The sequence below is a fragment of the Artibeus jamaicensis genome, unplaced genomic scaffold (genome assembly GCF_021234435.1).
Source record: "Artibeus jamaicensis isolate MK-2021 breed Jamaican fruit bat unplaced genomic scaffold, CSHL_Jam_final contig_685, whole genome shotgun sequence".
In the NCBI taxonomy this organism is placed as follows: domain Eukaryota; kingdom Metazoa; phylum Chordata; class Mammalia; order Chiroptera; family Phyllostomidae; genus Artibeus; species Artibeus jamaicensis.
This window is the reverse complement of record NW_026521924.1, coordinates 15,574,370-15,682,216: the sequence shown is the minus strand read 5'-3', so window position 1 is coordinate 15,682,216 and position 107,847 is coordinate 15,574,370. Positions and strand designations below refer to the sequence as shown.

At 50.4% G+C, this 107,847-nt stretch overlaps 3 protein-coding genes across 6 annotated transcripts; all 3 read right to left on the bottom strand.

The window, feature by feature from the left end:
* Positions 1 to 8,080: 8,080 nt before the first annotated feature.
* HCK (HCK proto-oncogene, Src family tyrosine kinase) lies at positions 8,081 to 41,198 on the bottom strand. Of its 3 annotated transcripts, XM_053671115.1 has the most exons (15): positions 40,931 to 41,017; positions 38,231 to 38,376; positions 37,420 to 37,500; positions 26,892 to 27,009; positions 23,868 to 23,910; positions 23,413 to 23,512; positions 22,537 to 22,635; positions 20,863 to 20,966; positions 20,311 to 20,460; positions 19,833 to 19,985; positions 18,198 to 18,377; positions 17,335 to 17,411; positions 12,217 to 12,370; positions 11,514 to 11,645; positions 8,081 to 8,850 (listed from the first exon to the last, which is right to left on the bottom strand). In XM_053671115.1, the coding sequence occupies exons 3-15, from the start codon at positions 37,494 to 37,496 to the stop codon at positions 8,648 to 8,650; spliced, it is 1,590 nt and encodes a 529-aa protein (XP_053527090.1). In that variant the 5' UTR covers positions 37,497 to 37,500; positions 38,231 to 38,376; positions 40,931 to 41,017; the 3' UTR covers positions 8,081 to 8,647. The 3 variants fall into 3 exon arrangements, with proteins under 3 accessions (XP_053527090.1, XP_053527091.1, XP_036999095.1); XM_053671116.1 differs by lacking the exon at positions 37,420 to 37,500; XM_037143200.2 differs by lacking the exons at positions 37,420 to 37,500; positions 38,231 to 38,376 and having other exon boundaries at positions 40,931 to 41,198.
* A 14,963-nt stretch (positions 41,199 to 56,161) lies between these two features.
* On the bottom strand, positions 56,162 to 70,204 carry CCM2L (CCM2 like scaffold protein). 2 transcript variants are annotated; one of them, XM_037143197.2, is made up of 10 exons: positions 70,133 to 70,204; positions 69,492 to 69,650; positions 67,158 to 67,241; positions 66,878 to 67,061; positions 65,656 to 66,116; positions 62,402 to 62,537; positions 60,416 to 60,479; positions 58,593 to 58,722; positions 58,173 to 58,311; positions 56,162 to 57,227 (listed from the first exon to the last, which is right to left on the bottom strand). In XM_037143197.2, the coding sequence occupies exons 1-10, from the start codon at positions 70,160 to 70,162 to the stop codon at positions 56,914 to 56,916; spliced, it is 1,701 nt and encodes a 566-aa protein (XP_036999092.2). In that variant the 5' UTR covers positions 70,163 to 70,204; the 3' UTR covers positions 56,162 to 56,913. The 2 variants fall into 2 exon arrangements, with proteins under 2 accessions (XP_036999092.2, XP_036999093.2); XM_037143198.2 differs by lacking the exons at positions 56,162 to 57,227; positions 60,416 to 60,479 and having other exon boundaries at positions 58,209 to 58,311.
* A 10,647-nt stretch (positions 70,205 to 80,851) lies between these two features.
* XKR7 (XK related 7) lies at positions 80,852 to 104,158 on the bottom strand. Its single transcript, XM_037143136.2, has 3 exons — positions 103,575 to 104,158; positions 83,151 to 83,353; positions 80,852 to 81,925 (listed from the first exon to the last, which is right to left on the bottom strand). The coding sequence occupies exons 1-3, from the start codon at positions 104,156 to 104,158 to the stop codon at positions 80,970 to 80,972; spliced, it is 1,743 nt and encodes a 580-aa protein (XP_036999031.1). The 3' UTR covers positions 80,852 to 80,969.
* Between the last annotated feature and the right edge of the window lie 3,689 nt (positions 104,159 to 107,847).

Genomic DNA, 107,847 nt, shown 5'->3' with positions numbered 1-107,847 from the left:
GTGATACTTATTAATATAGGATTCTGTTTTTTATTATACCTCGTTCTGCTTCATTTTCATCAGAAAAATGGGGAGGGGATTATTATATCGATCGTAGTGTTATGATGAGGATCCAATGACATAATGTCACCCAGTTGTATACTTTTGTATACTTTTGGGCATATGGTAGTTGCCCAATACAATACACTATTTGTTAAAAGAATGAATGAAAAGCAGCATATTTAGTGGAGAAAGACATCTCTGAATGTGGACTTCACCATGTGCTAGTTAGGTAAGTGTGTGACTTTAGCCAAGTCACTCAACATTCCTAAGCCTCATTTTCCACTATCTGCTATGAACATGGGTATACAAATAATCTGTTTCAGTCTCAGCTTTCAGTTCTTTGGGTCATATACCTAGGATTAGAATAGCTGAATAATGTGGTAATTTTATGTTTAACTTCTTGAGGGACTTCCATACTATATTCCACAGGGGCTGCACCATTTTACATTCCCACCTGCAATGCACAAGCGTTCCAATTTCTCCACCAGCACTTATTTTCTGTTGTTTTTCATAATAACCATCCTAATAGGTGTGAAGTATTTAAAACTCTCTAGACCTCAAGTTCCCCATTGGTAGAGCAATATCATAAAAGACCTAGTAGGATGGTTATGTGGACTAAGTAAGTTAATATACATCAAAAGTTTAGAATAGTTTCTATCACATAATAAGTATTATGTTCTATACATGTTTAATATTATTATTATTTTGAGGTCATCAGGACAGTCCTTCTTACCTTTGGAATGGTGGAAACATTAAGATAGATGTTGAAGAAGATGGACAAGGTAACCCCACAAGTGAGAAGGGGGTTAAGGCTTGACTCAAATCCACTGAGTTGCATCCATGCCTCTGCTGTACGAACAGGCAGACAAAACCAATTTTAAAACAAAGGGTGTTGCAGTAACATTGGGCCATGTAGTTTCAGGTACCTGGAGAATGAGAGAGTGGAACCAGGCTTAGAGGAAGCAAATCTAATCCTTAGGTGTCTCCAAGGAGAAAGGTAGGATGCACTAATCTGTGTCTTTCTCACACTGGTTTTAGTTATCTGTTTCTGCATAACACACCACCCTAAAACTCAGCAGCTCAAAACAATGATTTAAAATTTCTCTTGCTTGTGTGGGTTGGCAGTCTGCACCATTTTAATGGTCTCATTTGGAATCTCTCATGCATTCTCATCTAATGGCTCAACTGGGGCTGGAGGGTACAAAGTAGCCTCCTGTGTCTACGTGGTTGGTGCTGGTTATCAGATAGGCCTCTCTCTCTACAAGCTCTCTAGTCCATAAAGGGGATAGATAGCCTAGGCTTCTCATTGTGGCCTCAGGGGTTCTATGAAGGTGAGGGGAGAAGCTGCGAGGCTCTTCCTGAGGCCTAAGCTTCAGAGTCCCGAAGCATCAGTTCTGCCCCATTCTAATGGTCAAAACTAAACACAAGGTCAGCCCAGAGTCAAAGTGGGAGGGTACCACACAAGGGCATGAGTTTAAGGAGGTATGACTGATTGGGGGTTACTTTGTCACAATCCACGGTGCCATCCTTGCCCACGCCACCCTCCTCTCTCTCACGGAGGCCTCTGTGGCAGCCTTCTACCTGGTTTTTGTACATTACTCGTCAGCTCTAATCTCTAGTGTACATTTAACAGCCAAAGCAGTCTTTCAAAAACAAGAATCAAATTGTATTTCTCCCCTGTTTAAAACTCTCAAGGGCTTCCCGTTGTGATTCATAAGAAAATCGAAAGTCCTCACCATGGCCTGCCAGGCATTGCAGGATCTGGCCTTATCTCCTGCCATTGTCCCCTCTACTTAAGTGGATCTCCTCAGATCCACAGACGTCCTCAGAACTTGACAAGCTCCTCTCTGCTTCAGAGCCTTTGCACTTGCAGTTCTCCTGTCTGGAATCCTTTTCTCAAATTGTGTGTGGTTCGCTCCTTCTTGTGTTTAGCTCTCAGCTCAACTGTCACCTCTGCTGAGAGGGAATCCCTGGCCACACATACAGATATAGGTATAATTTGGTTATTTATTATTGTCCATCTCCCATAAAGGCCTGGGTTGGGTCTGTGTTGTTCCCAACTGTGTCCCTATGAAGTACATGCTAAAAAATATTTGTTAAATGCTTGCATTACAAATGAATCTCAAGCCTCACTCTATCAGTTGGGAATAGATCCAGGTATAAGGAAGCCCCACCCCACCCCCAGTGATAGGGGCCTGACAAGATGAAAACTTACTTTCCTCTTAGTTTAGTTTCCCCCAGAAACCAGCTCTGAGACAAGGATTCAAGCAAAAGTAGTTTTTTGAGTCATGAAGGGACCTCCGAGGGCACTGGTGTGTAGGAGCTGGATCATACTTCTTGTAAGAGCTGACAGTGAAATTTTCAGGAATTTTGTGATTGTTGCACCTAGGCATTACTGAAACTTAGATTCTATAAATTTAAAATTAAATAGTAAAAACAAAACATTCTGCCCTGTCTGCTGTAGCTCAGTGGATTGAGCGCGGGCTGCGAACCAAAGGGTCACAGTTCGATTCCCAGTCAGGGCACATGCCTGGGTTGTGGGCCGAGTCCCCAGTGGGGGCCATGTGAGAGGCAACTACACATTGATGTTTCTCTCCCTCTCTTTCTCCTTCCCTTCCCCTCTCTCTAAAAATAAAAAAAAAGAAAATATATTTATTTAAAACCCGAAACATTCTATATTTAAAACTCATCACTTCCTAATCATTTCACTATATCTTTCTCTCATCAGTGGAGTTATTTACACCTATTTTATGTGGACTGCTGTTCAGTGGTGTGCTACTATGTTTCCCTTCCCCACTCTGTGTTAGGCGGCGTTGGGTTGGTAGCAGAGCCGACTTACCCATTAACACAGGAGGCCCAGTGTGCAAAAGCCCACCACGCTTTTAGGGGCCACAAAAATGTTCAAAAGAAATGAAAATTTTTTGAAATCAGAAGGGAAAAAAATGAACCTTGGGATGGAAGAAAACATCTTCATACATAATGTTAACATATTCAGCTTAATATCAATGCAGTTGTCAACTATAATTTATACTTAATTTAATATATTTATAAATAGAGTATGTATTTTATGGAAGAAAGTTCCAGCAAGGGCAAAGGTGCCAAAGGGCCGTGATTGTCATAATGCAGTTCTGGCTGACAGTTTGAAGTGGCCACAGTAGTACCGTTTACAACACAAAAGTCAGCAAGTGCTACAAATCAGGACTTGCGTTATTGCTTCGCTAGCAAAGTTTTTCCATAGAGGGCCACATAGTCAATATTGTAGGCTGTGAAGACCATGTGATTGGGTCACAACTACTCGACTCTGCCTTGTGGCACCAACGACGGCTACAGACAACACGTAACGGTGTGGCTGTGTTCCAGTAAAATGTGGTTTGCCATGGTTTGCCAAATTCAGATCTAGACTTAGACGAACGGAACAAATGTTAACAATGTAAGGGAAATTGAAGTGTATTTTGTCGGTAACTGTTGCATTGTGATTAGCACAAAATTGTGCTGGAAACTCTTACCTTATTCAGCAAAGAAGTTACTCATGTCATCTGCTAGTGAGTGAAGACATACATACTCATTTTCTTCTTATTCACAACTACCAGTGACACTCCCGAGCGACATTCATGTTGGAACTATACTTGAGAAGGGTATGTCGTCAAGCAAGTTACCTCTGTGGGTAACTGAAGCTTAATCCTGTGGGGAAATCCTGGGAATCAATGCAAAACGCACACCTCACAGTTATCCCAATGCAGAGGCAAGAGAGCTGGGGTATTTCTACACCAACTCCCCAAAATCATTAGTTGAGGACTGATCCCAGAGGGTGGTAATTCCTTGGTACTTTTGACCTTCTTGCAACACTGGCAGCTGAGTGTTTTGCAGTTTTAGGAAAAGAGCCCTTGGGCACAGTAATGCAGATAGTCGAAGGGGTACTGACGGCACAGGCCACGCCCTCTTACGTAAAAGTCCGGAGGGCCGGCCCAGGCCCAGCCGTCCCGGGCTGTGCCCCAGCTGTCTTCGGAGACCCTGGCCCCACCCAGCCGTGCCATCCCCAGAGTCACCTCGTTTCCTGCAGGCCCCTTACGGGAGCGAGAGCTCCAGCTTTCACATGCACATCCTAGATGCTATGTCAAAGCAAGAGATGAAACGTAAGGGGCCAAGGGGCCAGATCCATTGTTTTTTTGTTTGTTTTTGAGAGCAAGAGAGAGAGAAGGGAAAGAGAAATATTGACTTGTTGTTCCACTTAGTGATGCATTCACTGGTTGTTTTCTGTATGTGCTCTTACTGGGGATCGAACCCACAACCTTGGTGTATTGGGATGATGCTCTAACCAACTGAGTTGCCCATCCAGCACTCACATCAGTTGTCTTTTTTCAAAAAAAGATTTTGTTTGTTTCCTTTTAGAGAGGGGAAGGGAAGGAGAAAGAGAGGGAGAGAAACATCGATGTGCAATTGCTTCTCACACACCCCCCGGGGATCCATCCCCTCAACTCAGGGATGTGCCCTGACTGGGAATTGAACCAGTGACCCTTTGGTTTGCAGGCCAGCACTCAATCCACTGAGCCACACCAGCCAGGGCCACATCAGCTATCTTTTAAGAAAGGATGCTGGAAGGTGCTATACCACACTTTCACTTACAACTCCTTAATCAGAACTTAATCACACGATCCCATTTTGCTGCAAAAGGAAAAGGAAAGAGTAGCATTCATTCTGGGTAGTCACATGCCCCTGATACAAATTCTGTTTCTCTAGAAGAAGGGGAACGTGGAAATGGGGACAACTAGCAGTCACTGCCAACCTCTGGAAGGGGAGGGATACAAATAGAATGCAAATTGATATAGTCTTGTGTCAGATATACTGTGATGAGGACAGAGACAGGAGAAAATTGGGGGCCTAGGTTGGGGAGTAAGGAGGCAGTTTTATTCCAAGTCACGGGGAAACCAGTGCTTTCCCTACATTTAAACTGAAAGCCACAGCTAGAGGCTGGACTGAAACAAGTCCTTGACACGGGGCACTGTGTCCACGCCTGCCTTTGCCCCTTCCAGGGTAGGACTGCATGCAGTGTGCCCACAGAATCGGTGCCACAGCATTTATCCCCATGTTTTGGCTTGTTTGTTTGTTTATTAGACTTCATATTTTAGAGCAGTTTGGGGTTTACATAAGAGTGGAAAGTGCAGAGTTCCCATACACCTCTTCATCTGCCCCTCATTTCCTCTGTTATTAACATCTTGCCTTAATATGGTATGTTACAGCTGATGAGCCAATATTGATACATCCTTACTAATCAAAGTCCATAGTTTACACCGATCACTCCATGCTGTACATTCTATGAGTTTTAACAGGTATGTAATGATATGTATCTACCCCTGAAGAGTATCACACAGAATAGTTTCACTGCCCTAAAAGTCTGCTGTGCTGTACCTGCTCAGCCCATCCTCCCCCACCCCACCGCCTCCCTGGCAATTGCTGATTTTTAACTGCCTCTATAGTTTTCCTTTTCCAGAATGTCCTATAGTTGGAATAGACAGTGTGCAGCCTTTTCAAATTGGCTTCTTTCATTCAGCAATGTGCACTTAAGTTTCTTCCATGTCTTGGTAGCTCGTTTCCTTTTGTCACTGAACAACATTGCATTATATGAATGTACCGCCATTTGTTTATCCATTTACCTATTGAAGGACATCTTAGTTGCTTCCAAGTTTTGACAATTACAAATAGAGCTACTACAAGCATTAGTGTGTAGTTATTTGTACAGATATAAGTTTTCAACCCATTTGGGTAAATATGAAGAAGTGCATTGCTGACTTATATAGTAAGAGTATTTTTAGTTGTATAAGAAACTGTCAAATGTCTTCCCAAGTGGCTACACCAGCAATGAATGAATGGGAGCTTCTGTTTCTTCACATTTTACCAGTGTTCGGTGCTGTCAGTGTTCTAGGTTTTGGCCATTCCAGTAGGTGGGTAGTGGTATCTCGCTGTTGTTTTAATTTGCATCTCTCTGATGACATGTAATATTGAGCATCTTTTCATATGCTTATTTGCCACCTGCATATTTTCCTTTGTGAGGTGTCTGTTCAGGTCTTTTGCCCATTTTTTAATTGGGTTGATTTCTTATTGTTGAGTTTTAAGAGGTTTTTGTATATTTTGGACGTCATGTCTTTAATAGAGATGTGTTTTGCAAATGTGTTCTTCCATATCAGAGTTTGTCTTTTCCTTCATTTTCATTTCTCGGTCTTTCTCAGAGAAAAGGTTTTTTTTGTTTTAAAGGAGTCCAATGTATCAGTTGTTTTTTTCATGGATCATGCTTTTGGTGTTGTATCTGTCCCCGTGTTCCACCTGTCTTCTGTGAGCAGGGGGAAAATCAGAGTGTAGAACAGCGTGAACCGATAGAGCAGGAGGGCATGAATTGACTTCTTGATCTTGTCCACACAGCAATAGGCTCCAACTCTTGAGTTCATGTCTCAGTCAGCTATTTTTACAATAATGCTATGTAACAGAACACCCCTGAAACTCAAAGACTTATAAGATTGAGCATGCACTCCTCTCTCACATGCCCACAGGTCAGCTTGGGTTCAGACTGAGGCTGGGATCAGCTGGGTTTAACCACAAGCTGCAGGTCGGGTCCAGATCTGTACCACATGTCACTCATTTTTCTGGGACTATGTTCTTTTCAGGGCAAAAGGCTGGAGGGCAGGCCAACCCCACGAGCACATTTTAAACCTCTGCTTACATCACATTCTCTAACATCCCATTGGCTAAAGTGAGTCTCATGGCCAAGTTCAACATCAGTGGGGCAGGGAAGTGTATTCCTCCTGTGGATTACTGAACAGCAATTCAGTGTATTGACACCACAATCGTGAGTGCAAATTCCCATCACGGAGCCCTGTGCTCAGATACCCAAAGACACATCTCAAACCAGAAAGCAAGAGAGAAATTCACGTACCAACTAGGTAAGTTGAAACACTGATAGCTTTCTTTCCCACTGTTCTTATACCCGGTTTCTAAGGATGAGACTCTGTGCTACTCAGGGGCACAGAGTCAGTTCATATAGGGTTCCACGTGACCCCGTGGGTACTGTGATATAGATCCTTCGAGGAGTGTGACGATAGAGAAAGGTGTCGTCTGCTCCCCATCCCACTGTCACCTCTTCTTCTTGCTCCCCTTACAACAAAAGCTAACTGCCAGGGACTTACAACTGAGACCACATGCCTCCTTGGCTTCTCTGCTTCCTTCCCAGCCTCCCTCCCAGATACCTCTCGGCAGCCACCTCTCCAGACTCCAGGATTCCCGCAACTGTGGGTACCGTCTTACAACCACAGTGGCTCCTGGGCCACAGAAAATGCCCCCAGTGCTGGCAGAGACCTGCCAGCTTGTGCAGCAACATGGCTTGGCAGGAGAGACAGGGTCCCAGAGTATGAAAAATCATTCCTGTCTTCTTGGCAGAGCCAGCTCCTTGGAGACAGAAACCCATCCAGAGCCCCAGGCCAGTGTGAGAAGCAGAATAATGCCCCACCACCCCCAAAAGTCCCTATCCTAATCCCCAGAACGTATGAAGATGTTACCTTACATGGTAAAGAGGACTTTACATGATAAGGATCTTGAGATGGAAGATTCGTCTGGATTATCCAGGTGGGTCCGGTGTAATTACAGCGTTCTTGACAAGTGAAAGAGGGAGGTAGAAGACTCAGAGAAAGAGGAGTTATGGTGGAAGTAGAGCTCGCAGTAATGGGTGGGAAGGAACCATGCAGCCAGCCTCCAGAAGCTGGAAGAGGAAAGGAAACGCCCATTGGCCCCCAGCGCTTGCAAAAGGCATGGAGCCCCGCCAAGCCATTTCAGACTTCTGATCTCTGGAACTGAAAGGTAATAAATTGGTGTTGTTTTAAGCCACCAAGCTGTTACAGCAGCAATAGGAAACTAACAACTATTTTGAAGCAGTTTGAGTATTGAACCCCTTCTCTGCACTACTGGTCTCGGGAAGAGGCTTTCCCCATTTTTGACTTATGCAGTGAAAAGTCAAATAGATATTAAGAAACTGGAGGAACAGCTGACCTGTCAGTAAAGCTTTTAGCATATGTATCTTTTATTTAAATATTTTTTAAAGATTTTATTCATTTATTTTTAGAGAGAGAGGAAGGGAGGGAAAAAGAGGGAAAGAAACATTGATGTGTGGGATACATCGGTTGGTTGCCTCTCATGTGCCCCCCACTGGGGACCTGGCCCACACAACCCAGGCATGTGTCCTGACTGGGAATCGAACCTGCAACCCTTTGGTTCACAGGCCGGCACCCAATCTACTGAGCTACACCAGCCAGGGCACTTATATTTAAATATTTACTTCATTATTTAAAAAGTTTCCCATTTCAACCACAGCTGTAACTGGAATACAGGTGTCCCAGGCAATAGAAATAGGAAGTCAAGGCCTCCTGAGAATGGCAGATTGTGGACTGCTAGAGTCAAAAAGAGATTGTCCAGTCCAACCCACTCACTTGACAGATGAGAAAACGTGGCTGGAGCAAGCATGGGTGTCTGGGAGTGGGAAGGGTGAGCGGGTATCTGGCCGATGGTGCTGGAGACACCTCCGAGGCCTTGCCTCAGTGTCTGGCCCTGCCTCGGTCCCCCCCCATCACGGCTGCTGCTGGTACTGGCTCTCTGTGGCTGTGAAGAAGTCCTCCAGCACACTCTGGATATATTCGAAGGTGGGCCGCTCCTCAGGGCGGTTCTGCCAGCAGCGAGTCATGATGTTGTAGAGCTCCTCAGGGCACAGTTCTGGCCGGGGCATCCGGTATCCTCTCTCCAGTGCCCGGATCACCTCAGGGTTTGACATCCCTGAGGAGGAACCATGGGATTAAAAAGGGAGGGATTGTGGGTGGGAGTCCAGGGGTGGCAGATGTACTTGCCTCCCAGGCAGCCATCACTCTCCACCTCCTGTGGGAACTGAGCCCCTGCCACTGTGAAGTTCAGAGACTCCCTTGAGCCAGGACAGGGTCATGACCCCCAATTTTAGCCAGTGAGAGCTGAGGGGGAGTCTCCAGGGAGAATTCCCGGAAGATTTTCCACCCTGACAAAAAGAGACTTCAGAGGATGCACACTTCCTCCTTTCTTCAGACCCCGTGAGACAATGTGACCCTAGCAGCTGCAGCAGCCATCTGACCATGTGAGGAAACAGTCACAGACCAACACACAGTCCTGAGAGCTGCTGAGCGGCTGCACTAACCAGTCGCCAATGCCAGACACAATATGGGGATTAACAACTTACTGTTTAGTCTGTTATTTTGTTACCTGCAGCCTAATGCATCCTAATGGATACAGGGTTTCATAACTCATTGCCTGGTTTTCCCTGGCATACCCTCAAGACAAAACAGTTAGGTGGCCAGACTCAATGTCACCCTATGTATGTGTGAGACCATTTCCTTAATTAAACTTGTTAGTTATCCTTAAGAACAACAATTTAACTATGATTCCCAACTTTTTATTACCAGTCTTGAACTCCAAACTCATATATCCAAGTGCTTCCTTGAACATCTTTACTTGGATGTCTACTAGTTACCTTAAATTTAATGGGACTAAAACAGAATTCTTGAATTTCTACCCACAGAGCATTACACACCCAGTTCCTCAATTAAAACCAAGAGAATCACCCTTGATTCTTCTCTCTCCCTCACCTTCCACATCAACAAGGCACATCCGTTCTTCTTTTGAAACATAGCATCAACCCATCAACTCATCTCTGTTGCCATCACTCCCTGTGCCTGTGCCACTACTGAGGCTGCCACCGTGTCCCCAGCTCCCAATCCACTCTCCACACTGAGCCAAAGCATCACTTAAACACGGAGATTAGATGACGCCACTTTCCAGCCAAAAATCCTTCACTGGCTTCCATGTACTTATACTCACATCCACTCACTCTTCATCATGACCATGGACCCTGCTGGATCTGGTCCCTGCCAACCTCATCCTCTACCATCTATTCTCATTCTTGGTCTCTAGCTACCTGGCTTCTTTGCTGTTCTTCAGGCACACCTCAGGCCCTCGAAATGAGCAGTGCCTTCTACCTGAAATCTTTTCCCTAGGTCATCGCTCAGCTGTTTTTCAGTTCAAATATGACTTGCTCTGACAGGCGCCCCCTGTCCACAGGAGCCCCACGGCACCCTCTCTCAAACACCTCTGCTGCACTTCCTTCTCAGCAGTGATCTCCACCTGGGGGGGGGGGGGCGGTGTCTGTTTAGCACGTCCCTCCAGGCTAGGATGTGGGCGCCTCACCAGCAGGGACCTCAGCTCTTACTGACCCCTAGTGCATAACACATGGTAGACATTTGATAAATACTGTTGAAGGAACAGAGTCTGTGTCTTCCATTCTTAACCTTCACAACCACTTCTGCAAGCTAGATACCATCACCTATATTTTATTACAGGGGAAAACCCTGGGGTAGAAGTGAATTTCTCCAAGTGTAACAGTCGATGGGGACAGGACTCAAATTCAGGACAGTTTATTAAAATAGCGGAGCCCCTTTATATCTGCCTTGCCCCCTTTTCCAGTTGTCTGGCTAGAGACATCCCAGGTGACATCCCAACGGAAAAGGAACAGGAAACCACATTATTTACTGAGTCCCAGGCCCTCTATATGTTGGATATATGTTTGTCTGCCCACACGTCCTATTCAGTGCAGGGTGCTGCCCACAGGCACGTGGATAAACTCATCCATTCCAGTGCCTGAGCACCCACTGTGTGGTGAGCACAGAGGCAGCAGCGCAGATACACACACCAGTGAGCAATACAGATGTGATTTCTGGCCTCATGGAGCCGAGAGTCTGATGGGGAAAATATTAAACTAAACATCGTTATCAATTGTGATGAACACTGGGAAAGAAACGGTGTAGGGGGTTATGAACGAGAAGCACGAGGGACACGTGTGGGACTCTGGATGACCGGAGGGTGGATGCAGCAGAAAGTGAAGCTGGAGAAGTAGGCAGGGGCTGGGTCATGCCAGACCTGCGGGCGTACTTAGAAGTTTGGGATTTTGTCCTAATATGATGAGAGGCCATGAAAGACTGAGGGGTGGAGAAGTGACAAGATCTGAGTCACAACGTTGGAAAAACTGCTCAGGCTGCAAGCAGAGGATGGCCTGTGGCAGAGAGGGGAGAAAGCAGGGTGATGGTGAGACGGTCACCGTGCCATCGAGGTGACAGGTGGTGTTGACCTGGATGTGGGTGGGGGCTGTGGAGTTAGAGGGGGAAGACTTGAATAGTGTTTTGGAGTCAAATGGGCAGAATCTGTGGCTTGGATGCAGTAAGGAGTGAGAGGAAAGGAAGGGCAGAGGAAGCCCCCAGATTTCAGGCTTAGGAAACCGGGTGGATGGTGGTGCCTTTCACTGGGATGGGGCAGGCATCGCAGGTGAGGATGAAGCACTCAGTCCGAATGGACACACTGACAAGGGAGGACGGCCAGGCTGGGCCGCAGAAGCAGCCCCCAGCTGATGCCGCCTCCGTTACCTGGGTATGGGATCCGGCCATAGGTGACGATCTCCATCAGCAGGATACCGAAAGACCAGACGTCTGACTTGATGGTGAAGGAGCCAAAGTTGATGGCTTCGGGAGCTGTCCACTTGATGGGGAACTTGGCCCCTGCAGGGTTGGGAAGAGCAGAGTCAGCGAGAGTCTGGGGAGCAGTCAGGGCCGGTCTCCTCGAGGGTGAGGGGGCAGGACGGCGCAGCTGCCCACATCTGCGCCCCGCGGAACTGCGACTTCCCTGAATCTGGCCTCTGTGAAGCAAGGAACATCCATGCTGAGGACAGATGGCTAAAGCGGGAGGAGTGGGCAGAGGGGTCTGGGGTGTGGTAGGGACCTCATTCCCCAGGACCACTTTGTTGATTCAGCTATTACTCGGGTGACCGACGACTCCTTAAGAGCGGAGCTGTAGAGGTCACAGATTCCGGGACAGCAGGACTTCAGGGAGCCTGAGTCCAGGTGGTAGCTAATGCCTCAGCACCCTCACCCCAGGCAGCGTGGAAAGGGAAGAGTTTGTCCTTGGCCTCTAAGGTTTCCACCAGTCACTGGTGTCTCTCCCTGTACTCCCCTCCTTCCCCCTGGTCTGGGATGGGTTCGGTTAGCCTCTGGTTACTGATCTCCGTCTTAGTCCTTGGAGGTTGGTGAAGGCGATCCGTAAGGACACACATCCTCTCGGCGCATCCCCTACCTTCCCGGGCCGTGTACTCGTTGTCCTCGATGACCCTCGCGAGGCCGAAGTCCGCGATCTTACACACCAGGGACGCAGAGACCAGGATGTTGGCCGCTCGGAGGTCTCGGTGAATGTAGTTCCTCCGCTCGATGAAGGCCATGCCTTCCGCAATCTCCGCCCAAAACAGAGAGACCCCCGTCCTCAGCTCTGGCCCCTCGCCAGACAGGTCCCACCCAAAGGCAGAAGAGGGGTGTCCGCGTGTGAGGAAACTGGAAAACGTGTGAGCCGCTCCCCCTTTTCTGTGGGAGGGTCCTGAGTCAGGCTGGCATTTCTCTGTCTACCCACCCAGGCTGGGAGGGTCCTCAGGGCCTGGGTCAGGGTGGGGGCTGCTCTAGAGTTCTGGGACTTCCAGAGAACACTTTGAGGAAAAAGCACTGAATGGTATTGTTCTCCAGGACGTTTATATCCGCACCAGGATACAACGAAGATACTGTGAGCTCATCCCCCAGCCCCTTTTTGGGGACAACCTAGGCCAAGATCATGTTCTGTTGTATCTTTTTTTTTTTAAAGATTTTATTAGTTTATCTTTAGAGGGGTAGGGAAGGAGAGAGGGAGAGAAACATCAATGTATGGTTGCCTTCTGTGCATCCCCTGCTGGGAACTGGCCTGCAGGGAACCGGCCTGCAACCCAGGCATGTGCCCTGACTGGGAATCAAACCGGGATTGTTTGGTTCGCAGGCCCGCACTCAATCCACTGAGCTACACGAGCCAGGGCTGTTGTATCTCTTATATCTTCTTTATCCCCACACCTGGTTAGGAAAAATTCATTTATTCATGAATATCCACTGAGTGTCTTGTGGGTGCCAGACACGTTACTTGAACAGGTTCTGAGCCAGGCAAAGCCCCTGCAGTTGCTAATGAGCACCCTAAAGAAAGGATAAAGAGGGATAACAGGAAATAAAGACTAGCAGCCTTTTGGGGTTGGGCAAGTGGTCAGGGAAGTCTTCGACGAGGAGGTGAACTTTAAGCAAAGATCTCAGTGATGATAAGAAGTGTATCAAGTAAGAATGTTCCTGGCAAAGAGAACATCAGGTGCAAAGGCCCGGAGGCAGGAATGAGCTTGGGTGTCTGTGGACCAGGTGACCGAGCAGAAGTTGCCACAGGGTCAGTGCTTGGAGTTGAGAGGGAGGTGGCTGAGTGTGAAGGACCTTGTGGGCTAGGAGAGGAGGTTGGACTGCATTCTGAGTGTGACGGGGAGATAGCAGAAGGCTCCGAGTAGGAACGTGATGTTGTCTGATGTATATTTTAATGTCACCATGGCTGCTGAGTGAATTGGAGGCTGTGCTGGGGATCTTTATCCACAGTGGGGCCCTGGACGCCTCCGCACCTCCGATGGAGGGACGGGGGATTTTTCCTTAGGGACATTTTCTACCTAGGAGGGTTTGTGCATTAACCTTGATAAAGAAGTTTATCATTAATTCTTAGGCACCCAGCAAACAGCACTTACAATTTGCAAACTGGCTTTCAAGCTCCTTGAGTCAGGTGCTCTCACAATCTCTGTTTTATAGAGGGACACTTCCCAGATCATACCACCAAGAAAATTCTGAATGTCAGACTCAAACCAGTCGTGGGTGTTCAGTCCCAGTGCACTGCTCTGCCTGTAATTACTGCATAACCCCAGTGCTCCGGAGGACTGCAGCTGGGTGCAATCTGGTGAGATTGGTTGGAAGAGTAGCGCATCTCTGCCGGGACAGACCATACCGGGGCACAAGCCAGCTTGAGGAGCAGATGGTGCACTTACAGAAAGTGGCCAGAAGAGGGCACCTACGACCATCGAAACTGAGGTAGGAGGCTGCAGACTTCCCAACAAAAACTTGAAACTTTTTAATTTTGTTTGGGGAAGCTGACCAGGGGTTAAGGTAGGTCTTGGCCTGAGGTGGGGGGCTGGGGAGGTGGGGATGTGTAAGGAGTACTTAGAGACACAGTCAAGGATTGGTCATTACCTTAATGGCAGGCATTGTGGCTTATTTACTTATTTATTATGACAGTACTTTGGGGGAGGTACTATTGTTATCAGTCCTATTTCACAGGTGAGAAAGCTAAAGGCCAGAAGAGTAAGTAACTGATCCAGGTAAGGGCCAGGATTCAAACTCCACCCACCATACTCAGGGTCCATGCGTTTACCCATTACTCTACCTGGATTTTTGGCCATCGATTTGGCACAGAGCAGGCACTGATGCTGGTAGTTACCATTTTTAGCACCCACTGGCAGACAGTCATGTTACTGATTTTCACTGGAGCTCAGGGGGCCAAGTGAGACAAGTCCCACGCAGATCGGAGGCGATAATACCCAAGCGACTCTGGAGTTGGACCAGCTCAGCCTGAGCCCCCTGCTTCAACCTTCTATGCCTCCCTTCATTCTCTGTGAAATGGGGACAGCCCACTCTGTAAAACAGAACCTGCTTCTGAGGGGTTATGTGAGGTTTAATCCTGTCAGCCTCCATCAAGGACTAGGAAGTGGTGTCTGGCATGTAAGTACTCACCTCAGTGGTAGCTGCTAGCGCTCCCTGTTGAGGGAAGGGCACTCGGAAAGGTTAACCAACTACCTCAATGCTTCCCAGGCAGAACTGGGATCAACCCCAAAATCCTGTGCAACTCCTAAGCCTGATACACATTTACAGAGTTACTTCTCAAGGTTTTGTCAATTGAATGAATGAATGGATAGGTTTACCGGGCTCAGGGTTGGTCTAAGAACTGGGGGTTGATCGGGTGGTGAGATTTCATGATCACCAAATGGGCTGCCATGACGTCAGGCACTGGAACTCAGGTTTCTTCCAAGAGTATCAGGGAATCACAGAATCAGAGCTGGAAGGGCCTGTAGGAATGTTCTGGCTCTTCGAACGAAATCCTACTCATGCCTCAAGGTCGTCTGGCAGTGTGGGGGTAGAGGGCAAAAAAGTGCCACGTATGAGCCCCTGCCTTTCTATCAGAGCAGCTCTATCTTGACCGATTTTAGAATATTCAGTTACTGTATAAGATTTCATTGACCAAAAGAGTTGTGCCAAAAAAAAAAGCTTCTGAACTTGAAAACCACAGATGTGGTCCATTTCCCTCATTTGACAAATGGAGAGACTGAGACCCACACAGGCCTGGGGTACCCGGCACTGTGCCAATCTGCCTCTAGGACTGGAGGCGGAGACCAGGTCCCCGGGGTGGCTCCTTCTCGTCCCTGGGCCCTGAGTTCTCCTCTGTTCCTGGATGCACAAGGGCCTGGCAGCTCTTTTCCTCCCTTGGTTTGTTTTCCGATCTGTAAAATGGGGAGAGTGGCCCTTGCCCCAGTCGATGACTCTGCCCAGCAAGGTTTCTACCAGTTTGACGGTTATACTTTATCAACAGACTATTGTTTCTCTAGGGTCAGGGCCCGCTAAAGTCAAAATACCAGGCCTTGATTTCCATAGGTCTCTGGCATTCTAGGCTCTGAAAGGTTAGACATTTTTTTAAACTTCTGTTGGAACCCCCTCCACGCCCCAGGATTTGCATACTCAAATGCACTCTGCCCTGGGCCCTGGTGCAGGTCTCCCTTAACACCCTCCAGGCTGCAAACCACACTCCCTTCACTTCACCAGCCCCAGGCACTGGCTGGCCAGGCCCAGCTCTTGTCTTTCCCCTTTGGGCTCTGGCACAGGCTGTTTCTTTTATCTAGAACAGCCTTTCCTCTCCTCTTCTTTGGACTAACTTCTACTCATTCTTCAGGGCTCAGCCTAGAGGCCACTTCCTCCAGGAAGTCTTCTTGGATTGCACCAAGGCCAGGCTAAATGTTCCAGCTGCATACTCCCAGTACTTGTCTTCCCACAAATAGGAGAGAATGAGAGGGGAGGGAAATAAAAAGCACTCAGACTGAGGGAGAGAGGATCTGCAACAAGGGAAGGTGAGAAAGAAAATGGGGCTTTACATGGTGTTTCTGAAACTTAAGTACATTATTATTTTGCTGGATACTGCATTCCTTTGACACTGAGTCAGGCCTCTTGGGTCTGAGCCCCCAAAGAGATTCAGCTTTTTAATATCTGTCTTCCTGTCTGGACTATACACTTTGTGAGGACAGCAATACTTTCCAATTTATTCCCTGCTGTATCCCCCCAAATGAGCACGGTAGCTTAGGCAAGCCATTTAACCTCGCTGAGCCTCAGTTTCCTCATCTGTACTTATCTTCTTGTCTATGCCTCAAGTTCCTATTATGTGAATGGGGGTGGCACTTTCCTTCCTGTGGTCAGAGTGTTACATTGGTGGCTCCCAGTGGACCATGCCTCCTGGGCTCAGGCCCTTGGCCAAGCCCCTCCCACACTGCCTCTGGGCTGGGCCCCCGTGATGGGCTTTAGCCAATGGGACATTAGCAAGCATGGTGCAAGTAGAGGCTTCATCAGCACTTGCACATTAGGGCTTGGCTATGGAGCCTCGCTGCCACGCCGTGAAGAAGCTCTGGCTGGACTACTGAGTGATGAGAAGCCTCATGGAGAGAGACCCCAGAGGATGAGACACCATCGTGGCCATTCTAGACCCAGGCCAGCACCCAGCAGAATGCAGTCTATGAGTGACCTCAGCCTTGCCACATGGAGCAGATGAACCGCCCAGCCAGCTCCAGTCAACCCACAGAATTATAAGAAATAATTAATGGTTGTTTCCAGCTTATAAGCCCTGGGGTGATTTCTTACATAAGAATAAACAGCAAAAACCCCACCGTAGAATGTTGATGTGAGGACTAAATGGAAGGCACATTCAAAAAGTATACTTTCAGCCCTGGCTGATGTAGCTCAGTGGATTGAGTGCCAGCCTGTAAACTAAATAGTCACTGGTTCGATTCCTGGTCAGGGCACATGCCTGGATTGCAGGCCAGGTCCCCAGTGGGGGGCATGTGAGAAGCAACCACACATTGATGTTTCTCTCCATCTCTTTCTCCCTCCCCTCCCCTCTGTCTAAAAGTAAATAAAATCTTTCTAAAAAAAGTATACTTTCATACGGAGCTCCCAAGTGTGAACCAGTACAGCTGCTATTACTACCGCATGTGGTCAATATGAATGTGCTGAACGGACCATTGAGCTCCTGTCTCCCCCCACCCCCAGCCTCCCATCCGCCTCTCACCTGGGCTGAGAAGTCAATGAGTTTCGGCAGCGGCTGCTTGCTGCCTTCGCCACTTTTCAGGAAGTCCAGCAGGCTTCCTGCGGAGGAAGGGGAAGCGACACTGACCACTGGTGCTACCTGGGGTTAAAACTGTCCATGGTAACAGGTTTAAATAAAAGTACTGCTCCCAGTGTCTGAGAAAAACAACCTGCGTGTTTTTAAATGACGTTAGGATTGCTGGACTGGTTCCTGGAGACACGCTTTTGGAGCCCGGATGACCAAGGCTATGGTTTTCTAAGGCTGGAGTTAACTGTGTATTTAGAAAGTGAAAAAAAAGTTAAAATGAAAAAGTTTTGAGATTTTAAATCACACTAAATGAGGTTGGGTGAGATGTTTCTATTAATCGAAAATGGGCAGAAATTGAAATGGTTGCAAAATAGTGGCCTAAAATAAAGGATCCCCAAGAAATTGTGGGTCCTGGGTGAGCAGGGATGGGACGGCCTGGCATGGATGCTCTGTTGAAGCTTTTCCAGAGCACCGGTCCACGCCGGGGACGCGGCTGCGGGGGAGAGTTGCCCCTGCCCTTTAAGGCTCACCGCAAATCCATAAGCCTCTTCTCCCATCACCCAGCAGAGTCCTGCCTACTCCCCTCTCCTGGTAGCTTCGTGTGCCCCCTTGCCCTGTACCCCCCTCAACATGATTTCACCTCGTTAACTGGGGGGGCTGGGCAGTTGCATATTAAGGGGCTCAATGAGGACTTGTGGGAAGACCTCCTGGCCAGACTGGGGGCAACTCAAGGGCAAGAGCCACAGCAGAGTCACCTCTGAGTCTCCGCTTGACTGGTATGAGCCACAGCCCCCATCCCCGGCCCCCGAACACAGCACCTTTGGCCATGAACTCCGTGATGATGTAAATGGGCTCCTCCGTGACCACTGCGTGCAGCTTCACCAGCTTGTCGTGCTGCAGGGTTTTCATCAGGTTGGCCTCTGCCAGGAAGGCCTCCACGGACATGCTCCCTGGCTTCATCGTCTTCACGGCCACCTTGGTGTGCCTGTTGTAGGTGGCTGGAGTGGGAGAGAAAGCAGGAGCAGAGTCGATCAGAGCCTGATGCAGACCTGCCTCCTCCAGGAAGCCTTCCGTGCCCACCTCGCCTGCACGGAGGGCTGAGAGGGGTGGGCCCTGGCTCACGCAGATGTGGTTGGGAAGCTGCTTCACCACTTCCTGGCTGTGTGCCCTTGGGCAAGTCCCTTAACCTCCTCAACTGCGGTTTCCCCATCTGCAAAGTCGACATGATCAGCACTGCCCTTGAAGGGCTGCCGTAAGGATGAAAGAATAACCTCAAAACATCACTCAGGTTTTGTCACTCAGACACACAGACCACCTTGGCTTTGTCACTCTCTCACACGCCATCTTTCCTTAAAGTGCATTCATCTTTACGCTGCTCTCAAAATCAATACCAGTCTCACCAGAGTTCTCCTGACCCATGACCTGGCCTTGCCCACCTTGCCAGCTTTATCACCCACCAGACCCCCCTCCCTTTTGTGCACCAGTCAGTCTGCACACCCCTCAGCCCCTCGAGCACCCAACCACCTATCCCATCACAGGAACTTCGCACATGATGTTCCCTCGCCCCACCCACATTTCATCTTGTCAGTGAGCTCATAAATCTCATCATTACTTGTGTTTCCATTTTTGCCTTAGAGCTACCAGGAAGCTCTAATCCAAATCTGAGGTCTTATTGAAAAGTTTAAAGCCATATATTTTCTAACTCATTGCTCAGATCTGTTTTACCTTCTCCATTATTTCTCTGACACATTCCCTTATTCAGTGCCTGGTATATAGCAGGCTCTCAATATAGTTGAAATGTGTGGATTTTAAGCTTTTTTTTCCGGACTAAATTGTTTGCAACTCTGTAAGTTGTCTTCACCCCCATTTGAAACATGGTGGCTGTGAACACAAAGGGTGCACCAGGCCCTGAGCCAAGCATCACGTCTACCCCACAGTTCTGCGAAGCAGGTGCCGCTGTCCTCAGGTTAATGGGGCAGGGGACAGCAGGGGTGGGACATGCCTTACTGGGGTCCCATGGTGCCTTGGCATGGTGCCAGGCACACGGCAGGTGCTCAGAGTGGCCTGTTCTTCAGTTGCCAACATTGAACTCACCTAGAAACCTCCGAGCCACATTTCCCCATTTTTATTTTCATCATCCTAAGGAGCCTCTGGTAATCTCAACCCCAAACTGGTAGACTGGCCCAGCTCCCTGTCAGGGAGCTGATTCCTCATCCAGGGCCCCTCCTTCCCAGAAGGAAAGTTTTGACCCCAACTGGCCCGGCCCTCAAGGTAAATCGGTGTTTGCATAGCAGGTGGTTTGGTTTCCTATCGGAGGGATTGCTCCCTTGTGGTTAATATTCAAATCTCCCCTTCTGCCCCAGCTGGCATTCCTGCTTTGCCACAGGCTTTTCCGGGAAGCAACGGCCTCCCTCCCCTCCCCCTCTCGCCCCCCTCTGACCCTGGGTCCTTACCCATCCAGACTTCCCCGAACTGCCCGGCTCCGAGCTTTTTCTCCAGCTTGAGGGACTCCCGGGGGATCTCCCAGGCATCTTTCTCCCATGGCTTCTGGGGCTTGGAGGACACGCAGGGCACTGTCAGCTTCTGGCAGAGCCCATCACTCCCTTCTGTAACAGAACTGCCAGTCAGTCAAGGGCAGCCAGCTCCGAGCCGGCCAAAGGGTTCCCCTCCAAGGCCTCCCTGCCTGGTCCACCGCATCTGGCCAGTGTTCCAGTGGGTTGCCATGATGAGGGCTGTTCCCAAGAGAGCAGACCGCGATGAGATGCCACCTCCTCCCCCTTCTCAACAGAACTAACATTTCAGGAGAATCCAAAGCAGCTGTTTGTCTGAGGGGGATCAGAAAGAGCCCAGCAGGCCTCCGAGGGCACCACGCACCCTTGACGAGGACCCCCGGGAGATAGGCCCACCCTGGGGCCCTGGGCAGGAACTCACTCTTGTAGTGGGCCACCAGCTCCTGCAGGGTGTTGAAGGTGCTTCGTGGGGAGACGTAGTACCCTCCGTTGTCCAGGGTCCGGATCTTATAATGTTTCACTGTGTCCCTGTGCTGGGGGTCATAGTCTCGCACGGACAAAGAGTAGCTCCCTGCATTGGCCAGAGAGAAACCACTCAGGAGTGGGACCTCGGAGGCCTGCCACTTCCTGTCAGTGCCCTGACGCCCCTTCCAAACGGCCCCATAAGACCACTGCTGGCACCGCCGTGGCGCCTGGGCTGTGGAGTCAGGCTGCCTGGGTTCTGGTCGTGGCTCCTCCACGTCCAGCTGTGAGACCTTGGACAAGTGAGTACATCACTGCTCTGTGCCTCAGTCTCCTCACCTGTGAAGTGGGGTTGGTCATGACACCTCCCTATCTCATCCTACTGCCTGATAATTAGAAGAAATAATGCTTCTAAAATAGTCAGAATGCGAACGCTCCATAAACCTTGGCTTTCGTTATCATCCTCATTATCTATCTATCCATCTATCTATCATGGGGAGGGCTGGGTCACCTTTGGTCGTCTCACTGTCCCGGATCATGAAGGAGCCCAGCACATTGCCAGGGGCCAGGAGTTGGCGCTCCGCATCTTTCCGGCTGATGCCCTTGAAGAACCACCTGGTGGAAAGGGGAGGAGACAGATGTGACCCCCCTGGGTGGGTGGCACTGTCCCACTGACAAGGGCGCCAGGATACCGAGGGCCGGGCTTCCTGCAGCGTCGATGTTCCTCTGAGATTCTTTTGGGAAAAACAATGATTGTTTCAATATTAAAACAGACATTTTACCAGAACTGAATCCAGTTTGCTGAGTCGGAAACTCGCATGCCCTGGGGAGCTTCCTCTGAGAAAAATAACCCAGTGTCATGAACACCAGTGCCTGAGGTCATGCCGACACCTGCCGACTGGAGGGGTTGGGAGAGGGACAGAGACCGGGCATGAAGGCACAGCCAGCTGTGGTCAAAATTCTACTTCCGCAGGTTTCACAAGAACACATGACATTCTTCTTGGGGCCTTGAAGGCCTGTGTGGGGAGGGGTCTGGGCTTTGTCAGCTTCACAGTGTGTCCTTCTCGGTGTATACAAAGTCACATACAAAATTGGCCTTTTGGCCCTGGCTGGTGTAGCGCAGTGGATTGAGCGTGGGCCTGTGAACCAGAGGATCGAGGCTCGATTCCCAGTCAGGGCACAGGCCTGGGTTGCAGGCCAGTTCCCAGCAGGGGACGCATGAGAAGCGACCTTACATTGATATTTCTCTCCCTCTCTCCTTCCCTTCCCCTCTGAAGATAAATAAATAAAATCTCAGAATTGGCCTTCCGAATTTCTAAGCAAGAATGTGAGATTTTAAATCATTTTATACGTGGGACCATACCCTTGGACCTTTTCTTCATTCTCCCGGGTCCTGGGGATACAGAGTGGGGAAGTCCTAGCAGCAGCCCCCTCCATCCCCACCCTCAGCAGGGCGGGGCGAGGTTCATGGTCTGTGATGAAAAAAGCCCCGGGCCCGAGGCCAGCCGCCAGCCCTGCCGTAACCTGCTGTGTGACTTGGAGCAAGTTGCTTTTCCTCTCTGGGCCCCTGTTTCCTTTGTCTCAACTAAGGAGAAAGACAGCTAACATTCATCTACCCGACAACCCCATGGGATCGTTGCCCTTATCATCCTCACTTCATAGATGGGGAAACTGAGGGACAGAGAGAGAACAAGCAACTTGCCTGGTGTCGTAGAGCTGCGAAGCAGTGGAGCCAGGCTTCAAATCCAGGCAGTCTAACTCTAAAGCCCAAGTTCTTGATCAGCACGCTGTGCTCTCCCTGCCCCTCCCGCCTTCTTGGACTTCATTTTGTAATGTGATTCGTGCCGTGGTAAAACAGTTGGGCAATGTTACAAGGTGCACACGGTAAGAACTGTCTGCCTGGAATTCCACCCTTAGGAAGCTACCCCACAAATCATGCACAGGGAAGAAATGCTGGTGAATAGTGTTCAGAACGAATGAGAGAGTCACAAAGGGGACACGCTTTATGTGGGGTGGGCAGGGAAGGCTCCTCCGAGGCCTGAAGGATGAGAAGACGCCAGCTGGGCAAAGAGCCCCAGGAAGAGTGTGCCAGGAAGGGGCGCTGGGGGGCGCAAAGGCCCTGAGGTGGGAACAATGCTGGCTTGGCTCATGCTTCCGCCCGGAGGGCAGGGAAAGGGATACTTACTCCTCTGTCTCCAGAGAGTTAACGTGGGCGACGTAGTTGCTTGGAATGTAGCCCTCTTTCCGGGTGGCCAGGGACCGAGCCCTCCACCACTCCCCAGACCTAAGAGAAAGGACAGAGCAAAGAAGTCAAGGGCAGAAGGACTCCCCCTGGTCCTCTTGGGCCCCTCAGCCTTGGCCTAGAGTACCCCCTGCATGCACCCCATGATCAGGGTAGGGATCTTCACAACAGTCCCCACCATGCATCTGAGGGCCTGAAATCAAGGCTTGTCCCTGCATCCATGGCCCACAGACCTAGGTCTTTGGCTCCACTCTGAACTTGTGGCCTTGGCCTTCCTAGCCATACCCAAGGTGGGGCCCAGGGCCCATGGCAGACTCGTAGGGGTTCACCTGGGGCCCAGAGCCAGAGGGAGGGGCCTCGGGAGTCTGACCAAGAGTAACCACCGCCATTTTGGGGCCCCCACACATACAGGACACCACACCCACTAGTGGTGAAGACTGGAGGAGATCGGAGGCAGCAAACTCAGAGATCCAGGGACTTCTGAACACAAAGTCAACGCAGCAGGGCCTGGTCCATGGGTAAGCCTGCAGCTCGGTCACAGGCGCCTGAGGAGCGCTTCCCTGGGAAAGCGCTTTGCTCTGTTCATCCGTGCCCGGATGTGCCCCGTTAGTGAGTACACAAGCCCCTTCACTGTGGTTTTAACCCAGGTTAACAACCAACCTTTCCCTCCACTATTACGATCAGGTTGTCATCAGTCATTTACACCCTAGTATAAATGAACCTGCCAGGTCCTTTATTGAAGCACAAAAGAGTACGGCTGAGTGTCGGAGGGGATGTATTGGAGGTAGCTATGTCTTGGGGAGGGGAATGGTGACTCACTCCTCCAGGATCACCATCTGGTCTCCCTTCCGGAAACTGAGGTCTTCGCGGTGAATGGCCTCGTAATCGTACAGGGCAACCACAACGCTCTCTTCAGCACCTGCCGGGACAGGAGACGCAGGGGGTAGCGAGGCTTTCTCCGAGCACGCCCACAGCCCTGGGTGTTCCCGCCCTGACACCGGCACCCAGCCCTGGACCCACAGATGCGTCCGTCTCTACGCAAGTGAGCACCGTGCCCTGCTGCGTGTGACCCTACGGTTTAAGGCCAACATTTTTGTTCATGTTATTAAACGGTGTTATAGAAACAAAATACTGTACGAAGCACTTTGGGGGTGATTTAGGGGATTTTCAAGGGCGGTTTTGGCTGTTTGGGACTTTCACCTTAAGCTCTGAGAACCTAACCTAAGCCTTTACATAACATGAGACTTGGCTGCGTGCATTTGCCGGATACTCACTGTCCGAGGGCCCTGGGCTGTTGTCGTTGCCGGTGTCAGGTCGCTGTGGGGGGAAACAGAAGGGGGGTGAATCCAACAGTGTGGGGGGGCCACAGACGGTCTGTGTCACAAAGGTGCCCACAGGCCTCTCAGCGCAGCTCTGCTGTCATGGGAAGAGGCTGGGCAGGCGCATTCCCAAGGGGCACATTCGGGGCACAGTCACAACAAGGGTCCAGGTCTCGAGTTGAGGGCTCTGCACTTGGCCTTGGACATGCTGGGGGACACTGGCCTGTCTCTCCCCCTTGTGACAGACAGTGACAGGGTCGGCCCGGATCCATGTTTTCCACGGTATGTATGAAGGGTCCTGGGTCCACCAACACGTTTGGTGACTAAAGGCTCAACGATGCACGTGAAAGAACCTACGTGTCTACCCCAAGAGCACTGGCGCCCTCACTGTGGCGCTCGCCGCAGCCCTTGTAGGGAGATGGAACTTCACTTTCCACACGACTAGACCTCAAAGACATGCTGTTGAGTGGACACAGCTAGTTCTTCAGAATGCGATACATTCACATAAAATGCACACACACAGCCTGAACACTTTCTGTGGACACGCGTGCACGTGCGTGTGTCCGTGGCAAAGGTTTGCAGGGGTCCTTCCCACACTGACAACAAGCAACGCCCCTGGGGAGGCAGGATGAGAACTCTGGGGAAGGTCGCTGGTCAGAAGAAACTGTAGCTTTAACTGTAATTTGCGACTTTTCAAGGGAGCGTATTTGTGCAACGTATCTTAAATAAGCAGTGGTTTAAGGAAACAGGTTTGGAAAACACTGAGAAGCACATTTTTTTTTCTGGGAGAGTCACAAACCCATCGCGAAGATTCATAAAGGCTCTGGGTGGTTCTGCAGGGAAGGAGCCTGTTTTGCTCAGAGTTTCACAGACTGGTTTGACCTGGGGATCCTTTTTCTGAGGAATGCGTACTATCTTCTCCCTGAACCGGTGTCCTGCAGGAGGGGGACAGTGAATGGCTGGATATAGAATTCCCTTAACCGTGATGCTCAGAGAGGATAACCAAAAACCGGTGGGAGAAGCCCCTCTACCTCCCAAGCTAGAGGTGACCACCTAGAGGGCCTCAGAGAACTTGGGAACCTGGTTCCTTGGCCTCAGAAAGGGCCCAGGGTCACGCAGGTTCGGAGAGAAGCAGAGCCGGGAGTGACTGAGGGTTTAGGATGTCAGCTCAGGACACCACCAGTGTGAGAGGCTCATGTCATCTCAGGCCGTATTGAAAGAGGTAAAGCATCAGCGGGAGGCAGGTGACTACTCTGTCATCCTCCCATTTCCAGGATCAGCTCTGTTCTAGACGTCGTGCCCAGAGAAGGGCAAGCGGGACGGAGAGGGTGGGAACCCACATTATGAGTGAGATGATTTGGAAGAAATAAGTAGTTTGGAATAAGATCTTTGCCTTCAACCTCTACAGGCCGGTGTGAGGCAAAGGGTGTGGACATGTTTGCAGCGGGTTAAGGGGTAGGATTGGGAACAAGGGTTATGGGGTAATAGGCCATCCTTCAATACAAGGAAGACCTTTCTAAGGGGCGCCAGGAATATCTGCCTCAGGAGGCAGCAAGCAGAGGCTCTGCTCCCTCAGACCCCCTCAGAGAAGGCGATGGGCCAGGGACCCCAGAAAGGAGAGAGAACCCAGCCTTGGGGATAGAAGGACCTGGCCCTACCTCCTCCCAGCTGCGTGACCCCAGGCAGCCGATCAGTCACTTCAAGCCTTGGTCACCCTGGCTGTAAAGTGGCAGAACTGCTTCCTTGCAACTTTCAGTGAGGATTACTAATGTAGAAACACCTCGCTCCAGTGCCTGGCACATAGTAGGTGTTTTAAAAATTGGTGTTGATTATTAGTGTTATTGCTGTTATGAGTACTGTCATCGTCACCACCACGATCACTATGGTAACTACGCTCTATGACTGTCACGACCTCCACGGCCAGTGGTGCTCTTCCCACAACTCTCCTTCCACCGGTGCCACCTCTGTGATCACCGCTGCTGCTGCTCTAGTCGTGGGTGCTCAACCTCTGCCTCTGTGACTCTTGCTCCTACGTCTGGTACTGTGGAACCTGCACTCCTCAAGTGTAAATCCTGGCTCCGCCCTTTACTAACTAGGCAGTGTTTGGCAACTTATTTAATCTGTGTCTCATCTGTAAAATGGGTGTAATAAAAATTGTGACCAACGATAAAGCTATTGTGGGGGTTAATGGTGTTATAACCAGAAAGTGCTCAGGAGCATGGGAAGCTCTGGATAAACACAAGTGAGTAAATACCTCTACCAGTATTATACTTCTCTCTTTAAAAAAAAAAGATTTTTTTGTATTTATTTTTAAAGAGAGGAAAGGGAAGGGGAGAGAGAGAGAAACATCGAGGTGCGAGAGAAACATCGGTTGGTTGCCTCTCGTAGACGCTCAGGGCAGGGACCAAACCCACAACCCTGGCATGTGCCCTGAAGGGAATCAAACCAGTGACCTTCTGCTATGCAGGGCTGCAGGATGACACCTAGCCAACGAGCCACGCTGGTCAGGGACATAATTACACTTCCCTTATTGCTGCTGCACTCCCACGGGTACTACTGTTGCTGTTAGTACTACCGTTGTTACGGTTACTGCGATGACCCTGACAGTATCACCATCACTGCCATTATGCCGGCAGCGGCTGTCACTCATCAGGTCACTCCCTGCGCTCAACACCACTCCTGCTACTGCCCAGGCCTGAGACCCACCACGCTCACTGGGACCTGATTACTGGACCCCCGGCTGATGGGTAAAGGGCTGGGTGGCAGGACAAGGAGAAGTGACATCCTTGTCCTGGGGGCGCAGTGCAGATGTGTGCTGAAGAGTTAGGATGCTGCTGGTGACTAGTCAGCTCCATTTCACCCCAAACACACCTGCTCACCTTTGGGAAAACAGGAGGCTGTTAGGGTTATGTGGGGCAGCGTGGGGCAGCCACCATTCCTCCCCCGCTTCTCCCACTGCCCCCTTGGTCCCCCACTCACCCGCTTGCCTGAGGACGTGGGATCCGGCACATACACAGGGCTGTGCGGGCTCGCACTGGGCTCGGATTTGGAGACCTTGCCTCTGTCCTGGAGGAACTTAGACCTCACGCACCCCATCCTGTGGCAGAGAGAAGAGGGGGCTGAGCCCTGCTGGCCCTGAGCTCCACACAGGGCAGTCTCTGACGTGTGCTCCAGCCACGCTGGCCCCCCCAGGCTCTTCCTCTCCTTCCCACCTTACCTCCCCCGCTGGCGCACTCCCTACCCCTGCCACACGGAGCTCACTCTGTCCGTGCCAACTCTGGGCTTCCCCCCGTCCACATGAACCAGCACCAGCACAGAGCTCACAGACTGCTGTAGTTATGTTACGAAGACCCAGGCCATGGGGAATTCATTCAGAGAATCAATCACGAGGGTCATCGATTGCCCAGAGCATCCTGGGAGAGCGGCAGTGGGCGCAGTGGGCCCAGAGATCAGACAGGCTGAGCCGACGCTTGGCCACCCCACCCTTCCCTTGCCTCACCCATCTCTCCCCTGCTCCCCAGTCTCAGTTCCTCATCAGCAAAAGGGGGGGGCGACAATACGATTGACATCGCCGGGCGTTGGGAAGATGAGAGAAATCACGTGGGTGAGGAGATAGCACAGAGCAAACAGCAAAATAAAACTGCACTGTTATTATCTAGTACATTACCTAATACATTTGCCGTTTTTACAGCAAATGACAAAAACAAGGTCACATAATGTGGCTCAGACAATCTAGCTAAATAATAAAGGCATCATATTCCTCCTATCATTTTATAATTGCTTTATAATAGCTTCCTCTCTCCTCTCTCTCTCTCTCTCTTTTCCTTCTTTGGCTCATTTATTTGATCCTTCATTCATTTCCTCAGCAAACATTTATTGAGCGCTTTTTTTCTTTTAACATTTTAATATGGGAATTCTCAAATACATACACAAAAGCAGTATCGAGCACTTTTTTACGCCACGAGTAAGACAAGTAAGTTCATGCCCTGATGGCGCATGGAGATGAATGGGAGACACAGGCAATAAACAGGCAAGTAAATAACAAGACAGACTCAGTTACTGAGCAATGTGAGGACAGTGGAAGAGGCTGTGACAGGGAACAGCTCCGTGGGGCCTCTGGAGACAGGGTGGCTGGGGACGGCCTCTCTGAGGAGGCGATGCCGGACCTGGAGCCTGGAGGACCCGAAGGAGCCAGTCGCGTGACATTCGGAGGAAACAGCGCTCCAGGCAGAGGGGACAGCAGGTGCAGAGGCCCTGAGCCTGGAAGGAGCTTCAAAAGAACGAGATACTGGAAGGGAGCGAGCGAGGCTGGTGATCACAGGAAGGGGAGACGGTGGCACTACAGCCAGTGAGGGGTGTGGATTTTATTCTACGGGTGATGGGAAACCAGGGGAAGTTTTAGGCCGGAGAAGGATGGGGCTGAATTTAAATAATCCCAGTGGCTGCTGGGTTGAGGTTGGACTGCAGGGAGCAGGGCAAGGAAGCCGGTCCACTGCAGTGGCTCAGGCAAAGCAGCAGGGTGGCCCGGCCCCCCGGTGGTGGCTGCTGAGCTGAGAAGCAGATTCAGGCCCCTTTGGAAGGAGAGCGAACAGACTGTGCTGAGGGGCTTAGTAATTCATTTAAAGACACTTAAAGAAAACACATTGGAGTCTGACTTCACTGTAAAAGTGGCAGAAATATTTCACTCTGTTCTCAAAATGCACACAAGCATTTGTTGAGGAGACAGGCTGTGAGTAGCCACATAAAGAAGTAATTGTTTTTCTCAGCCCTGGCTGGCATATCTCAGTGGATTGAGTGCAGGCCTATGTACCAAAGGATCGAGGTTCAATTCCCAGTCAGGGCACATGCCTGGGTTGCAGGCCAGTTCCCAGCAGGGGATGCACAGAGGGAACCATACATTGATGTTTCTCTCCCTGTCTCCTTCCCTTCCCCTCTAAAGATAAATAAATACAATCTTAAAAAAAAAAGAAGTAATTGTTTTTCTCTTCTCTGCACAGTTGAAATTTTCTCCTAAAACAGAATTCATTTATACTTATCTTGTTAAAATAAACATGTGGTTGTGGTTTAAGAGAAAGAAATCCAAAGAAATCCTTAGGCTGAGGGGAATTATTTGAAAAAAATTTTTTTTTATTTACAAGGATGTTTTTGCCTGTCCTGGTGCAACTGGGGACAATTTACCACCTCAGGATTTAAGTGGTTTGTGCTGCATTTGCCTTTTTGTGAAAAAGTAAGGAATTCCCACTCCAATAGTGCTGGATCATTGACTTAGAAGATTATTACCATTAATTACTGCTTTGTGATGTACTGTATGCATTTAAAATAGAAACCCAACAACACCTCTTTGATTTGTGATAAATATCACATTTCTGGAAAATAAAACAGCATATTGTATGGTTTGGGGTGGCATAACATTCTATTGCATTTCATGTTTTTTAAATATAATTTATTTATCTTTAGAGGGGAAGGGAAGGAGAGAGGAAGAGAAATATCAATGTATGGTTGCCTCTTGTGCATCCCCTGCTGGGAACTGGCCTGCAACCCAGGCATGTGCCCTGACTGGGAATCGAACCGTGATTCTTTGGTTTGCAGGCCCACACTCAATCCACTGAGCTGCATCAGCCAGGGCTGCATTTCATATTTTGTGATTAACAAGAGGACGTTCAGGGAAGAGCACTGCTGTGTGACACAGTAGCTCCACCCCCCTCTCTGAGCTCCTAGTAAATTATCAGTTACGTCACAATTTGCGTGTTCATGATGGCCTCGGGGTCCTAGAGAGGCCCTGAGCTCATGCATGATCCAAAGCCACCTCTGAGAAAGCACGGTGGGGTTTTACCTCAGAGGATGCTAGAGAGCATGGAGCTGTATGTGTAAAGGTGTGTGGCACACAGTAGGTGCTCAGAAATGTTAACCGTAATCATCTCTGTTTATTAGCATCGGGACCCTGCTCTGGAGCAAAATTAAGCACAGATCGCAATCTTTTTGGCCCATAAGCTTAGATAGACATCAACACTCAACTTTTAAAATAAGAATTCCCATTAATTCAGTTTTTGCACCATCAACTGTGATTTTCTTAAGTGATATCCCAGCAGGATGCGATTATACCCCTAACCCAGGAGAACTCATTCCACTGCCCGGAGTGGGGTGGCCTCGGAAACACTCATTTTCATGACCGCCAGACCTGGAAAGGCAGTGTGAGGCAACATATATCACTTAAAATCTTCTGTAGCCACATTCTTCAAAGTAAAAAAAAAAGTCAATGAATTTTTAGATATGTTTATTTTCCCCAACATGTTAAAATTCTTATTAACAGCTAACTCAATATAAAAATATAGCAGTGGATAAGTTTATATTCTTTTGTTCACGTTAAGACTTCGCATCCCATTGTGTATTTTACATGTACAGCACAACCCAGATCTTGCCACGTTTCAGGTGCTCAAATGCTGCCTGTGGCTAAGGCTACTGTATTCAGCTGCACAAATACAGAACGTTTTCATCCTTGCACACAGCGGATGCTGACCTTGCCCGCTCACGTCTGTGTTCCTCAGCACTTAGCTCAGCACCCTCCCCCGCCCCAGCACACCGCGGGAGCATGCAATGTGGTGAGTGAGTAAATGCACGCCCAGAGCCCGGGCTCTGAGTAGTCAGCCCGACATGAAGATGTCAGTCAGGACGTGGGTCCTGGTCCAGGGACCGAGTCGAGGAGGGAAGACCGGACAGAGAGAACTACATTCCAAAGCCACGTGCAAAGAAGCTGGTAAGGATTGGCACAGACAGGCAGAGCCATACAAAGATTGCTAAGATACTTAGTGAGGCAAAAAAGCATACCTGGAAAACATACATACTATCAAGCCATTTTTGTGAATGTATTTATACTCTGGTACTGCCACTAACATGCATATGTTAGTATATAGAAAAAGCAACCTGTTTATAATAATGGAGGAGCAGGATAATGATGAGCTGGGTTACTGTGGAGAATTTTGATAAAGATCTGGAGAAAGTCAAGAATGTTCCAAAGAAGCACTGACTTCCAAAAAGGATTTGAGAGAACTTACAATATTAAACCATATACAGAGCAGCACTTCAGCCTTCGCAAAGAGTTAGGCTACACCATTTAGAAAGGAAAGATTACTGAACTGAAAGCCTAGGGTGTGACCACTACTGCCACTGGGTACTAGATTTACCTCTGAGCTTCCTAGTAGCCAAGGTAAAAACGGGAACTCCTACATTGCCACCATGAAATCTCAGGAAGCATGGCAATTTGTTGACAGAAATAAGTATTTCTGAGAACTAATTCAAAAGTGACTTTATTATGTGGGTTTTCATATAAAGGTCACAAAATGAAACAGAAGACAGTTTCTGCAATGGTGACTTGGCAGAAGAGTCTGCATATGTTGATGAGTGGTAGCCAAATAGATGGCACTGATGTTTGGGTGCATTGGGAACCATGGGACGGAGTGCGGGTGGGAGGAGAAGAGGAAAGAGGTTTATATAGTCCAGGACCTCTCTGTAGGGTGGAGACCACAAAAACCCCATGATAGGGTGGCTTGAAGTGAATTTAGAAATGGGACAGAGTGCCCAGATACTCTGAGTGCGGCCAGCGTGAGGACCAGCAGCATTATCATTCGGAAGCTGTTAGAAATCCAGAATCACAGGCCCCACCTCCCCAATTAGAATGTGTGTTTTAACAAGGCCCAGGTGATTCATGTGCATTCTAGCTGGGAAGCACTTGCATAGGGATAATCTTTTGCATTTGCTTCTTCAGCATCCATCCCTCTTCTGATACCTGCACTTGGATTTTCCTTTGAAAACCAGCCCTCTTCCTTTCAATGCATAGGGTGTCGGGGCTAATTCTATACTTATATTTAGGAACTGACAACTTGATACGGGCCTGGCCAATCAGGGAATTCCATGTCTCCCTGGCAACCAACAGTGGTTGGTTTGATTACTGGCCTGTATATGAACCTAACTGAGGAAATCAGAATCTGCCCTGGGAGTTTGCTGGAACAATTAGGGGAAAGGCGCTCTCTTTCTATAAGGGTAGATGTAGACGTAGAAACCTGGAGCTCTTGGGACCCATCCTGACATCATGAAAGCAGGGTCTGCCTTAGAGTGAAGCCACCACAGAGGACAGAAACTGAGCAATGGAGACAAACCAATTCTTGATCACATTTGAACACCTGGATCAAGCTATACCTGAAGCTTTTAAACCTTGGGATTTTTCCAGTTCATGAACAAATAAATTTTCAATTTTGCCTAAGCCAGTTTGAGTGGATTTCTGCCACTTGTGCCTAAACAGTCCTCTCTGATTCTTGAATATTCCCAGGCCACACTGGATAGGATGAACCAGAGTCTCTGGAAATGAGGGCTTAGAACCTGCATTTCTAACAATTTTTCAGAAGATTCTTGTGCACTAAAATTTCAGACCCACCAATGTGGTGAAATGAGGACTGAACTTGGGGTCAGACTGAGATTTTGGCCCTGGTTCTGACATTGACTGGTTACATGACCTTGGGTAAGTCACTTCCCCATTCTAAGCCTAATTTTCTTCCCTATAAAACAGAAGGCACTTGTTTCTCAGGCTTGGCCTGAGGTCCTGTGTGATAGGGATGTGAAAGGCTTTTTAAAACCCCTGAGAACATACATGTTCTTAACAAGTGTGGTTCAAGACCAGGCTGTAAGAGCAGAAGTGGCTCCTTTGGTCCCGGTCTAGTTCAGAACTGCTGACCTTTGGCAAAGACACTTCCTCAAGTCACTGTTGAACTCCTAGAACCTGAAACCCGTTCTTCACCCTCTCAGCTCCTGCTGCTGCTGCTGGTGCATGGGAAGGAAATGAGAGAGGTCAGCTGCGTTGCCCCCGCTGCTTCCCACAGCCACCAGGCTGGCTGCGTGGGCTCAGAGACTCCTCCTGCGCTCTTCGAGTCAAGCCCAAGGGGCAGAGAGCAGAGCCCTGCCTGAGCATCCTGTGGAGTGGGCAGCAGATGGTCTTGTGGTTTAAGCAGAGGCTGAGAGGACTGAGGGTGAGGAGCCCTGGATTCTGGTTGCACTTCTGCCACAAGCGTGCTGTGTGGCCTCAGGCAAGTCTCAACCTCTCTGGGCCCCAGTTTCTCCAAATACAAAGTGAGATGTTTGGTGATTAAGTTCTCTGAAGGGGACAGCTACAGTTTTTTCCTGCATAGTATCTGCTTCCCTTTATTTTGACAATAGCTCCCCAATTTTCCTTGGGGAACCATCTCTCCCTCATTCTCAATTCATGGACTGGGGTAGAATTGACTTCAACCCTTGGCAGTAGGGGTGGGTCTGTGACGGAGTCTGCCCTATCAGAGTTGCAGTTACCAGAAGCAGGGGTGGGCATATGGCTGAGCCTGGGCCAGTGAGAGTTCTACTTTGGCTTTTGGCTGGAAAAGAGTCTTGTAGTCGCAAAGCAGAGCCAAGAAATGGAGAAATACAGATTCTCAAGCCCTGGGATCCAGCTCTGCCTGAAGCTCATGTGTTCACTGACCTTCCAATAACATTTTTCCTCTGCTGGAGTCAGTTCGAATTGCCTTTTTGTCCCCTTAAACCTCAAAGAGTCCTGCCTGGGACAGAGGAAATTCTTACAAGGGATTGTAATTCATACTCAAGGGTAAATAGCTTATGGCAAAGACTTCCTTTTTAAATATATTTTTAAAATGTATTGATTTGAGATAGAAACAGAGACAGAGAGAGAGAGAAAAACATGTATTTTCTAGTCCACTTATGGGTGCGTTCATTGGTTGATTGATCTTTGCGCCCTGACCAGGAAGCAAGCCCCTCAACCTTGTCGTATCAGGACTACACTCTAACCCACTGGGCTATCGGACCAGGGCGTGGCAAAGACTTCCTTGATAGTGTGTTCTGATAGAAGAGAAGTAGAGGGTGCAGGAGCCATTAGAGTCGGTGAGGATGTGTGGAATATGAGCCTCAGAAAGCAGATGGCACTGAAGCCATGCCCCAGAAGTGCCTGGCATGTATTAGGCCCTCTATATACCTTTGTGGAGTGAATGTATTATGTTCAACCCTCTACAAGCTTTACCATACTTGGCTGAAGTCACGACAACCAGAATTATGAGCCCATTTTTCAGATGGGGAAATGGAGGCCCATGCAGAGAGAGTTCCCAGGTGGTTAGTAGGTAGAATGAGAACCCAGTTCTCCTGCGTCTCATCTCCCACTGGGGTCAGCCTCAGAGGCTGCAGAGCACTGGGGTGGGGAGGGGAATGTGGGATGAGGAACCCAAAGAGGAAGCTCAGAAAGGCAGACTGCTAGAGAGGCCCAGGGCTCAAGACCGGCGAGTTAGAGGAACTTCATCTTCTCAGAACAGCTCAGCCTTGGGGGTGGGGATGAGTCTTCCCCCATCAAGAGCCAAATTCCTGAGGAGCCCCAGGAGTTTAGAGTCCTACAGCTCCCTCTCTTCAGGTTCTCTGTGTTCTGAATGGACCCCCCCAAGCCCCCAAGTGACTGTTGTCCCTGGTGGACATTTGGGGTTCCCCCTGCCTTCCTCCTCTCTCCCCTTTTCTGACCCTCAGCTTCTTTCTGATCAAACAGCTGAAAACTCTGACTCTGCAAACAGGAAGGGGCTGGAGACACCTCCATTACTCAGGTAGGAGCGGCAGTCCCAGAGAGGGGGAGTGATGTCGTACTGTGTGTGACAACAGCAAGTGACAGCAACACCCTGAAGAGGAACTCGGGGCCTCTGGGCGTTTGCCTGGCTCCACTGGAGGGTTAGCTCCGAGCTGCCCGTGTCCCAGTAACTTGTTTCAGACATGGAGGAAATTCTCAGCATGGTCCGTGTTAGCTCCAGGTCACCTGGCCAACTCCAGAATTCAAGGATAGCTGTGAACTTCCTGAGAAATCAGCAGGAAAGTTTGGGAACAAATGTAGAATGGGATCTGAAGTCAGAAAGACTTGGGTTTGGATCCTCATTCTGCCTTTTGCAGATAAGCAAGTAAGCCTTTTAAAATCTAAACCAGGTCACACCCCTCCCCCGTTCAAAACCTCCTGGGGCTCCCGTCTCACTTGGAATAAAAGCCCAAGTTCCCTCTATGGCGGGTGAGGCTCAACCTCACCGTCCTGTCTCCTTCCGGCCCTCTCCTGATCCTATCATTCCAGCCACACTGGCCTTAACCATCCTTCAACTCCCCAGCCATACTCTCACCCCAGGACCATCGCACTTGCTGCTCTCTGTAGTGTTCTCCACCCGGGTCTCTTCACAGTCCTCGGTCTCTCAAGGGGTCTTCCCTCACCGCCCTGCCTGAGACAGGAGCACCCACCCACAGCCTCCTTCGCTTTCTAGCCTCTCCCCAGCTGTACCCTTCTTGGCTTTAACCGCCACCTAACATGGTGACCACCGGGATGGGCCTCTCCGGTCTCGCCTGCTTCTGCAGAGTGGAACTGACCAGTGGCCCCAGCTGCCGTGCTGTGAAGTCCAGCCCTGGGCTGCTCCCAGCCAATGGCTGGGTGTCGCAGGGATACTGAGGCAGGCCCGGGCCAGGGGGACCTGTGACTGGAGACTTTGGCTAAGGGCTCCTTAGCAGCCTTCTCAGGCTTTCCTTAGAACTGCACTGCAGCCTAAGACACTTCCACCTTCCCTTTCTTCTTCCTGTGGAGTCTTCTTCCTGTGGCACTTCCAGGCCACATGCCTGGCCACGTGACAGCTCGCCCAGCCTCTCCTCGTTTCTCCCACAGGCATCTCCTCTAGTAAATTTCTTGTATATTTAATATCTCTGAGAGTCTGCCTCTCAAAGGGCCTGAACTAATGTACCTAATATATTACCTATAGATTTGTTTATCATCTCTCCTTCCCCCATAGATTGTGAGATAGATGGGGGTAACGGCTTGTTTTCTACACTGCCGTATTCCAGCCTTTCTGAGATACAGTCTTACTAGGGTATAGTAGATGCTCAGTAAATTCTTGAATAATTGAATGAAGTCTCCTTAGCTTCCTGGGGCCCCAGTTTTCCCTGTTTAAACTGAGAACAGCTGTCTGCATTTATTCCTCTGTGCTTGGAGAAGAACAAAATCTTTCCCTGACTTGATCTGCATGGAGGTTGTCCCCTGCAGACAGGACACGGTGGCCAGTTTGCCCCTGGGGCAACTTTTCACTCTAACCTCCTTCCATGCTCCAAGGCCAGCTGTCCCCCTGTCTGTCCCTCTGCCAAGGGAAACCTCATAGCCACAATAGCACATGTTCTGACCCTTTTTTAATAGTTGAAAAGTAATAAAACCTCAATTTCTTTATTGTTTGGAGAGTATGCATTGTTTTTGAAATTAGCTTTCATCACCTAGTAGACACAGCACATCATCCTTGTTAACAATGAAAACATTACAGATAAACCTAAGGCACCCTTGGACTCCTCCCGGCACGGGCCTCCATGGCCACGCCCTCCCCATCCAGGTAGCCTGTGCCCTGCACTTCCACACCCGCTTACAGAAGCAGATGCTGCCACTCCGCCCTTTCCCATTTGGGACCACTCTCACTGGACTCCCAGCTGCCAGGACCTGTATCTCTTTGCCCAGGAGACTTCTCTGTGGCCACTGGTACCCGCTGTGCCCAGGAGATTGGCAAGCTGAAGTGCTAGAGAAATATTACCCCCACCCCCAGGGAAAAGCCCTCAACCAGTGATTGACAGGAGCCGTTCCCTCACCTCTTGGGCTTGTTCACAGCCTCCCAGGGCTCCTAGTGGAACTCAGCTCCAGGTACCCACAGGGGTGACTGTCCTGATAACACGCCACTCTGTAGGCTGCCTTCTCTCTCTGTCTTGTTTCCCCATTCCCCTACCAGGGTTTTCTAGGATCAGCTCCCAAATAAACTAAAAGGTAAGCACATTTGAAGTCTTTGCTTGGCTCTGCTTCTGGGGAAATGCAAGCTTAGACATATATAGCCATGGAAACAATGGAGTGTGTTTTTCTGTATATTAACATCAAAGGAATTGTACTGCATGAATTGTGAGGTAGTGCTGTTCTGTTCCCATCTGTCAAGTGAGAAAACTGAGACTTAGAAAGGGAAGGTTTTTGCCCAGCTCATCGCAACTTATATGAGGCAACGTGGACACTCAAACTCAAGTCTCCTGTGCTCTGTCTGCTGTTCTCCAATGTCCCGGTAGTGATGGGGGAGGGCCTCCTATCCCCTCGGCTGCACCTAAGTCTCCTGGGCCAACGGATTTCAGGGTGCTGGTGGGAGTGCAGGCAGGTGTCCTAGGGCAGAACTAGGAATGCAAGTGCCATCCAGAGGGTGCAGTGACATGCAGAGGGTGCAGCATGTGTGGCCACAGACACTGGCCAAGAACAAAGGCACACTTTACATTCAAGCAAGGGTATCTTCTGCATCATTACCCACGCCTCTGAGAATCCACTGGACCTTTCAGTCCTGGGGTGGAAAAAACTGGAGAAACAGGGTGAAGATCAAAGTGTTGTGGGAGTCTGCTGAGAAAGATGGAGACTAAGAGAGATTGTATCACTAACTAGCTGTGTGGCTTTGGGAAAGTTGCTTACCCTCTCTGGGCACAATGTTCCTTTTCTATAGAAAGGGAAGCCTTGACCTGACCGGTATGGCTCAGTTGGTTGGGCATCAGCCTGCGAGGCAAAAGGTTGCTGGTTTGATTCCTGGTCAGGGAGCGTGCCTGGGTTGTGGGTTCAGTCCCTAGTCGGAGTACGCGCGGGAGGCAGCCAATGGATGTTTCTCTCTCACACTGATGTTTCTCTCCTTCTCTTTCTCCCCTTCTCTTTCCCCCTGCCTTCCCCCCTCTCTATTAACTAACTAACTAACTAACTAACTAATCAACTAACAAATTAAATAAATAAATAAATAAATAAATAAACAAACACTTAAAAAAAAAGGGAAGCCTCCTCATGACTGGGGGACGGAGCTTAAAGACCTGAATGGCTGTGGGAGCCCACGGGGCTGTTCACTTGAAGAGAGTGGTCCAGGCAAGGGTGGGGAAAACTAGGCAGTGCAGGGGCCATTTGGGGCAGCCCCCTCTCAGCTTCACCAGCACTGCCATGAGGAAATAACAGAGAAGCATGGGCAACAGAGGTCTCAGTCCCAGGACTGCTAACCTTTCCAGGTCTCCGAGAGAAGACAGAAAGCCAGGTTTATGTCTGCTGTCTCCACTTCAAATGTTAGCAACTCATTCAAAAGAATGGCTGCGGAGGGTTGGATGAACTACACCTCTCAGGCAAGGGGTGAGAGAGGTTGTTTAAAATTGCTACACTCAATGTTTTTGAGGCCCCACTCTTTCAGGAGCCGGGTATTAAAGACACAGTGGTTCAGGGGGCAGCATATCTATGCCCAGGTGGTACTTACTTTCTAGAAGAGTCTGAAGTCCAGCCCTTGCCAGTCCCCTGAATGAAAATAACTTTCTCCTCTATCTCCGGGGCAACGGCTCCAGACAGCAGCCTGTCTGGTTGGGGTGAGATTCAGGTTTATGCTTCCCACACCCACTGGGTGACCTATAATGATAATGATGATGATTTTTTAAAAGGAAAATAGTGAGTGTTGGTGAGGATGTGGAGAACCTGGAACCCTTCTAGACTGCTGATGAGACTGTAAAATGGTGGAAAACAATTTGGAGATTCCTCAGAAAATTAAATGTGCAATTACTATACGATCTAGCAATTCCAGTCCTAGGATTCTACCCAAGGGAACTGAAACAGGTGCTCAACCAAATACACGTACATGTATGTTTATGGCAGCATCATTCACACCAGTCAAAAGGTGGGAACGAGGCAAACCTCCATCTCCAGATGAACAGATAAACAGAATGTGCCCTAGTCATGCAATGAAATGGTATTCAGCCACAAAATGAAATGAAATATTGATACACGCTACAGTGTGGCTGAACTTTGAAAACGTTATGTCAAGTGAAAGAAGCCAGACACCAAAGGTCGAGTTTGTCTAATACCATTCATAGGAAGTGTCCAAAAGACATTAATCCATAGAGACTAAAAGTAGGTTGGTAGTTGCCAAGAGCTGGGACTGGAAGGCCTGGGAGTAACTGCTTCATGGGCATGGTGTTTCATTCGGGGGGGATGAAAATGTTTTGGAACTACGTAAATGTGGTGGTTGTATAATATGGTAGCTGTACGAAATGCCACTGATTTGTCCACCTTAAAGAACAGGGGTACCTCGGTGCTGGTCGTTAATTTAAGAATCGTGACCAGCGCTGGAACTGATGAGTCCTGAACGATGAAGAATTTTCTCTTGTGGGGCAGCGTTGTGACTCACACAAGTTCTAGCAAGTGTGATGAGTCCCGAGCAAGTGTGACAAGTCCCGAGCAAGCGCTGGGTGCTGAAACACGGTTTTCTCATCAAAATGCCATGAGCACGGGGTTTGATGAGTTCTAAAGCCAAGGAGTACTGCGATATGGCTATAGTTAATCTTATGTTATGTAAGTTTTGCTTAAAAATATCACTACATAAAAGTGCTTTGCTAGGATGGTTAAACAAAAGGTGGTACACCCAAACAGTGGAATATTGTGCAGCCCTAAAAATTCAAAGGTGTTTTAGTAACATGGAAAAATGTTTACAATGTAATGCTAAGTGAGCAAGTAGGGTAAAAATTGTATATCCAGCATTTTACTAATTATGTTAAAATAAAAGTGCATAGAAAAGAAGATTACATAAAAATAAACTGTTATCCAAATTAAAAAAAATGCTTCCATGGTTTGAGCGTCTACTAAGTGTCAGGCACAGTGGAGGCAGATGAAGCTCTTTGCCCTCCTGCAGCGGAGAACAGGAGACTTGGTACAGTGGCCCTGGGTCTAGAGAAAGCTGGGAGGCAGCAGAGCTGGAGTCTCCTCTCTTCTCTGCCCCAGACCCTCTGGGTGACCCTTCCAGGTCTCAGTCCTCCTCTCCCACGAAAGGAGAGGGCCACAGGTGCCCTTTCTGGAGAACCATCCAGCTTTTGGCATTTTCCCCAAGAAACACCTGCCCACGTGCCCAAGGACACACATCCAGGATGGTCCTAGCACATCCAGGTGGTCCGGGCAGTATTGTTCGTTGTAGCAAACACTTGGGACAATCTGACTACAGATTAGGACTACACCATAATAGCTATGCTGGTGCAGTAGTTAATATTAAGCATGAACACTTGTCAGGCAGTGCTCTAAGACCTTTCCTTCAGTAACTCAATCTAATCTTCAAAGCCGCCCTGTGAGGGAGAGCCACTATTATCATCATCCCCATCCCACAGTTCTGGAAATGGAGGCACTGGAAAGCCAACCCCCTGCCCCAAGTCCCACAGGCAAGTTGCTCCCCAAAGCCCCCTTCCTTAACCAGGACACGAAACCACTGTCACCTCCAGGACCTCTCACGGACTAGCTCGCTGCAGCCTTGGAAGAGAGAATCAATAGCCCCATTTGACAGATGAGGAAACTGGAATTCAGAGAAGAGAGCACTGCCCACTGTTTCACGCAAAGTGAAGAGGCAGGTCACCTGGCGGTCAGGGCAGTCCATGAGGTTCCGGGGTTTGACCCGGACCTGGGAGGGATGGGGCACCGCGGAGGAGAAGGGAGCGCAGCGAGGGTTCTCAGCTGCAGCCCCGCCTGGGTGTGGCTGGGGTGTCACGCCTACGACCAGCTGCCCCTTCCCTACGACCGCTGCCAGCCCGCCGTGACTCGTCCCCAACCCCCACCGGGCGCCTGTAAGGGCTTCCCCTCTCGGCTTCGTGAAGCCCCATCCCTTCCTTCTCGTTTTTTTTTTTTTCCTTCTTCTTTCGCAGAAGGGGAACCTGGACGGCCCAGAGAAGCTGCAGCTCCAGCAGGAAGGCGCTCGCGGCCAGAGCTGACCCCGCGCTCCCGCGTCCCAGGGTGGCGGCTAAGCAAAGCCGCCCCTCACTCAGCTGGGTGCTCGCTCCCCGGATCCGCCCCTCGTCCCGCGGCCCGTCCGCCGCTCCCCCGACGGTCCCCCCGCCCGCTGCACCGCAGCCTGCTCTGCCACGGCCCGGAGACCCTCAGGCCGACCTCGCAGGCCGGCGTCCCACGTCTTTCCGTCCGCGACACTCACCTGGGCGCCCGCTCCCCGTCCCGCGGGCTGCCCGGGTCCTCGCAGCTGGAGCGCCCCCCCAGCTCAGCAGCCCCCGGAGTCCCGGGGAACCGGTACCCGGAGGAAAACGGACTGACTTTGAAGAAGCGGCTAAGGCGGCCCTCCGAGGGGCTTCCGTGCCGCGAGTCTCTTAAAGCTCCTCGAGCTGAACCGTCCGAGTCCGGCTCCCGCTGGCCTCTGTGCCTGGGCGGTCCGCCCGGGCTAGAACCTGGGACGCCACAGGCCAGCTGGGCGCCTCAGCAGCGCCGAGGGAAACACTAACCCCGCCCCGAATCTTGCTGACCCCGCCCCCGAGAGGCTCTAACCCCGCCCCCAGGACCCTAATTCCGCCACCTAAGGATTGAACATCAACCCATCCGAGGCTTCTAACCCAGTCCCCACGGATTCCCCCGTGTCCCTGACGGCTAACCCCGCCCCCAAGAATTTTAACCTCTCTCCCGAAGATCCCAACACCTCTCCTAACGAATTCTAATTCCTCTAACCTTGTCTCCAAAGGGGCTAAACCCCACCCCCAGGGTTTTAATCCACCTCCCTCCAGCCGCAAGAACCCTAACGCCCGCACCTCCTCCTCCCAAGATCCTAACTCTGCCCCAAGTGATTTTGAATCCCACATTCGAGGGGTCTTTAACCTCACCCACCGGAGGTTTCTAATCCTGCCGCAAGGATTCTAATCCGGCCAAGAGAAGGATCCTAGCCCTCTCCTCAAGGGACTTTAACCCGCCCTCAAGATTTGTAACCCCAACACCGGAATGCCAGACGCGCTCCTCAGGGATCCCGGCCTCGCTCCCAGAGGATCTGAGTCCTCGCCTCCGGATTCTAACCCGGTCCATCCACAGATTCCAGCCCAGCTCTCCAGGGGCTACCCGCCCAGCCCTGCCCGCCCCGCTCCGGCCATCAAAGGATTCCATCCCAGCTCTGACTGGGCTCTAGTCGCCCCTCCCCCCGCACTCTGATCCGCCCCCGCCCGTCCCGACCGGTCCTTCTGGCCCCGCCCCTCCCCAGGGCCCCGCCCCTCCCAGACCCTGCGCGTCCTGCAGTTTCTACTCCCGGGCCCGGAGCCATTCAAACCCCATGCAAAGTTCCTCATCCGCAGGAACCGCTCCCGCTCATTCCTGGCAGGTCTCCCGGCAGTTCAGAGGACTTCGAAAATGCGAGAAGTCCGGCCGCCAAAAAGAGAGATGATGGTTCTGGGGACATGAGAGGGCCATCGTCAGCTATCTTTTTCCACAAGTTTGCCGTTGTGGTGGCAATGGACCACCCACAGCCGAAACATTATCCTGTTAACGGCCATCACCTCCTCCCGCCTTTTTTGTTTTGTTTGCTATTAACGTAATGCTGCAATATAAATCCTTGTACATGTTCCCAAAGTTCCGATCAGTTTTAATGTGGAATGCTTTTATAAATAAAACGCACCATTATAAATATTCATCTTGGTGAGTTTGGGCAAATGTATATACCCTTGTGTAAACCACCACCACATATTAGCATCAAAAATATTTATACAATTATAAATTTTATCCTAAAACACTGCCTTACCAGTATTTGGGGTGGCAAACATTTTGTCTGCTCATTCATTTATTCATTGTCATGGCGAATATGGCTGATCACTGGAAGTGGGGTTGAATGCTGCATCTTTGGAGTCACGCTAGAGTTGGAACCCTGGCACTACCATGTGTCAGCTGAGTGATCTCGCATAAATCATGTCACCTCTCTGACTTCAGTTTCCTCGATTGTCAAATGGAAATAATAATAGTGTTTACCTCAGTGAGTCATTGTGAGAATCACTAACATGTTATGTTCAAGTATGGTAAGGATTATAAGAAAAAATAAAGCGGAGCAAGGAGAGAGGGAGTGGGGGTGGGAAGAGAGTGATGGTGTGACTTGAGACAGTCAGGGAAGACCTCCCAAAAGGAGGCGTAGGGAAGCAGAGACTGAATTGAGGGAATAAGTCATGCGATACTCTGAGGGAATTGTGTTCAAAGCAGAAGGAATAGTAATAGCAAAGGTGCCACAGCACTTGGTTTATTTGAAGAATGTAAGGAGGCCAGTGCAGCTGAAACACAGTGGGTGTTTGGGAGAGTAACAGAGATGCTGTTGGAAAGGTAGTGGGGCCAGATTGGGAGGCCATCAATGTCTTGGTATTGACCTTGTGCTTTAATTGACACAAGACGGGAGCCATTGGAGGGTTTTGAGCACAGGAGCAAACCACACTGGCTTGTGTTTTAGAGGGATCCCTGCTGGATGGAGAATGGAGTGGAGGGGCCAGAGGGAAGTGGTGAATCCAGTAAGCAGGCTGAGGCAGTCATCCAAGGTCAAGATGATGGTGGCAGTAACCAGGGTGGTGGTAACTGACGATTGTAGGAGATCAAAGAAAAAGAAAAGATGAGAATGCTTGAGACTTCATGAGTATGTGCAAGGAGAGGCATCGCAGCACTGGTTTTATTAGGAAAGAGCTGGAAATAACCTAAATATTCATCAATTGGGGATTGGGAAAATGATGACAATACAATGATGGGGTACCAAGCACTTGTCAAAAATACAAGGATGTATAAAAACTACTTGTATCTAAACACTAGCAGTGAACAATCTGAAAATAAAGTTAAGAAAACAATTTCACCAAAAAGAACAAAATACTTGAGAATAAATTGAACAACTTTGAAATTAAGAACAAACTGACAGTAAACAGAGGGGAGGTGGGAGGGGATAATGGAGGGGAAAAGGGAAAGGGTTTTTTCAGGAACATGTATAAAAGACACATGGACAAAACCAGAGGGGGTTAGCGTCAAGGGTGGGAAGTGGGGACGGCTGGGGTGGGGGGAAGTGGTGGTGGGGAAATGGAGACAACTGTACCTGAACAACAATAAAAAAATAAAAATAAATTAAACAAAAGAAACGCAAGGTACTCTGAAAACTAAACAAGAAACATTCCTGAAAGAAAGTTAGGAAGACCAAAATAAAGTCATCTCATGGGGTGGAAAAAATATCTCATGGAAAAGATCCCTTCATGGGTTGGAAGACTTAATATTGTTCAGATGATGATACTCTCCACAGTGATGGACATAATTCCTATCAAAACCATATATATATATGTATGTAATGAACAAGCACATCTTAAAATTCATATGGAAATGCAAGGAACCAAGAACAGCCAAAACAATCTTGGAAAAGTAAAATAAAGATATAAAGATCGAGGACTCACACTTCCTAATTTCATAACTTACTTCAAAGCTACAGTAATCAGGATAGCATGATACTGGCATGAGGAGAGACATAGAGATCAATGGAACAGCACTGAGAGTTCAGAAACAAACCCTCACATTCACAGCCAGTTGAATTTTATAGTAAAGCTGCCAGGGCAATTCAGTGAGGGAAGGAACAGTCTTTTCAATGAATGGTGCTGGAGTGACTGGGGATTCCCATGCAAAATAATGACATTGGACCCCTACCTCACATGCTTCACAAAAATTAACTCAAAGAGGATCATAAACCTAAATGTGTGAGTTAAAACTATAAAACTCTCAGAATGAAATCTTCATGACCTTGAGTTAGACAAAACTTTCTTAAATGTGTCACGGACGACAAAGGAAAACTAGATAGACTGGACTTGATCAGAACCAGAAACTTGCGATGTGAATGATGCAACAAGAAAATGAAAAGGTCATCCACAGAATGAGAGAAAATCATAGCTCTGTTAAGGAACTGGTATCTAGGATATATAAGTAAGACAACTCAATAATAAAAAGACAACATAATTGAAAATTAGGTAAAAGATGTAAATAGACATTTATCCAAAGAAGCTATACAAACAGCTACCAAGCACATGAAAAGATCCTTCATATATTAGTCATTAGGGAAATACAAATTAAAGCCACAGTGAGATGCTACTTCACATCTATTAGAATGGCCTATAATCAAAAAGACAGTTAATAGCCCTGGCCGGTGTAGCTCACTGGATTGAATGCAGGCTGCGAACCAAAGGGTCACTGGTTCAATTCCCTGTCAGGACACATGCCTGGGTTGCAGGCCAGGTGTCCAGTGGGGGGCACACTATGGGCAACCACCACACATTGCTATTTCTCTTCCTCTCTTTCTCCTTCCCTTCCCCTCTCTCTAAGAAGAAACAAATAAAATATATTTTTTAAAAGACTGATAATAATTAGCGTTGATGGGAACATGAAGAAATTAGAACCCTCATACACAGCTGGTGGGATATAAAAGAGAGCAGCCCCCTGGAGAAGTTTGGCAGTTAAACACAGTTACTGTATGACCCAGCAATCCCGCTCTTGATACCCGAAAGAACTGAAAATATACGTCTACACAAACATTGGCGTGTGTCCCTGACCAGAGGGGCTCACTGGGTTGGGTGTCGCTGTGCAGACCGAAGGTTCATCTGTTTGATTTCTGCTCCCGCGTGTGCCTGGGTTACGGGCCAGGTCCCTGGCTGGAGGCCTGTGAGAGGCAACCAATGTGTGTTCGTCTCGTACACCGATGTTTCTCTCCTTCTCTTTTTCTCTCCCTTCCCCTCTTTCTAAAAATAAATAAATCTTTTAAAAAATATGTTAGTAAAAATTTCATAGTAGCATTGTTCATTAATAACCAAAAAGTGGAAACAACTCTAATGTTCATCGATGAATAAGGAAAATATGGCCTGTGCATCCAATGGGATATTATTTGACAATAAAGAATGATGAAGTACTGATCCAAGCTGCAACATGGATGAACATTAAAAATGTTGCATTAAGCCCTGGCTGGTGTAGCTCAGTGGATTGAACGCGGGCCTGCGGCGAACCAGACAATCGAGGTTCGATTCCCTGTCAGGGCACATGCCTGAGTTGCAGGCTGGTTCCCTGCAGTCCAGTTCTCAGCAGGGGACACACAAAAGGCAACCATACATTGATGTTTCTCCTCCTCTCTCCTTCACTTCCCCTCTAAAGATAAATAAATAAAAATCTTTAAAAAAATGTTGCGTTAAATGAAGGCAACCAGTCACAAAAGACTACATATTGTGTGACTCCATGGATGAAATGTCCATACTAGTCAAGTCTACAGAAACAGAAAGTAGCTCAGTGGTTGCCTAGGGCTAGGGGCTGGGAAGAAATAAGAAGTGGCTGCCAATGGGTGTGAATTTTGAGCAGGGGTGGTGGTAATAAAAATGCCCTAAAATTTATTGTGGTAGTAGTTGCACAACTCTGTGAATATACTAAGGATCACTGAATTGTACATTTTAAATGACAAGTGTATGCTATGTAAATTATAATTAAACAAAAATGGTTTTTAAAAAGAATGAAGAAACTCCGTATGTATGAATAGGGAACAAGTTTGTAAGTGGGTGCAGGGCAGGGCACACAATAGCTCCTAGTGTATTTTACCATTTGCACAGAACAAGAGTATGACCATGTGTGGGAATTTACCAGCACGTGCCTGGGCTGAGTCAGGATGGGCACACAGAGTGGTCTCCACTGAAGCAGTCCCAATGGAGGGGAACTGTGTGGACAGAGGAGGGAGGGAGACTTATTGGTTCTAGTCTACCCTTTGTACTCTTGAACTTTGAGCCACCTGGACATGAACTATCCAAAAATAAAGTCAATGTTTAAAAATCAGAGACTTCATGGACAAGAGAGAATTTGAGGCTGGGGAAGATTTTTAGAGAATCAAAAGAGTCAAGGTTCTGGGAGTGCTCTTGACTGTGGGCCAGGAGGAACAATGGAAGCAAAGGTACTGAGGCTGGGCTGACTGCCTCTTACTAGCCACTGCACAACTGCACAAAGAGCTCTTATTATTGTGCCCTCCCATCAGCTCATTTAATCTCTTTGAGACAGGGATGAGTGTAAACGGATAGCTCAGAGAGGCAGAACATTTGTCCAACGTCACATAGCCAGCAAGTAGTAGAGCTGGGGTTCAAACCCAGGTCTGTGAGCCCCCAGTTGTCTCCAACGGCCGTGCTTGTAATGGCTACACAGATTTTCTGTGTGTTCTGGAAACTGAGGGGAAGAGTGATGCTCAGTAAAGGACACGACACAGAGCTCTGTCCCGGGGAGAGGGCGGGCGCTGAGAAACACGCAGACTTCGCTTTACAGTGGATTAGAGGCTGGCTCCTTCAAAAATTACAGGGGTGGGTTGACAGTTGTAATGCAAACAAATAATACAGTAATTAAATAATAACACAAGAACACAGACTATGTTCCCTGTATTTACAACCAGTAAGCCTACTTCTGCTCACCCTTGTACATTTCCTATTTCCGGGAGCATGTCATTTGCATTTCATATTTCGAATTCTTTGGGACCACTGTTTATTGTTCTATATTCAAAACAGAATGGAGGATGAGGAAGAGAGCCACGATCACTATTTCAGGGCTCAGATATTTCCCCTTTTATTTGCAAAGCAGCCAGTGTTTATTTCACAGCTTTACCCTTCCAGGCAGGAGGTCACTGCTGGCCTCATTTTCCGAGGGAGACAAATGAAAATCTGAAAAGAGTAGCCCTTGAGAAACTCCCAAAAGCCCCCAGCAGGTCCCTGGCCCAGCTTCTTCAAAAGCTCCTCCATCTTCCATCTTTTCCAGCTCTGCTCCCTGCCTTATTTGAATTCAGAGAACTTGTCACCACCAGGCACTATAGGACATGTTTACATGTGAATCTGCTTATTGTCTCTCTCTCCACCATGTTTCAAGTTCCATGCAGGTACTATTCACATGGCCGTTTTACAAATGAGGGAAAAACTGGAGCTCAACGTTTATGAACAGCCAGTGAATGATAGCGCTGAGGACCAAAACCTTCATTTCTTAAACCGATTCTATTAATGTTTATGAAGGGCCTACTGTGTGCACCTCTGCTAGGGGCTGGGAATACAGTGCCAAGAACAAACAAGGTAGTCTTGGGCTTCAAGCAATGTACAATCCAATTAAGGAGACAAAAACTTATGCCAATAAATTAAATTCAGAGTGGAAAATGCTGTGGTATTGTAGGACAATGTAAGACGGACATGGTTCAGCCTGGGATGCATCAAGGAGGACTTCTCGAAGGAGGTGATCAGTTGAAGTTTAAAGGATGCTAGTAGAAGATCATGGCAAAGGGCACTCTAAACAGAAGAGGCAGCTTAACAAAGTCTTGAGGGAGGAACAGCCTGGCCTGTTTGATGAACCACAAACACTTCTGTGTTTTAGCGCCTGAAGCTGGGGACGCAGCAGAGGGAAGATGCGGCTGGAGATGGCAGCAGCAGCTTGATTAGGAGCTGGGTTTTTCTAAGTGTAGACAACTGGAGGGATTTGCCTACGGGTTCCTCCCAACCCAGGTACCATCCTAAAGGCGGCTAACCTACTGCTCAGGGGTGTGGTGAGACTGGGCAGAGATGGGCATGTTGGGGTGCCAGTGAAGTTGTTTTTTTGCCCGCAGCTGCGTGGCCCCCTCCAGCGGACGGGTACCCCCAGGTGGTGGAGCACAGCTCTGTTTCACAACTCCCCTCCCTACCCCCAGTGTCCCCAGAGGCCAAGAAAAGAGGAAGCGCTTAGAGGACTTCCTCTTGGGTGCCCCAAGCCCAGGCCGGTGGGGGCAGGGGGTAAGAGAGGGCAGGCCAGAGTGGGACCTGCCCAGGGTCTGGCATTGGCATTCCCCCAAATAAAAAGGCCTGGGCCGCAGCTCCGCCCCATTGCGCTGTGGCCAAGCGCCGGCAGGGTGCACGGAGGCCTGGGATCTAGAAGAAGGGCCTCTGAGTCCCAGCAGTTCTAAGTTATTGTCGGCTCTCTTCTCATGGCCTTGAGTCCTGAGAGGGAAGGCGCACCCTTACTCAGCAATTTAACACTGAGGCGATGTGCGTGAATTGACATGAAGAGACCCCCCAAGACTACGTACACAATGGTACAGAGGGTATATTCATTTTTAAAAAATAACGTGATTTTGTATTTATCTACATCTGTATGTATACACATAGAGAAAGTTTGAAAATTACACAGCCGACAGGAACAGAGGTTGCCACTGAAGAACAAAGGAACATTGGGAGAAGGGAGAACGACACGGTGAATTTTTCTCTATTTGTTTAAAAAAATTTAAGCTGGACTATGTTCATTTTATTTGTGTAATTAAATAATAATAAAGAGGACCATTTTATATGGTTATCAAGGGTCCTTTTCCCCAAATATTTTATTATGAAAATTTCCAAACACACAGCAACATTGAAAGACTTTTACAATAAAACCGCATGCTCACCACGTACATTCTGCCATTAACATGCTTTATCACTGTCCTTCTGTCCACCCATCAGTTCACCTTTTAAAGACGCATTTCAAAGTGAATTACTTCAGCACACACATATTATTAATCAGAGTTCAATGTTGTTTACAGTATGTTAATGTAAAATTTACATACAACAAAATGCCCAAGTTAAGCGTTCATTTGCTGAATTTTCACAAATGCACATACATCTATGTAACTTCAACCTCAGTAAGATACACATTTCCATCACTTCAGAAAGTTCCCTCTTGTCCTACAGTGCATTTGAATTGCCAACGTTCTAGGTGTCAGCATTCAATAGAGGGCCAGGTATACAGTATGTGCTCAGTAAATGCTGGTTGAAGGAATAAGTAGGTCTAGGAAGGGACGTGCACATGGACCGCTTCCCTGAGGGCAGGACCATGAGTTTCTCTCCTGCATTCCCCACAGAACTGATACACAATAAATGCTTACTAATGATTTATTGATTATATGAGTTATACATTGCTGTATGACAAAATTACCAAAAATTTAGCAGCTTAAAACAACATAAACAGTTAGTATCTCACACAGTTTCTGTGGGTTAGGAATCTGGAAGCAGCTTAGATCAGTGGTTCTGGCCTGGAGTCTTCATGAGGCTGCAGTCAAGGTCAGCCTGGTCTGCAGTCACCAGAAGGACTGTTGGGGGTGGGAGGGTCCCTTTCCAAGGTGACTCACACACATGACTGTCGGCCGGAGGCCTCGGGTTCTCACCATGTGAACCTTTCCAGAGGGCTGCCGACTGCTCATGACATAGTCGTGGGCTGTCCCCAGAGTATGTGATCCAGGACAGCTGGGCGAAGCTTCCCATGGGTCACACAGGCCATCCCCACTCAGGGTGGGAAGGTCTACCCAAGAGCACCAATACCAGAGGGTAAGACTAACTGGGGGCTCTGTAGAGAAGGTCATCATTGTGAGTATGTATTTGACTTTCCTGAGAACTTGCTTTGTGCCGGGTGCTGCGTTGGGATCCACAGAGTGTAGGGGTGAGTCAGAACCAGCTCCACCCATTGTCACTAGTTGTGCGCATGTGTGTACCTTACGGTGGGGGGAGGTTGGACGGGCCTGAAAACCGACGGTGTTATAGGGTGCAAATGGCATTTTAAAAACATTGCTATTCTGTGATTTATATTCATGGCATGGCATTTAAGACAGATTGTGAAAAGAAGTTTCCTTCTACCCTTGTTATACTATACACGCAGGCTCAGAAGCAACAGCCATCGCTTATTTTGGACATCCTTCCAGAACTATTCCATGCTTATACACAAAGACATTCCCCTCCACCTTTAAACAGAAAAAAGGCACTATCCAAAGTGCATTGTTCTGCACCTTACTTTCTTTTTTCTCTTACGTGATCTTGGAAATAATTTCATATTAGTACATAGAAAGCTACCTTGTTCTTATTTATGGCTGCATGATATTCTATTGTCTGTATGAACCACAGTTTATTTAACCCATTCCCTGTCATTGAACATTTTCTTTCTTTCTTTCTTTCTTTCTTTCTTTCTTTCTTTCTTTCTTTCTTTCTTTCTTTCTTTTTTTTCTTTCTTTCTTTCTCTCTTTCTTTCTTTCTTTCTTTTATAATTAAAAAATAAGACAAAAATATGAACAGTAAAATGACAACAAACTCATAGCTATTGACAATTGAATGTAAAAAACAAAAACAAACTAAGCAAACAATTAGAATAGGAACAGAATCACAGAAATGGAGATCACATGGAGGGTTATCAGCAGGGCGGTGGGAGGGGGAGAGAGGGGAAAAAGGTACAGAGACTAAGTAGCATAAACGGTAGGTAGGAAATAGACAGAGGGAGGTTAAGAATAGTATAGGAAATGTAGAAGCCAAAGAACTTACATGTATGACCCATGGACATGAACTAAAGGGGGGGAATGCAGGTGGGAGGGGGTGTGCAGGGTGGAGGGGAAAGAGGGGGAAACTGGGACAATTATAATAGCATAATCAATAAAATATATTTAAAATATTTTTAAATTTATTTATAGAGAGAGGGTAGCAAAGGAATAAAGAGAGGGAGAGAAACATCAGTGTGTGGTTGCCTCACGCACGCCTCCTACTGGGGACCTGGCCCACAACCCAAGCATGTGCCCTGACTGGGAATCCAACCAGCAACCCTTTGGTTCACATGCCAGCACTCAACCCACTAAGCCACACCAACCGGGGCAACATTTTTAAAATTTTTAATCCCTTGTTATTAGAAACGGAGACACGACACCCACCATTTCCACTTGTGTCAATATAAATGTAGGAGAAATTCCTGGGAGTGGAATTCTTGGATCAAAGGATCTGTGCGTTGAAAATATCGGTAGCTGTTGCTAAATAGGGTTTCAACAACTTACCCTCCCACTGACAATGTATGAGCCTGCCCATTTCCTCACATCTATAACTGCACGGTAAGTTATCAAACTTTCCAAAGTTTGCCAGTCTAGTCATTGACAAATGGTTTCTCAACATAGTATTAATTTGCATTTTTCTTCTGATGAGTGAGGCCAAACATCTTGTCGCATGTTTCAGGGTCATTTGCATTTTCTTCTCTGTGTACTGTACAAGAATTTGCCTATTTTTCTATTGGGCTACGCATCTTATATTTATTTGAATGTCTTCTTTACACATCAAAGGCACTGTCCCTTTGTCTACATGATAAATTGTAAGAACAATTTTTAACAAGTTGCTTTTAGATAAAAATGAGAAGTTTTCGCAGGTCGAATCATTTTCTGTGCATCACCACAGGGCCGCCCGAGGGCCAAGGGAGCGGCTGTGTTGTGTTCTCCATGGCAGTGCTAGGGCCTGGCAGTGTGGGGAGGGGAGCTGGGGTAGGCAAGGAGGGAGTCGTTAGCTCTTGCACTTGATGGGAAGGGCTGTCACAGAAAACAGTGAAGTCCCCATCGCAGAAAGTGGGCAAGACAGACCCTTTGCCTTTCATCTAAAATGGCTCAGGACGGACAAGTCAGAAATAAGAGGACCCATCAGCAGGGCTGTCAATTTCTGGTCATTTAGGCCTGTCTGTGTGGCTACTGTACCTGGAAGCACCAACTAAATTATTTAGTTACTTATATAAACTCCCCAGAATGGAAGGTCCATGAAGTCAGGGTTCAAGTGCTAAAAAAACAGTTGTGAGGTGAATGAATGAATGAATGAATGAATGAATCTAATCAAAGGATGCGAGAGGCTGCTGCTTCTGAGCCAGGAGGGAGCCCCCTGTTTTCCTCCTTTTCTTTTGGAACCTGCCCTCTCCTCTTCCTTCCTCTTACCCTACCTGAGTCAGGTCTTGGCGTCTCTCATCTGGTCATTGTCCTGGCTTCTGGTCCCACTTCCCAGTACCCAGGTTCTCCTCAATCCCCCCAGTCAACCCTTCTCTCCAAGCAGCTAGATTCACTTTTGGAAGATGTAAGCCCATGAGGTCACTCTCCAATGATCACTCTTCCTTGTCCCTAAAGGGCCTTCTCAGTCTGCCTACTCCTCTGGTTTCCTCTCTGAAGCCCCTCACCTTGTTCCCCCACCTCACACACCCCAGTGTTCCTCCAGCAATGCTCATGGTCTCATGTGTTGAACAATTACTGTATGTACTTTTACGTGGATTATCTTGTTTAAGCCTCACAACAATCTAGGAGATCTATAGGGGTGATGTTATTATTATTCCCATTTTATAAATGAGAAAACTAAGACCCAGAGACATTTGGGGCCTTACCCAAAGTCACCCAACTAACAGATGTCAGAGTTGGTATTCAAAACTCTCAGTCTGCCCTCCGGGGTGGAGCATCCAACCACTGCGCTGGTGTTAACCGGTCACTAGCCTTAGAGTGTGCTCTGCTCCTTCGAGCTCCCTGGCCTTTGTTCACATTGGCCCTGGAAGGCTCCCCCTTGTATTGCCTACCTGCTCCAAATCTTGCTCGCCTTTCAAAGTCTTGCTTGTAAGTCACTTTCTCTGCAAAGCCTTTTCCATCTTCCCCAGAAACAGCTGTGTTCCCACTCTCTGATTTTACAGTTGAGAACTTCCTGCTCTGCTTATGTGAGGAGTTCTCTCCCCATCAGGCCCAAAGCCCCGCAGCGGGCAGAGGCTGTCCTGTATCTTCCTCCAGTTTTTGGCAGTGTCTGACACAGAGCGAGTGCTTTCTAAATATTTGGTGACCAGTGACAGTGGCCCCAGGACTCCTCTCCGGTGCACAGTTGTGAAGGACTGCCAGTCCCCAGCTGGAAGCTGGGAGGGAGTAGGGAATTGCAGCGGCCCGAAATAGGAGGGGCTTAGTGTAGGGGTAAAGACAATTTCACTAACATCACCCCTTGTCCATGGGGCAATTCTGTTCCTAGAGGGTCCAGCTGGTAGGGAAGTTCCATCCTTACACCACCCCTAGAGGTTTTGGGAATTGGCCGTCCCACACTCAGAGGGTTTTGCCCCTCTTGCAGTGCCAGGAACTGAACTGTGATGGGAAGTGATTCTGGCTGGGTCTCTGGACGCCACAAGAGGAAGTGTGGCCAGAGTCCACATGCCCAGAGCCTGGGCCACCCCAGCCCGGGCCCTGTGACTTCAGTAACTACTGGTTACAGGACTTTGGTAACAGGGTGGTTCCGGGGCAGTGGGGGTTTCCCCGGGGTGCGAGGGAAATTGCTCCACTGCTGGAGCTGCGGGGTGAGAACTGTCTCAGTGCCGTTCAGCAGCGCTGTCACTGTGGCCAGTGCTGTCACTGTGGCCAGCGCTGTAATTTCTCAGCTCCATCCTCTTGCAAAGGCCTTAGCCCTTTAAGAGGGAGCTCTGGCTCTTTGGTCCCAGTCCCTATGGGGACTGCCTCACTCAGGAACTTACTGAGGCTCCCCATAGCCTCTGATGCAAATGCCCTGGTCTGAGATCACTGCATTCCGAAGTCTGGTAGACGGGACAGCTAGGCAACTAGGAACATGATCTCTGGGTTCGCCAGATGGGGTCCACATCTCTGTGTGAGCTTGGATCATTCCCTTCCCTTTCCTGAGCTCCAGTTCCCTCAAACATAAAACAAGGATAAATAGACTTGGAAACATCAAAATGAAGGATTGGTTCAATGGAACAAATGTGGTCCAAGGAAAGCACCCCACACCAGTGGGTCCCCAAGTGTGACGCTTGAACCGACAGTGTCACCTGCACACTTGTTAAACATGCAAATTCTGGCCTCGCCCTGCTCTATTGAGCCAGAACCTCAGGGTGGGGTATAGCTATCTATGTTTTAGTGGGCCTTCCAGGAGATTCTGATGCTTGTTGAAGTGTGAGAAATGCTGCCCTAGACGAACTTGATAGATGGGTGATACATTGGGAGAGGACATCTGGAACGTCAACAGCCAACAAGGGGTTAATACAAAAAATTTATAAGCTACTTTTGCAAATCAGTAAGAAAAAGACAAGAAACCTAATCAATAGTGGGCAAAAGATCTGAACAGGCAACTCACTGAGGAGGAAGCCCAAATGCCCGACAAGTATAGGAGGAGGGTCTGAGTGTCAGGACTAACAGAGAAATGCAAGTTCAGATGAAATGTCGCCTTACCACCCAAGCTGTAGGCAAAATGACAAAGTCAGAGACTGTAAAAGCTGATGAAAGTGTGGGGAGGCAGCATCCTTCACTGGTTGCTAGTGGAGCCATTTTAGCAGAATTTAGTGACATTTAAAACCTGTAGGCCCTGCGATGTAATAATTCTACTTGAGTTCAGAGCCCAAAGAAATTTTCATATAGCCGCCGCATATGGGTCATGTGCAAAGATGTTCATCACTGTGCGATTGGTGGTAAGAGGGGGTTGGAAACCATATGAGCGTCCACCACGGGGGGAATGGATGCATGAAACATAAAACAATGGATGCTCAGCTTGAAATATATATATATTTCTGTGGGAGAGAAACACTGATCAGTTGCCTCCTGCATGTGCCCCAACTGGGAATCGAACCTGCCACTCTTCAGTTTACTAGACAACACCCCAACAACTGAGCCACACTGGCCAGGGCTCAGCCTACAATATTTTGTAATAAGCTAGATTTTCCAACAGCAAAAGGGTAGAGCTTAAGACCATATTATGAAGTGAAAAAGAAGTAACAAAATGAGATCCTTACCCAATACCACTTATGCACGTGTGCAGTATAAACACACACACAAAGCAACACATATTTTATGTGCAGAGACATATAGCAACACACAGGAGTGGGTGCTGTGGCGGGGGATGTGTAGACACAAGGGGAAAATAAAACTAAGCAAAATATCGGAAGGGCCTTGCATGGACCAACTATGATGAAAGGGGCACTTGCCACGAACCAAGTGAATCATGAAATTCTCTGGACCTGAAGCCCTAATAATAATAACGTTACTTTAAAATGGGTGATCCTAGCCCTGGCTGGGTAGTTCAGTTGGGTAGAGTGTTGCCCTGATATGCAAAGGTTGTGGGGTTGAGCCCTGCTTAGGGCACATGCAAGAATCAACCAATGAATGGATAAGTGGAACAACAAAAATTAATGTTTCTCTTATGTGCATGCTCTTTCTTTAAAAAAGAGAAAGTGATAATAGTACCTACCTCCCGGTAAGTGCCATGTGTGTGTGGCCACGGAGGGCTCTGTAATGTTTTACAAATATACTTGCCTGGTTCTTCTAGGCAAGTCTGTGGTCTCCCCTCAGCGCTCCTTTCCTTTACCCTCCACGCCTTTCCTTGGGCTGTGCAGCATGCTTTCTCTATGCTGATCTCTCTCTCTCCAAACCTGCCTTTAGATTTCTTTAGCTGCCCAAGACTGCTGAGGGCTCTGTGGAGTGTTGGGTACTCTTCTTTTCCGGCTCAAGCATGAAGCCAGGCTATAACTGAGCTGCGAGGGGCAAGTCCTATTTCCTCTTCCCAAAGTGTGCTCCCCAAGGGTCTTCTTACACCTCGCCCCCGCCTCAGTTCCCATCTCACTGTACCCGGGGTAAAGACAGGCAAACCGAGTCCGAAAGTGCTAGACGTGCAAGGCAATAGTATTTATTGAGCGCCTATCACGTGGCAGACCCCGAGCTAAGGTCTTGACCTTTGCTAATCCCCATGACCACCCTATGAGGCAGGTGGGGCCCACCTGCTCCAAATCCAAGATCTGAACAAGTAACTTGTTTGGAGTCTTAGGACTGGGACTGGGATCCAGATTACCCTCCTCTTGAGCCCACTCTCAGTAGAGAAAAAAACCCTCTTCATACTGTTGATCCAATTGAGGGCGGCGTGAGGAGGACAGAGACCCTGCCATTTAGAGCCTTAAAAAGACTCTCTACACGATGTAGTATGGTCGATTTGAGGTAATATCTCAGGAGAATCAGAAGATTCCCTCAAGTCCCTTTCCCTCTTCTAAACCTCGGTTTCTAGTAGGACAAACTCGGGGAATTCTTTTCTCAGTCTGCCAGCAGGGGGAGCCCACGCACCACCTCTCCCTTGGCCTCCAGGTAGCAGTGCAGTCCGGGGAGGAGGGGGTATCCTGGTGTAGGGCACCGGGGCTAGGGGGACAAAGAATGACTCTGCCCATCCTCGCAGAGGAGTCAGCTGAGCCCCAAGCGACTGCCCCGGACTTTAGGGCCCCGGACCATCTGAGACTCGGAATGCAGGCCTCGGGTTGGGAGTGAGGAGGGGCCCCAGGGACCAGCAACCGCCCCCCCCCCCCCCACTGTGAGTGAGAGAGATTCAAAAGCTAGGTGGCTTTTGAATCTGCCTGGGCAGTGGCAGCACGCTACAGGTAATTGTCTTCAGTGGCCTCATTTCCACCCGGGGAGCCCCGGGCCTCCTCATCCGTGCTGTCGTCGTCGTCAGGGGCCAGAGCCTCGATGTCGTGCGTGATGTCCGCCAGCAGCCGGTGGAAGGTCTGCTCCTCCGGCCGCTGAGTTGCGCCGTCGTAGCTGCGCACGGCAGATGCTGACGTGGAGCTCATGCTGCGCTTGATTCGGCCAAAGCTGTCCGTGAGGATGCCCCCCTCGCGGATGCCCACGCCCTCCAGGAAGCCCTCGAAGTAGCCGATGTCCTGGTCCAAGATGAAGGGCCGCATCCCTGCAGGCCAAGAGGCAGGTGAGACCCCAGGGTTCAGCCCTCTCCCTTCCCACCAAGGTATCACCTTCGTTGGAGATCTGAGTTCAAATCCCTCCCCTGCCATTCACTGGCTGTGTGGCCTTGCACAAGCTCCTTGACTCTCTGAGCCAGAGAATGTGATGACATTCTCTTGGAACACAGTACATGCTCATTATGTTAGCTTATTATTATTATTATTATTATTATTATTATTATCACAATTGTTATATTCCCAGTATTCGTGTGTGATTCTCATTAAATAACTACTCTGCACCTTACTTTCCTCCTGTGTAAAACTGAGATAATTACATGTCTTCTCCCTGCAGGGATATGAAGATTGAATAAGGTACTTAGCACACACCAAGTGCCCCGTAAAAGTTAGCTCATATCACTTCCGTTGCTACTCACCATGTAACTTCAGTACTTTGCTTCTCTGAGCCTCAATTTCCTCATCAGCAAAATGGGGGCAAATAACAACATCTACCTCCCAGAACTCAGGCCATTCAACGAGATGATACTTGGCACGCAGTAACAGCCAAATACATGTGAATTTATTCATATTATCATTCCTATTGTTGTTTTATTAGCTCTCCTTACTAGCTGTGGGATCTCAAATAAATTCCGTAGCCTTTCTGAGCCTCAATTTCCTTGTGGGGTAAGATAGGAGGAATCACTCCCTCTCCCAGCTTTGCCGTGAAGAAGAAATGGCTATACTAGTGCTCTGTTCTTATCGACCCTGTGCCTGCAGGCAAGTCCCTTCTCTCTGCACCTTGGTCTCTTCATATGCTCCATGGGTCTCATGAACTTGGCTTTATAGGAGGTGGAGGGATCAGGAATAAACGCTCCCAGCCTGGAGACTGTCCAGACATGTCAGTGGACCATGTAGTGGACTTGGTTGATCGCTGGGGGGCGGTGCAGGGGGCTCACCGAGGAGGAAGAACTTGCGCCGGTCTCCATAGAGCTTCAGCAGCCCTGAGCAATAGTCCTGGATGGGCAACCCCAGCCGATACTCCCGCAACAGCAATGCAAACTGCTGGATCTCCAGGGGCCCCAGCTTACTCCGCAGCTGTGGGGACACCATTCAGGATCAATCCCAGGTAGCAACCCCCACCCAACCCCTGCCTGAAAAGCCCAGAGCCCTCCTCTGAAAATGCTAGCTGTTAGTTTAGGCCTTTGAACAAGCTGGCCTCAGCAAAGGGTCATGTCCCTAACCTCATACCCCACCCTGACCTCTGGAGTCTTGTACTTAAGTCCCATCTAGGATTATTCACGATTCCTGAAACACCCTGTGTTTTTTCCGATTTCCAGGCCATTGCTTATGCCGTTTGCGTTGGTCCCCAAGCTCACCGTGACCATGTAATCCTGCAACTGCTCGAAGCCCAGGCCACTGTGGTCGCTGCCACTGCAGTGGGAGTCGTGGAAAGAGGGTGTGGATGTGCCACTGTAACACGCTTCAAATGTGTCCTGGGAGCCGTTGCTGCAGGGACAGGCAGAAAGGGGATCTCACTCACCTCTCTGCAGTTCCTCCCTGTGGCAGGTGGAACCTGAGAGGGTGTAGCTACCGGTGCTCTGGGCCCGAGGCCTCATCCATGTCCCATTTTCTCCTTCAAGGCCCTGCATTGTCGGCCCTACGTGATCTGGCCCCTGGCTGCCTCTCAAGAACCTCTTTTCGCCTTTGCAGTTTGTGATCAGGCCACCCTGCCTTCTCTCTTTTTTTCTAGTATTCCAAGTACCTCTTCACCTCCGGGCCTTTGCACATGCTGTTCCTTCAGCTTCAACTGTCCCTCTCCCCCTATCTTTTGCTCAGCTTTTATTCATTCTTGGATTTTAAATGTCACCTTCTCAGGAAAATTTCCCCTGATCCCCCCAGACTGGGTTAAACCCTCTGTCAAATGTGGTCACAGAGTCCTTAAGCCTGCTCATGACATGCAAAGACTTCCCAGGTCTCCCCACCAAACACCCTCCCTGACCACTGTCTCCCTCACAGCCTCTGCTGTGGTCCCGGTGGCCTCCTGGCTGATCGTCAGACACACCCAGCTTCATCCTGCTTCAGAGTCCACGCACCTGCTGTTCCCTCTTCCCAGACAGCTCCTTCTCCAGGGCCTAGTTCAAGTGCCATCACCTCTGAGAGGCCTTCCTGACTCCCACGGCCCCTCTCTCGACACTCTGAACTGCTCTTGGTGCGTATTGTCATCAGTGCTCATGACTACTAAATAATGACTTCATTGTCACCTGTGCTGGGCCGTGAGCCATGCAAGAGCAGGGACCTTGGTTTTCTTTATTTGTTGTTCACCTGCCATGTGTTCAGCACAGGCCTCGTCCCTGTCTTGGTCCCCACAGTAGCCCTCGCACACAGCACAGTGCCTGGCATGGGGTAAGCACTCAATAAATATTGCTTAATAAGAAGTCCACCTGCCTCCTGGTCTCTACACTGTCCCAGAACCATTTCCCAGGGACATGGTGTAATTTAGTGGTGAGATTCTTTTTTAAAAAATTCAATCCTACGTTCTCCAGCCTTGCCAGTTGTGGCCATATGACAAGTTCTGGCCAGTGAGATGTAAGCAAAAGTTGTCTGTGGGAATTCCAGCAGAGCCCTTTAGCAAGGCCCCTGGCATGCTACCCTGATGGCTGCAGCTACAACCGCCATCTTGGGGCAAGAGGTGGCCTTGAGGTTGGAAGCCGGTGCTGAGAAGGGAGGGAAAGAGAAGCCCAGGCTGCTAGCAACCATGAGACCACAGGCAAACTCCCAGTCTGTGTATTTTATGTAGGAGTCAGGAAAGAAAGCTTCATCTTGTTTAAGCTACTCTTCTTAAGGGATTTTTATCACACAGAGCCCAAACTAACGTGAACCAACATGTGTTTTTGGCATTCGCTTTCAGACCCTGCAGGCCACTGTGTCTGGATGCCTGGGAGAGAACCCCAGGCCCACGTGGGCCCACTTCCGGGTTCCGGTTGCACCCCAGGTCTCTCAGGGGCATGGATCCCATGAGCTCATCGGAGCTCAGTTTACCTCCCACTCTCGATGCCCAGTGTCCCAGCACCAATCAAAGTGGGGTCACTTTCTCCCACACTTTCTTACCCACAGGGGCCTTCAGAATGCTTAGAAGAGCAAGCCTGTTAATGCACAGGTAGGGGGGTGAGAATGGGGTCCCCAGCAAACAGGTACCCACAAGGAACTGCAGCAGCTGAAGTCGGCGTCGTAGGCATAAGTCCCATCAGTTCGGCAGCTCTCACCTGCGACCAGCAGACAGAGGGCCTATCAGAGGAAGCAGAGCAGGGACCGGCACCCCCGGCTCCTGAGGTCGCGATGGTGGCTAGAACACAGATGGCTTTATAAGCCATCGTCAGGATGTTAGTTTTTACTTGGAAACAGGCAGCTGTTGGAAGCTTCTGATCAAGATTCCTGCCTCCCCCTGCCGCCCCACTGACACACAGCCAAGCTTGGGCAACTCCCCTCCATCTCCTGGCCCTCATCCTCCCCAACACTGGGACACTACCTTCCTGTCTACCTCAGGGGGGTCTTGGGTGTAACAGATGTGGGAACAGGTGAGAGAGTGTTTTGTTAACTGCAATGGCTTGAGGTGAGACAAAAAAGAACCATTGAGAGGGAAGGAGCTCAAAATCTTGAGAGGAAAGAAGCACCATTTAGAGAATTTGCTCCGCTCCTAGCCCTGTTGTCTCATTGCATCCAGGTACTGGTCTCACCTTCCGATCTTGGCTCATTCAATGTCACTTCCTCGGGACACTCCCCTGCCTCCCCAGGCTAGGCTGGCTCCACATTATATGTTCTCATAGCACAGTGTGTGGTCACACTGTAATTTGATAACCATCCAATTCCTATCACAGTACCTCGGCCATGCAAGCCTACTGAGGGCGGGGCCATCTGGTTTTCCTCAGCAATATATCCTGGTGATCAGCAGGATCTAACACATGGTAGGTGCTCAATAAATGTTTGCTGAATGAATGACTTTCTTGAAATGTTTGTTGCATTATCTCATTTATTTGCCTATCATTCCTGTGACAGTTAGTGAATATTGCAGCTTCCCCACACCACTGTTCCTACAGACGGGAGTACCTCCAGAAGTAAACAGCAGCTCTCTATTGCTGGAATAGTACGAATAGGAACCACGCTGAGTGGGATGTAACTGAGGAAATTCACTAAGTGGCCTTGAAGGCAGCATGGCGGGTGACGCTATTGCGGATAGAAGCTTTAGAATCAGACCCACCTGGGTGTGAATCCTGACTCTGCCACTTACGAGCTGTGTGTCCTTGAGTAATGCATTGACTACTCTGAGCCTTAATGTCCTCATCTGTAAAACTGGAATTGTGAGGCCTCAGGAAGTCCTTTCATCCATTCAAAAATAACTTCTTGAATGTCTGTGATGTCCCTGGCCCCGTGCTAGACACACGGGATGCAGTGGCAAACAGGACAGACAAGGTTGCTACAGGGATTAAGTAAGACCTGACACGCTGATTCCGAGCTTGGTACATAGTTGGCAGCCAGGAAATGCCTCTGGGGGTTTCATTCTCGTTCCAGCCCTTGACTGAATTCAAGGACTGCTCATCAAATCTTGATTTTGACCTACTGTTCTAGTTGGGCTAGTAAACAGACAATGCACGATCTTAGGTTTCTGCAAAAGCGGGGGTACCACAAACAAAAGGGAGAGCCCTGGCTGGTGTGGCTCAGGTGGGTGGGCATTGTCCCGCAAAGCAAGAGGGCGCCGGTTGGTTTCCGGTCAGGGCACATGCGTAGGTTGTGGGTTTGGTCCCCACTCTGGGTGCATGTGAGAAGCAACCTACTGATGTTTCTCTCCCTCTCTCTCCCTCCCTTCCCTCTCTCTAAGATCAATAAGCATGGCCTCAGGTGAGGATGAAAAACAACAACAGACCACAACCCCTCCCCGAACAAAACAAAAACACAAAAGAGAGAAAAGTTCAGCTGTGAGGGGCTTGTTCTGAATCTGATAACCAGAACGTCTATGAAAAAGCTAGGTTTGAGGTCACTGTGAAAACTGACATTTTTTCAAAACTCTGTATCAGGGGTACGCTGTAATTGCAATAGAGATCAGAACCCCCAACAGCTTTCACTGGCCCCCAGTCTTGGGGCACCCCTGGCCCGTGGCTTTGGGGATGTTTCACAGGAGGGGAGTACTTACTTCGGCTGCAGAGCCACGGTCGTTCGGGCGTGGACGTGTAGTGGTAGCCAGCCCGGTCCACGCACTCGATGCTCTGGTCCCCGTAGATGATCTGGAAGACCTGACAGATGAGGGCGCAGGACTCCTCAGCAGCATCCTGGCCCGGGGGGAGGGTAGAGCTCAGGCTCTGTCCTGGGACCAGGATGGCCCTGCTTCCTCAGACAGAGTGAGGGGCTCACAGAAGCACACAGACACCTACGAAGGCCTTTAATAAATCAGCTTTGAGGATATTTCCCACCAAAGTTATTTCCCATCAAAATGGCGACTCTCTGGGTCTTGGACCCCTTTAAAGAATACAGTGATGATTCTAACCCTCCTGCCTTGAAAAATGCATACATGTATCCCCACTTTCTGAGGAAATTCAAGGACTTTCTTGAAACCTACCTGAAATAAACCTTAATTTGTTTCAGTTTACAGGAAGGAAGCTGAAACCCAGAGAGGTACAGTGATTAGCCAGGACTAGAACCCAGGTCTCCTGATACCTAGTTGAAGGAGGAGGAATTAAGTGTATAACAATTTTAGGATCAACATAGTTACTACACTACCAGATGCCATATTTAGATATGAGCTCCCTGGCACCCAGGGCAAAAGAGAAGCAGGATGAATACATCAAGTTCAGTCTCTGGTAGAAAGGAGTGGAAGTTCTTTGGTGAAATTTTTTAAGAGACTGCTAATCTGAAGAAGAATTTGCTTCTTTAATCGGACTCTTTATGTCTTCAAGCAAGAGACACAGAAAGACCATAAATGATGACAAGATCATCTCCATGAAGGCATTTCCAATTTGGTGTCTCTAAAAAAAGCTCGAATATAAATTAAAATGTAACCCAGATAGGTATTTTGGGATGGAGAGTGTACTAATCATTAAACCAAGATTGAGCCCTCCAATAATGCTACAAAACGGACAGGGAAGAGAGGATCCTTATTTTATCATTGAAGACACCGAGGCTTAGACTGGCTAAACGCCTGGCCCAGGCTCCCACAGCGGGCTCAGGGCACTGGTTGTATCAGCACACAGGCTTCTGGACTCTAACTTCTGTGCTCTCCTCAGGACCACAATGCTTCAGACAGGAGGGAGAGACTAAGACACCCCTGAAAAATGATTTCTTATCTATTTATTCATTCTACAAAGTCTCATTTAGTCCTACTGTGTGGCAGGTACTGGGTCAGGCTCTGGGGTCTCAGAGGTGAATGAGATGAAATCTGTACCCTAAAACTCTCACAGTCTGCTAAGATAAATAGGGCACAAACTCACTTTCCTCCCTAATTATCACTGCAACCTGTATATTTTCTTGGTCCCCGTCACAAGGTATAATATTATACAATTTAATTGGTCCATTCATTCAACATGTATTGAGTACCTATTATGTGCCAGGCACTATTCTAGGAGCCAGAGATGCCACAGTGAGCCACCCAGAACTTGCAGGTCTCTTGCACTCTACAAGGAGGCCAGTCTTTCTAGAACAGAGTAAATAAAGGAGGGAGAAAGAGATGAGGCAAGAGAGGAAATGGGGATGGTGGCTGGAGCCACTTTCCTAAGGTAGATGGCCTTCTCAGCCGTTGTAAGAGCATTAGCTTTTAGTCTGAGTGAAATGGGGAGTCACTGAAGGATTTAGAGCGTTGACATCATGTGACTTAAGTGTTACTAGAACTGCTCTGACTGTGGGGTGGTGGGAGACAGACTGCAAGCAAGGGCCAAACCTGTGAGAGGTGACAGCATCATTCAGATTACAGATGGGGCATGAGCCTGGGTGGAGACAATGGGGGGTGCGGAGAAATAGATGGGCTTGGGTTATATTTTAAAAATAGGGTCAAGAGGATTTGTTGGCAGAGTGGATATGGGTTGTGGGAAAGAGAGTGAGGGGCCAAGAATCACTGCAAAGTTTTGGTATGAGCAACTGAAGGACAGAGCTGCCATGAGTCAAGACAGGGAGACCGAGGCTAGAGCAGATTTAGGAGAAATGACTGGGAGCTCAGCTTTGGACATCATAGACCTTCCAAAGAAGCAGCAGAGTGAAAAAACGTGTTGGGATATACAATGGTGAGAGAGAAACTTCAGGGAGTTCTCAGAGTTTTAAATGTCCCAGGACCAGAGGAGACCACCTAGAAATGGGTGTAAGAGAGACACGGATCAAGGACTAAGCCCAGAGCACTCTACACTTAAGAGACTAAAGAGAAGAGGAGGAAGCAGCTCTCGAGGAGGAGGAGGAGCAGCCAGGGGTGTAGGAGGAAAACCAGGAGAATGGGGAAGAGCTGGACACCAAGTGAGAAAGTGTTTCAGGGAAGAGCGAGTCAGCTCCAGAGTCCAGGTTTACGGACTATTATCCACGTCTCCCTCTGGACAGACACCATGTGTGTTGCTCACTACGGTTCGTATACAGAGGGAGCTGGGGACCTCGGTCAAAGAGAAAACTTCGAAGCCCGAGGTTTTGAAGGTGTCTGCTAGACTGTGGGCTCCTTAAGAGAGGACACCAAATATGTCTTGTTTATCTCTGTATCTACAGCACCTAGCCCAGTATCTCGCACAAGTAGGAGCCCAACAAATATGGTCAAATTAATAAAAGCAAGGGTGAACGTGGAGGATGGGTGGAGGGAAAATAGGTGAGGAAAGGGTGGCAGAAAGGCTTTTCGCCTTGGCTGGCCAACTAGTCACCAAGACTACAGGTTCTGAACACCCTGGGCTCCAATGCTGAAATTACCACCTGCTTCCTGTGCGACCTTGCAAAGTTAGTCTCTGGGCCGCGGTTTCCTTCTTTATGGAATGGGGATGATCGAAATATTTGCCTCTACTGTTAGAATGACATAAGTTAATGCTCGTTCTGTGTCTGGCACGGGTTGGCTACTCGATTCGTGCCAATGATTAGTGTCCTTCTGATTGTTACTGAGGTAGTGGGGACACTGACGATATTGGACAAAAAGCAGGGTCGGAAAAGGGGGTTAGATCAAGTCTATTTGGGCCATTTTGAGTTCTCATTCCAATGGGACATGGAATGGAGTGTGTGTCCTGGAGGGGTCTGGGCTTTGGAAGCCTTTCGGCATTATGAGCACACGGGTACACCTGAAATCTTAGGCAGGGCTGAACGAGGGAGAAGGCAAAAGGCCAGGATAGAGCCCAGCAACCTCGTGATTGGGCAGGGGTGCTGGTGAGGAGCGGCGCCCTCCCATCAGGATGCGTCCCGAAGGCACGGCGCACCGGCGCGGGGTGCCCTCGGGCTCACCCTGTTGGCCACAGCCAGGATGACAAGATTGCAGTAGGCGTCGGGGCTGGGATCCTGCGGGTCCAGAGGGTTGGAGCCGGGGTGGCGCCGCTCCCAGCTGCCCCCGCCGCCGCCGCCCGCCTGCCTCCGCTCCCAGCTGCCACCTAGCTTGCCAGCGCCGCCGCCGCCGCCACCGTGCCGCCGCTCCCAGCTGCCGCTGAACGTCTGCCGCCGCTCCCAGCTGCCGGACGCCCGCGCCCCGGCGCGCTGGCGCTCTAGGCTGCCGCCGCCGCCGCCGCCCGCGGCCCGGGCTTCCGCGCCCCCGCCCCACGCCATCCGCCAGTCCAGGCTGCAGATGGTGTGACGCCGCTCCGTGGTGCCCACCCGCCGCTTCTCGGGAGTAGCGCCGGGCGGGCCGGTGTCGCGACCGGCCCCGCCAGGGCTGGCGTCGACACCGGCTGGCACCGGATCCACGCCCAGACCTAGAAAAGACCGAGTGACTGTCAGCCGCAGGAGATCGGGCTAAGAGCGCCCTCCAGAGGCCACCCGGGGGGGGCGTGAGGGTGCCTCCTTGATGTCCAGCCGCGCCTGGCCCCGCCCCTGGCCTCAGGCCCCACCCCTGGTTTTGGCTCTGCTGGGAATTCGTACCTGCCCCACCCCACCTCCGCGCCCCTAGCATCAGACCTTGCCATAGGGCCTAAGGGTGGTCATGCTGTCCCTTCCCTCTGTACCCTTAACTCGGACTCACTGGTTTCAGGGTCCCCTCCTTAGATTCCGGCCTGCCCTCCACGGCACCACTGGTCTGAGGCCCTGCGCCTAAACTGGGGAGATCAGACATCGCTCCCTGTGCTTGGTCCCGCCTCTAGGTCAGACTCCACCCCTCGCCCGAAGCTCCACCCTATCCTCGGAGGGCTGCGGCCACGCCCCTTCGGCACGCCCTTTAACTTTTTGCCCTTTTCCTGTCGCAGGGTTCTGGCTTCGCCATCCTTCCCTGGCTTCACCATTTGGCTTCAGGATGGTGAATTAGGCCGCCCACTCTTCAACCTCAACCTAGGGCTCGGTCTTCCTCTGTACGGCCATGGCCTGACCCTAGTAGTAGGTTAGGGTGCTCAGGCCTTTACTGTCACCTCATCATCCAGCCTCGATCTCATCCTACGTCACACATTCTCAAAACAAGACGTTGAAACTTTTCTCTCCCCTTCACCTCGTGGCCCCGTCCCCTTGCAGGTTCCACCCACTGTACCTGTCTTAAGCACCAGCAAGTGCAGTGCATCGTCCTGCAGGTAGGAGGCGGCGGCAATCTCGTGCGTGGGGATACGCAGGATGAGTTCCTCGTTGTCGCGCCAGGTGAGCAACAGGCAGCGAGCTGAGAGGCTCAGGATGCTGTCCTGCTCCGGTGTAGTCTTCAGTGGCAACTCCTTCAGCTGCTGTGAGGCGGGGCGGATCTCCTGAGTCCCCAGGGTCCTTGGGCGGGAGAGGGAGAAGGGGACAGCCCCTGCCCGCTCCCCTCACCAGAGGCTCACCCTGGCGGTGTCCAGCAGCTGCAGGAGCTCATCCCGGCTGGAGGGGTTCAGTGAGGAGTTTACCCAGGTGAGGTGGCCCAGGAACTGGATGGCAAACCGGGATGGGGTGGGGAGAGTGGTAGGAGAAGGGCAGAAAGAGGTCGCCCTGAAGCCTTGGAGGACCCTGACCTCCTCACTAACACAGTGAGACTGAGAAAGAAATGTCTGAATGAACAATAAGAACCTGACAAGAGCTGTTATTGAGCCAGTCATAGAAGCCAGACGCAGCCCTGAGAGCTCTGTGCACATTCGCTCATTATCCTCACTTTGAGGGTGAGAAAACCAAGGCAAGCAAAGGTGAGTAACACGCCCAGTCTGTGAGTAGATCGCTAGAAACGGCAGAGCGACGCCACACACCAGGACATCAGAGCCCAGCCTCTCACTGCTAGCTTTTACTGCCTGGACAGTTATTCGGCTATGGTGAGATAAGTCACCGGAATCACTTGAAAGAACTGACCACCTATGAATTCCCGCTTGGCCTGAGTGGCTATGTCTGCCCCAGGTACCGGGATTGACTGACTGCAAGTCACTCACCCTCTTTGTGATCTTGTTGCAGAAGTCAAATGAAAAGGAATGAATGTTGCATCAAACTAGTGTATAATTTTGTCAGAAAAATGATACCCCGAATCAATAAATGGATTCTTCATTCATTCTTCGATATAACTTAAAGCTCTCATTTAACTTATATGTTATTTTATCAACATAAGAATTAACTTTTTTTCATTATTTTTAGTTTTATTCTTTTAGGTGAATCTCACTAATCAAACGTTTTCTTTTTATTCTGCATGAACTTTCAGTCCCCACACTTTAAATGGCTTTGTTTGTTAGCATTTCCCTTCACATGGGATTTTTGGATGAAATACAAGATGCCAGTTAAATTGGAATTTCACATAAACAACAAATATGTTTTAAAACCGCTCCCCCAACTCATGCAGCATTTGGGACATAGATTAGTACTAAAAAAGTATTCAGCTCTGACTGGTGTGGCTCAGTGGGTTGGGTGTCATCCCAGGAACCGAAAGTTCAGTAGTTTGATTCCAGGTCAGGGCACATGCTGAGGTTATGGGCCACTTTCCCGGTTGGGGGCTTGTGAGAGGCAGCTGATTGATGTTTCTCTCACACAGGGATGTTTCTCTCCTCTCGTTTCTCCCTCCCTTCCCCTCTCTCTAAGAATAAATAAATAAAAATCTTTTTTAAAAACAAGTATTCACTGCTTGTCTGAAATTCAAATTTAACCGTTTTTGCTAAATCTGACACTCAACCTCATATCAACCTTCCTTGTGTAGTGAAGATTCTTCATTGCTCCTTCCTTGTCTTCATGAAATAGAAGCCCTTGATCCCATCAGGGCACATCCAAGAAGCAGCCAATAAATACATAAATAAGTGGAACAACAAACCGATGTTGTTCTCTCTCTCAGATCAGTAAACAAAAGTGAAAGAAGGAAGGAAGGAAGGAAGGAAGGAAGGAAGGAAGGGAGGAAGGAAGACAAAAGCCCTTGAGTTGTTTAGGTCCTCTGGGGTTTGCCGAACTGAGTTGGTTCCTTTAGCCTGGACACAGAGTAGCGGTGAAATCTCACAGGGAGGTGTGGCTTTTTAGTACACCGTACTGTCTCCCATTGGCGCTACCCTGGGAGTAGGTTCTGAGCCCCACGTTCAGCTGGGAACACTGAGACTGAGCACGTGGAGGTCATTGCTGAGGGCCCGTAGCATAAGGCAGGGGCAAGGCTGCCCAGACCTTTCCCCCCTGAGTCTCCTTGTATGAGAGGGGGCTGGTCAAGGATAGGTAATGGAGGGGAGGTAAGGTCTCTTGATGGGATTCAGGACGTGCTACCTTCAAACACAGAACCTTATTAAGAGTAACTGGAGCTGAAGGAGTTTGAGGAAAGCACTCTGACCTCTCTGCTAACTCTCCCCTGAAAGCAGGAGATAAATCTATGTGAAAGGTGCCTTCTTTGTACCAGGAAGAAGGAGCCAGACACACTGATCACCAGTTTTAGGCCTGAGAAGGCTACATAAACAAACCTGGTTACTTCTTCACCCTTTACTAGTCTTAGCCCAAACCCTCTCCCTTGTCACTTTTTCACACATTTATTGTTTCTCTGTCTAAAAAGGTATCAAAGCTTCCTGCTTTGGTCACTTCTTGGGCTTTTTCATTCTCTTGTAAAACTTGAATAAAATATGTATGCTTTTCTCCCATGAATCCCAGCCAGGGACACTAAGAGGGTCAAGGAAAGCTTTTTCCTCCCTTATACCCCTCACCCCAAGATTGGACCCCTCTCCTCATTCCGGACGCACCTTGACCTCTTTCTCCAGGTAGTCACACAGCAGGATCTGGGGGTCGATGAGGTAGTCAGGGGGATAGAGGGGCATCGAGTGCAGGGGCCGGCGGCTCACACTGCTCCGAACGGCTGCTCGGCGCCCAGCCTTTGGGAACATAAGCCTTAGGAGCGGGCCCTGTGTAAAGATGGGGAGGGGCAGGCTAGACCGAAACCCAGCCGGGAGCAGGTAGGCGTCTCTAGCCTGGATTGGAAGCCTTATAGAGCAGAATTGCTCTGGCTGAGGCCTTTCTGCCTTGGGGGGTGGGGAGCAGAGGAACAGACCTATTGGGTTGGTGTCTGTCTGGCCCTCGGTCAGAGAAGCTACAGGAGGAATTCCCCCAGGAATACCAGGGAAGGAGGTTGGGACTCTCTCCCAAACCCGTCTGGCTGGGCTTCCCTGGAAGGTCCTGTCGTCTGCATATTCCAGGGATGGCGGAGGCCACCGAGAACAGGGAGGACGGGTTGGGGAGTTTGGAGCTCAGCTGTCTGCCTGCCCAAGCGTGGGGAGGAAGGTCCTTCCAAATGAGAAGCAAGGCCCTCACTCCCACCCCAGGCTTCCCACTTTGCCAGCTCTGGGGACAATTCTCTGCTCCACACTCCTTCCAGCCTCCCACCTACCTTTTTCCCTTTCTTGACTTCATATTCCATGGTGAAACGTTCTGTTCCCGCTGCCCTCCTGGCCACCCCTTCGGCCTCTCCCCCCATGCAGTTCCTTTGTTCTTTTTCCTGCCTGGTCGGAAACTCCACCAGCCCTGCAGTTCCTGCCCCTCCTGTGTGATAGTGAGCAGAGGTGGAGGGGGTGGGATGCAGCCCTGGGACCCCTCAGCTCTACGGTGGGAGCCCAGCCAGAGGAACTGACCTGCGGAGACAGCTTCATGGTCTCCAGCCAGAGCTGGCTGTTGAGGGGGCTTAGGAGTTGCGTGAGGCTGGGGAAGGAAGGGTGTCCTGAATTTGGAGTCAGAAAATCCAAGATTCCACCCCCACTTCTACCACTGACCTTAGCAAAGCAAGTTAGTTCCCCCTTTCACAGCCTCAGTTTCCCCCTCCCTGCTTTAAATTGGGGGGTAAATATTGCCTCCCTCTCTGGGCTGCTGTGGGGAGAACTAAATGAAAGAATGTGTCAGAAAATGCTTCATAAACTATAGAACAGTGTGTCCAAAAAAGCTATAATTTTAAAAGTGAATCATTTCTATGACAGGGAGGCAGTATTGCTTGGGCTTCAGAGACAAGCTGCCTGAATTGGAATCGGGCTTTGCCACTTACTAGGGTTATGACCTTGGGCAAGTCCCTTAACCTCCTGTGCTTCGTTTTCCCCATCTGTAAAATGGGCATATAGTGACCTCATAGTGCCCTTGAGAGGATTAAATGCACTTGGAAGAGCTCCTGGCACACATGCAGTGCTCAATAATATTAACTATTTACTTATCTATGTGTCTGTGTGTGCTGAGCTATTTTACCGTCTCTTGGGAGACAGTAGAAGGCTCTCTTTGTGGGTCTGTGCTGAGCACTTTACCTATTTCATCTCACTTATTCCTCACAACATTGGGTTGCATTATTATACTCATTATACACAGATTTTTTTTTTAAGGCTCAACTGCAGAGGTTGACTCAGGGAGGTCACAGTGAATAAGAGGAGGACCCGGGATTTCTGCCTGGTCTGGATATGAAGCCTTGTTCCTTACCTCTAGGGCCTAAGGACCCTGCATGCCCCACCCAGGGCAGTGGGAAAGGTTCTGATTGCCTCATTCTCCCCTCGCCATGACACTTGCGTTCTGAAGACCCAGCTCTGGAAGTGATTTGCTGTACGATCCAGGGAAGGTTGCTTATTATAACCTCTCTGGCCCTCGGCTTCCTCATCTGTCCAATGGGAACAATAATCCCAAAGCCCTGCCCTGCAGTCAGAGATGTAGCAAGAAAGACACCAGGCCTTGGATGAGAAAGTGGTTGGAAATTGTGAAGTGCAGGGGCCAAACAATGCATAGGACAGTTTTGAAAGATTTTCTGAAAGCATGGGTGTGCCAGGCCAGTGCCCATCGTAGAGAAGTCCAGAGCTCCCACTGCCTCTGTGTGCGAAGGCCGCAGGAGACGGCCAGCTACCAGCCTTCCCCCTTACCTTCCTCCCCCTTGCTAGGGAGGGGAAATGGCCCAGGCTGATTAGTGCAAGCTCACACAGCCACACCCTCCTTCTCCCCTACATCCTGCCACCTCCCGGCAGCAGGAAGAAAGATCTCCATTAGCCTGCCGGCCAACAGGAAAAGGCCAGGCTGTGCAACCCAATTCCTGACGGTTCCTGACATCAAAACTCCCACTTAACCTCTTGAGCAAGTACTGAATTCCTGCCCTCCGAGTGGCAGCAGGGAATGCAAGGTGGTTTCTTGCTCTAGCACCTCTGCGGCTGGCTTTTGCAAATCCTCTCCTCTCTCTGCGCCTCAGTTTCACCTGTCTGTAAAATGGAGACATCTATTATTCCTGGACTGGCTGCAACCATCAACGGAACTGCTGGGAATCTCAACTAGGACATGTTCTGAGTGCCACTAGAAACAGCGAGCCATCTATGTCTTACTCCCTGCCCTGCCCACCTCAAGGCCATAAACAGATCAAATGCTTAGAAAATGTCCGTGAAAGTAAGTGGAGATGGGTGAGCCTTAGGGGTTTAAATGTCTATGACCTTGAACAGGGAGTTTAGTCCAGCTCACAGAGCCCAGAATCCTCATGTGTCAAAAGCAGGATAAGGCTAGTGACCGCCTCAGAAGACTGCCGAAAGGATTAAACAGAAACAGAAGAACAGAATGATAACATTTACTATTCAAGTTAACTTGTGAATCATAAAAGAAATGAGTAAAACAAAGTCCCGGCTCTCAAAGACTTAGCAGTTGTGGTGAAGAGTATTCATCTCTTTTTGAACCGCCTCCAGCCGATTGGCAGGGGCTGCCCAGAGCTGTGTGTAGAGGATTATAAACACCAGATCCACTCCCAGCGTGAAAAGGGGATTGATTATCAATGCCCACCATGGGACAGGAGCAGGGAATGTGGCATCTGGTGTTCGGTGCGTTTGCTGACCCTGCCCTGGTTAGAGAGACACACACGTAGGTAAAGAATATAAGGCAAGTGACTAGTTTGGGGAAGGCAGAATCGGGAGCTTATTGTGTTCAACAAGCTCATGGCATTCAGGACTTGGACACCATACGGAAGGAAGGTCACTCTAGACAGAGGGAACAGCTTGAACACACACACAGTGCCTGAATTGCGACACTTGGGCTGCAAAAAAAAATAGACTATTCCATCAAAGGTGGTTTAGACAGTAAGGACAGGAAGTTCAATGGTGATTTCAGGGCTGGTTAGTTGAGCAGCTCAAAAATGGCAGCAAGTTCCTTAGATTTGTTCTTTGCTGGTATTATGGGCTGGATTGCGTCTCCCAAATTTATATGTCAAAGCACAACATCCAGTTTCTCTGAATGTGACTGTTTCTGAAAATCAGTTAAGATGAGGCCGGAGAGGGGTCTCTAATCTAATCTAACTGGTGTCACTGTAACAGGAGGACGTTTGTCACACAGAGAGACACCAGGGATATGCACACACAGAGGAAAGACCACGAGAAGGTGGCCATCTGCAAGCCAAGGTGAGAGGTCTCAGAAGAAACCAATCCTGCTGGGACCTCGATGTTAGATTTCTAGCCCCCAGAATTACGAGAAAATGAATTTCTGCTGTTGAAGTCGCCCAGCGTGTGGTAATTTGTTTTGGCAGCCTTAGAAAGCTCATACAGCTGGCAAGATGGCTGTGTGACTTTAGGATTATTACTGTTAGGCTTTTGATGCCATCCATCCTTGATGAGGCCAAGGGTTTTTCCCTTTTGGTGTGTTTTTATCATGAGGGAAAACCTTTCTCAGAAATTCTTCAAAAGAATTCCTAAGAATTCTCTTAGGAATCTAAGGCGAGATATATTAGCCAGAACATATTTCGGCTGCTACAAAGACCTAAATAACAGTGGCTTAGACATGATAGATGCTTATCTCATCTATCACAAAAGTACCCAGAGCAGGTGTGGGAGCCCCGTGTACGAAAGACTCAGGGGCTACCTAGCTCGCTGTCCCCTACTAGGGTTTTGCTCTCAGCTTCAAGATGGCTCTCCCCACAGCGGCAGCCCAGCCAGCAGAAGGGTAAACAGGGCCAGGGGAAGCCCAAGCCCCCAGCTTTGAGGAGATGATCTGAAAGGAGCCCCAAGTTCTACTGCTAGTATCCCATTGGCCAGAACTTATTTTCATGGCAGTGCCTATTGCAAAGGAGCTGGGAAATGTGGCCTGGATGAATATGCCTCCCCCCACTAAATATTCCCTTATAGAACAAGGGGTGGCTTCTGGGGGACACATAGTGGTCTCTGCCTCACAGAATTGGGTCACCTGCCCCCAATCCCACCAATCCTCCGTCATGGGGATTATCTTGGACCAATGGTTCTCAAACTTGAGTGTGCATCAAAATCACCCATAAAGCTTATAAAAGCGTGTGGCTCCCTACCCCACAGTGGCTGATTCAGTGGGTCTGGGGTGGGGCCTGATAAGTAGCATTTCTAACGAGTTCCCCGGTGCTGCTGGTCTGGGAACCACTCTGAGAACGATTGTCCTAGGCCAATGGTGACCTTCTTTTGGGGGCCAGGTAGGTGAGAATACACTCCCTGAACACTTGGGACGGGGCCTGCTAGGAAAGTGGGGCTTTACCTGTGTGAAAGAATGCTGAGCGAGGCCGTTGGTGGCAACCAGGAGAGTCCCACAGAAACAGAAAGATGGGTGATTTGGAGAGGACTCTGGGGGGGCTGACAGGGTAATGTTGGAGATGAAGTGCAAGAGGTAATTTGGGCTCAGCCTGTGAAAAAGTCATCGGGCTTTGACCTTCATCCTGAAAGCCCTGGGGAGTCACTGGAGGTGCTAAAGCAAGGAGAGGTCAGGATCAGATTTGCAGGAGGATGCGTTAAAGCAGCGGTCCTCCAAGTGAGGTCCTCAGACCCCTTGCACCAGAATCTTCTAAAGGCAGATTCCCAGGCAGGCTCTATCCACTCACTGGTTATGGAGACCAAAATCGGCCCCTCTACCCCGAGGGATCCTGATGCATTCTGGAGTTTGAGACCCACTGGATTACAGGATGAAAAACAGAGGCAGGGAGACCTGACGGAAGCGCCGTAATGGCAGGGACCATATCCGTTTTAGTTTTCCCTTCACTGTGCCTGAAAGAGTGCCTGGCATACAGTAGGTACTCAATAAATATTTGGGTTTGGGGCTTTAGAAACCTCAGGCTGGGCCCTGATTTTGTCGTGGACTCATTCTCTGACCTCTGGCAAGTCGGCTCCCACCCCATTCCCCACCCCCGCTTATTTGTAAAATGAAGAGTTTGAAAATAATTCCTAAAACTTTTGTGGAACCCTCTCCTTTCTGGTTGATTGATTGAGCCTCTGTCCAATCAACAGGGAGTTTGTGTAACAACCTAACCTCGCCCAACCGATCGTGTTTGTTTCTGGCCGTGGATGTCCTTCCTCTCCACTCTCACCTCCCCTGTCTCCTAATAGCCCAGAACAGCAAAGCAATAGGACACAGAAAACATGTACTGAAATGACTTTTAATATCTCATGTCGCAGTAAAATTAAAAATATACAAAAAGTTTGTGGTGTACAAAAGAGTCTCAGTACAGAAGCCCCGGCTTGGGGCCCCTCCCCCTCCTGGGGGAAGCGCAGAGGCGTGACTGGGGGCGGAGGACGGAGGATGGCACAGATGTAGTAAATACTGGGAGGTCGGACAGGACCAGGGAACGGGAATGGGCAGGGGCAGGGGCCGTTTGGGAGGGAAGAGAGAATCCAGAGGGGAGAATCACCGGGAGTTGTGCTGAAGGAGGGGACTCGGCCCCTCAGGCATGGCTAGTGGTTCCTGCAGTGGGGGTTGGGGTGCAGGGGTCAGGGCTGGGGGTGCCCCAGTGGCACTCTTAAACACCCTGCCTGCCACCAACTCACTGTGGGCCCTTGGGCTGGCCGCCTCGCCAGGCCCTCCCTTCCGGGAAAGCAGGATACTGGGCCATTAAACTACTTGATTCCCACCTGGGAGCCCCAGGCCTTGGTCTGCAGAGGCAGAAATGGGGGCCCACTCCTGCTCTTGAGAATTGTGTCAACACTCCAACAGAACACAGCTCCTCCCCAACCGTCAAGCCCTAGAAGCTAACTTGAGGTCTTGGCAGCATTTATCTGCAATCAAAAGCTCAGCTTGAGTTAATTTAATATGGTAAAATTAATTATTCTTCAAGAATTGAGGCCTGTTTGGAAGAAAGAAGAAAACTCCCAAACTCTAGGATCTCAGGGGTGAAAATAATAAGAGGGGGCTCTGGGAATCGTTCGAGTCCCTTGCAGCTGTTTATGACTGGTTCAGGAAACCCAGGGGTTGGGGGCTTTTGTTTATGAGCCCCCCTAAGTTTGACGATCTGGTCCAGTGGAGGCTGGCCTGGCTGGGAGTCTGAGACTTGGTGACAGAGGGAGATGGAGGAATATCCGCGTCCCGTCTGGTGCCTTTTTCTTCCCCTTTTGTCTCAGGCTATCCTCCGTTCTGGGATTATTGCAGGTGCCTCAGGGCTCTCACCCCTTCATCCTGGCCTGGGGTGCCCTTACAGTGATTGTGCATAGAATAAAGACCAGGATTGCTGGGGGAGGGCAGCCCCCTCCTTGCAGTGAGGAGGGAAGGGTGAAGAGGGCCAGGCACAGAGGACCGCTCCTCTCTCCCTGGGGAATTTTCTGCTTCCAGGAACCAGGCCATCCCAGAAGGAGCCTTCGTCTCCCACTTCTACAATGCCTTGCTCTTCCTCCCCTTGCCTCTACCTGAAGCAGCCAGGAACCCACAAATGTCCTAGCTCCTCCCCAAACAGAAGGGCACATACAGTTCCTTTTTCCTGTCGGAAGAGGTACTCTGGCCCCATCTCCACTGCTGCCCTAGTGGCTTGGCACTCAGTCCCTTTCATGGAATCACAAAGCACATTGGTACAGAAATCGAGAGCTCCGCCCCCTGCAGGCCCAAGCTCCAGCTGTACCTGGACCCAAGGCAGGGGCCAAAGGTGGCAGGGGCCTGGCACAGGATGAGAGCAGATGGATTCGGCTTTCAGCCTCATCCCGTGGACTGCCCTCGACCCACCGCAGATTCATCCAACCAGAGGCCCCCCCATTAGAGAAGACCTAGCCCCTAAACTAGCCCGCTCAGGCACTGGAGGGGTCTGTAGCCCTTATCAGATGGTGGTCCCTAAATCAGGGACCCGGGGACTCCCTGACCTCCCTTGCCTTTTCAACTCAGAGGGCAGTGGGGCCAAACCTCAGGTGGCCGGGGTGGTGAGGGTTCAGGGTTGGACTGGAGAAGTCTCAGAGGGAGCCAGGGCCTCTGTCCTTAACTTCCCCAGAGCGGTGTCCAGACTCCGTAGGGCTCCACGGAATGTTCTGGTTTGGAACCAGAGGTTTCAAACTGGTGGCCCGTGGCCCGAATATCGAGTGTTTAGTTTGGCCAGCACTGGCTTTTTCAAAAATTGGAACTTCAGTGCCTGTAGGCGGGATACACACTTTCTCTTGCCACATTCTCATTTTCTCTCCCTGGAGGCACTGGAATGTGCAGCCTACCCTGGAAAACCTCCCCCCACTGAGGTTTCTGCCAACTCCGAGCCCAGGTGAGCTCCAAGGGGAGGACCTGCGGAACACTGGCCCTGAGCAGGGCACTGGGGCTGCCAGGCTAGACCTTCCCTGGATACGCCCAGCCGCCTTGACCTTCACCCTGAGACCTGGACATTCCCCAGGCCTTGCCTTCCCTGCCCTCTGCCTCCTCCAGTTCTCACGGGTGACACACCCCTGGGGGACACAAGTAGAGCAGGGAGCTGGCTAGGGCAAAGGCAGATTTGGGGGATGGGGCAGATGAGAGGAGGGAACCAAAAAGCCTTTCCTGTCGGGGCGGGGTGGAGGTCTGTGCTGTTTAACCGGGGTGGCGATTACAAGGCACGTGGTGCATCAGTGCGTGGAGGTATGAGGAGGAGTGTGTGGTGCCTGGAGAGGCTCGGGGAGCACAGTCGGTAGGAGGGATCAGTTCAGGAAAACTAAGACGGAAGTCTGTCCTGGGAATGGGGACACTGGTCTCTTGGGGATGGAGATACTGAGGGCAGAGCAGGGCCTGGCATTCTGGGTACCCAGTGTCCTGTTCTCTTCTGCTCCTGGAAAAATTAAGACAGACCCAACTGTGTCTCGGCTCCAGGAAAAGCCTGACTCTGCACTGACTTCATGTGATCCTGGGCAGCCCCCGGCCCTCTCCGGGCCTCCATTTCCCCTTTACAGTGGAAGTAAAGGGCAGGTGACTCCGGGGACCCCAAGGGCTCCACGGGACTGTGGTTCTGGAACCTGCTGTCACGTGAGGACGCTGTAGGGATTCTGGGGATTACTGAGCAGCGAGGCTGGGGAAGGGGGTATACTACGGGAAGGAGGAGCCAGGGATTCAGGGGACCCAGTTTTGGTGGGGAAGAGACTGGCTGAGGTAGATCGTCACAGAAACAAACGCAAAACAACAGCTCAAATGGGCTGGTGCCCTTTTCTACAGCGACTTCTCTAACCCAGTGAAACAAGGGGACTGGCAGGGTCCAGATGACGTGGAGGATGAGCTGGTGAAGAGGGACCTCAGGCCTGGGAGGGATGGAGGGTGGGGAGCTTTTAAGGGGCTGAACTTTTTCCTGAGGGTGAGAAGCAGGAGGAGGTGCCCGCAGCCCTCTCCGGGGGCCATTTCTGCCGCTCCGATGTCCTAGCACGCGGAGGTTCTGAGCGAAGGTTTGTGGGATTGACAAGATGTTGACAAGATGAGGGGGCTGGGGACGGAGTAAGGTCCAAAAACGTGGCCGTGGCTTCTCTGAGAGCCTCAAGCCACACCTCAGCACTGCCGCTCAGTCTTAGCCCTGTTCCCTGGTGTCTCCTGGAGCCGGAAGAACTCCCAGCTCCCGGGAAAGGTATTTTTGAACTTTCCCTTTTAGGGTGATGGAGAATGGGGCAGCCGGAGGGGCCATTCCAGGACACTGGGGAGTAAAACAACTTGCCAAGGGTGCACTCACGCCACATCTTTGAGCCTCGTTTCCTCCTCTGTAAGATGGGTGAGAACACTTCTTGTAGAGGGAAGCTGCAAGCAGCGGAGAGTTTAAGTGAAACAAGATGCGGTGGAAACTCCCAGCACAGTCGGCCCTGGGGAAACAGGTGGATCCGGGTCCGAGGTGCACATTCGCCATCTCACAAAGGGCTTCAACAGGTGTGCGCTGGTCTCCAAAGACTGATTTGAGCAGATCAAGGGGGCTGGATGGACCCACCGGGAGGGTCTGGGACACCCTCTGGCTTCCCCGACCACCTGTCACCTTGAGGCCAGGTTCCTAAGGCTTCTTAGGGATCAGGGAAGTGGAAGGAGGGGAAAGCATTCTTTGTGTGTGGGGGAGGGATGTACACACCATCTTGGCGCAAGTACTGGGGCGTGAGGTGACTTGTGTCACAGGTGTGATGTGTGCTTCTATGTGTGTGTGTAACGTAGGTGGTCCTATTCTCTGCCTTTGGGGTCACCCTGCACCCTGAGTGTGGCCCCCTCCCTGCATCCTCGGCCTGCTCACTATCACCCATCACTATCTGATGGAACGGCCAGGAGCCTGGAAACTTGTGAAACTAGCTGCCACCCTGGGCCTCAGTTTCCCATCTATGGTCCCAGGGAGGCTGACCCAGAGAGGGCTGAATGCTCCTCTAATTTGCATAGTCTAGGACTATCACAATCCACCTCACCCCCAGCCCAGGTCTGCAGGTGGCCTTCACTTCATCTGTTGTGCCCCTGCAGGGAACGCACCTTAGGTGGCATGGGGGAGTGGGGACAAGACGGGGGTCTTCTAAGCTCTGCCTAGAGGCTTTGCCCCCCACCCCCCACAGACTGCCTACTCCCACACTCCCCACTCTATCCAAGACTGGCTGTCCCAGATGGAGAAGAGGGGCCCTGGATGAATGATGTCATGGGCACCACGGGGTCTTTGGGACATGGGAGAGGACCACAAGTCCTGGAGGGCTGAGCACAACAAAAGTTCCCCAGCTGCTGCCTAAGGCAGCCACGTCTAGAGGGTGGCTCGGAGCCAAGATTTATATCATGTCCCAGAGCTCACTTTTTGTATCTGGAAGCCAGATGGCGGTTGGAATGTGCCAGGGGTTCCCAAGGACGATTTCCTCGTGGGAAGATGGCTATGGCCCAAGGTGGACAGGAGCACGGGACTCCTATGAACCCCAGAAACCTAGAACTGGAGCACCTGTTCCTAGAACACCCCACTCGCATGGGGTCCTCAGGGCCCTCCACCACCACAGTGGCAGGGGCCGGAATCCCCCGGGGCACAGCAGCGGGGACCCAGCACGCTCACCTCACGACAGAGCCCGGATCAGCGACTCCCTAGGACAGTGTTCTAGGCCTTCGTCCAGAACTAGGAATGTCTCTCTAAGAAGTTCCTCTGCTAAGTGTGCTAGGACATCACCTATGACCCAGCCCAGATACAGTAGCTTCCTAGACATTTTATCTGTTGCATTCAAGACCTTTTTCTACAAGACACGCTCTGGGTGCTCACCTAGAACAAAGCAAGGCTTCTGGAAACATCTCACCGCAGGCGTCTGGAGCCCCAACCACGACAGAGCCCACACGGACGGAGGCTGTCTCTGGGGGAGCTCACTTGGGGAATACGCTGTGTGCTCTGGACCAAGGGTTCCCCTCCCCCAAATCTGCTACCCTTCATGTTTCAGCCGGCCTAGACCCCTCAGATGTCTCAGCATTCTTCCTCCCCTTCAGCTCTAGTACTCTCTGCCCCCACCCCCAATTCCCCACCCCACCCTGACTCCCTCCTTTAATTCCTTTCTGACCCAGGCTCCAGACCTTGGACCCACAGGACCAGCCCCCACTTTGTTCACCAGACGCTCCCACCTCACCCCACATCTTCTGTAGCCTCCTTCGCCCTCAGAGACCTCCTCCCACCGCAGAGGCATCCCCCCAGCACCCATTCAAGAGCACAGGGCCTCGGTCTTGGACCCCAGACAGTGCCCCTTCTCTGACAGGTCCACCACAGGCGACACGGGGGCAACTCCGGGCGGGGGGGTGTGGGGTCCCCAGCACCGGAGGTGGTATGGAGGCCTTCATGGAAGCAGGGCAGCTCATGAGGAATGTAGCACCAGTTAATTCCCTGGGCCCTGGTCCAAGGGGGGCTTAGAAACTGGGCCGCAGGGCTTAAAACACAGCCTAGGGCTGGGGGCTCCACCAGGCTGCCCCTCCCCTGAAAGAACCCAATGGTGGAGCCACTCTACCCTTGTACCAACAGACCCACGTCCCCATAGCCTGGTGGCCCTGAAATTCCAGGCTCAACACTGTGGTCGATGTGGGATGAGCCAGGCCCATCCCTGTAGCGGGGAAACTGTGGCCTACACAGTAGTCTCATACTCCAGCAGCTCCTGGGAGGTCCCCGTGCTCCGGTACTGCAACCGGGGTGTGACTGGCGAGGAATACTCCAGCGCCAGAATGGTCTTCCGGAGCCGGCGGTCAATAAAATGAGCATCCCACGCAGGGTACTTCTTACGAGGCAGGTCAATCCGAATGACAGGCACCTCTGTCCGCAAGGTGCGGGCTACTGGTGTAGGAGGCAAGCCAGGCCGCACCTGGAAGACAGGTGGTGTGGGGGTCCCTGCACGCTCGCCCCCCACCGAGGCCCCATCCCGCTCCGCGCCTGTAGTCCTCGGCAGGGACCTCGGGGGACTTGTGACAGCATCGGCTGGTGGGCCACAGGGCTCTGAGGCCTCAGGGCAGATGCAGCCGGGTGCCTGGGGACCCAGCATGGGCCCATTGGGGTGCAGGAGGCAGTAATAGACGCACATGAAGAATATGCCCAATGCGAAGCTGGAGGCCACCACGCAGACCAGGATGAGTGAATGGAAGTCGGTGGAGAAGTTGCGGCTTGAGTACCAGAAGCCCGTGAGTGCTGCATTCTCCAGCAAGACAATGCAGTAGTAGAGGGTCATGCGGCGGCGGCTGCGGCCCTCCTTGACATTGAACCAGCAGAAGATATAGATGATGCCCACTACCATGTTGTAAATGATCTCTTCCCACTTGGACATGCAGAAGTCCGTCTCACCCTGGATGACCCAGAAGGTCATGATGCACCAGTGGGCCACGATGAAGATGCCGAAGTAGAGCTTGTAGACGCTGGCGAAGAGCGCGAAGGCCAGGCTGCGGGCCGCAATGGTGAATAGGTGCCACAGCACCTGGGCCACTGCGCCCTTGTACGATAGTGGCCGCTTGTCGTCTCGAGAGTCCCGTAGCACCTTCTGGTAGGAGGCCAGCGTCCAGGCCAGGGACAGGAGTGAGGCGGAGGTGGAGAGGGCTGTGGAGACAGGGTGGGGGCGGGGCGGGCTGGGTTAGGGGTGGGTCTGGGTTGGGGGCTGGGTAAAGGGGAGGGTTCTGGGTCAGGAGCTGGGTTCCGAGGCCTGTGAGGGAAGGGCCTGTTAATCAGGCAGGGTATGGGGAGGGTCTTATGGGTGGTCTTCAAGACCAATGATGTGGGGGAGGAGTGGATGGAGCTGAGTACTTCTTTAGGGGTAGGACCACAAAGGGAAAGTAAGGTGGGTGATTTGGGGCTCCATAGGGTCAGGCCCAGGTTGCTAGTCGGGGACCGTTAGGATTCAGAGGCTGGGGGGAAAGGTGGGAAATTGGGGTGTAGGACTCTGGGAGTGGAAAAGGAGGTAAAGAGTTGGAGGGGTCACAATTAGGATGTGGAGGAGCCAGGAGGGGACTGTTAGAAGCTGTCAGTAACCAGGATGAGATTGGAGTGCGAAGAGGGCGGGGCACCTGAGCACAGCTGAGGGGATGGGAAGCAAATGTAGGGTGGCGATGGGGGCCCAGTACCTGAGAGGTGGTGACAGAGTCTTTCAGCACTTTGAGGGTGGGCTGGGTGCAATGCGGGTGGGAGGAGCATGGGGAGCCCCGGGAAACAGAGGAGGTGGCCTTTCTCTGACATGAAAGGCGTTTGCCTGGCCTGTTGGAGTGAGGGGAGGGGCAAGTGGAGGTGAGTGATGGAGCCGCGGCCAGACCTGGGAGGGGCTCCCAGGGGCTGAAGAGCAGTGAGAGGGTGGATGGACGGAGTCCCAGCAGATGCAGGCTGGGATCAGGGAAGTTTGGAGAATGAAGGGCGCAGAGAGGGCCTGAGGTGTGGTGATGGGGTCAAGGGCCCCTTCCAACTTGGCAGAAATGGGTGGGGTCTGGGCTGCCCTGATAACAGGGAAGGGCGGAAGGGCTGAAAGGGGCCTGAGAGGAGGCCAAGCGGTGGAGAGGCCAGGTCTCTTCCAACACTGAGATAAGCGGCCCAGCCATTGGAGAGGCCTGGAGGGTGGTGAGAGTAGAAGGGGCAAGGCCTGCACAACCTTGACAGTGAGCGTGGAGGCGGAAGGGGGTGCACAGGCCATCCCCAGGGGACTTGAAGCACAGAGCATTGGCACGTGGGGCTGTCAGAATATTTAATACTGAAGGTGAGTGAGCTCTGGTTGGGGGTCGGGGGCTGCTGGAGCGAGGAGGGCGCAGCGGGCAGGAAGGGCGGAGGGAGCAGGGCTCACCGGGCAGCAGGTCCGGACGGCCGCCGCGGTGCACCAGGAGGCTGAGCTGTAGCACGAGCTGCGGCGCGCTGCGTAGGAAGGTCTCCAGAAGGCGCAGCATGCTCACGTCGGCACTCTCGAACAGCATCCGCCAGTAGAAGTGGCGCCGGAGCCGTTCCCCGCGCCAGCGGCTCTGCAGCCCCAGGTACATGGTGCGCAGGTACCTGCCGGAGGGACGCGGTGCTCATGCTCAGGCACCCACTCCCAACCCGCCCCTTGCCACCCAGCAAGCGCAAAGGGCAAGGGTAAACATGTGTAGCCCCGGGCAAGTCACTGACTGCACTGAGCCTATTCCCACAGATGTAAAATGGGCATTTTGAAAGGATCAATGAACTCCTTGGGACTGTTGGGGAGCTCCCAGTGGGCTCCTAAGCTTAAAGCAGTGACGCAAAGTAAGTGCTTACTTACTGCAGCATTCTCATCAGCATTATTCCTCGGGCACTTTGGGGCCTGCTTTCTTCACAGGGTTCCTGGCACCCTGTCATTTTTTAATCCCCATTTTATAGATGAGCAAACCGAGACCCGAGATCGCACAGCTAGGAAGCAGTGGAGCCAGCATTCACACCCAGACAGCCTGGCTTCGGGGCTCCCCCTCTAACCGTTAAGTAACTCTGCCTCTCCCTATATGCCATAAAGACTTCGCCCACACAAGGAGCAGTTTCTGGTGCCAGCCCCCAGTTCTGTTGCCACCAGCAGCTTCCTGGTCTGTTCCCAATGCCATCTCTGAGTGCCCCATTCTCCCCACAGGGCACCGAGAAGCTGCTTAGAGATCCCCTGGCATCTGAGGCTTTGCTGCTGCTTCTCATGTCGCTTCTCCCAACAAACCCTGTCCCCAGCTATTCTGCACAGGCCAGATTCCAGCTCACAGTGCTCCCCCTCACCACCGGGCTTTTGCAACAGTTGTTCACCCGTCCTGTCCCACACTCCACTCCAGCCCCCAACCTAAATAACTCTTGCTCCCCCGCCGCCAAGGCTCAGTTTATAAACGTGACTCCAACCAGAAGCCTCCGCTGACCACCCTCCACCCGGAGTAGGGATTTCTCCTCCCACACTTCTCCTGGAGTGTAGGCTGCCCTCCAACCCTGCACTTTTCACCGTGGGCTGTAACTGCCTGCTTATGCATCTATCTCCCCAAGACTGGGAAGTCCGTGAGAATGATTAGGTCAGCTTGATAACTGCTGCATCTTCAATTCTTAGCACACCGTCAATGCTCACTCAGTCTGTGTGTTGGCTGAATGAATGAATGTGTGAATAATTGAAAGTTTGTTTCACTGCACGAGAACCCGGTATGGGACATGGAAGGGATCCTGATGTCTTCTTGCGTTCGATTTCTGACTTTGCTGTGTAATCTTGAGCAAGAAGACCCTCTCCGAGCCCTAGTTAATCCCTGCCAAAGTGGCTGCGAGGATGTAATGGATGAGAAGATACTTTGCAACTGTAAAGAGCTGTGTCCACTGGGTGACAAGGGACCTGTCCACACAGATCTCTGGGTCTGACTGCCCCTCCCTGCCCTGGTGCCTTGCCCAGCGGCTCCACCCCTGGCTGTTGCCGTCACAGACACTAGCCCCACAACCCCCAAATTCCCTGATTCATGGGGCAGGCACGCCCTTTGTTGAAACCAAAGAGGGTTCCTCTAGAAGAGATCTCCCCGGAAACCAGGGGAGAACATCCCAACGATTCAGTGCCCCGTGCCGGCATCCCAAACTGGGGAAGTGGGGACTTCCCAGATACGAAGGGCTGGCATGATCAGAATGTGGTTTGCAGGCCAATGGCGTTCCGTGGTGAATTGCCAGCCCAAGGGAGGAACACAGCGCTCCCTGGAATTTGGGGTCAGCTGACAGACCCACAGTTTCCCCAGTGAGTATCCTGGTCTCAGCAATGGTATGACTGTCTCTGGGCCTCAGTTTCTCCATTTGCCAACAAGAGGGATGGGTTTGATGAGTCTGAAGATCCTTTCAGAGGGAACGTTCTGGGGTCCAAACTCTCTCCTGAAAATGTGGCTGGAAACGTCCCATTCAGGGCTCTTCTCCCCATCCCTGGTCCCTCAGTCCAACCCTCCCACCCAATGCTGAAATGCCTTTAGCAGTTCCCAGCCCCGGGCATTTACACTCTCTGCTTGTGTACTTCCATGGTAGGCAGCCCCCACCTCCTGGGGCAGGGACTGCTGCTCCTGAGCAGCTCCATACAGATTGCGTTTCTTTGGTGAGCAGAAATTTGTCTCCTCGTAACTTTCATTCTCTGGGCCCCTGCCTATGCCCCACAAAAGGCTCCCTGCAGCCGGCCTCGTTCATTTACTTAGCAAATATATTCTGACCACTAACTCTGTGCCACATCCTGTGCCCTTAAGTGTCTCTCACCTCCATGGGAGGGAGGCAAGGTAAGAGCTGAAATAGACGCCCTAAGATGCTGTGGAATCCAGAGAAGAGCTGGGTAACTTTAACGGGGGGCAGAGGGGGGTTGGGGAAGACTTCTTGGAGGAAGAAACATTTGGTCTCAGTTTTGAAACATGGGTAGGTGTTGACAGGCCCACGGGAAGTGCAAGGACATTCCAGGTGGAACAAACATTGAGCAAAAGCATAGAGGCATGAGGGAACACAGCCTTTTAGGAGAATGAATGGCCAGTGGTTTGCAGGCCCGGAGGGTAGGGTTTTCATGCACAGGGATATAAGAAAACTGGAATTATGAAGGGCATCAAATTCCGGACTGGAGAGTTCATATTTTATTCTGCATTTGAATTCTATCCCAGAATCAGGGGTGATGTGATAAGCTCAGTGGCTCAGAAAGCTTGCTCTGGAGGCTGGCTTGGAGGAAAGCCAGGAGAGGCTGGAGTTTGGTCCAGGCCTGAAATGACAGGGCTGAGCTAAGGCAGGGCACAGAGGAGGGGCAGAGAACAGAACTGGAGATGGCCAGAGGTGGGGGGACTAAGGGGGAGACCCAGATGGCCCCCCAAGCTCCTGAGGGCCCAGAACACAGACCACCGTTCCCAGCCTGCATCTTCCCCCAACCCAGTTCCCTTCCCCATTCCCATGGCTCTGGCTTTGAACAGGAAGGAGAGACCAGCTGGTCCAACGTGAAGGGGCCTGGGGAGCTGGGGGAGGGCGACACCCTGGAAGTTTCTCTCAGGCTGGAAGACCATCTGTTTCCTGGCCCTGGTCAGCATGAGGGAGGCCCCGGCCCAGCCAGCATCCATCACCACCTGACAGGCTGCCTGCCCACCTCCCCGCCCACTTCTGCCAGCTCCCAAAGCCCCACACCCGCTAACCACAGACAAAGGACTCACCCAGCCCAGGACCACAGTGGGCCAGAGCAGGGGAGGGGGAGGGGAAGACAGAAGGCCTCCGAGACCCACAAACATGGGGTCAGTGGGGGAGTGTAGGAAGATCGCCATGGTAGTCTGGGGCTGAAAGGGCTGGGGTTCAACAATACTCTGCCTGCTTTGGCAAGAGCACCCAAATCTGCAGCTGCTCCTGCCAGCCACGCTGCATGCTCACTGCCAAGGGCCTGCAAGGCTTTTAGGGGCCTAGAAAAATGTTTGAGGCCTGGAAAAAGAAATTGGCTCTAAAACACAGGGAAAAACTGCACAATCAAAATTAATAAATGTTTCATTAAATGTCTGCAAAACAACATGATACTAGGCAGTCAACGGCAATTTGACTTTTATCTGGTTATATAGAATATACGTTTGATGTTTGATACAGCTGCATTTTAATGTGCTTGATACATGTGGAGGTCTTAAAAGAGCCCTGCCCAGGACTGTTTCCCCTGAACCTCAGTTTCACTTTCTCTAACAAGGGGTCAACTCTGCCCTCCTCCCCAACATCACAGCTCCTGCAACGAGGGTCAGAGAGGCAAGATGGGCAATACGCTGAGTTTGTGGGAGCTGCGCAGCCCTGCCCTGGATGCTGTGTGGCCTTGGGTACTCTCTCTGCCTCTCTGAGCCTCATTTTCCTCCTTGTCCTGAGCATTTGTAAATTGCAGAGGGACATGCACATGGGGGTGGGGAGCAAGGGGAGGAGCATATGCTGGATAGAGGCCTCTGGCTCCTCCCTCACCAAGTAGCCTCTTAAAACCTCCTCCAGGAAGCCCACCCATTCCACTCTGTTTGAAAAGTGATGGGAAGACATTGATCTTCACTGCAAATGGGACTGATACCAGAAAAGGAAGTTCTCTCTCAGGGGAAGGAAGGCAGCCTTGGGGGGATGTATTTCTTCTCCCCTAAAACGCATCCCTAGTCCATTCATTCTTTCAGTGCCACCACCCTGGTCCAGGCCACTGTCACTGTCCCCTCTCAGTGGGCTCTCTACATCCACATGGCAACCAGTAGGGTATTCCGAAAACCTGTGAGGGATGTCATTCCCCTTCTCAAAACGTTCCAAGGGTCACCCACCACACTTGGAACAAAAGTCCAAGCATCTCCCCGTGGCTTGCAGGCCCTAAACCCTCTGGCCCTGCCCATTTCTCCCTTCTCTTCCCAAACCACTGTTTCATTTGTTCTTGGTGCTCCAGATACCTGCAGCTTCCTCGAACCCAGCCCAACCCCTTCCTGACTCAGGGCCTTTGCACTGCTACTTGCTCTGCCTGGAACACCCCTTCCCCGGAGCCTCCTGTGGCTGGCTCCCGAGTCACTTTCTCAGAGTGGCCTCCCTGGTCACCTGTCTCATGTCAGCCCCTCTGCTCTCACAGATCACTCTAGCCTGTCACATTGCCCTCCTTTATTTTCTTAACATGCACTACAAAATGACCTTATGTATTAATTTACACATTTGTTTTTCTATTTTACCACTGTGCTCTATTAGGGTGGGGACCTTTTTTGACTTGGTCACCACTGTGTCCCCAGCATTAGCCCATCCAGTAGGCACTCGATAAATATACGTTGAGTGAATAAATGTGTTTGTGTGTGTCTCACTCCTGACCCTGGAGGCCCCAGGGCTGCTCTGCCTGAGTTTGCATAGAGCCAGGACACCTCGCAGGCTACTCCTGTCCTCACCGACTTATTTCTGTCCTTCTTCCTCCAGGAAGCTTTCCCTGACTTTCCTTGGCCTGGTTGGGCCCGGCCAAGTTTGACAGCTCCCAGCCTTATGCCGCCTGAGGCCAGCGTGAGCCAGAACCTGACAAACCTAACAGGCAGCTTCTACCACTCGCCTCACCACCCGTTTTTCAGGCGAGGGAACAGAGGTGCTCAGAGGCCTATTTGGGATCTAATTTGCTGGCTCCCAGCCTTGTACTCGGAGAAGAAGCATGTTTGGGAGGAAACTGGAAGAACAGATAGTGTGTGTTGTTGAAGGTGGAGCTGGGAGCAAATAGAACCAAGTCTAGAGAGGAGAGAAGCCCGCAGTCAGGGTGTGAGATCCCCACACTCACAGATCCAGAGAGCTGTGCCTTCTGAACCCCATCGCTTCCATGAGCAGCCAGCAGGGTCAGGAAATGGACACAGCTTACTGTATTCTCCCAGATGTGACCCAGAAATCTCCCAGCATCCCCTATGGCTGGGGGCTCCTCTGTCATGTGGAGGGAAGAGGGGATCCATATCTCCGAGAAGCCAGGAAGCTTCTGGGCCCAATGTCTGGGTCACTCTTTCTCACTCCTGTTCTTTGTTCCTGGGTCTCTGGTGCGAGGTCAGGGTTTCTGGCCAGGACCATGCAGATGGTTCAACCTATGTCCAAGCTGGACCTGTCCCTTCGTCTTCCCCCAGAGCCTGAGCCACTGTCTCTTCTGTCTGTGACTCAGTTCAGCCTGTCGTATTAGCCCCTTGAATGCAGGGTCAGCCTATTTATTTATCTGTTCGTTAGTTGTTGTCAGTCAGTCAATCTATTCATCTGTCAGTCAGCCTCACCCTGGGACCCTGGGTCGGTCCAGTGGTCTGTACCTTGGATTATGGGTCACACTGTCTCCTAGACACTATGTCCATTTGTTAGTCGTCTGGCCCAGGATCATGTGTAAGCCTGTCTGTCTGCTCTTAGAGGCCGGGGATATCAGTCTGTCTATCGCTTGAATATCAGTACAGCCTGTCTGTCCTCTTAGATACTGGTCCGCTTTCAGTCTGTCTTTCTGTCTGTCTCTTGGATACTGAGTCTGCCTGTCGTCTGTCTATCCGTCAGTCTCTTGGCTGCGCGGTCCATCTGCCGGTCTGTTGCTCAGCCCGTGGCTCGGCGAGACTGCCAGTTTTCCGGCTGTCCTCCCCTGCCTGCTCATCGTCTCCCGACTCCGGGTCTCTCTCTGTCTGTCTGCGTCTCTCACGTCCTCATCTCCTCCATCTGTCGGTCTCGGTGTTTCTGAGTGTGTTCTCTCCCCTCTCCACACCCCCGCACACTCTGGGCCAAAAACACAGCAGCTTCCAGCGGTGCCCCCGCTCCTGCTCCATCCAGGAACCCCCACCTCCCGCCCTGCCTCGGTTAGCTCTTGGCCTCCCCTGTGGGACAGGCCTGCAACCCTCTTGATACGAGCAGGGTGGGGCTGGGAAGGCAGGGCTGATGGGAAGGAGCAGGACACCTTGCACCAGCCGGCGCATCACTGCTCCGCAGGTCAGTAGGGGACAGTGGGCCGGTGTTAATGATACTGTTCATAGCTCGTATTTATTGAGCACCAACTGCATGACCAACTATGCTAAGCCTTTCCGTACATATTGTTCATTTTTCACAGCAAATCTTTGAGGTGGGTACTATTATTATCCTCACTTAATAGATGAAGAAACTGAGACCAAGAAAGGGACTGGGCTTGTAGAAAGTCACAAGTGCCACACCTAGGTTGGTGCCACGCCTAGGACTCAGACGTGGCTCTTCATGGGCCCCTGCCCCGGAGATGATGTTTTAGTCGCATGGAGGGTACGCGGTGCCCATATTAGGCAGAGATGCCCAGGAGGACCCGCGTCAGACAGAGGTGGACCTACAGGCTTTGCTGGGCATCATGAGGGGTTAGAGCACACTGTGGGAGGGTGACAACAGTAATCAGAGTCAGGAGACCCAGGCTCAAGTCCCTTCTGGGGAAGCCCAACCCCTCTGTGGGCCTCAGTCCTCCTCTACAGAACGGGCCCAGGTACCCAGGTACCCTGATTCTGGCCTCCACAAGGGATCTCCATCAGGCCCATCTCCCCACCCACCCAGTTCTTACAACCTTAAGGCCCAGCATCTGTGCCCTGAACCCAGGTACTTCTCTCCAGCCTGATGTCACCACTCCGGTCCCAGCCGGCCAACTCCCAGCAGCTGCAGCCTCCCTCTGCCCTTGATGCCCTTCCCCCATTCCTTGCTCCTCGAGCTTATTCTTCACACAGCAGCCCGGGGGGCCCTGTAACGTCTCAGATCAGCGTGTGCCACTGCCCATACTCCTAGAGCAGAATTCTTCCCGTGGCCATTGAGGCCCAGTGCAGTCTAGCCTTTGCCCACCTCTAGCACCTCTCTCCCCCGCCCCCCCACCTTCCGCTTCTCCAGCTGCACTTGCCTTGCTGCTTCTGAGCACCCCAAGCCCATTCCAGCCTCTGCTTGGAAACGGCTCCCCCAACCTCTGACAAATTCTCATTCTTTCCACCTCAGCTCAGTGTCATCTCCTCAGAGAGACCCTCCTAGGTCCCCTCCCAAGGCACTCTGCTCACCCTGCTGGCCCTTCCTGACATGTTAACCTGTTTTTTTCCCTTAATAACACATATAACTACTGGAAATGGTCTAATTTACTTGCTTCCATATTTATCGTATGTCTCCCCAGTGGCGTGGGGCCCATGGTTCACCTGTTCTCTGCTATGTCGCTAGCGCCAGGCACATAGTTAATGTTCAACATATATTTGTTTTCTGAGTGAGTGAATGAATGAGTGTGAATATACTTTATAAGCTCCAAGGACGGCAGCCAAATGCAGAGGGAAATAACCCGGGCTTGGGGGTCCGGGGGACGCAGGTTCAGGCTCCGGCTCCATCACTCACTCACTGTTTGTGTCATCTTGGGGAAGTTGCTTCCCTCGCTGAACCCCTCAGCTTACTGCCCACCTTATGGAGTAGCTATGAAGCCAGTAAGCTACTGACTGCTATGAAGCAGTGGTATAATGTAAAATGCTCAGCCAGTCGGCAGGCAACCAATGGGAGACCTTAAGGAGTTTTCTGACTCTGAGGCCCCGGCAGGAAAAGGAGGACTTCTTGTTTCTAGTTTAGTGTCTGGTACAGCTACAGCCCACGTGTAGGCCGGCTTTCCCCGGAGCTCACTGAATCTGTCCAGAGGAGAGAGTGGGTCAGAGAAGTCCTTCTGGGGCAAGTTCACAGGGCAGGGCTTTCTTTGGGGTCTTTGTCTTCCCCCTGAAAATAACTGCCACTCATCAAAGACCTGCTGTACGGACTCTGCTAAAATCCACACTGCAGCCCTGTGAGCTCTTGTGGGCATGATCCCCCTTTTCCAAATGAGGAAACTGAGTCTCGGAAAAGGGGAGGTTCATTTGACTTTTATTCATCCAGCATCTCTGAGTACCTACAGTGCGCCAGGAACTGTGCTAAAATGCTGGTGGACACAATGTTGAAGGAGACAGGCCCAGCCCATCCGTTACTGTCTGTGGGGGAACCTGGACGTTAGTTAAATCATCACGTAAACATGGAACAAATATATTCCATGGGTTCCTGCCCTGCTGCAAGCAGGGTTCCATGTTTCAGCACTGAGCAAAGCAGTGCTACTGCAGGAGGGCCTGGCCCAGTTTGGGAAGGGGTAGCAATCTAGGAAGGCTTTCTGAAGGAGGTGGCTAGTAAGCCACGATCTGAAGCAGGCACAGAAGTTAACCAGGTGAAGGCAGGAAGGAAAGAAGTTTCTGGCAGAGGAACAACATGGGCAAAGGTCTTGAGTTGGGAGGAAGCAGTAAGTGGTCAAAATCACTGTAGCTTCGAGGAGCAGGTAAGAAAGCAAGAGATGAGTGGGCCATGGTGAAGGATTTGTTCTTTAACTTAAGATTGCTGAGGAGCCACGGGAAGGTTTTAAACAAGAGAGCGACAGGATTAGACAGCATTTCTGGCTTTTAGAGGCAGTACTTGCTGTGGGGAATAGACTGGAGTGAGGGAGGCAAGGGTAGGAGGTGGAAGACCAGTTCCCAGGCGAGAGGTGAGGATGGCCCCGGAAGGCGATGGACCTCAGAGACATTTAGCAAGCATTTGGAGAAGTGACTTGTCCCAAAGCGTCAGAGCGGCATCTTAAGGCAGGGTGGCTAACTTCTCCATTTCGCCACAGGTACAAATGAAGCTGAGCCAGGCCCTGGGGACCCAGATGCCTGTGGGTCCTCTGTGCTACCTCATCTGCAGGGTGGCCCAGGAAGCTCTTGCAGGGATGGCTCTGAGGCCCCCTGCCCATCTGCTGGCCCCTTGATGCTGAGCACTCCTGCATGAATTCAAAATAGGACCTTCCTAGGTTGGCAGCCAAATGAGTCATAAATGCCAGCAAAGAATGTGATTTTACACGTTTGGTTCCCATTTCGTGTGGTGCTGGGAGTAGGGCTGTCTCCCTCCTCCTTAGCAGCCCCCTGGAGAGTCATAGCACCTCTTTTTGCCGGGCTGATGCCAAATATTTCTCTGCCACTAAGTTTAGCCTCGGCTGAAGAGCTGAGACCCTGGCCTATCCAACCCACTGCCAGCAGCACCCAAGGGTCCCTCTTTTCACCCAACAGCTAAGCAGGCAGTTCCTCTCCAGCAAAGCCTTTGGGACCAGGTTCCCACGTTACGTCTTTCACTGTACGGCTGCAGCCAGATCTTTTCCCCTCTCTGGCCTCACTTTCCCCACCTGTGAAATGGGTACAGAGCAGACAAGAACCCAGGATCCCATACTCTAGTGCAAGACTCTCAGTCCCTTCTTTTCTCTTTTTTCCTGATATTCCTTGCAGAGCCGGGATGTCATGAACCAGTCGGGGGAGGGGAAGTTAGATTCCACTTCTCTGGTGGCTTTGGTCACCTAGGGGAACTTGTAGGTCAAGGTAGGGAGAAAGTACCTCTTCCATCTGTCCCGAGTCTGGGTGTGAGATCCTAGATGACAGGGGGCCCAAGCTGATGTCATTATGAGGAATTCTGGAGAAGGACTGAGGGGTGCCCTGTCCAAAAAGGCAGCTGCACCTCAGCTCCAGCTGCTTGCTGCTCTTGTGAGCCTAGCGGGGCTGGAACTTTAATTTTTCAAGAATAGCTGGAGATTGCCCTGGCTGATGTGGCTCAGTGGATGGAGCACCGGCCTGAGGACCAAAGGGTCACTGGTTCGATTCCTAGTCAGGGCATATGCCTGGGTTGCAGGCCAGGTCCTCGGCATGGGGAGCACAGGAGACAACCACACACTGATATTTCTCTCCTCTTCCCCTCTGTCTAAAAATAAATAAACAAAATCTTTTTTAAAAGAATAGCTGAAAATTAAGACATTTATGCAAAAATGTCATCCCGATTTGGAAATGTTGGCAACTAATTTTAAAAATACCATATGAATTAAGAAATTATTATCCCTTGTTTTATGTGTGATCATATTAGTTATATTTTTAAAAAGTCTATCTCTTTATTTTTCCAAGATTTTCTTTATTTACTTATTTTTAGAGAGAGGGGAAGGGAGGGAGAAAGAGGGAGAGAAACATCAATGTGTGAGAGAAACAAGGATCAGTTGCCTCTCATGCGCCCCCAACTGAGGATCAGGCCCAGAAAACAGGCATGTGCCCTGACTGGGAATTGAACCGGCGACTTTAGGGGTGTACTGCAATACATGTGAATGTAATGATAGGATGTCTGAGGTATGCTTCAGAGTAAGATGGAAAGAAAAGAAATGGAGGGGAGTCTGGACTTACGCTCTCCAACACCTGTATGTCCTACACTAGCCACAGATGATTATTCACATTTACATTACTTAACGTTAGTTAAAATTCAAAACGTAGTTCCTCTATCACATGGGCACGTTTTAGTCACTCAATAGTCACATATGGCTAGTGTACTGTAATGGGCAGTGAAAATATAGCCCCTTTCCCTCACTGCAGAAAGTTGTGGTGGCTGGTGCTGACCGGATAAAACAAAGCTGGCCAGGGTGGTGGTGCATGGAGGATCATTATCCTGTTCTCTCTACTTTTATACACTTATTTTTTCCATAATAACAAGTTTCATTAAACAGTAGTGGGGAAATACTGCGTAGGCCAAACACACACCTCGGGCTGGGTTTGTCCGTGGCTACTGATCTGCAGCCCGTGGTCTGACTGTCAAGCATCATAAAGCCCCCAAGTTAGAGCCACACTCTTAAAACAATAAGGGGCTTTTAGAGATCATCCGGTTTATCCTCCCGTCCCACCTGGGAGAGCTGCTACAGCTTTCCTGCCAAAACCAGCCACTTCTATCTGCCTGCATCTGTGGTGTGGAGTTCCTGCCCTTGGGAACAGCCCGCTCTGCTTCTGGGCAGTGTGATTGTCAGAGTGTTCTTGCCTATTGTCAGGCTATTTAAACAGACTCTACCTCCCTTTGACCTTGGGTCCTCATCTGTCCTCACACCACCTGCCGCTGGGGCCCTGGAGCAAATCTCCTTCCTTAAAGGGGGGTGCGTAAGTGTGGGGGGGGGAGTTAATCAGCATTAGGATGCTCCATTCCCCTCTCCCACTCTCTACCTTGTTACTAAGCAAGTAGGATGGGCTGCAACTTGGGCTAATAATAACAGTAATAGTAATTAACATTTTCTGAGCATATAGTATGTGAAAAGCCCTGTGCATTCATATTATCTCCCAACATCTTTACAAGAATCTTAGGAGGTAGATACTATTATTATCCCCACTTCATAGATGAGGCTAGAGCTCTGGCTGGTGAAGTGACTTGCCCTAGGTCACAAAGCTAGGACCTCAGGGAGCCACAAGCTGCACCAGTGCCCCAGGCCTCAGCTACTCTGCTACCTTGTCCAAGCCCTGGGAAAACTCTTCTAGGATTCTCAAACCTCCAGCAGGACCTTACAAATGCAGTAACTGAACCCCAGGCAATGAGGTATGTTTTGCTTGAGATTCTGATCTCAAAGATTCTATTCAGTTCACACAAACACTCGTTGAGCACCTACTGCATATGAAGAATTTTATTTCTTTCATCTCTAAAGTAAGCCACACACCTCCATCCTCCTAAAAACTCAGCCCATGGTTGTTCCCTTTACATCTTATACAAGTACAAATGCATTGCCCTTAGCTTGCATTTGTCCGTGACACTTTGAAAGCCTGTGGATGAAGGCCTAGCATCTCGCAGTCCCATGTCCACAGAGGCAAAGGGCTCCCACACTGCCTCAGCACCCCCTACGTCAGCGACAGATGCAAAGCCTGCTTCATCAGGCTTCAAGCACTAAAAACCTGCCAGAACTGGCTGGGTACAAGGCCACCAACAGCAACAGAGGGTCTGCTCTAGGCCAGTCACCATGGGGGACAGGGAGAAGAAAAGATGAGACCTCAACTCCACAGGGGTTTGGAATCTGGGAGGAGAACCAGGTGGGTGGGCGGAGGATCACAACAGAATGTGATCAGGACTGTGAGTCTGAAGAGGAATGAGTAACTGTGTCTGGGGGGAAGTCTGAGGGGAAGGAGCCAGAGTGTTAACAGTGGGTATTTTATATTGAAACCAACATTTAAAACTATCTTTCTGATTGTTTTTCCTCTTCTCAAAGCAATACATGACTCATACACACAACTAGTGGAAAGAGGCATCACCTGGTGGTCACACACATGGGCTTAAGAGCTGGGCTGTATTGCTTCAGACCCTGGCTTTGCTACTTACTAACTAGGAGGCTGTTAAACTCTGTGCCTCAGTTTCCACTAACTCAGTTATTGTGGCTAGCATTACTGGCTTATAGTACAGATGTGGAGAGTATGTTCTGTGTATTAATTTAATACGCCTGCACAATGGCCATTTGTATCAGGATGTTATTATCCCATTTCACAGAGGAGGAAACTGAGGCCTAGAGAGGTTAAGTGACCTGTTCAAGGCCGTACAACATATAACAGGCAGAGCCAGAGTTTGGGCTCCACAACCCTTATTCCTCCCCACTGCACCCCCTCCCTGATGCGATTGTTGTGAAGAACGATCTAAGTTTCTATAAATGGTAGATATAATTTTCAGCAATATCTGACTGTTTTAATAACAGACGCATGTATGCATATATGTCCTGGTTAATTAAAAGCTGGAGTAAAATCTTCAAGATGTACAAGATCTAATTAGTAAGTGGAAATCTCCCCTAACCTCACCTCCTCACCCCCAGAGATAATGAGTGGAGGGGAGTCTTCTTTAGATCTTGTCTGTGCTGCCTGAGGTTTCAACAGAAGTGCACTGCTCTCTTATAAACAAAACAGCAAAGCAATTTCTATTTAAAAAAAAAACAACAAAGCAACTTTTGCCTGATTGAGGAATGGGAAGTCGGAGAGGCAGAGGGTGGCACATGTTAGGTTTATTCAGGGAAGGCTTCTCAGAAGAGGAGGCATTTCAGCTTGGCTTTGAAGGATGTGCAGAATTCCACTGAGAGAATGGGACAGGGGCTTGAAGGAGGAAGGGCAGCAGGCAGTACTCAGAGCTGGGAGGGAACAGAGTGTGTGTTGTTGTTTTGGAGGGGGCAGGTGTGGGGCGCCGGCTAGAGCAGCAAGGAGAGGAAAGAGCTGGAGGCAAAGGGCCTGAGGCCACGGCCAAGCATTTGGACTAGCCTGAAGGGCAGAGGGGGGCCGTGCCAGCCTTCTGGCTTCAGAATGGCCGAGTCAGACCTGAGCTTTAGAGCTCTCATTCTGATTACCGGTAGCGGTGGGATGGAATGGATTGGGGGGGGGGGGGGGGGGGCGGGGCGGGGAGGGGGAATTGGAGGCTGATAGGATTTCCCAGGGGAGGAATTACGAGGCCCTAACACAGGCAGGGCGATGAATGGAGAGGCCAGAGGAGATCCCAACCCATCCTCCTTCCTCTCCCCAGGGACTTTCGCCCTAGCTTTGGGTTCAAAGCCATTTCCTGGCAGCCCTCCCTCCTCCCCGCAAGGCTTCTCCTGTGTGGTCTTTATAGATCAAACAGGGGACGCTGGGCCCAACTGCCGCCACTGTGTCTGTTCGGAGCAGCTCTAATGGCCTGTTGCTGCGGATGGGCGGGGAGAGGAGGATGGCGGGGGTGGGGTCACGGAGAGGGGTCTCAGGAGGTGCTGTGATGAGGCTGAACTGGAACAACCCTGCAAAGTGAGAGCAGGGAGGAACCTTGTGGGGAGTCATGGAGTTCAGGGGGTTGTAAACGTGTTTCAGCTAAGGGACTGAACAAAACCTTAGAACAAAAGCAACATATTAAAAACGAGAAACTGAGAGTTACTCAGGTTGAAATGACTGTGAAAGGGCCGTGAAACACAATTTGAAAACCACAATGAGATACAACCCCTGGCCCATTTTATAAATAATAATACAAATAGTAATGGCTGATGAGAGTTGAGCACTTTCTGTATTCCAGGCACTGTGCTAAAAACTATATATACATTATTTAATTTATGACTCCCTCAAGCCTCATGTAATAGGTGCTGCTATTAAAATGTCTGTCCGTTTCACAGATGAGACAATCAAGGCACACGTTATGCCATTCGCCCAAAATCACAGAAAGTGGCAACACAGAATATGGTTGATTCCAGAATGGGGGTTCTTCACCATTAACTATCTGGCTGCAATAGGAAAATTGACCAGAGAAGGAAAGATACCACGTCCACTCTGTCTGAAACAGACCCCCTGCCCTGGTTGCTGCTGACATGGTCCAGCCCCCATCTTTTCTCACCTGGATCATTGGAAAGCCTCTTCATGGGCCTCCAGGTTTACCCTGGCCTCCCTCCAGCCTGTTTCCCGTCCAGCAGCCAGAGTGCACATTGGAAAGCATAAGTCAAGAGGATATAAGTCATTCTCATATCCTCTTGGGCTCCCCACTTCATGCATCAGGCCCTGTGTGATCTAACCCCAGCCAACCTGTTCACCATCATCTCCTACCACTCTCTGCTTCTGTCACACAGGTCTTCTTGCTCTTCTCCTCCCCTTCTCCCGGAACTCCCTTCCTGAGACCTCCACACAGCTAGCCCTCACCTCATCCAGCCCTCTGCCCGCGTACTACCTCCTCCCAGGGGCCTGCCCTGACTACCTCATCTCCAAGAGCCATTCCCTCTTCACTGAGCTTCTGTAACCTCCTGCCCCGTTGCAATTTTTTCGTAGCACTTACTGCCATCTGATCCATTCTATTTTATATTATGCATACTTAAGATGCCCAAAGATTTGCCACCCCAAAATATGCATTTTGGAATATTGATTTTAAGAAACAAAAGACTCAAAGAAACTTTGACCCTCCTCCTTACCTGCCTAAAGGTGAATTCAGAAAGAAAAACTTGTTTCAAGAAGGGAAGTCACCTGAGCACATGTGAATTAAGTGTTAGACAGGGAGAATCAAACAAAAATCTGTTCACTAGCTTCCCCTCTGTGTCCCATTGTTTGTGGGTAGCCCAGTAAGAATTTGTGGACTATGTGCTGCCTCCCTGTGAATCACCTGCTTTTCCTTTGAAACCCCAGACCTCTGCCTCCCTTCTCCTTTGTCCACAGTGGCTTCGAAACCTCAACTGCCCAGCGGTTTTCCCACCTCCTGTCTTACGGCATTCCCACATGCACATCTGTAATAAACTTTGGACATTTCCTCTTGTTAATTGATCAAATTTGATTACTCGCTCAGCTAGAGGAACTTAGGAGGTGGGAGGGAAGTTGTTTTGTTTCACCTGCCTACGACACAATACATATTATATTCTGCTTGTTTATTGTTCCCCCCACTAGACTGTTGAGCTCCAGGAGAGCAGGAACTTTGTCTTGTTCGCTACTCTATTCCCAGCATTCAACACAGTGCTTGGTATACAGCAGGTGCTCCATAAATATTTGCTGAATGAATGATTGCAGATTAAATGAACAGCTGCCGAGTCCTTATGGCTTCAGGGGCCTTGAAGGCCCTCTTGCTCTCCTGCCCCCTCCCTGGCCACCTGCTCAATGAACAAACCTGCTTCTGCAGAGAACAAAGCCCAGGCTGATGGCACTAATCACTGCCAACGGTTCGGAATACTTAACAATGGGGCCAGCCCTTTGCTAAACCCTTGGCACACATTATCTCGTTAAACTTCCAAACAGCCCAAGGGGTGGACCATTATGATCTCTGGTTTACAAGGGATGAAGCTCAGGGACAGAGATTAAATGGCTTGTCAAGGTCACATACAGGAAGTGAGAGGATCGGGATTTGAACCAAGGATATTTGAATTCAGAGTCCACGTTCTTAACCATTATTCTGAGAATATGGCTTCCCACAGGGGAGACACAGAGCCTGACTTTCACACCAAGCAGATCACTAATTCATTCTAATTCATTTCAGAACTTCTCTTGAGTGCAAGGCAAGGTTCCTGAAGAGGCAGAGGGAACAGTGCTCAGACAGAGAGGGGGATTAAAGGGAGGTCCTTCGAAGCCCGGTTGGCTTCCCTCCTTCCCTATTCTGGGGTCCCCGGATCCTCCTGACAGCCTGGGAGGAATCCCACGCCAGATCATCTTCTAGTAATTGGCTTAGCAAACCATGCTTATCTGGGCAAAGCCAGAGCCCAGTGAATTCAAGATTAGGAAAAGCAGGATTCAGGGCTTACTGCTCTGCTGCCCACAGGGTCAGAAGAGACAAGGTTAGGACTGTAATTGGCTTAACAGCTCAGAGGGCTGGGGTGAGAATATGAAACACAAGGTGGTGTCCCTCCCACAGCCAGCTTCAGGTATCACCAAAGGATCTGCGTGCTCTTCTCTAGGCTGTTCAATCTGCCTCGGTCCACGGCCATTGTTCTTTCTAGGAACCCCCAAATCCGCTGGCGTGGTGGTGCTAGGGATGGAGTTTGGAAGTTGGGCAAAATGGGTTGGAACCTCACCTCTCCCCCACTTTGTTGGTGGGTGATCTTGGACAAGTTACGTGACTTCTCTGAGCCTCACTTTTTTGTCTGGTAAATGGGTGGATCAGTTGCCAACAGAGGGAGTTTCAGGGTGAAAAGAGACCCAGTGCTTTCAGCTTTGCATGGGGCCAGCTGGGACACAGCGGGTGCACGGTGTCCATGAACTCCTTCCCCTCATCCTCTCCTCAGAGCCCCATTCTGTGTTTGAAATAATAGCACCAACACCCATTTTGCAGGGTTGTTTGGGAATAGAATAAGAAAAGACCTTATCAATTGTGAAGAGTTAGACCAGAGGTCAGAAAGAGGAGAGTCCCACAAACGTGTTTCCTTTGGTTGACACTATTTTTTAAAATCTTAATTAGTAATTGAAAATGGGAAGAATTCACCAAAAAAAAAAATCCCAATCCATTTCTCTGGAGAAATCAAGACTTGACAATATCAGGTTCACACTTTCTCGTGGCACCATCAGCTGGAGCCAGGACGCTACTTCCCCCACAGTGTCCTCATGACTGACATCCACGTGCTATCACAGGTCTGTGTTACCCGGCTTCTCAAAGTATTTAAGCTTTCAATCCAGCATTGTACAGGCGTGAGGAGTTGAAAGAGGTCTTTATGATTAAAATTATTTTATTCAGAACCGGGGGCGTGAGATCAGGAGGTGAGTGACTGGCCAGTCTCCTGGCTTTGACCCTGGAGAACTCAGACACACGTCTCCTTCCTCATCACCCCGGGTTTCACCACTCTGAACATCTGCACCAAGTCCTGCCAAACAGTGAGCCTGTTCACTGTGGGAACATTTCATGTGGTAAGCAAGCCTGTTGTGCCAACATTGCTAAATTTCTAGGAATGCCAGCCCTGCCGGCTTCTCTCTACTTTGTCTGGGTTTTCCTCCATCTACCCAGACCCTCAGCCATTTTAAAAGCCAAAGCTTTTGGGACAGGTGCCCAGAGTTTTTAGCTCTGATAACTAGATCTGTAGTCAGAATTACAGAAAAGGGAAGGTTCTTAAGATGATCAAACCTAATATTTTCATTTGACATACAGGGAAACTGAGGCTCAGATGTAGGAAAAGCAACATCCAAGGCCACATAGTAAGCTAGTTACAAGCCTGGAAGGAGACATAAAGCTCTTGATCCACCGCCCCCAATCCAGCACTTCCCCCACAATATACACCGTCTCCCCATCCTTGCCCACATGGGCCAACTCCCTCCCCTCCTTTCACATTCTTATCTCAGTGCAGCAGAAGCCCTGACTTCTATCATCCTGGAATCTTGGGATCTCAGACTCATAATTCTTCGAGCTTGGGAGACACATTAGTGGCAGAACTACAGGGAGGATGAATTGAACTTGAGCTCTGAAGGCAGAGTCTTGAGTCCCAGCTCTCCTCCTCCCTAGCTGTGTGACCTTGGGCAAGGATATGCCCTTTCTGAATAAAATAATTGTTATAGAACTATAAATGAGGGCTCCTATGCCCCTGAAGTTTAAGTGAAACAATCCATATGTGAATGGAGCTGGACACATTGGAGTATATATACCCCGTCTAAATTGTTACAAGCCAGATACTACTTGATTTCTTTTTTTTTTAATTTTTAAATTTTTATTTTTCAAGAGACTAGGAGTTCTGGATATTTGAAATACTATGCAAACCAAACAAAACAATTCCAAGGGCCATGAGTTTACCATTTCAGTCACCTTACTTTAGAAATAAGGGAGAGTAGGAACAGTTAGCCCTTTTACCTGAGAAACCATGTAGCTGAGTGGACCCTTAACTACTTCCAGTCACTCTCTGAGGTCCTGCCCCCACTCTGTGGTCATTTTTTGCCCTGTTTGAGGGAAATTCAGTTTATATATTTTTTAAAAAAAGAAGTATCAGTTTCTTGCAAGTAGATTCTGAAAAGGGGGAAGAGAGGGGCTTGAGGTAGTGAGTCAAAGGGCAGCTGGCCCATTTTAGGCTGAAGGGAAAGGGGATGAAGATTTGGCTACCAAGAATAGGAAGTTACCATTTCAGAATCTAAAAATATCTTTCACCATCTGTCCACTCAGGCACAGAATGGTAAATGTAGATTAGTTCCTGGATGTAGACATGAATATTTTTATGTGTCAAGCTAATAATAATAACAACACTACTTTGTGTGGATACAACTTCACTCCCTTCCCCCCCCAGGACAGCTAAATGGAATGAATATACACATTGATCTAGGCAAGGCAGACATGGGGAAACCAAGGCAGGGAGAGCTTTGGCAACACGACAAGGGTGACACAGCAAGTGAGCAGCTGGGATAAACCCTGGGTGTCTTGTTTCCAACCCTCAGCCCAGATCTAAATCTTCTGAGTGGGGAAGAATGAATTAACAAATAGCGGAATAAATATAAGAACAGCAATAATCACCCTTTACAGCTCTACTGTGACTTTGGCTTTTCCCCTGCTTTCCCCACATCTATGATTATCAGAGTAATCTATTACATTCCTTAAACATATTGCAGTTTGCATGGCCTTCACATAGACCTTCTCTCACCTGAACACCCACCAGGTAAGAAAAATATGATGGTAGACACTAAGATGAGGAGGAGGGGGTCTTCCCCATTTCACAGGTGAGGACACCTAATCTTGGAGGGAAGAGGGGTTTTGCCTAAGATCATATTGTAGGCAAGTTCATCTTGTCAGTGCACAGTAGAACCTAAGCTACTAGAGCCATCCTGATTCAAGGGGAACCCTGGGTTCAGAATCCCCCGTCTCCAATTTCCTCAGCTCAGCTCAGCAGGCGCCCTCAGACTTGGCAGAGGAAGTAGGCTGCTTGTACAAAGCCTCAGTTTTGTCTTACTGTCCTGGGATTAAAGGGCAGCCAGTGGCCATCTAATCCCAGACGCAAGATCCCCAGTCCCCTTGGCCTTGCTGAGGTGGGGATGGGAGGTGGACACCGACGGAGTCCTAAGAAACAGGAACCAGACAGTCTCTCAGCTGGGTCCAACACACCCTTTCCCAAAAGTCTAAAAAGTTTGGGCGGGATATTTGTTTAGCCGCCTCAAATCCCATGCTTCTCCTCGGAGGTTAGGCATGGATTGCAATTCTGAACTGAGGTCTCTGAGAGCTGGGAAGGACTTCTGAACTCTTTCCTAAACCCAGGCTCAGCATTCAGGCAGAAGGGAGTAGGTCAGGGCTGGAGGGAGCCCTGGGGCTCTGTTCCCAGCTTCACACGCATCCTCAGCAGCCCAGGGCCCTTCTCGTTCACGCCCTCCTGAGGATTTCTGTGTCTCTCCTTGCTTCATCCCCTCCTCCCCGCAAAGGTCAGATTAGAGAGGATGGCACCAGGGTTGGTCGGAGTTTGAGGGCAGAGGTCAGGAAGGAGGCTGGCAGAGAAGAAATCAGAACTGCATTGGGGTGGGGCGGGGCGGGGGTCAGGACAAGAGGGTTGCCTAGAGAGGTCAGAGGAGGTCTGGGGTGGGAGGCCCTCCTCACTTTTCCACCCCCACTCCTTGGAATCGGCTCCCTCCGCCTGCGCTTTTCCTACCTCCAGACCTGGCCGAGCTGCAGGAGGTGGACGAGAGTCTGCAGCAGCCAGACGCAGAGGCGGCAGCAGCGGCGGCGGTAGGCGCTGGCCGAGGAGGGCGCGGGCCGGGGACCCAGCTCGGGGCTGCCTTCTTTGGTCCGGAAGGCGGCGGCGCTGTCCTTGGTGCTGACGGAGGGCCCGCCGATGCCACTGTCCTTGGTGCTGACGGCGGGTCCCGGGGCACCCGCGGGCTCCGTGTAGTCGTAGACGAACCAGCGGAAGCTGAGCAGCTGCACTACAAGCGAGGGCAGGAGCACGAACAGCAACGTGAGGCCGAAGTAGGTCCGCTGACCCTGCAGGTAGTAGGAGGCCGCCAGCCACAGGTCCGTGGCGCCGTCGGAGAAGAACACGAGCAGTGCGCACAGTACCCAGCAGCAGTCCCGCATCTCGTAGCGCGGCCCGGAGCCTCCCGCCCCGGTCAGTCCGGGGCCCCCGGCCGCTGTCGCCGCCTCCACGGGCCCAGCCGCACTGCCCCGGGCTCCCCCGGCCGCCCCCTCCGGCCCCGGGCCGGCCGCGACCGCCGCTCCATCAGACTTCGCGGCCATGTTGGCGGAGCAGGAGGCGGGGAGCGACTTCCGGGAGGCGGAGGGAGTGGGGTGCGGAGTGGGGAGGACCCTATGCGGGAGGCTCCCGCCTCCTCCTCTTCCTCCTTCTCCTCTTCTTCCTCCTCCCCTCTACTTCAATTATTCATTACCCCGGGCGCCGCCCTCGCCCCTCCCCCACCCCGTCTGGGCTGTGGCCGGATCGGGGAGCGCCCCCTGGGAAGGGAGATGCAGAAGGGAGGGGAGAGCATCCCAGGTCACCCTCTCTTTCCTTCCTCGGAGGTGTGGGGCCCCAGCCACATGCTCTCTGCCTCTCATCCCCCCCACCCCACTCCACTTCCTTCCCTTCTCTTTTCTTCTCCGCGCCCCTCTCCATCCTCTTGCATTTGTCTCCTCTGTTTACCTCCAGTGACCTGGGTCTGAGGAGGGCGAGGGACCAGGAACTTGAAAGGGCCTGCTTAGCGGACACCCCAGTAACTCTAGCAATCACTCCGTGCTAACAGGCCACTTCTTGGTTTCCAGAGTGTTTGCACATTGTTTCATCCCCTTCTTTGATCTTGAGAGGTCCCTTTTTTTTACTGTCTGTTTCTTACTGTTTTGAAGCTGAGAAAACTGCAGCTCTGAGAGTTTGCTGTCTCTTGCCCACTCCCCCCCTCTCCCCCGCTCAGCGACGGCCTTCATCTGGTCACAGCCCTGGTGGCTAGGAGCAGGGAAGGGGGCAACATGGGGCTGTCCTGGGTGCTGATGGGAGGAAATGGTGGAGGAAAGAGCGAGTGCGAAGGCCTGAGGAGGCCTGAGACTGGAAGGCATATTTTCCAGGAAGTCTGGATCACAGATCCAAGGAAGTGGAAAGCTAAGAAAGATGGAGCTGGAGAGTTCTGAGGGATGAGGTGCTAAAGGGCCAGAAGATATGCTTTATCCAGGAAGCATATGGGGAACCGCTGCAGAATTTGAGCAGAGGGTAATGTGATCAAGTCAGGATTTTGAAAGAAGACCCTGCAGCCGGAGGGGAGAAGTGCTCACAGCGAAGTAGCCTGGGGACAGAGAGGCCAGATGAAGCATGTAACAGTAATCCAGGAGAGGGGGGAGTGTCTCTCATACATCCTGGATAACCCCAGCTCCCCGCCCCCTTCGCTCAGAGTGGATGTATCAGGGCATTCGTTATACAAACACTCATATAGCAGTCTCTTTTTGGATTATTCTAAGCACAGTACAGTTACTAACTTATTTTATCCTCACCGTTTCCGAGATAATTTGCCTTTTTCCTCCCATTTTACAGATGAAGAAACTGAATCACAGAGAAGTTAATTCATTTGTTTGGAGTCACACAGTAAGTGCTGGAGCTAAATTCAAACCCATGATCTGACTCCAGAATAGGTTTTGCTACCTCCCAAGGGGAGGAGGAGACCTAGGTAAGATGGAGAGGAAAGTAGAGGGGAGGAGGAGCGGTGTGAGGACCACCCTGCCTCAGAGTGGCAGAAAAGGGAAGATGAGGGGAGGCAGCTGCCCTGGGTCAGGAAGAAGCCGGTCTCTGCAATTGTGCAGCCCAGCATCCTGTTCGTGAACAGGGACTGTTTGGGTTCCAGCAATGGTCTGGAGATTGGTGTACCAGCCGTCGCCCAAGGCTGAAAATGGAGGAGGGAAAATTAGGGATTAAGGGAGTTTTTCAGGCTTCAGATTTGACCATCCCTATCCAAAGGCTTGTGTAGACTAGTGGAAGTTTTTGTGCGTTGGGCTAAAGGGGAGCCTGATTCCTAATGTGATTTAGGCAGGAGCAATCTCCCTTTCTTTTTCTTTCTCTCCTAGAACCCTAGCCAGGGAGCCCTGGGCAGAGGGAAGTTCTGACCCCAGACTCCCTCTTGGCCCTGGGCCAGTTCTGCATGTGTCTGGCTCTCTGCCCTCTCGCAAGTTCTAGATGGGGCCCGACAGAATTAGGTTCTTACCTCTTCCCCACCCCCACCCCAAAGAGGGAGCCCCTCTACCTCCAGTATCTCTCTACACCCCAGGATTATCCTGTTCAAACAAGCAGCCCAAGACATACTTTAATGCCAGCTGTACCCTACTCTGTATCCCTCAGAAAATTCTCCCTGACACCTCAACCCCATTATGAGCTTTTTGTCTTTTCTTTCTTTTTAAAAAAGATTTTACTTCTTTATTTTTAGAGAGGGGAAAGGAGGGAGAAAGAGAAGGAGAGAAACATCAGTATGTGGTTGTCTCTTATGCACCCGCCCACTGGAGACTTGGCCAGCAACCCAGGCATGTGCCCTGACTGGGAATTGAACCAGTGGCCTTTTGCTTCGTGGGACAACATCCAACCAACTGAGCCACACCAGTCAGAACCTCCGAAAAGGGTTTATTATTTACAGAGGGGGGGAGGCTCAGTCCTTCTTTTTTTTTTTTCTATTTTTTTTCTTTTTTTTTCTTTTCTTTTTTTTATTTTTTTTTCCCTCTTCGACCAGCATAACATAACTCAGCTCCTCTTTCTTCTTCTTGGTGCAGATGTGTGTCCTCACCCTTTTCTTGATGAACTTGAGGGCCTGCTTGTCCTTGGGGATCTTGAGCAGTGCCCTGGCATGCCACTCATACAAGGTGAAGCTGCACACCTCTCAGATCATGCTCTGCACAAACTGGGGGTGCTTGGTGAGGTGCCCTTGGCAGCGACGGCTATGTCTCGGCTCGCACACACTCTTGTTCACCTTGTAGCCCTTGTTGAGGTCCACAGCCATGGGGTACTATAGAGCCATATCTGCTGTTCTCCAATGGCTACTACAGTGGAGGGATTAATTTATTTCCTTTTTTAAAAGATTTTATTTACTTATTTTTAGAGAGGGGGGAAGGGAAGGAAAAAGAGAAGGAGAGAAACACCAGTGTGTGAGAGAGACCTCTACTGGTTGCTTCTTGCACACCCCCAACCGGGAACCAGGCCCACAACCCAAGTGTGTGTCCTGACTGGGAATTGAACCTGTGAATTTTCAGTTCACAGGCCAGTGCTCAATCCACTGAGCCACACCAACCAGGATGGATTAATTTATTTTCTTCACCAAGAAATTGCTGAGCACCCAATGCGATGTGTGGCACTCAACAGGTATTCTATAAAAATCATTGATTGAATAAATGAATAATGAATGAATGATCAACCTGATAAAATAGGTTCCCTTATTCTCCCCATTTTATAAGCAAGGTAACTGCTTCAGACAAGGGCAGTAACTTACAGAATTAACGATCCTTTCTGTGGGTCAGCAGCCGCATTAAGCACTTTACTGATGTGACCACATGTTTTCCTCACATTTTTGGGGGTGAGGCAACTGGGATTCAGGGAGGTGTCACTTGCCCAAGGCCATTTGTTAGGAAATAGCAGAGCTAGCATTCAAGAACTTTAGTTCAGACAACTGGGGGAGGAGACCCAGGGAAGGATTTGATGGGGCATCTAAAGTATAGGAATGACCCCCCCCCCCATCAGTGGTACTGTAGAGGGGACTCTGCCCTGAGCAGTCTGTATTGCTGTGTTCTGAGTGGCCTGAGAGCAGAGACCTGGGATTCAGATTAGGACCAATAAGGGAGCACAGGAAGGGTGTTTCAGTGAGTGGGGAGAGTAGGGGGGGGCAGAACCCCTTGGGCAAAGGCTCTGCAATGGGGCTGAGTCAGGCTCCTTCAAGGCTAAGCAGAGGCTGGGTCTGGCAGGTGTGGAGGGA

Bases quoted from the DNA above. Each gene is read 5' to 3' on its own strand.
- CCM2L (XM_037143197.2), bottom strand. From the start codon at position 70,162: ATGGAATATGAAGTCAAGAAAGGGAAAAAG. The intron at 67,242-69,491 runs GTGCGTCCGGAA...TTTGCCATCCAG, and splicing joins ACCTGGAGAAAGAGGTCAAG to TTCCTGGGCCACCTCACCTG. The intron at 66,117-66,877 runs GTACAGTGGGTG...GGTCTTTTCTAG, and splicing joins CTTGCTGGTGCTTAAGACAG to GTCTGGGCGTGGATCCGGTG.
- XKR7 (XM_037143136.2), bottom strand. From the start codon at position 104,158: ATGGCCGCGAAGTCTGATGGAGCGGCGGTCGCGGCCGGCCCGGGGCCG. The intron at 83,354-103,574 runs GTAGGAAAAGCG...TCCCTCCGGCAG, and splicing joins CAGCTCGGCCAGGTCTGGAG to GTACCTGCGCACCATGTACC. The intron at 81,926-83,150 runs GTGAGCCCTGCT...CTGTCTCCACAG, and splicing joins CCGTCCGGACCTGCTGCCCG to CCCTCTCCACCTCCGCCTCA.
- HCK (XM_053671115.1), bottom strand. From the start codon at position 37,496: ATGCCCAACCAACTGAGCCATACCGGTCAGGTCAAGGCTTCCCTTTCT. The intron at 20,967-22,536 runs GTAAGTATCCCT...CCTTTCCACCAG, and splicing joins AACTCTCTGGAGACAGAGGA to GTGGTTCTTCAAGGGCATCA. The intron at 20,461-20,862 runs GTGACCCAGCCC...TGGCCAATGCAG, and splicing joins GGACAGTGAGACGACCAAAG to GGAGCTACTCTTTGTCCGTG.